The following is a 115,431-nucleotide window of genomic DNA, read 5'->3' as shown; positions in this document are numbered from 1 at the left end:
GCAACTGGCAACTTTCTCTCGTAGGTCTTGGCGGTTGGCTCGCCGATTCTGTCAGCCCGTTGTCGCCACGGAAGAGTTCGAATGCGGACGTAACGAAGCGAACAATGTCACACCTCAACGCTGGTCGCGATCGGGCATTTAAACGCTGTCATTACTTCCACGGCCTCCAAAGACCATTACTGCCCGTACATACCTACGCATGACCGACTCTCGGGTCTATTGTCTTTTACAAGCTAACCAAGACCAGCTGACAGATAGAGAGTGTGTGTGAGAGTCAGAGAGAGAAAGAGAGCACGTCTCACATTCTTTGGAGTCGCCGCAAACAATAAACCACATCTCTGCCCTCCGGGGTGGCCTGCAGGGTCCGAGTTAGCGGCGCTTACATGCCACCAACTAGTGTCCTCGTCTGCACTTGGGAGGCACCGTAGTGGGTATTCGTGACGTCGATCGGTTCTTTCATGCCAAAGTTGCGACCGAGTCTGTCTTCGCTCTTCAGGCCCGAGTCGTCCAGCGCACTCACCCATTGGCTTGTCTGGTGCCATCTGCCCTTTCAAGTTCCCACACCTCACTCAGCCTGCGATGGGAAAAGCACAATGGCGCAATGGGGAGTCTGGCGTGTACGTACTCCGTACTCCGTACGCACGCCGAAAAGGATCTCGCTGCGTCTTTCCCCGGTCTTGAAGGACAGCCACAGCCGCCCTCCCATCTCTGAACCCTGAGTGTCAGCGCTATTGTCTGGGATGTTGTCTTCCAAGGTCTTGCAGGAACAACCAATTTCGCATAGTCAACGTACTTTGCAACTATCGACTCATAATTCGAGCCAGGTTCCACCGCAGCCATGCACACGCGACGGCGCTCTGGCCTACGGATAGGTGCTTTTTCGATTGGAAAAGAGACGACTTCTGACCCTGAACCCAATGATACAAAAGCACTACGAATACGGATACAACAACTCGCCCACGTTCGCGGAGCCTGGTGGGCTGTTCGATCGCGCACGGAACATGGTTGGCTCGCCAGCCAGAACCCGCTGAACAACGAATACTCGTTCGGGTTTCTACGGTACCCTGGCACTGTTAATCTGTTGGTTTAGCCTAACAAGTTTTGCTTCAGGGGATTGCATTACCAGCTGTAGCCAGCAACACATTTTCACGAGTTCAACCGCATGTCTCTTTGACTAGAAAAGGCCTGGTTGTCACCGAGAAACTGCAGATCCTAGGCGCTATGTCTAGGCAAGTACCGGTTGCTGTCGAATTTACTACACCTCCCTACTCTTAAGGGAGCGATCGTATTGTTGGTCCCGCGTTCCTCAAGTATAGGTATCCCTCACTCCTAGTATGTTTGCGATACAAGACTGGGAACTTTCACCTCGATGTGTGCGATGGGGCCGAAAAGCAAATCTGCGTCTGAACTGTCCACCGAATGCGACAGAGAAAAGCTGCCAAACAGTTGGCCAGATGTGGCCCGCAAGTGCGTAGCACCAGTCTCCAGAGGACCATCCATTTGCGACACTGGCGGCTCATGCTTCAGATTTACCTCAATGTTACAGTGAAGGGGTGTAGTTATCCTTTTGCGCTCAGGCCCATTGGGGTTGACTGTCTCGAAACCCAAGTTCTCCTTGCTTCTCAAACATCGGATTGTTCAATAATGAGAGGATAGGCAATGCCAGCTTACTCATGGGATGATCTGGGTCTGAAGAAACGCAATAAACCAGCAGATGCGCAGTGATCCAGATGCAGCGTTCAGCCCTGCAGATCTTTTCTCTTCGACGTGGACGCTGCGGATACTTTCCCTCTCACTCCCTTTGAACCTCGACCTCAGGCCCGAGGCCTTGAATGTTGGCCTACTGGGTAGTAACCATGAAGAGCCCAGCTTGCTTTCCGTCGCTGAGGACTTTCCGCGCCCTGGCTCGGACAAGGACAAGCGAATGCGATGCCAAGGGCCGTCAATCCTCTTGAGCCAACCGATGGCCAGGAGGCGGCGCCATGAGCGCCTCGCTGGAGCCAAGGTCGTCGTGCGAACTTGAAACAGCCCGACCAGAAACCTTGCTCGACTTTGGACGCTCGGTCGACAAGGGCTTCCCTGGCGCCCGTCGAGCCGGCCCCTCCCACTCTTGCGCCAACATGCTGTACTTTGTGCTTACTACTGTGTACAGATAGGTAGGTCGCGCTCCTCGGCCCCGATCAATGGACCACCGGGTCAGTTCAAAAGCTCAAATTGGTTCCGGGCCACTCGACTCGGACTGCAGCTTCTGGAACGTGTCGAAGCGGGAATTTGAGACTACCATGCGTTCTATAGACATTCGAAAGCGCCTCTGGTCGATCTAATAGTACAGATTCCTAAAATACATCATCTGGACTTATTCCCTCCAGAATCAGAGACGAACTCAAAGTTATGGAAGTCTATACAATCATCATCGTCATGTGTCAGAAGGACCTGGGCCCCTTCGGTTTTGGGTGCCACGATTTACTCGTACAAAAAACCCCCAGCATTGCACCTTTTTCATCTCGAAAAAACAAGACTCCTTTGTCCATTGCGCAGGCAATTGTTCAGTGGTGATGTCCAAACTGGGTAAGAAGCGGCAGGAGCATGCCAGCGACTGTCGCAAAAGTATCACGCATCTGCGGCCTCTGCTGGCCCCTTTGTGCACCATTTCCGTCAGCATAGCCGTTCATGCCACCGTGTTCGTGCTTTGGAGAACCGCTGTCTTCCTGCATGGCATGCATCGCAACAAACCTTGTGGGTTGTTAGTCATTGTTCGCGCCTCAACGATGGGCTGTCGTTCAACTTACAGAAATGTTCCTGCGGAGAAGAGTAGAAGCATACCCGTCCACCACTGACCAGATTCGCCCTCAAAATTTCCACCGCCCAAGATTCGAATGATGGCCCACGTACTAAGAGCTCCAAAGGGAGCAGCCAGGCTGAAAACGATGAGGTGTCCTCTAGCCGTTCTTTTGGACAAACCCTGCTTCAGAAGTACCGATGTCAGGCCAAATGCCGCTGGCGCCTTGTGAACCATGATGGCAACGAATATTATAAGCCCCAACTTGGTATTTGACGTGGACGTGGACGCGCCCATTGCGATGCCGTCCGCTGCGGCGTGGATCACCAACCCGATGGTGGTAGCTAGGCTTCTGGATTGCTTTGGTGGAGGTGCAAGAGAACCGAGGAAGCCTTCCGTTTCCTCATCGCCAACGCTTGATGAAACGCCTAGGTTATCCAAGCTGACGTGACGCATCTGCGGCTCGGATCCATTGCCACCTGCTGCGTGGCGGGGCAGTCTGTCGATCAGGTACATGAGGACGAAACCGAGGATCATGGACAGGCCGATGTAGAAGGTCGGTACCTCATTGTCGTGCCTTTGCTCGTCGTGGTGAGGTTCGGGGCCGGGGCCGGGTGCCGGAGGTTGCTCGTGGCCATGCTCATCTTGCTCCTCCCGACCATGCAGCTTTGCAGTGTATTCCACATCACGGCCAATGGCTTGAAGCTCTTCTTCAATAGTCCGCGCAGACTTGGTGATACCTGCCAACTGAGATATATCTCCGTCTGTCATCCACCGAATAGCCGGGCTCCCTTGCTTTCCAGCCGTATCCACCAAACTCCTCTTGCTGTGCGAGTGCCCGCCGGTGGTTGTGACGGCTTCGATGCCCTCGGGTATAATCACAATCATGGATGTTCCAACCAAAATACCGACGCCCACGCTGGATATCAATCGGAGTTGCGACTGTGTGAGGCTGATTGCGAGTGGTAGTGAGCCGGCGAAGAAGGACCTGAGAAATCGCGGGATACGTCGTCAGTTTTACGGAGGGTTCGGAAGGCTGGGGGGAAGCATCGCCGTGTGCAACCTACGCCAAGGCCATGACCGTCTATCGTGGAGATGATTTGTTAGCTTTCCATCGTGCATAGCCGTCCAAAGTGTACCGCCTGGCCGGGAGCTCGAGTTACGGGCAAGGTAGGTAGACTGGTGTAAGAGAATGGTGTGTACATACGCTCAGCAAGAGCAGCAGCAGTAGTCCTCCCATAGTCGGATAGGGAGTGTCGATCGTTTGCGATTCGGCGTGCGCGGAATTGAGGGGGCCGGATGAGATGGGAGAGAGAGGAAGAAGAGAGAGTGGAAGAGGGTTTATCGAGACGTTGTTGGATCACGCCAGCATGTCTGAGGTTCTTCAATTGTCGACGGCAGCTCTGGCGTGAATGGACGAGGAGAGAAATGGACAGACGGCAAAAATGATGGAGCTGCTCAAACTCCTGCCCTGGACTCTTCTTTTTCCTTTGAGATTGGATTTGAGCTAGGAGTGCACAGGGAGAATTATCGTCGAGGTTGGGAGAGCTGAGCTGGCTCCCAAGGTGCACGTACCGGGACAGCGGGCGCAAGATCATTGGTCGCTGGGCATTTCCATTGGCTTTTCCAAGGTTCCTTGCTTGCTCGCTCTCTGTGTCGTCCCCTCCCCCCTTCTTCTGGGCCTTGTCACCCCATGTCGTAATCTGGTGGGTCCTTCCCGTCGCTGCTTCCTGCTTGCTGCCACGCTGCTTGCTCCTTCTGCGGCTGCTGCGAGAAATGGACCAGAGCTAAGGCGTTTTCAGCACTAGCGCCCCTCGAAACCGCTGACAGCCGATTTGATCCAAGAGGGCTCGGCAGCACCTGGACTGTCGTGAGCCACTCAATCCGACTGCAGCGGGTCTCAATTAACTCACAGGCGCGTCTCGTCGCGACACTGCTCTGGACTGCGCGTAAACCCCCAAGGCTGATTCCGTCGCAAAAAAAAGAAGCTCCCAGTTGACCCTCGACGTCAACCTCGACAAGCAAACATCACCCGAGCGCCGTTTCTTGAACCGCGAAACGACAAGTACTTTATCGCAATACTTCTTTATTCGCATTGGAACGCCCCAGAACAACCGCAACTTGTGCGACTCACACCATACCTATATTGATACCATGGCTGAGACGGATGAGTGTATGAATCTCAACTTCTTCATGACCCCAACGTCGCAACGATCACTGACATGTTGGATAGGGTCGGCCAACGCCACCGAATCGCTGAACATCAGCTTGATCGCACCTGCTACCGGAGCGACAAAGACGATTGCCACATTCAACCCTAAGTTTACCTACTCTATCTTCGGCGACGATGAGCGCATCTTCGGATACAAGGATCTGAAGATTAATCTGCGCTACCGCACATTTGACATGCGTCCCAACGTCCAGGTCTCATACGGCAGGAAGTTTCAGTCCGTTGGAGAGACTGAGGCGGCGGATGTCGACGCGACTCTGAAAGAGCACCTCCCCCTCGGTAAGTCACGCTGCTCCGTCGCGAAGAAATCATTTCGCTAACCGTGAACCTATCATAGTTGCCTTTCAACCCGCACGCGAGTTCAACACAAGTGCCCAGAGCCAACCCGCCGACTGGACCCCTCCTGGCAGTCTACACTCTAGCTTTGAGGGCGATGACGGCACGTACGAGGTGTGGAAGGGAAGTCTTGCCGACCCCGCTATCCGTCAGATCGTCACCCGAGTCGAAATCATGGTCCCAATGTTTATTGAAGGAGGCTCGTACGTCTCTCGCGATCCAGAGAACGAGGAGGACCCGTGGAAGGTCCTCGAGGATGCCAACCGTTGGACCACATTCTTTCTGTACAGAAAGCAGATATCCCCGGAGACCAGCGACAGGCCTTCCTACACATTTGTCGGCTACTCAACCGTCTATAAGTTCTTTTGTTTCAGACCGCCCACTCCACCGTCGTCCGAATGGGATCTACCAAAGGAGGAGTTCAACCTGCTGGAGGAGCTTCCCTGCCGGTCTCGGCTGTCGCAGTTCTTGATCTTGCCGCCTTTCCAGGGCAAGGGCATCGGTGCTCGTCTCTACAAGATCATCTTTGAGCACTACTACAAGAACCCGCAGACCCTGGAGTTGACTGTGGAGGACCCCAATGAGGCCTTCGATGACATGCGCGACTTGGCTGACATCACCTTCCTGCGGTCACTGCCGGAATTCGGCAAGGTTAAGATCAACACGAGCATTGCTATTCCTAGCCCTCCTAGCGGCACCGTACCCAAGGACCTAGTAGACCAGGAGCTTCTTAGAGGCCTCCGTCAAAAGACCAAGATCGTGGAGCGTCAGTTCAAGCGCCTGGTTGAGATTCAGACAATGTCACAGCTTCCCGAGTCTGTCCGGGTAGGATTCGGCGATGAGAAGAAGCCGACGCCTACCAAGGAGGATAAGCACCTGTACCGCCTGTGGCAGCTGTTTGTGAAGCAGCGCCTGTACCGACAGAACGCTGATGTGCTCGGTCAACTGGACCAGTCCGAGCGGTCAGAGAAGCTCAATGAGGCCTTGGTCAGCGTCGAGCTCGAGTACGCTAGAATTCTTGACTGGCACGCGCGCTGGGTGAAGAACATGGCTGCATCTGCTGAGAATACCGTCGACTCGGACAACAAGCGCAAATCTGTCGATGATGGCGAGGAGCAGGGTGCGGTCAAGAAGGCCAGAGTGGAGAGCGCCTAGCGTGCTGCATTTACCTTGTTGATGCCCAAGAGCACGTTGGGATGGACTGGTTGGGATATGGAGTTCAGGGTGGTCTTGGAGTGTATTTTCGGTATGTAATTCTACGCGCTGGCTATGGCGGCTACGGCCCGGGTTGATACCACATAAGAAGGTCACGGCTAGCTTCACAATACAATCGAATGTGATTGGCAATACGTTGCTCGATATGTGTCTAACTCTTCACTTTTGATAATGCACATTCTTTTTCAATGCCGCCCTGACTAAGTAACAAAGTAAGAATAATGAATCCCATTCCAAACTCCTTTTTTCTTGTCCCTAAATCACCAAAACACGTAAACTTTTATCTTCCTGTTCCCTATTCCTTGTCTATTTTCTTCACGAATTGACCTCGGCAAACCATGTCCTCAACAACCCAGCCAACGCGCCAGGCAGGTCCTCGAGGTTATGCACGATCAAGTAGTACTGGAACGGGAAGGTATCAAGATACCGCTCAATAACAACCCGACTACCGCCGTGCTCGTCCTTGACGAATTTCGCCTCCTTGAGATCCAGCACGCTGTCGCCCTTCTTGTTGCCCGTGTCGTCCATGACGATGAAGACGACCATGATGCGCTCCTCCATGGCCTCGCGGAGCAGGCGGCGGATCGGCTCGTGCTGGTTCGACGGCGTCAGGCCGTCGGACAGGATGAGCGCCAGCTGCCAGAGGTCCTCTGCGCCGCCGCCGCGCGACGGGTTCTGCAGGCGCGCGGCGCGGAAGTGGTCTATCGTCCTGCGGACTAGCAGGGCGATGTCGGTGCGGTCCTGTTTGAAGTGGAAGTGCTGCAGGACTTTTGCGCCGGCGTCGTGGGAGGCAAAGGGGGACGCCAAGTCGTGCGCCAAAAAGGTGTCTGCGCCGAAGCCGAGGACGCCGACCTGGCCTACTTCGAGCATCGTCAGGGCGCGGGAGACCATGACGAGGGACTCGAGGGCGAGGGTGCCGGACGAGGACTCGCCCATGCTGCGGGAGTCGTCGACGGCGAGGAGGATCTGGTAGGAGCGTTTGGTGGGCACGGCGCGGCGCATCCAGATCTTGTCGCGCTTGTAGGAGGAGGCGATGTAGGGGATGATTTTCTTGATGTTGAGGCGTTTGCCGGTGCGGTGGGAGCCCGAGAGTTTGGTGGATTGAGAGGGGGTGAGGATGAGGCGGAGCTGGGAGGTGAGGGAGAGGGAGAGCGGGTGGGTTTTGGTTTGGAAGGATGTCCAGGACTGCAGGGCTTCGGAGAAGTCGCCGAGGGGGAGGGTGTTGTCGTCCTCGCTGATGTGTGTTGTCGAGAGCTGCGTCGAGGTTTCCTCAATGGCTTGCTCCTCCTCCTCGTCTCCGTCTCTCGGGACCTCGTCTTCCTCGGGCGACGGCTCGCGGTCAAAGTTGCCTTGTCGCGTCTTGACGCCCGATCGACCGTCGTCCTTGTCGGCGCCGTTGTCCTTGTCCTGCGCCTCGGGGGCTTCGTCCGCCTCGGTGTCCATCTTGTCGGCGGCATCCTGCTCCATCTCCACGTCCTCGTTCTCCGGCATCACGCGGCTCTGCGGGTCCTCCTTCTCCTCGTCAATGGCCATGGCCTCGTCGATAGGCTGCACTTGGTCCTCTGAAGCGGCGCCCATGGCCTGCGCGTCGACGGCGGTCTCGTCGTCCTCGAGGTGCTGGAACTCGCGGGCGCCGAGGTCCGCGCTGGTATCCTTCGGCTGCTTCTGCTCGCCCTCCTTCTCGTCCTGCTTCTCCGGGTCCTTGATGTCGTTCTGCTGACGGTGCCAGCGCTCCAGCGCGTCACCGAGCTTCTTGAAGGGGTCCTGGCGGCTCTTTTCCTCGGCCGAGTCGTCCTGGTCCTGGTCGGTGGGCTGCGCCTGGTCGTCGGACCGGGAGAGCTGTCCCTTCTTTCCGGCGCTTGTCTGCTGCTCTGCGGAACCCTCACCCGCGTCGCCATCGTCTCGCTGGGCGGCGTTGTTATTGAAGTCGTTTTCAACGTCCATCTGATCGACGTCTTGATCTTGGCCGCCGCCCTTGACGTCGCTCGGCGCAGCGTTGACATCGGCGTTGGCGTTGTCCTTGGGCGGTTCCGCGAGGGCATCGGGTTGCTCTGGCTGGGCGGCTTCTTCTTCCTCTTCCTCCGCCTTGGGCTCCATATCGAGCTCGGGTTCGCCCGCGAGATCTTCCTCGGGCGCTTCCTCCTCCTTGCCATCCTCATCTTCCTCCTCAGGACCCTTCTCATCAGGTCGCTGAGTCTCTTCTTCTCCGTCCTCAATGTCGGAGTCATGCTGTTCTTTAGCATCTTCCTTCTCAACGTCGGACAACTTGTCAAGCTCCTCGTCCTCTGAGCCGGCATCTTCTCCGTCCTCCTCAAAGTCAAAGTCCATCTCCTCAGGCATCTCAAGAGCATCGTTCTCTTCGACGTTCTGGTCTTGCTTGACCTGGTCGTCCTCAAACTTGGCGTCCTCTTGCTCCTGACCAGGCTCTTCGTCCTCCGCCTCCTCGTCATCGTCCTGGTCCATCTTGTTATCATCCTCGGCGTCGTTCTCGTCAGCATTGGCGTCAGCATCGGCGGCCATCTGCTCATCCTTCTTCTGGCCCTTGGCCTTCTCGCCCTGCTGGTCTTTCTCTGCTTCCTCCTCGTTGTCTCCGTCCCACATCTTTTCGTCAACGGCAGTGGGATCAAAGTCATCAACATCGCCAACCTCCTCCTCCATGTCATCCTTTTCACCGTCCTCGCCCTCTCCGTCTGACTTGTCTTCCTCGTCATCTCCGTTAACACTGCCCATTTCTCCTTCCATCTCCTCGTCCGCCATATCGACCGCATCCTTTTCGTCTTCCATCTCTCCATCCTTCTCCTTGTTGGGTTCTTGGGCGAGCTCGGTGAGGTCCTCATCAGGTTGAATGTCTTTGCTGATATCCTCCGCTCCGTCTCCGTCTCCAAGACCTGTTCCAGATTCCATCTTTCCAGAGTCCCCAGACTGCTCGTCTGACTTTTCTTGAGGAGAGCAGAAGCCCTTGGCGGCGAGCTGAGTAAAAGTCTGCGCCAGGTTGTATGTCATGTGGCCAGTGGCCGCCTGCAAGCTTTGAAGCTGGGACAGGCTCTGGCGACAGGTGAGTGCGTACTGCCGAAGAATCGGGAGCACAATGGAGAAGAGCGACGAGGCAACGGCGCCCATCTGGTCCTTGTCCAAATCGACAAGCTCCAAGGCGGAGAAGCAATCCTCGACCTTGCTTACGATTGCGTTGATATGAAGTGCACTCAGTCCGGCGCTCCGAACGGTGGATGTCTTTGCCAACCAGCCTGCATCATCGGATGAGCTTGGCAGATCAGCCATGGCCTTCTTGTATCCTTGAACCGCGACAAGGACGGCATCACAGAGGCTGGAGATCGCGTGTTTGAACTTCTGGGCGGTAGCATCGAGGGCCGGCAACTCACGGCCAAAGATATGTGGCACATGGATCCATCTTCTGACCTGATCCAAGATGAAGTCAAGATCGCGGCGACTAGTAGGAAGCTCGCCATTCAACGTTTGCGTCACAGACTCGTATCTTGTCTGGATATCGCTGTGCGATCCGTTGGTGAACTTGTCGTGCTTTGAAGCGGATGTAGACCAGCTCTCCGACAGGGTCTCGACTTCCTGCAGCGTAGTCCGCAGGATGTTGGAAATGGCCTGATTGTCGACAGATGCCAACTTGCCGTGGATATCCACAATTTTCATTCCAAAGTCCAGGATTGGCTTCATCCAATTCATAGAAAGTCCTGCGCGAGTGCTGGTGGTGTCGTGTCCGATAGCTGTGCCCTTCAAGCTGTCAACGGTGGCAATGGCGCTATCAAGAGAAGCAATCGCGGTGCGAGCAGAAGACAGAGAGCTGTGCTGGCCCACCAAAACGGCCATCATACCCTCCATGAAACCGGTGCTTCGTTGCATCTCGGCGCCAGTAAGATCGCCCGAGTACTCATGGATCGAGGCTCTGACCTTGGGTGCAATGTCGACGACCTTGTGGAAGTAGTACTCGGCGGCGTCATCGGCGCTGCCCTCCCGAATAATGGAGGCGGGCGAGCCGGCGAGAACAACGGCAGCAGACTCCTGTCGGGCTAGCTCGTCGGTTCCAAGGTTATATCGGAAGCCCATCTGCCTCAGGATCTTGAGCACATCGGCATAGAGGTTGCGCTTGCGCGTCTTGAGGTGCTTGACCTGGTCCTTGGTCTCATCGGTCAAGGTGCTGGGCGTCTCCTTTCGCAGCTCGGCGATGGAGGCGTTGAGTTCCTTGACATACGAGATGATCTCCTGGGTGGCGTCCAGTGGGCTCTGGTTCGCCTGGGCAGAGACGTTGGCCATGATGGACAGCGTCTTTGAGGCGTTCGAGAGACGCTTGTGTTGAGCGAGCCAGCCTGGCAAGCCTTGATCGCAGGTCTTGATGGCTGCGGGATCGACCTTGATGTCAATCGCGTCCGCGGCCACGGCGTCTTGGGGAATAGGAACGTCCTCGTCAGGGATGCCCTGGTCCAGGATAGGCTTCATCGGCTGTCCGAGAAGAGTGCGGAATTTACGAACAAGACGGAAGAGCTTCAAGTGAGACTTGCGTGCGCTCTCACGCAGGGCGTTGATGTTTGTGTCCTTCCAGCTGGCCAATAGCACGACCTCCTTCATGGTCTTTTCGAACGGCGCCCGCCCCTTGACGATTGTTTGGTGGACAATCTTCTCGAAGCGGGAGTAGAAACCGATGAAGTTGATGGCGGCGTCAGAGACCACAGCCAAGGAAGGGTAGTCGACCGTGAGCAGCTCAAGGTGCTTTTGCAGCTGTCTCAGAAGCGTGAGGCGGGCCGAGAACTGGCCAATGATTGCGGTCGAGAAGTACGTCTCGAGCTCTCTGACGAGATTGACGGCGTAGTCCTTGAGCTCAGGGGAGTCGACAAGCGACAGAGGTGTGGCAATGAGGACCTGGTAGGCGACGAAGAACCACGAGTCGGCGTCTGCCGTGCACTTTTGGGCCTCCATGTCGAAGAGCTTCGCCCACGTCGAGAGCTCCAGGCGTCTCCAGCTGATGATGGTATCCGTCAGCGATGTGTAGAGAGCAGGAGCTCCATAGATGGCGGGAGCGTAGCCTCCGTGCTGCCACTCGTAGACGATAGCGTGCAGGGTCTCCAGTTTCGGGAGGATCTTTGCCAGGGGCTCCGAGTGAGTGAGCTGGAGGAGCTGGTCGCAGGCTGATCGAACATCTGCCAAAGGCTGCATGTGACCGATCTCGTCGACTTGTCGGAGATCTCGGAAGCGGGCCTCGACCTTGTCGATAAGCGCGATCAGGCGGCGAACCTCGGGCAGGTTGGCTTCGGTGTAAAAGTTGTACGTAGCGCTGACGCCGTTCGCAGTGAGGGTGGTCATTTGCTCGTCGATGGACCAGAGAGTCAGGGGGAGGAGACGACGCGTCATGTTCGGCAGGACAGCGTACTTGTCCTTGTTATCCGCCGCAACGCTATTCCCGACCTTCTTGCAGACGTTCTTCAGTGCTTCGGAGGGGGCTGCTTGCTCCAGGAAGACCTTGCGATGAGATTCGGCCAGGCGGACTGACACATCGCGAACCTTCTGATGGCCAATGGCGGGCTTCTCTTCTTCCTCCTGGTCATACGTGGGGAAGAGCTCATTGAACTCTTCCTCATCAACCTCCTCTTCGTCCTCCCAGCTTCCCTTGTGCCGGTAAAGGTTCGTTCTGGCCTCCTCAGCCTTACGGTCTTCTTCAAGTTTCTTGACCCATTCTTGGTAGAACCTGTGGACGCATTCAAAGAGCGCTTCACGGACACCAGCGCTCAAGTTCGACAAGCCCTCGACTGATGCAACTAGACCAATGTAGTCGAGGAACTCCAAGCTCTTATTCGGGAACTTTTTGATCCCGTGGTGATACGGCGTACCGCCAGTGAAAGGCGTGAGGTACATGAGGTTCTCCTCCGGGTCCAAAGATCTTTGAGCATGCTGCCTCAAGGTGATGAGCCCAGCGCTCAACGAGAGACCGACTTGAAGACAGCCGAGAAGATTGACGAGAGGCCGAGTCATGTCTTGGTAGGCATGAAATCGATTAGCAAGGCGGTCGATCATGAGAGCCAGGTTCTGCTTTAGGAGATCGATTTCCGGGGCTGGTTCATAGCCGGTTGGTAAATAGACATATTTGGCGTGGGTGTTGTAGAGATCTTGGTCTCTGACCATTTTCAGGACGTTGTTGAAGTCTGTCTGAACATAGTTGAGTTCTGATCGAACCGGTCGGTAGAGCAGCTGCGCCGGTGCCGGCGCAGGTCCCAGTGCGGTCACTTCCTCTTGCGCAAGCTGGATGCGGAGAGAGGTTTGCTGTCCAGTGAATTGGGTCTCAAAGTCAAGCAAAGATGAAAGCTTGTGCTGCAGCTGCTTGGTCAACTCATCGTGAACGTCCTTTTCGAATTGTGGCCGAAGTTGCGGGTCGAAGGATTTGTCGGGCACGTAGAGCCTGATGGCGCCGTTGGCGAATTCGGACCAAGCCATGGCAGTAAACGCGGGCATCATCAACGCCTCGTCGGTCTCAGACTCTTGGGGCCTGTCATACAAACTATCAGATGCTACGACGTAAAGCATCGCCGTACTGAAGTGGTTCTCGACAAGTTGCGGCAGATGTTGGGGCCAATCGTTGCACTGAAGTGTCTTCCCAACCCCAATCTCCATGACTTTTGTCACAGCCGTCACAGCTTCCTCTTCCTTGGTGTCCTCGAACATTTGGTTGATGCGGTTGTATAGCGTCTCACAGTGGACGTCTCCTTCATCGCTATACAGGCTGAAGACATCTGCGAGAAGTGACTTGACTACCCTGTTGAGAGCAACGATTTGGTTCTTCTGCAACACCGGAGCCAACGCGGCCACGGACCGGCCCATAGCGGGGAGCTCGGTCTCCAAAAGACCCAGGGAACGCAGACTAGTTGATTGAATCGAGTTGAGTCTTGACAAGAGCGACGTTGCGAGTCTGCCGTTCCACACATGAGTGGCCGGGTCTTGGGAAGCCAGCTGGCCAATCGTAAGTGAATGCGCCTCTCTGACTTGGAAGCTGCCCAGGCGGATCTGGTCGATAGTATTCTGGTTCGACAAGACCTTAAGTTCAGCCTCGTTAGCGCCGTATGGCACAGCCTCGAGGTATTGGCCGGCATGAGATTTCAAGAGCGAGGCCTGGCGGAGGGTTTCGAACTCTGCCGCGAAGAACGGCTTCACTTCGCTGGTCTCAGAGCCAACCTTGGACTCCAACAGTTCAATCTCCTTGGAAAGGTCATGGATGAGCTCAGTGGCGTCGAGATCGGTGCCGCGCACAATCTGGTCGGCCTTGACGAGGGTTGTCATTGCCCTGGCGAGGTCAGAGACGGATGCCTTGACCTTCCACTTGAGCTCGTCAAGTCGAATGCCCAAACGCTCAATCTCTTGACTTGTCTTGAGAGTTTCCTCGCTCATGATGGGGAGCGGCTTGATGCGCTTCCACATGACCTCCATGCTCAGTCCAGTAGTAAGGCGGAAACCAGTGGTGAAGTCCTCTTCCACGGTCTGAAGGTAGCGATCGGCAAGTTGCCTGTTGATGGACTGCGTTTCTGACGAAAGAAGTTTCTGCACGGCCTCAACGCCATGAACCAAGTGAGCCTGGAATCGTGCTTCCTCAAACATGTCTCCGGTGGTCAGGTGGAGGGTTCGCCACCAGAAGTCCAGCATGTTCCGGATAACTTGGGCCCGTTCCTTCCAGCCTTGAGCTGTCGCGAGGTTGGACTGGATGAAGGTCTTGATGACCTGGAGAGTTCTTGATAGGAACTTTGATACCCTGACCGTCGAATCCTTCGCTACTGCTGCGATGCGGTCCGAGACGATGGATCGCTGGAGTCGGTTCAAAGAGGCGAGCTTCACCGCCTTGGCCTTGGTGGCTTGCGCAGAAATGACAGATTGGCAACGTTGGACTTCCAAGAGGAATTCATAGCAGACAGACAGCCAGAAAGGCATTTCATCGTGGTTGTGGCCCAAGACTCTCACCATGGAAGCGTTGTGAAGAGGGTTCAGAGGCTGAGCTTCTTTGAGGCCCGAGTCGGAACCAGGCAGCTTGGTATAGAGTTGGGAAATTGCGCTGCGAAGGCTAGCTGTATCGGCAGCATCAAGGAAACCGAGTTGCTCATTGAGGGAACCTTCGTACTTTTCGAGTCCGGGCCAGGTAGGATCAGCGAGGCCACGGCGCAGAGAGTGTGAGAATCTCTCCATAAGCGCTGTGTCTCTCAGAGACAGGTTTCCAAATGCGGCGTGGCTGACATCAGAGGAGTCGTTCGCGCTCAAGGCCGAGAAGGAAATGTCCTTTGAGGAGGAGAATCGTTGCATGCTGCTTTCCACATGAACCTGAGGCCCGGAGCTGTTCACACTCTGCGCCTTCCGCTCACTGAGATGAATCTCGACGGCTCTGTTTCTCATGGCTCTCGAAAGTTCTCCGTATCTGGGATCGACCGTGAGGAAGATTCGGAACTCTGGGTGCGGTCTGATGATGCGAGGCTCCCCGTTAGGTCCGCAATGCTCATTGATGCTCAAAAAGCCGTTAGGCTCGAGCAGCGAATTGAGTCTGTCCAGAACAGAGGCGTTGCACAGGTTAGCATTATCAAGCACCAGCCACTGTCCCGTCTCCAAGGCCTTGACAATGACACCATCAAGCCACTCGAAACGAGGGTTGCTGACGGTCAGGGGGTTTCGCAGGACCGAATGAGCCGTGTAAAGAAGAGCTCCGATGTCCGATTCGCTCGACACTTCGGCAAGCAGTTGTTCGACTGCACCCCTGAGGGCGGGAAGGTCATCGGTATCTCCACGGTAAGTCTCCAGAAGGTACAGAAGGGCCAATGCTGAAGACGGAACTTGACTTGGCACTCTGGTCAGGACTGTGGTCTGAAGGCCCTCAAAAAGCTCGCGCAAAGTAGCGTTGACTTCGCGAAGAGGGTCTGACTGCTCAAACCCACCGACCAAGTCCATTGTGTCGATATCAGCGTTCAGAGGGAACACAACGAGAGGCTTGCCGACGAGGGCGGCGACATGCTCGAGGAGCACCGACTTTCCGCTGCCAGAGGGTCCACTGAGAATACATGGGATGTCTTGCTTGATGCAAATCATCAGTGACTCGATCTCCGGCAGTCGCGGTATAATGTCGATGCCGGGCATTTCCAAAAGCTGAGAAGTTTGGTTCCTGGGCAGGAGTGCATTTCCGACTTGAGAGAAGGCCGCGTTAGTATCGTGATAAAGGCTGTGGCCTTCCGGCTCTCTGGCAAAGACCTCGGCGAAGAGCTTGTTCACCTCTTCACGATCCGAAGAAGATCGGAAGCGTTGGCGGATGATGAGGTCGAGGAAGTCGTCTGGCTTGCCAGTGGCCAGCAGGGGGTCCTTTGTGGCTACGAGATGCAGCCATCTCAAGATGTCTCTCAGGTTGAACTCCCAGGGGCTGCCGTGTGCGCCAAATGCCTTTTCGATTGCGACCTGGTGATCCAGGCGAGAGATGAACTGAATGACTCCGCTTACGACATCAGTGGCGATAGTCGGGAAGTTGTGTTGAGCGATAAGTAGGAGATCTTCCGCTGTGAAGGTGTCGGCGTAAACGACGATGAATCTGTTCACGAAAGAGCTGGGAAGACCCTTTCTACCTCCTCCCTGGTGATGAGGGTTCTGTGCAGCGAACAGCCTGAAATCAGGATGCCTCTTGAAGACCTGATCGAGCTCTGAAATGTATACCTCGCCACGATGGTCGAGACAGGCATTGAGACCTTCCAGAACAGACTGAGAGGCCAAGTTCATCTCATCAAGCAATACCCATTCGCCATTTTGCATGGCCTGGAGGAAAGGAGCGTCGCGCCAAGCAAAGTTGCCAGCTTCGGCGCCCTCGACAGGCATATCCGTACCAAAGAGATCCATCAGATCGGTCTGGTCTGACAAGTTGATACGAGTTAGAGGACGACCGCACACACGAGCCAATGCAGCCACGAGGGTCGTCTTGCCGACACCTGGGCTACCTTCGAGCAGGATGGGCTTCCGCATTTGGAGGGAACGCATAACTCGCATGGCGTTCAGTCTTGTGGTCGGTGCATTGAATGCGAAGCTGGGATCTGTGGAACGGCCAGCTTCACGGGGCAGACCGAAATCACCGATGGACAGTCTGTCGTCGGTCAAGACGACCTCGGGCTGAGCGCGGTAGACGGCCGTGGTATCGTGCCCAAGAAGCTCGCTGAGCTTGTCGAGACACTTTTGCCTCTGTGAATCGAGCGCCTTGGGGTCCATCGCCAGTAATGCCGAGGGGTTGGCACCTAAGCTGTCGATGAAGACGGTCGCCGCACCGTGGACAATCGCAAACTGGGGCGCGGCAGGGCCGCACAAATTAATGAAGTTGACCCAGATGAGGATGTCACGGATTGAAAAGGCGGTAGAGGAGGACGATCTGAAAGTCTGGCCAAACCAATGGGCAAATTGTACCACGGGCTTGCCGAAAGCCTGGAAGGACGGATCCAGCTTCGAAACAACGATGTCAAGCATGTCGTCCATCTCAGACATGGCGGGGACCCAAATCTCGGTGAAACGATTCCTCAGCGCCGGTGACAGTTCTTTCTTGCCGAAATCGCCGCCCGGGTTCATGGTGGCGAAGAACTGGAAACCGTCTGCCGCGGTGACGAACGAGTTGTCGATACCCTTCTCTGCCAGAAGAAGAGAGCGCCCGGGCTCAAGAACCGAGTTGAGACGCTCCAGGACCGAGTCATCTGCAAGGGAAATCTCGTCAAGAAGGAAATATTGACCGGCCTTCATGGCGTGAACGAGACTTCCGTCAGACCACTCGAACAAAGCTTTGCTCTTGGCTTCTAGCAATGCAATCTTCTCCTGCGTAGCAGCATCGACGCTAGCCATCTTATCCGCCGCAAGACGGTGGTACTGTTGCACCAGAACGTCCAGGGGGCCTGACACGTCTTCGCCGAGCGCTCCGAGGAGAGCAATCAGATCGCTCTTCAGAGTCTCTGAGATGGCACCGCGATTTCTCACGGGTCTCTGGGAGCCGATGAGATCTCCCGTCTCGGTGTTCTGGTGAGCGTTGACGATGTGCAGCTCTTTTCCAAGTACGTCGCCGAGAATCTGGCAAACGGTGGTTTTACCGCATCCAGTTTCGCCCACGAGAAGGACTGGCTCGTTGTTGAGGATGGCAGCATGCACCAAAACATAAAGACGACGCATGGCACGAGTCCACACCACACCATGGTTGTTGGACTTGCCCAGAACCTCGGTCAAGATTGGTGATGCGTTGGCAGTGTATAGAACGTCCGGATCAATCTTGACCTTGAAAACGGTCTCAATGACCTCTCTGACCGCAGTCCGCTCCTCGTCGACTCGGACTCGCTCGGCAAGAAGCATGAAACCATTGATGGCAATTTGCTCTCGTGTGTCTGCCTTGCGCAGGGCCCATCGGAACAAGTCACGGAGCGTTGCGAAACTGTCCTTTTGCTCAAACAGTCGACTCGTCTGGCGAAGGCGGGAGAGCTCCTTGTAGACTGTGACGATTCGCTTGCAGTCGGAAGGTGCGGTGTTGATGCTTCTGTTTTGGAGGATGTACTCCAACTCGTCCTCGGGGATATCGTCAAAGTGCAACTCCAAGAAACGGTTACGGAACGCACGCGAAAGGACCTTGCGGCCACCGTACAGACCAGGAGGGTTTTGAGTGGAGAACAACATGAAGTTCTCATGCGGTCGCACGATTTCCTGTGTCTCGGGGATCAGGAGCTCTCGGTTGTCGTCGAGCAGACGGTTCAGTGCTTCCAGAACGTCAGTGGGAGCCAGGTTCAACTCGTCCAGCACGATCCAATGACCCTGCCGCATAGCTTGTACGAGGAGACCCTCCTGGAAACGAAGCCTTCCTGACGAGTCTGAGACATACGTTCCCAGGTATTCTTGCAGGTCCGTGTGTTCGTGGTTGTTGATGCGCACGAACTTGTTGCCCGTGAAGTTGGCAAGGTACTCAATCATACTCGTCTTTCCTGCAGATGTCGGACCCTGGATGAGAATGGGGAATCGTCGCGTAGATGTCGCTCGAACGAGGTTGAGAAGGTTGCGTTCGACGTAAGGTGTGATGATGTAGTCGGTCCGTTCCAGAGTCTTTTCTTCTCCCTGGGCAAGCCAGTAATGACGGTCCTTGGCCTTGTTGCGGAACCGCACATACTGCTTACCATCATCCGGTTGTCTTGGTGACTGTGAAAGCAAAGACTGCGGATTCGAGACTCGGCCAAACAGGTGAAGGTCGATCAACGGCATGACCATCTGTTCCGAGTTCCTGTCGAGAAGCGTGAGGAATCCCATGGAGAAACCCTCGTACAAGGCCCGACGAATGCCGTAAAAGGGGGCGATGTAGTTGACAAATGTCAAGACTCGGGTGAGAGTACGGAGACTGAAATGCGGCACTTCGTTGGCTCCATCCACGATCCTCTTCTCCTCGGCGTGTCTCTTGGTGTTCATGTACAACGCCGCAATGTCGTCTGCGGCGTGTTCATCCTTGATGCTGCTATTCCTCAGGTATGTCTTGACGATGGTAATCAAGTCCTTGACATCCTTGTCAGGACTGTCAACGTAAAGCTCAGTGAAACGGGACCGGATGCCGATGGGAAGATCGCGCTTGCCCACATCTGTTGCCGGGTTCATGGCGCCAAAGATGCGGAAGTTTGGGTGTGCCCTGATCCTCTCGATCTCTCCTGTTTCGGACAGTAGAATGGAGGGTATGTCAACAGGCCCCGTCAGGAGATCCGCGATGGCTTCCAAAGTGTCAGGCGATGCCAGATTAATCTCGTCGAGAAGTACCCAGTCGCCATTCCGGGCAGCCTTGATAATGTTGCCCTCCACGAAAGAGAACGCGAACGCGGTTGAGCCCCCAGACAGTTGAACCTCGAATTGATCCAGGCTGTTGGAGAACTTATCCCAACGAGGGCTGAGCTCCATAAGGCTCTGAAGTTTGGACTCGGTCTTGCGGCGCTTCGTTGGCTGGCCTGCCTCGTCGCGGGCTTGGCTTTGCTCCCTTTCTCGCCGGGCCAGTTCGTCGACAATCTTCTTGAACATCTTGGGCGCTTCACGCCAATACTTGGCCGCCTTGGCCCACTGTCCTTTTGCGAATGACTTTCCTAGCTGTTCGAGGTAGCGCTGATTCTTCGTTGTCGAGATGCCGGTTGCCGAGAACAGGTCTTCAAACTCCTCCTTCAAAGGAACAGCCAAACTCCTCACGTTGACAGGCTTGAAGCCTCCGAGAAGATCTCCAGCTTCGCTCTGCTGGGACAGATTGATGGCGACCAGCTTGTGGCCCAGCGTATCAGCCAGCTGCTGAACGACAGTCGTCTTTCCGATACCGGTCTCACCAACGAGGAGAATCGGCTCGCCCAGGTTTACAGCTACCGCGGTCTGCTCCAACAACTTCTTTGCGTGTGTTGTACTGGCAAAGGGCTTCTTGGCCAGGGCGGCCTTGTTCACGCGGTCCTTCCGCTTGCGCAGTGTTGATCGGCCAATCTTGAACAGGCTGTCGTTTTGCTCAAGCTCCGGGATGTAGCTTCCCAGATGATGCTCGACTAGCTCCCTCGGCATATGCATCTCCTCAGCGATGCCGAATATCAAGTGCTGTTTGGCCTGGACGTCGGGGATACCAGCAACGAAGCAGTCAATAGCCTCCTTGAACATGTTCATTCGGATAGTGTCAGTGACAGGTTCCTCGCCAGTTTTGCAGCCTGCCTCGGACAGGGTGGCTCCAAGGCGTCTGCACCACCGCAACAGATCTCGCAAGCTGGTTTGACGGTCGGCCATGCCGCGGCTGGACGACAAGGGGACGTTGCCGGACATTGGCTTTGACAAGCGCTTGTATACAGCAAGAATGCCAGGCGCAAACTTGTGTAATATGGGGTGGGATCCAACAATGATGTCTTGTAGCTCGGTCTCTGTAGGAGTCTGTACTGCGAGAAGTTGCCAGAACCGCATACCCAGCAGGTTGGGAAGCGTCTCGCGGCCATGCATGCCGCGTGAACTTCTCACGGTGCCAAAGAGACGGAATCCGTTGGCAGCCTTGATACGCTCACCCCTGCTTGGGATGAGGAGCTCACCGCGCTCGATCAGGGGGAGGAGTGTGCTGATGACTTCGTTCGGTGCTCTATCCAGGTCTTCGATGAGAACCCAGCGTCCTTCTCTGACTGCGGTTGTCAGCACACCGGCTCTCCATGAAAAGGTTCCGGGTTTTGAGTCGGTCGAATAGAGTCCAATAAGCATCTTTGCGTCTGTTTGCTCGTTGATGTGTAATGTCACCATCTCGGAATGCTTTCCAAACTCCTTTGCAACTTCATGGACCAGGGAGGTCTTTCCAGAGCCAGGCAGGCCATGAAGCAGAATCGGGCTTGCATTCTTCAAAAGGCCAGCCAGACTCTCGAGGTTTTTGGTGGTGGTGAACGTCAGTACGAGGGACGATGTTTTGTCGACGGGTCCCGACGGTCTCGGCAGTATTGTCTTGCCGTAGCACGCAACATAGGGAGTGAGGGATTGCGGTGGAAAAGAGTGGATTTCATTGCTCTGTGAAGCATCGCAAAGCTCCCGGCGCAGGGCCGATACCTTCTTGATCCGTGCACCTTCATACAGACTCAGGAACCCGTAGTCCACCTCGCGCCCGTCAAAGTCAGCGAGGACGGCCTCCGTCGCCCCGACGTGCTCGGTGATGAGAGATTCCAGCTTCGAGTCGGCTGCGCGGAGGAGCTGGGTGAAAATCCGGATGGCCAAGTACCGGACGGCGCGGCTTTCATGTGAGAAGAGAGTTTGCATATGTGTTGGTGAGACCAGGATGCCGTAGGTCCTTTGGTCGAAACAGACGAGCCGCCATGCTGCTAACAATAGCGTCAAAAGGTCAGAGTCTTGTGTGGGAGAAGAAGTGGTGAGTTTGGGGAATCGGAGGGTGAGCGTCTGGATAGTATCCGACGTCGCTTTCGTCAAGTCGTCTCTCATGACATGCTGGAGAAATTCCGATAAATACGGAGCAAAGGGTAATATCCTTGCAATAGACGCAAGGATTTGTCTATTCTTGCCATTGACGGCTTGGTTGTCGAGGTGGAGGAGCCAACGTGCGCAGATATCGGGAAAGACATTCTCAAAGTGAATGAAAATTCGATCTGTAAGTTGGGGAATGAGAGCGGCCTCTGCAACGACGTCGAGGAGGTGTGAGGAGGTGTGATTTCTGATAACTTCGAGTATTTCGGTAGGTAGATGCTCCAGAACAGTCGCATCGTTCAGGAGAGCGCTCCTCTGCGTCGACACGTCTATGGAAGCCATGGTGGTGGCTCAATTATGAGATATGTCGACGGCGGTGATGTTCATGGACGACCAATTTGCATGTACCTCCAACTTTTTTTTTTTTTTTGGTCTGGTAGGTAATTACTCCAATGGAAGAGAGGACCCTTTCCCGGCGCGCGCCAGCCAAAAGGCAACTTTTTTTTTTTTTTTTTTGCCATTGATGGGGCGCTGTCCAGTGTCGACAGGGGTCCCTGCAGTTAGCGAACTCCATGGGGCGGAAGGCGGCACTACAAAGCCCCCGAACCAATCAAAGTGGAGACGACTCTGCACCATTCACGCGACTGGAACCACCTCATTCGCAGGAGCTCGAAAAACTTCAAGCCAGAAGATATCCCGAGCTAAAGAACCTCCTCCCTGTTGCTTGAGGCCGAATCTCGAATCTCGACGACCATCCCGCTCCGCTCCAACAAACGCCAATTGGCTTCGTCTCCTCCCACTTTCTTCATATCCACCCTCAACACACACACACACACACACAGGCATACAATGGCCCTCTCTTGCAGATACGCAGCCCAGAGCTGCGCCCGTCAGCTTCGTGCCTCTGGTTCGCTGCGTGCCTCGACATCCCTCTTCCAGACCCGAACTCCCGCAACCGCACGAAGGTACAACTCGACCGAGGCCGCTGCCCCTACGAACCCCAAGATCGCCGCCATTGTCGACCAGATTAGCACCCTTACTCTCCTCGAGACGGCAGACCTCGTTTCAAGCTTGAAGGTTAGTTGAAGAAGTGGACTCGTCATAGGGACGGACGTAGGGGGTTAGAAAAAGGATCATCATGGGCCGAATGCTGACCCGACTTCAAATCGCAGTCCAAGCTCAACATTCCCGATCTTCCCGTCGGTGGCTTCGCCGCCGCCCCCGCAGCAGCTCCCGCCGCTGTCGAGGAGGCTGAGGAGGCCGCACCGGCGGCCGCCGAGAAGAGCGTCTTCAACATCAAGCTCATGGCCTTTGAGGCCGGCTCCAAGCCCAAGGTCATCAAGGAGATCAAGAACCTGTTGGGTCTGAGCTTGGTGGACAGCAAGAAGTTTGTCGAGAGCGCACCGAAGCTGATGAAGGAGAACGTGGCCAAGGACGAGGCCGAGAAGATCATCGCCGCCATGAAGGAGCTCGGCGCCACCGTCGCCATGGAGTAAAATGGTCCTAATGGCCGGTTAGGCTGTGCTGGCTGACGTAGACTTGCTGGAGCGCGGCCCCTCTCCTTGGGAGGAGATGTAAAACTCGGGGGGAGCATTGTGTTGTCGGACATCTGGAGTCGGATTGATCTAGACAGACGTGTATGAGTGTATAAACACCCATGTAACAATATTATCACAAAGACATACACCACCTTTTTTGTATTGCCATACTGAATAACTCCTTTTTGCAATTCTAGACTTTGCCTCAAGCTACCTTGCCCAAAAAAAGAAAGAAAAAAAAAAGATACTTGGGCTAACGTTCATGAAAACACTGACCCTGGTGCTACCTGTGGTATTTGTCGTGTCGCGAAACCAGACCCTCGAACGCCCTTTTTTCCCTTTTCCCCGAAACGCCAAGATATGCTCGTAGCTTGGAAAGCCCTTTACTCAATTCTTCTTCCCATTCGCAATGCGCGTACTAGCAGGACCGACAGGCGGCTTAGGAGGACACGAGTGCTTCATAGCCTGAGAACACTCGGCAAACTCCTCCTCGCCCAGGATATGGTCGTCATCTCCAAAATCGCTCGTCTCATCCCAAATCTTGTCAATCTCGGCGTTCCCTTGCGGCGGGATAGCCCATATGCTCTCCCGCAGCCGCTTGTGGCGCTCGCGGTCCTCCTCGATGCGCTGCTCAATCTGGCGCTTCTCCAGGCGCGGGGCTCCCCCGCGACCATTAGTCGGGATCGCGTGGCTGGGAGGCGCGTCGCCCATCTCGACATCGCCATTGACGGGGGACGAGAGGCCTGCGTCGTGGGCGCTCGTCTCGCGCTCCTTGAGGACTTCTTCAATCTCTATGACTGTGCGGGCTTCGAGGAAGTCCTTGTCTTGGAGACCTCGGAGGACCTTGGTTTTTTTTTTTCTCATGTCAGTTACACATGTCGACGGTACGGCTTGGAACAAAGCTAACTCACTCTTCGGACGACCTTGACGTTGGCAGCGCCGGATCCGTCATCGGGAGCAACAGCGTCGACGATGCGAATGATGTCGCGCTGCATCATGCGGACGTAGTCCATGTGCTTGTCCTTTTGAGCCATCTCAAGGAAATGCTCAATAAAGTACATGATGTTGGCGCGTGTATTCATATTGTTCTAAACGAGCATCATTCAGCCATGGTCTCATCGTTTTTCTCATACACTTCAAACTCACCCGCTCCAACTGCTCCAGAATACAAGAATGCAGATCCTCGTCCATATCCTTGTACTTGAGGGCATACTGGGCCGCTTTCTGCGCAGAAGTGACGGAGGCATTCAAGTGCTGCAGCGAGCTGCTGAAGCGCATTCGAACCTCAAAAGGATCCGCCATGGTGATATCAGCGGACTTTCGGTCCCGGTCCTGATCTCAATTTGGATCGGGCGACGACTTGAAGTCGGGGGTTGAGAGTTCGGGATGATGTTGAAAAGCGGCTGGTGATGCTGGGGCTGAGTTGAGGCTTGTCTTAGGTAGTGTAGGTACGGAGTATCCGTACTCACGTACTGTATGTACCCGAATCCGAGCTGTCACCTCTTTCCGACTAAATTCGCTGGGGAAGTTTCCCACAGGTGGACCCTGTGCTGTTGCCTCCATTTTTGTCAGTGTTCTCCCTGTTTCTGGTGTGGTCCGCCCTGTGCGAATAAAGGGAGCAGCAAGCTAAGCAGAGTTGGGCTTAGCGCTGAAGAAAAGCCAAGTTCAGTGGACGAAAAGCTGTGGACGGACGATATCGGAACAGTGGAGAGCTTCTTTTTCTGCAAAAGGAGGTGGATAATATTGGCCAGGGGACTCTTTAACTCAGCCTTCATTTCCAATCTCTGTTTTGATAAACTTTGTTCTTGCGCTCAAGAGACATTTCTCCGTAACTGAACTCGTTTTGCATATCCTCTCTGCTTTTCTGGTGTTTTTCCTTGGATGATAAGGTAGAGGCAGCATCCTTGACACGGTAGAAATCCATCACTTACACCGCATTCTCATCTTTTCTCTCATACTGCTTCTTCATCATGTCTGTTATGGGAGATCACAGCTCTTCGGAGCTCACCATGACCGTTCTCGGTTGCGGTATGTAAAAACACTCATACTCATAATGAAGTTAAAAACAAAAAAACATTCTGACTCTCAACAGGAACCATGGGTATCGCCATCCTCAACGGCATCTTCACTTCCCTCCTGGAAATGCAGGCTCCCAAGCCTCTTCAGACCCTCCACACCCCCTCGGCGTCAGGCACATCCACACCCTTAGGCGACGAGGTCCCCCACCGTCTGCCCTCCCGCTTCATCGCCTGCGTCCGCCGTTCCGACAGTGCCAAAAAGGTGAAGAAGGCCTTGTGGGAGCACTCCTCCATCCTCAAAGTCGTCCAAAACGACAACGTCAACTCCGTCGCCCAATCCGACGTCGTCATCCTCGCCTGCAAGCCTTACATGGTCAAGGACGTCCTCAGCGAACCGGGCATGACCCGCGCCCTGCACGGCAAGCTCCTCATCAGTATCTGCGCCGGCCTCACAGAGGAGCACCTCGAAGAGATCCTCCACGGCGCCGTCCCGACAAAGGACCCCGAGGAAGACGGCCGCTGCCGCATCATCCGCGCCCTCCCCAACACCGCCTCCCTCATCCGCGAGAGCATGACCGTCATCGGCGCCCCGACCTACCCCTTGCCCCGCGACGCCGCCAACCTCGTCACCTGGATCTTTAAGCGCATCGGCGACGTCGTCTACCTGCCCGCCGAGAACATGGACGTCAGCACCGCTCTCTGCGGTTCCGGCCCGGCCTTTTTCTCCTTGGTTCTCGAGGCCGCCATCGACGGCGCCGTCGCTATGGGTCTGCCCCGCGCCGAGGCCACGAGGATGGCGGCGCAGACTATGAAGGGCGCCGCGGGCTTGGTTCAGAACGGTGACCACCCTGCTCTCCTTCGCGACAAGGTCACTACGCCTGGCGGATGCACTATCGGTGGTCTGTTGGTGCTTGAGGAGGGTCGTGTTAGGGGTACCGTCTCGCGTGCCGTGCGTGAGGCGACTGTTGTTGCCGGTCAGCAGGGCCAGGGCATCCAGGGGGTGAATGGCACTCGTTTCGTTTCGCAGTCGGGATACCCTCAGTTCTAAGATGGTTAGATATGGCGATGGACTTCTGCGCAAAAGTACATAATGTACAATCCTCATGAATAATGAATAAACATTTATTATCTACCTCAATCTATGCAGCCAACACCGTGAGTACTGACTTTTCCCGCTTAATCAACATCTAGCTATCTGCTTTCATTCTAGATGGTACAATTTCGAAGAGCAATGAAGGAACATGCAAGTCTCCATGAAATTTAGGCTGTGTCAAACATTCATTGCCCTGATTGGAGAAGAATCCGAGAATAATCAATGGCAGTGGTGGTCCTTTATCGTGATTACTATCCGCCACCTACAGCCACAGGTTTGTTCTCCGTACTCTCCATCTTTGCATATTGAAGCTTCAAATCAAGAGGGACAGTATTTTATTATTCTAATCACAAAGTAGTAGAGTAATTTGATGATGAAACCGATACCATCCATCGTTGGCAATGTGTAGCAAGAATGCAAAGGCTCGGCCCCCCTAACGGGGGAACTGCGAAACTCACTGTGGGGTTCTTATTCCTCAAGTATAACGATGCTAGTGATTTTTCACGAGGCTTAAACTCGCGACTTGTACAAGCGGGGCAATTCACTCAGGACTTTCCCCGTTACGTCACAGTTCTTCATGGTAATATCGAGCAAATTCATTGATGATAGAGGTATGGAGACGGCGGGCAGTGAGTAAATTCAGAAGGGGATGGTGATGGTTGGGATGAAAGGATGCGATGTGAGGTGGCTGCAACGTCCAAGTACACTTGGGTATCAGCCTTGCGGATTGCTATAATCACATTGAGCCTAATAGAGAAGTACGTGGTATTATATTTACATGCCGGCTGGAAGCCCGGGTTACCCCCTCTAATCTATCATCCCTGAGGTAGTCGCCTTACTTTGTCCATGTCTATCGCTAATCTCTGTGTAGGCGAGTTGCCTTGGCCTGTCCTGGCCAACATCGTACATCCTCTTCCAGTCGCCATCCACTTCTGAAAAATCCAAGATGATCCCTTTGAGAGCGACCTCTAGTCGCACACGCGTTCATATCGCACAACGCTCAAAATCGAGAAATGTCCCTTCCAAAAACCCACGTAATAAACCAGTAAACCGGAACCAGAATCTTGTTCCGGATACTCATCGATTTAGTCAAATAAGCACACCGCCACAGAATCCAAGCTGTACGACATCCCCGTTAGCTCATCCAGTCTCAGCACATGCAAAGAGTTGAGTAAACATACCTGCTCTCCCCTTCAACTCATCCGCAGAACTCTGGTGAATCGCCCGCCAACTTCCCAAATACGCCATCGCCCCAAGATTCCGGAACTTGAACGGCTTACCCTCCGGCCCGGCCGCCGCCTTGTTGAGCGCCTTGGCGAGGTACTTTGCCTGCTGACTCGCAACCTGCGCCGTAGCAGGCAGCGTCTGGCCCTCGAGGACGGAGCAGTCGCCCATCGAGTACACGTCCGGCAGCACGGCGCCCTCGTTCTTCGGATCGTCGAGTCGTACCCTCAGATTTGCATCCGTAACGATCCCACCGCTCCGCTCCGCCTTGAGAATCTTGACCATCTCACCACCACCAGCACTCTGCCCTTCACCCTCAGCAGCAGCAGCAGCAGCAGTAACAACAGCATTCGGATTCCGCAACTCCTTCTTCATCAGCGTCTGCACAAGCGGATTCTGCATCAGCCCCGTGCTCCAGACCACGATCCCCGCGCCGACCTCCTCCTCGCCGTGCTCCTGGATCTTGAGCCGTAGCGCCCCGCGCGGGTCCGTTTCGTCCGGGCGGATGCGCTGCAGGTGGTGGTTGGTTTTTACTTTGATGCCCTGACGGCGGAAGAGGTCCTCTGCGTAGGAGGCCAGCTGCTGGTCGAACATGGGTAAGACTTTGGGTGCGATGTCGTAGATTGTGATGCCGACGAATTCCATGAGGTGCGGGTAGAGTTTGGAGAGGTCGTCGTGGATTAGGTCGTGGAGCTCAGCTGCGAACTGCAGAAGAAATGAGTAACGGAATAATCGGGAAAAGGAGGCTGGATAACTCACCTCGATACCCGTTGGGCCTCCACCAACAACAGCAAAGTGAAGCAACTTCCTCCTCTGCTCATCCGTCGTCGTCGGCCAATCCGCCTTCTCAAAGCACTGCAGCACCCTCAACCGAATACTCCTCGCATCCCCAATATCCCTCAAGAAATTAGCATACTCCTTCACCCCCTCGATCCCAAACGTCTGCGAATACGACCCCACCGCCACAACAAGCTTGTCGTACGCGACATCGACCACCTCCCCTTTGGCCCGCGAATGCACATCCCTAGCCGGTAACGTTTTGGACGTGGCGTCCTCGGACGTGACCTTTTCGATGCGAATCACTTTCCGGGCGAAATCCACGTCGTCGGCCCAGGCCTGGTGGAACGAATCCAGTTCCAGGCGGCGGACGGGCTCGAGGACGGAGCGGAACTCGAGTGTGCCGACCGAGGTGGATGCCAGCAGGGGTGTGAAGACGAAGTAGGAGCGCGGGGAGATGAGGATGCGTTCGTATTTTTTGGGGTCGAGGTCGCGGGCGAAGGCGTAGCCTGCCCAGCCTGAGCCTAGGACGACGACTCTTTCACGTTTTGGTTCTGCCGGGTCTCGTGTTAGTGGGAGTTTTTCCTTTCCAATGGCGCGATGAGAGTATGGAAGGTTCGGGGAGTAGGAAGTAACTGAGATGCATGTGTACCTGTTGGTGAACTGGAACTCGTACTGTTGCGTTGGTTGACGAGACTCGTGTTAGTCAGAGCCTCAACCTGCAGCGCCGTCCCGGCCGGCCCCCGGCGTCCGAGTCCGGGCCGAGCCAGGCTCCTCCAATATTGTTGTGCAACTTTCGATGAGGCCATGATGGGGTTGAAATCACACCACCTAAAAGTCAGCGGTAAAGAAAACGGGGTCCAGTTGTTGGTTAAATAAGACAACCGCAAAGGGCCCTTTCACTCTACCGGTCCAACCCACTCCTTTTTCTCTGACTCTGACTCCCCCAGTCCTCCGAACCCGTTTCTACGGCCGTTCTACGGCGGTGGGTTAAATCCGATGGCTCAACGTTAGGCGTTTGGGCGGTGTTGAGATTGAGAAAGGTGGGCACGATAATAGCCCGGAGTGTCGAGGGCGCTCGGTGTATCGGAGACTTGCCAAAGAGCGTGTACTAAACTCCTAAGGTGAGGTAATACGGGACGGGACGGGACCGGGTGCCTTGACATCCAGAAAAAAAAAGTCTTGGGACCAGTTGAGTCAATGCGCTTATTTCGTTCGCTAGGCAAGCGGGTTGATTGATCTACAGAATTCAAGGGAGGGGGGAGAGGGCCTTTTTTGGACAGTAGAATTAAGGTTGATTCTTGTCTAACTCAATTACATCTTTTCTCACGTCACCAAGCTGAGAGATTTAGACCTTAGTATACACGGCGCCGACGGAACGAGTGACGTCCCCCGTCTCCACTTTTGCCCGTCCGGCGGCCCCGGCGTGGCGTTCCCGCTTTTTCTTCTCCTCTAATCGTCCAAATGACGTCCCTAAAATTTCACTTTTGTGTTCCCATGCATCGAATAAAGGTGCACACGGGGCTGAGTTGTCCGAACTTCCGTCCGCAACTATCCCACACGGCTCCCGTAGCTCTCTCCAATTTTTTGGTTTAGACTTTCTCTACTGCAACATAGAGTCCAAGCTTTCGCCAAGGACTCCCTCGATCTTGACGATCCACTGGTGCGTCTCCCGCTCGACCGTCTCGTCATCGTCGTCCTGGAGCTCGCTGATGTAAGGGAGCATCTCGGGCAGAGCCGACAGCCACTCCTCGCCGAGCTTCTCGGCAAGCTGCTGCTGGCACCTGACGGCCGCCAGACGGACGGGCGCCTGCTCGGAGCGGAGGTGGCGCAGGATGGCCGTGTTGAGCTCCTTTTGGTGCTCCTGCGAATCCGCCGCCGAGGCCAGCTCGACCACCGCGGGGATGAGCTCGGCGGTCAGGTCGATGGATGAGGAGGCGTGGAGGAACTGCGCCGTCAAGACGGGAGCGACCTTGCTAAAGTGGGCGGGCGCCTGCCAGAAGTCGTCCTGGTCATGCTCGAAGCACCTCGCCAGCGTGGACAGCACGCGCTGCCAGAGCGCCTTCTGCTCGGGCATCTTCAAGTCGGTGCCGTTGATGATGTCGACGGCGTCGTCCACGATGTAGGTAGCGTAGTTGGTGACGATGGACTTGAGGCCCTCGAAGAAGACCTGTAGGAACCCGTAGACGCTGTAGCGACGCAGAGCACGTCCTGTGACGTCTTGCTTGGGCAGCTGCGTAGACCACTCGACGATCTGGGTGAAGATGGGCCTGAAGGCCGCGTCGTTGAGCTTGTAAATCATCTTGAGCGTGACGTCGTTGATGGAGGTCTCGATCTTGGCCACACGCGGAGCTGTCGCGTTTGTGAGCTTGCCCTTGATCTGTTCCCGTCTCCGAAGGTCCAAAGAGTTGAGCAGGATCGTGGACAAGGCAGTGACGTTCTTTGTGACAACGGTCTTTGGCTGGCTGTCAACCACAACACCAAAGATGTCGACCCATTCGTCGGTGGCCTGTTTGCATGTTAATATAGCGTTGCAAATTTCTCTCGGCGGACAACTTACATCGAAACCAGCCTCGGCTGCTGGGATCCAGTTCTTCTGCAGGCTGGCCAACATCGTCTTGGCCTCAACCTTTCTGGCAAGGAATCTGAGACAGTTGGTGCGCTCATCGTCGGCTTCGCCATCCAGTTTGGCTTCGGCTGACTTGTTGGAAGCAAGCAAGATGTTTTCCAGGTGCTTCTCCGAGATCATGTAAGGCAAGTGCTGCGCGAGCGCAGTGATGAATGCAAACGCGGCATTGTGCAGTTCGGTGGCGGCCTCGTCGTCCTCCACGCTCTGCTCGATGTAGAGAATTGCCTGGGAAATGGCAATGTTGACAATAGGCAGGATACCGTCTTGAAGAACATCAACCAAAGAGGCAAGGCAGAGCAAAGCCATGACACGGAGGCGAACATCGGGCTGGCCGAGGCAGTGGGGTCCAGCAATGGTCGCGGCGGCACCCGCGACAGCCTCGACGTCTTTCTTGCCGTACTTCTCCGCGATCTTGTCGATGCATGAAACTGCAGTGTGCTTGTACTTGAGGTCGTCCGTATCCCGGATTGCGGCGGTGAGCTGTGGCAGGAAGGCAAGAAGTGCCGTCCTGGAGGCAACATCCGCGACACCTTCCTGGTCCACGCGAACTTCGAGAGCACGGAGAACCTTGCGGCGGAGGTCGATCTCGGTGCGGTCCAGGAGGTTCTCGACCGACTTGATGAACTCGCCGATGGAGAGGAGGTTGAGAAGGTTGGCCAGAGCGTTGCCGCAGCACTCGTGCAGAGCCTTCTGTTGCTTGACGGTCTCCGCAAGGGCCAGGACGTCTCTGAGAAGAATAGCATACAAGTCCCGAATCTTTGAAGAATCCATGTCGTCCCTCTCGGTGAGAATGGTGATCTCCTTCCGCAGCTTTCTGCTGGAGAGCAGAGCGGGGAATACGGTCAATTGCTGGATAGCAATGGCCTCGGGCTTCTTCTCTGACAAGTCTTCGCCAACTCCCAAAAGGGTGGCCGACAGACCTAGCTTGGGCTTGAAGATGTCACTGATCAAGTCCAGGAGCTTAGCCAAGGTCTGAAGCTGCACCTCAGCACTGTAAACGCCGAGGAGCTCAGAGGCAAAGGCAATGAGGCTGTCGTTGGGACCGTATCTATCGACAAGCATAGCCAAGAGAGCGAATAGGAACTCATCGGGTCCGAGGGTGTTGATGAGAGCGACAAACAGACCCTGCTTGCGATGTGCAGGGATATGCTCGTAGGCAGTGACGAAGCTTTGCAGCAACTCCGTGGCACCCGCAATGGGATTTCTCTTGCCCTTCTTGAGCGACGCCATCAGGGGCGGTACGACCTCCTTGATAGTCTGGTTGACGACGTGAGCAGAATGATCATCGTTCTGGCGGAGGACCGAGGCACCCATGAAAGTGAAGATGGGCATCACGCTATGGAGCACAAGATCAGGAGCAGCGGTGGCAAGGCTGGCGATCAGGAGAAGGGCCGAGTTTTGCACAATAGGGCTGGAAGACTTCTGGATGCAGTTGACAAGCAAATCGCCGTGGCCTCCTGAGCTGTCAATCTTCAGGTTCTTGTTGTCTCTGTAGGCAGGGACCATGGCAATCAAACTTGTAAGCACCAGGTTTTGCAGGTATCCAAGCTCTGATCCAATGACAGTACGGAAGTGCTGAAGCTCGGAGAGCGTGCCAAAGAGGCTATCCAGCAACTCGGGGTGAGTAGCCGGCTGCGAGCCGTCAACGAGCTGGAGGACGAAGGTGACGGATCTCAGGGTTGCGCTAAGCTCAGCACTGGCTTGAGCGCTAACTTCCCGCTTGGCCTCGGAGGAGCTGGTCCGGCGTCGCTTGTTGGCAGGGGGCTCGGTGATGAGCTTCGTGCCGGTCTGGATAGACTCGAGGAAGTAAGCCAAGATCTCTGTCGTGAGCTCAACATTTCTCAGGAAGTCAGCCGCCTCGTCAGCGATGATGTCCTCCTCATCCTGGGATGCCTGTCGTGCCTGAGAGAGCTCCAGCATCGTCTGAGCCACGTCAAATTTGGTGTCGGCCTTCATGGAGCCCCAGATAGCACGAATGCGCGCCGAAATGGATCTGACCAGCTCCGGTCGCTTGGCGGAGGCGGAATCCTTCATAGTAGAGAGGAGGCATTCGAGGCCTTCGTTGTCGTTCGGCACGACAATCTCGGCAAATGTAGTATGCAACAATGACTGATCGACTTCCTCGGCCTCGGCGAGACGGTCCGCTTCCTCGACAGACAGCGACGCCCACCATTGAAAAGCCGGCAGCAGGACCTTTGTTCTAGAGGTGGATGATACTCCCCTGATACGGTTGAGAATCGAGAGCAGGTTGGACTTGACCCTGATGAGCGGCGTTGCGACGACGTGGCTAGCAAGGAACGAGAGAATCGACGCTCTGCCCGAAGAGCTCAGTGCCTTCTTTCCTTCGCTGCTCTCGCTCTTGGCGCTGCTGTCGAGAGTAGAGTGAAGGACGGCACGAATGTGGTTCTCATGCATGATGCACTCCTCCAGAGCCGGGAGAATGACGCCGTGCAGGAGGCGAGAGACGGTGTCGGCATCCAACCACTGCACCTTGTCGCTGTCATCGTAAAGCTTCTTGCCACCCCAGACAGAAGCCTTGGCGGCCTTGGACTGGTGAGGGAAAAAGTGGCCTATTTGGATGAGAAGCTCGGCCGCGGCACGGCGAACCTTCTTTGAGGAGTCCACAAGGGCAACGAGGCAGTAGGGGATAAGGGCCTGGAAGTCGAGATCATTGCCATCGCCGTCGCTCAAACGTCTCCTGACAGTGTCAACAGCGGCGGCGCGAGCCAGAGTCGGGTAAGGACCGGACCAGATGCGAACGAAGAAGGTGATGTAGGTGTGGTCGCTAACTGCCGTTCGTCGACTCAAAGACGGCAGCTGGTCGAAATCGGCCAGAAGAGTTGGGTCTTCAGACTGCTGAGACACGACCCGGAGGAAGAGTCTACTGAACTCGTCGTAAACGTCGCCAGTGCTCGTAGAGAGGCACGACGGCAACGCACGGGTCTGGCTCGAGAGCTCCTGTATAGTCTCTCTCAGGTTCTCCTTTGTCGGCGCTGCGGGTTGGGATCCGTCCATCTGAGTATCTTCTTGGCTTCCGGGCAGGGCCTTTCTTTGGCGAATGGAAACGTCGAGTTTCATCTCCAGCTCCTCCACATCGAAATCGACCTCCTCGAGAACCGTCCGGATGATCTCGCTAGTTTCTCCAGAGAAGCGCGACAGGTCAATCAGTGTCGAGCCAAGCTCCTTGCGGATTTCGCCGTCCTTGTCGACTTCGTCGTCAAGTCTGTGAGCAGCGAGGACCAGAGATTTGAAGATGACGGCAATTTGTTTCCCCTTCAAGATCTTGCTCATCAAGATGACGCGAATGATTGGCAGCCCCCGAGCATCACCCTTCTTGCAGAGTCTTTCAATAAAGGCGATGCACAGTCCGTTGGTGAGCTTGTCAACCCTCCTTTCCTGGCCCAGCTCAACGAGGATCTCTCCAAGGTTCTGCACTTTCAACAAGGCCTTGGTGACCTTTCCAGAAAGCTGCTTCGCGGACCGGTACTGCGCGAGGATGCACAAGCAAACCAGGCCGGGGCGCACAGTCTCGCTGGTCCAGCCGTGAACAATCTGCTCCATGAATGCCGATAGAGTCGCGTCGTCGAAGCTTCCCTTGGCCGCAACAATGGTGACAGCCATGTACGAAGCAATCTGCATGTTGGGGACCTTCTTCATGGTCATTGCCTCGGCGAGGGTAGGACCGACGCGGTGCAGGAATGATTCGTTGTTGTCCTGCTGAACAGCCTGGCGACCCGAGCGCATGTTCTCGAGAAGACCGTTCACGGCCTCCGTCATGATTCCGCCCCAGAAAGAGATCAAGGTAGGGTATTGCTGCTGGTTCCTGCAGGCCTCGAGGGTGTACTCGGAGAGGGTGTTGAGAAAGCCGGCCTTGTGGATCGCTTCGTGGACCAAGACAGATCGCGGAGGCGAAGTGAGGGACTTGATGTAGGGGCTCAAGAATCGGTACTCGTGGGGGATCTTGGACGGCAGGATCGAGAGCAAGGTAACGAAGGCGGGAATCGAGTGGTACGGGAGGAAGGTCGTGATGAGAGATTTGGTGTTGTTCTCGTGGATTCTGTGGCAGCGTTAGACTGGGTATCTCGGCGAGCATAAAGGCTGGACATACCTGAATCTTCGCACAAGCCATTCGAGGGCACGAAGCGAAGGCATAAGCCTCAGTCTGCTTCCAACGAGGCGCAGGAAGGACTCGACCTTCTTGTCCAACTCGGTATTCTCAGCGGCAGTCATCTGGGTGCGGTCTTCGCTCATGCTCTGCTCGCTGAACAGCGTGAGGCCAAACGGCTTGAAACGGCCATCAAGCTCGCACAGTTCCTCGAAGCCGTCCAAACATATCGTGTAGAGCGCCTGGTAGCTCTGTGTCGCGGCCACTCTCGGCTCGAAGAGGAGAGACTTGGAATGGGCAGCCTTTTGCGCCCTAACATCCAGAGATGCCTTTGAGTTGGCGGCGATCTGCGCCAATTGCGCAGCAAGAGAGGACGCCATTGTCTAGAGAGTTTGCGGCATTCCGCAGTGATCGAATACTCAATGGCGGGGGAGAGCAACGAGACTGGGGTTGTTTTCTCTTACAACATTTTCCTGGAGTTCTGGATTTTTTTTTCTGACGGGGATTAGTTCCGCCGACTTTTTCTTGCTGATAAGCCATTGAGCGAATCGCCGGCTTTGTAGATAAGACGGTGGGTCTCATCGACAGGCGTCGAGCCCCGCCAGTCCACCTGGTCAACTTTTGTTACCTAGCACTGCCAAGGGCCCTGCTTTGGGCGTTGCTCCATGCCTCTGATGCGCCTCTCTTTTGTGAGTGATGTGATGAGGAAGACGATTGATTTGAATGATGGTTTGGGTACCCATATACTCTCTTATTTTTGCCGGACGCCTGCCACGGGCCATGGATCGCTGGGTACTCAGCAGCAGTCTGTCGCTACCATTGCTGTTAGTCTAAAGAGTGGAACCCAACTCCTCTCCCAGAGCTCGGTGTTAGTGGTACGGCCATCTCGTGCAATTGATAGGCCGACAACCGCAGACTGCAGGCACCTTCACACAGCCTAACCAGTGAGGATATCGTGCTTTCGGCTAGGCGGGATACTTTGCCGTGCGAGTGGCTCCGTTGTGGTGTTTGTAAGATTGAGGGGAGGAGTGTTTCGGGCTCCCTGCAGCGAGGTCACGGAGTCACATATAAGCCGGGCGAGCCTTTAACACCATGAACTTGGTCGCGATTTCCCCTATTGTAGCGATATAGTATTGCCTAGTAGCCACCAAACAACATGGCTGTAAGTGACCATAGCGATAAAGGCACTCTCACATTGCTTACAATCATTGCAAGAAACCATACCCTCAAGTCGTGCTCTTTGGAGATTCCCTGTTTCAAGGGTCCGTGGTGACTTTTGAAGGCTTCTGCTTCCAGGCCGAGCTTCAATGTCGTAAGTTTACCGAAATCTGGGTTGCGAGGGTTCGGGATCAGACACTTACACGCGGCGTCTAAGATGTGAATCGCCGTTACGACGTAGTCAACCGTGGGTTTTCCGGCTGGAATTCGGCGAATGCTCTGAAATACCTCCCTGAGATGTTTCCCCCTCCTTCACCTTCAGGACCGCAGCTGAAGTATCTGGTCAGTACAAAGTGCATGCCGACGGGCTTCGAATGCTGAACCTAGCTCTCCCTAGTTGGTCCTCCTGGGTGCAAACGACGCAATTCAGCCCATGCATACGACAACCCAGCATGTGCCCCTAGAAGACTACAAGCAGAATCTCGTCAAGATCGTCACGCACCCCAATATCACAGCCCATAACCCCAAGATCCTCCTCGTCACGCCGCCGCCCATCGACGAAATCCGCATCACCAAGCTAGATCTGGCCTGGGGCCACTCAAAGCCGATCCGGACCGCCAAGATAAGCGCAGGATACACCCAAGCGGCTCGCGACGTCGCCGCCGAGGTCCCCGGCGTGGTCTCGATCGACTTGTGGCAGGCTCTCATGGACCACGCCGTCGCCAAGACGCCCGACTTCAAGGCCGGAGGGCCCTTGCTCGGCACGCCGGAGCTCGGCGAGCAGGGCGGGCTCGCGGACTTACTGCCGGACGGCCTCCACTTGAGCGGCGAGGCGTACAGGGTTTTCTACGAGACGGTGCTGCCTCACATTGGGCAAGAGTATATGGGTTTGCCTGAAGACGATCGTACGGACTACGTTTTTCCAGATTGGCGGGATCTCAACCCTCCGGCGTAGGTGAGGCGAGGCGAGGCACTGGTGAGGTAGGTGACTTTGACTTGGACGAAGGAAGCTAATAGAGCGGTCCATGCGATGCTGCATATTTTCTGCAGGAGCACTGCAGTGGCATTTGAAATTAAGTAAATCATTTCAGGAAACTGCCCGAGTACCCAGCACTTCAAATATTGATGCTTCCGACATAGCAACCTAAGCATGTGATGACGGTGGCGTACATGCGCGTATGTATGTCTCTACTCATCCTACTCGTAGCCTGGCCTATCTCTACGCATTCGCTTCGTGCCGAGCCACAGGGAGAAATCCCGCCTTCTGAGACATCGCCGGGAATCGCCAAGGACAGGAGAAACCAATGCCTCTTCTTGCCTCGGTAGGGATCCGCGACGCACACGCTGCGGGCTGTTCGGCGACGTATATACGCCGGAGGATCAATGACAGATGTTCAACCGCATAGGCTATCTACCCTGCTTTAGACGACTGGATTCTATTACCTGTCTACTCTGCCTAGGAAATGTACTCCGTAGGGAGGGTAAGGGTAAGGTGGGAGAGTTTTTAAATTTGACATCAGTTACGTGATCACTTGAAGATCTACAGCTCTACCTTCCGCGGACTTAATGCCCGCATCCCAAATACACCATTGACCTCGGTGAGGTTTCCTTGCACAGAAGAGTACAAAGACAAGGTAGGGGCAGGGCAAGCAAGCTGGAGTGCGGAGGAGGTGACACCATCCTGGCAGTTTGGCAGCCCAGGCAGGTTTTGGTCGTTTCTGCACTGGCATCTCGGGTGCTTTAGAGTTCGAAGATGTGCAGGAGGGAGGAAACAGCGGAAGTCACTTTTCACTATCCGTACCTTACCTACTACGTACCCAGAGTGAGAGGCCAGGTGAAATGCTGGAATGACTGGACGCTGGAAGTCTTCAGCACGTTCCCTGGCATGGGGGTTGGGGGGTGGTAAGCTTGCCGGGCCCCAATCAGCGTCTTCTACGGCGTCACACCCCGTTACCCCCGTTGCGAGTTCCAGCGGGTGAATGGGCGGGAGGGCGACGACGTGAGACTTTGCAGGCACCGAGGTGAGGCGCGCTGCACCGAACTGCACTCCCAAGTTCCCACCACGTAAGGTACCTAGCTCTATCTCTATTATTCCTAACCCCGCTATTCTTCTCATCATTTCTGTCCCATTACTTTCTCGGCGTATTCTAGACTAAAGATATTGGATATAAGAAGTAATGATAGAAAAAATAGGAGTAGGAATAGTAGAAATATCCGTAGGGCCAAGGTACTTCGTGCTGAGGAACAAACTATCGTGTCACCCGCTTGGCTCTGTATCGAGAACCACCTTACTGTTACGTACCGAAAGTAATCAGCGGCCACCTACCTTACCTAGGTGGAGAGCCCACTCGTGTACCCCTCAAGTACACCAGATTGTCCGACGCTGGGTCCAGCGTCCCTCAATCAACAAATCATCAGCCAGACCCTCCCTCTTTCAGTGCTCCCATCCCCCCCAACTTACCCACCTGAATTGTGCAGCACTCCAGCTTCCTCGCAGCGATACGTTAGGAGAACCTTTACGATACATACCACCTTACTCTCTCACCCATGCGCCAAACCCCCGGGACCACACCTCTCTCGTTGGCTGGTCCACTCCCGTTGCTGCCCGTTCACTTCACCTCCATCCAAGCCCGTCCGTCTCTGCTCGTGTCCTGCCCGCTTCACTAATTCAACGTGCCGGTCCAAATTAACCTGGCGGGCTTCGTTTGTCTTACCCCCCCGTTCTATCGAACACCCTTTGTTCTTCATCTTTCTCTACGAAACACTCGGTATCTTCTTGCCTTTTCCAAAACCCTTCCTACCTCAACGTATACCTCCATATCGGAACAGCCGACACGCTCCATCCTAATCAATCGAATCCTCTGCGAATCTTCTATCGAACTGGAAGCAGCTACCATTCGGCATCGTCTCTTAACGCTTCTCCCGTGACGACATCATACCCTTCCACAATCGCACCAAGAGTCCCTCGCACCCACGTCCCATATATACACGATCTACGACCAACATACGTGTCTCCAAAGTCGTCATTTGACTCAATCTTGGTGTCGAGAATATTCGACCAAACACGCAACCTTCCAAAGCCATCGTCCTTGGGGCAGAGCCGCCTCTGTAGACCATCGTGCAAACCCAGCATACTATCACCACCGAATACTAGCTGCCGCAGTCGAATAACTCGACTGGACTCTGGAAGAAGAAAACTACTGCGATCCGAAAAGACGTCAAACTCGTGCCTGCTGCTGCTGCCGTTGACGACCTACCTGGTCTCACCGTGCGATGTGGCGGGGGAGGAGGACCTCGTGAACTGATATCGTAGGGATCGAGGTCGGAAGAGCCCATAACCTTCCTCGACCCGTCATTCGAACGCGCCTGGACTCGACAATAACCTCATGGGCGTGAGCAACATACCCGAAGGATTCCTTCTTCCAAAGGCTTTGTCGATACCCCCACTGACGCTCTAACTCGATCACCCTCTGATCTCAATACACTCGCTTGCCTTTGTCCTTCGCTCATACACTTTGCGAACCTACATCCCGAACGCCCTCTGATTCCGTTTGGTCCGAGCAATATACTGGGTTCCACACAACTGCGTTTGGGAATGGATCATCGGTTCCCCATCACCCGCGACGATCTCTTCAACATCCAGATGGATTTGAAGCAAATCCAACTGGTTCAGAGTAATCAGGGCGAAAGACTAATAAGACTCGAAAGGCGCCAGGAACAAGATGCGAGCGTCAAGTCCGTGTGGCAACAGCATCCTTTTCCTGGCGTCCTTGCCGGAACCCCTCAGCAAGGTAATTAGATTATCTACAGGTGTCGATGCGTTTTGCTAACGTTCCACTTCCCAGGGCCGACTCACGTCTCACCCAACGACATGTTTGATGATTTCGACGAGCAAGGTCAGCATTTGCTGAGCTCCCTTCACCTAGGACCTGCCGAGGAGGAGCCTACCCGTCGGGGTGCTGCCTCTCGAGCCAACAGCGTACGATTCGATGAGAGTGCCTTGCGGGGCGCAGCAGATTGGTCTAGTCAGAGCAATCGCCACTCTGGGGAATTTGGCCCTCCCCGACCGTCTAGCGGGTTGATGATGGAGCGATCATTGTCCCACAAGTCGGATGGACGTCATAGCTCTGCCGGCCACTCTGTTCACTCATTTCATTCTGTGGCATCAGGCAGAGCGAGCAGCTTGGGGCTGGACACCAACTTTATGGTCAGCAGCCATGAAGACGACTCTCCGATAGACATGCCGGAGCCTCCGCCAGGTCTCTTCTTCCTGGGTTCTGTACCGACCATCATCCGATGTTGGCTTACAACTAGCTTCGCCCACGATACAGTCTTGTACGCTGATCTTTGTACGGGCTCCCAGAAATCCGTCGTGGACTATTCTGTCCTCAAGGACCTCGATCTGTTGGATGAGATTCAACAAGACATGGATGGCACCTACAAAGTTCGACTTCCGGTATACCTCGTTGAAGCCACTGTTTCCGAACGCAGCAGCCGGTCATCGAGCCATGGGCATTCAATGCCCTGCCTCCTCGCAACTTTTGAAGTGTCTGGCATGGAGCAGTCTGAAGGCGCCGAGCCGAAAAGGGGCATTCAAATTTTCATTGGCAGCGACACCCTTAGAGCTCATCAGGCCGATATTCTCCTCTCCCAGAACCGCATGTGTCTCTACGGCAGCGAGCGCGAGAAGCTATCTGTTCCCTTTGTGCGCCCAGAGGACGAGGGCGCTTTCAAGCACATTAGCACAATCAATTTCATTCCTGAAAAGCCTCGCCTCAACGCCAACGCGGCGCCTTTTGTGTCTGGAGACCCACGACCTCAGGTCTCCACGACGCAAAGTGCATTGGAAAGCAGCCTGTCCAGCATGCAGCATGAAGATGCCGAGTCGCAGGGGCCCCTCTCGCCCATGGATAACCACTCTGTACCCAACAAGTCGATTGGAGCAAGCAACCTGTCTGAAAGTGGCGGGGAGAGTGAACGGCCTGGCAAGGATACCACCAGCGGGTCCGAATCAGGGGCAAAAGAGCACAATAGCACGGTCAGCGGAGAGGGCAGCCGGCGCGAGTCTGCGGGCGGCATCTGGGGTTCGTGGCGCCAGGGCACTTCCGCAAATGGGGCTGAGAACGGGCAACGGGACGCCAATGGCCCGCTAAGCGGATATCAGCCCGCCGGTCGTGGAAGCCGGAACATGAAGGTGTTGAAGCCCCTGAAATCGGGTTCATCATCGTCTGCCCGAACTGGAGCTGCCTACGAGCCGGCGCCAGCGCCCAGAACCAGCGGAGAACATCGACGAAAGAGCCAGGTCAGTGTAGCGGCAGAGGGCAACCCGCCCACAAACGTCCGCTGGGAACCCAAGAGGTCAGTCAGCAGCACCACGGTCAACAGCACAACGGAGGTGAAGGCCTCGCGCGAGGCGAAGAATGCGGGTCCAGCTTTGCCGCGGTCGGCGAACCCCATCGGTGGTGCCTCGGCTTTCTCCTGGATGAACCCAGCTGGCAAGGCAAAGCCTACGGCGACGGCGGAGTGATTGGAGGGGAGAGAACGCAAAGCCCCGGTGGCACTGGACGCGAAGATGGCCGAACATGGCTAGCGCAGTAATCTTCTTTTTCTTTGCTTTAACAAGACGACTCCCTCCAACATGAAGAGGTGAGGTGGCAGGCCTCCAAACAACGCGAGCAAGGCCGACTAGTAGGTAGCCATGTAGTGTCCCATACTAGATGGGTTTTACAGCACTGTGGCTTTAAGAGTCCGCCCAGCGGAAACCAAATAACAAAAATCCAAGAGTTCACAGAGTGTCCAATGTTTCTTTAAGGAACCTGCTACGCCAAACCTGGATCGGCAACTAGGACGCCCACAGCGTTAGCTGCATTGAGGATCTTCTTTGGTCCACCTCTGTGGGCCAAAAGCCTAGAAAGTGATATATTAGAGGTGACGCCGACTCTGCAGTTCTCCAACCTGCAGCTATCCAACCAGCCAGAAGATGATTGCTATTCCTGTAATGCAGGTACCTTGCGTTGAGTTGTTGGTTGCGGTCCGTCATGGGCAGGCCGCTGCGAGGTCATGTACATTGCTTGATTCTTCAATGCAAGTCTGCAGTGTCCTAAGGAGGCCCGGTCCGGCACTAAAATTACCCCACTTGGATGCGCCGGTTCCCCGCACTGCTCCAAGGCCGAGTGTGATGTGCCGAGTCTCTAAGCTCCGAGTCACGGAATGACTGAGACCTGGGTGAGTTTTTTCTCTTTTGATCCTCTTGATTCTCTTGATGATCTGATTCTTGTGTTCTTCCCCCCCGGGACATGTCGATTGCGAGAACTCTTCAGATACACCTGTCCTCTGCTCGACTATTCCAACCTCGACCGGCCCGGCTTCTACTCCGACCCCGCTTCCTCACGACCGCGAGCATGTCCGACCCCGCGAACCGTCGCCTGCAAAGGCCGGTCATTTTGTGCGTTTTGGATGGCCCTTTTCACCTGCCCCTAGACTCTTTCAAGACTCTGCTACGATACGATGGCCTGCTAACAAATGTGATGCCGGTGTACAGCGTCTGCGACCTCCAAGACAAGTTCCGCAACGCAATCTTCGAATTCGACAAGGTCGTAAAAACAACCTCCAAACTCCTCCGCGCCGCCGAAACCCTCAAGATCCCAGTCTTCACCACGACACAGAACCGCGCCCGCCTAGGCGACACCGTCACGGAACTCGCGCCCTTCCTCCGAGAATCAGACCTCGTTCGCCCGCCCGTGGATAAGACCAAGTTCAGCATGTGGGTTCCCGAGATTGCTGCGCAGTTTGAGGGGAAAGGCAGGCACGAGGTGCTGATTGTGGGGATCGAGTCGCATATCTGCGTGACGCAGACGGCGCTGGACTTGTTGGCCGAGGGTCACAAAGTGTATGTGTTGGCGGATGGGGTGAGTAGTTGTAATCGGGAGGAGGTGCCGATTGCGTTGGCGCGGTTGAGGGGGGAGGGGGTCGTTGTTACGACGAGCGAGAGTGTGATTTATGAGATGATGGGGGATGCGGCGCGGCCCGAGTTTAAGAGGATTGTTGGGTTGGTGAAGGAGACTGGAGGGGAAACGAGGGAGGTTTTGCAGGCTTTGGCGCCCAAGATTTAGAATTTCCGGGTAGGGATTTGGACTGGGTTGGCAAAGACTGGGTGGTTGGTTATAGATATATACATCTACGAAAGATTTCAGAGTCTTGTGGGGTTGATTCTAAGAAACAGGCTTTTCTATCTGCATGTCCCAGATTCATCGAGCCGGATTCGAGATTTGGGCTTCCCTCTCACTCAACATCAACAACCTCAACCTTGGCCCCTTGCAACCACGTCAAATCATCCTCAACAGTCACCCTCCTCACCCTCGCAAGCTCATCAATAAACGCAGGTACAAACGTCCCCGGCCCTTGCACATCCGCCCTCACAGCGGCCCACTCCGCCGCAATCTCAAAATGCAACAGCCCCGCAAGCACAGCAAGCAACTTATCCTCATCCGCCCACGCCGCCAACATGGCCGAGACAGTCGTGCCCAGAACACACCCCGTACCCGTTATCTGGCCCAGCAGCTCGTGTCCGTTGTCCACTGCCAGTGTGCGGTTGCCGTCCGAGAGGTAATCTGTCTTGCCCGTCATGAGCACTACGTTCCTCTCCCTCCTCGCGAGATCCCGTACAAGCTTGGCTTTTTGCGCGGCGGTAAGGGTAGATGAAGAATCAACCCCCTTTTGCTGTTTCGTCGCCCCCTCACCCCACACCGTCGCGATCTCCCCCTCGTTCCCCTTGATGAGATCCAGATACCCGCCCGCGAGAATCGTCTTGACGGCGTTCCGTCGAATCGACGTGGCGCCCGCGCCGACGGGGTCAAAGACCACAGGCCTGCGCGCGGCGTTATAGGCCGCTAGCGCCTTGAGGTAGTTTGCGATACCGTCGGGCGTGACGGTGCCCATGTTGATGACGAGACTTCCGCCCAGGCGCGCGAGGTCGGGCGCTTCTTCGCCGTAGTTTGCCATGATGGGGGAGGCGCCGACGGCGAGGGCGACGTTTGCGGCAAAGTTTTGGACGACTAGGTTTGTCATGTTGTGGGAGAGTGGGGAGGTTGTTGCTATGCGGGTGATTACGGAGGGGATTCGGGCGAGGAGCTGGGCGACGTCGGCGGAGGCACCGGAGGCGGAGGATGAAAGAGAGGTGATGCTTCGGTAGGACGAGCTTGTCTTCACGAGTTCGAGGAGGCTGCGCGACGCGGATTCCGGGTCTTGAGCGGCGACGATGGCGCTGACGAGGGCGACGCCGTCGAGGGCTGCGGGAGAGTGCGAGTCTGGGGTGGCGGACTGGTAGAGGACGCGCTGGATGTTGGAGGGGTTGAGGCCGCCGATGCAGACTGTCTTTACGCGGGGGAGGTGGCCTGCCGCGGCGAGTTTGGTGAGGATTATGCGGAGGCCTGCGGTGCCAATGATGTGTTTTGTGTTTTCTTTGCTGGAGGGGTGCGTTAGTAGATAAAGAAAAAGGAGTACGAAGTGAGTGGTTAGACGAGGCATATCATATTGGCTTGATAGAAATGGGAACCTGAGAGGGGCATGTGGTGAAAGGGACGTACGTTGATGTGGCAAAGACGGTGCCGATGCCTAGGTAATCTGCTCCATCTTCGCAGGCTTTGAGGGCTTCCTCGATAGTGCTAGCCGTGACGCCGATGATGGCGTCCGGGCCGAGAATCTTTCTTGCGGCAGTGAGTTCTGGTTGGATGTCAGTCATGTCCTTTCTTGAAATATACTGCCATCTTAGCAATAACGTATACAGAATAAAACGGAATGAGTCACTACAAGAAAAGAAAGCAAAATTCCAAAGTAACGAATCTCAAAAGTCGAAAGAAAAGATGGCATTCATAACTCACCCATATCATCCTGCCCGATATGCACGCCCTCACACCCAACAGCAAGCGCAACATCGACCCGATCGTTAATGAGTAGCGGCACGCCCGCGGCGCGGCAGACGGCGTGCAGCTTCCTGGCGTTGGCGACGAGCTCGCCCGTGTCGCTCGTCTTGTCGCGGTACTGCACGATGGTGACGCCGCCCCGGACGGCGGCCGCGACGACGGAAGACAGGTCGCGGTCGCCGAGGATGGCGGGGGTGGAGTCTGTGACGAGGTAGAGGGAGTAGTCTACTGTTGGTTTCGGCATCGTGGCTGGTGTTGATGGGGGGGGGGCTAAGTATGTGTGAGGCGAATCGAGAAGGGTGTATTCCCTGAAGAGAGAGAGAGAGGAGAGCCAGAGGTCGAATTATTGCCGGGTGAGGGAATATTGGACCGGAGGTGGGATGACTGGCGTTTGTTGGATCGGCGCCGGTTTTTTCAACGTGGAAGTGCGGATACTTGCGGCCGAGGACGGAACGGCCGCTTCTCCGATGGCGCCGATGGCTGCGGGACGCGGGTTGTGGTGGGGTTTGTCGGTGATGACATCAACTATTTGGCTCATTGCATAAGAATCGGCACTCACGATGTGGTCCATATCCCTATCAGTGTCACAATACATTCGTGGCACCTATCGATTTATTGATGCACTCGCCAACATCGACAAATCGAGAGATCTGTTAGAACGCATCGAGAAGACACAATCGTGATTACTGATCGATACTATCCTTTACGAACCTCTTCGTCATGTCAGTGTTTGCACAAGTGTTTGAGAGATTTCAGATCAGAATTTGCCATGCGTCCTAAGTTTATTACAACAAGAACAAAACCCGAGTAAACCAGCCAGACTCCTTATGAGAAACTCCAAAAAACATAATATCCTCATTTCTTAGCCTCCAAGTAGAGGATGATCCGTTCCCGTGTCTCCTTTTTAAGATCGGCAGTAGTGAGAGATGGTCCGTCGATACCAACCCGCACTCGTTGCCCCCCCCCTCCTCGGTATCCCTCTCTTCCTTGGTACCGTGCCAACAACCCCTCAAGAGGGTGCGAGGAGGAAGCTTTCTCTCCTTTCCATGTCATCATTCGTCACATTCGTATGCGTCAGTCCCTGTCGGTCCTCCGCCGGTGGTGGTGGTACACATCATCTCCCGTCTCCCATCTCCATCATCTGGCCCGTGGATATCAAGTAGCAGTCCAGTCCATGGCAGGAAACATACTCCCAACATCCCACGTCCCAGCATCCTCCCCCAACACGCCCGTCCAAAACGACGCATCCAGATCCCGAATCATGGCCTGCGTGCCGTCCGACAAGTTGGCAGGCAACTGAATCGGCTCTTGGATCGCCGGCTGCGACTTGAGCCCGCACAGCTCGCCTTTCACAATATCCTTGAAATACCGCAGCATCTCCGTCAACCTCAAAAACGGATCAACCACTTTCGGACCGGGCACGTCCGTCGCCGCCGCCGCCGCTGCCCCATCTTCCCCCCTCGCCGCCGCCGCATCCGCAGCCGCCCTCCTAAACTTCCCACTCCGATGTGCCACAAAAACCTCCAAGTGCGCCACCTGGCTCTCGACGACCCCGCCGAGGTCGAGGTGCTTCTGCACCAGAGGCAAATCCCACCCGGGCACCTGGTCGAGCGTCATGAGCTTTAGGCACACGATGAACACGTACAAAAAGTCCGAGGAGCTGAGGCAGGTGAAGCGCGGCTGTAAGCTGAGGTGGTTCCGCGGGAAGCGGATCTCGAGAAACGTCTTTGCGGCGCTGCAGCAGCCCCAGAGAAGCTCGAGGCGTTCCGTGAGGGAGATGAAGGACGCCGGGCCCCGGGCTTCGGGGATGCCGATTTCGTAGAGGAGGACTTGTGCTATGCTGATGTGGGCGAGGAGGCCGACTGCGTTTTTCGTCAGACATTCCATCTTAGGCACGCATGTCTTTCAATAGTTTCAGAGGGGGGATGGGGGGGTCTAACGTACCATTTTCCTTGAGGTGCACCGGCAGCGACGTCTTGAAAATATCAAGCTGCTGCTGAAAAGATTGAACAACCATAGTCAAGGGCAGTTGCAGCGACTGGAAGCTCGTGCTCTCCGTCCCGAGCGTGAGGGAGATTGTCTGCGCGAGCTGCTGGATCTTGAAGAGGTGGACCAGGAGCGCGTCGCTGGGGTACTCTGCCGCCTCCTCGATCTGTCGGCAGCAGGACTCGAGGTACGTTGTGTTCATGAAGGCGTCTGGCCGCTTGTTCGTCGTGAAGACGCTTTTCCTAGTGGTCAGCCCAGTCCATCTCTCCCGTTCCAAGTTCATGGAGTGACTTACAGCGTATTCAGATAATAACACCCAGCAAAAGCCCTCATCAGCTCCAACTGCGCCGAAATCTCCTCCTGCGTCTGTACCTTTCTCGCCTCACTCTCAGGCTTTTGAAAGCTGATACGGATGCCGCTCCCCTTGCCGCCGCGCTCGCCCAGCTGCATGGGACTATCCTTGAACCCCAAACTCACACACATCGACCTCGCCAAAAACAACAGATTCGTCAGCTGATAGCTGTTGATGTTGTAGTGATACCAGGCAATCAGGAGCTGCAACCCTTGCAACACATCCAGACTCTTCTTGGGCTTCATAAACGCAGCCTGCACGATATCCTGCAACAGCTCCTCCCCCAACAGAACCTGCTTCGTTGCATCCAAATGGCACGCCGTCATCATGATACCCTTCCACAGGAACGGCCTCTCCGCCGCCAGCTGCGTAGGGCCCATGTGCGGCGGCACAATCACAAAGGGGTACAGCTCCTGCATTTCGTCCATGAACAACTTGAGAACCGTACTCTGCTCGTTGTTGAGCGGCCAAGGCGACTCGTTCGCTGTCGTCGATCCCATCCCTACGCCGCCGTTGTTATCGGCCTGGCTGCTCCCAACAGTATGGTGATCATCCGCCGTAGACGCGCTCGGCGCAGGCGACGTATCAGACCACCCAGCTTCACCCCCAACGACGACCTCCTCCGGCGGGAACAGGTGATCGCAGTTGATCGGGATCTTGGCCGACGCCGGCGCAATGCTGCCGCTGGGCGGGAGGGGGGAGTTTGCGCTCCCGACGACGGTCCCGTTGGCGACGGTGGTCGCGACTTCTGCGGTGCTGCTGTTGCTGTTCCTGCCACCAACACCACCACCACCGCTGCCCTGCTGCTGCTGCGTCGTTGCACCCGCGCTCAACTGCGTAGTCAACTCATCCAGCCTCTTCTCCAGCTCAGAGACTTTGGTAGGCTTGGGTTCCTTCTTCGCCCTGGGCGGCGCAGGGATCTGCGAGCCGCACGGCTTGCGGAGCCTGTGGCATCTAGTTCATACAGTCAGAGTCTCTCGTTCTCGTAATGCGAATGGGGGTAAAAGAGAGCTCATTCTCGCCAATGGTGCGAATACGAGAGAAACAGCATACCGTTCGCACTTGTTACTTCCGTCCGGCCCCGAGATACACCTCGCCTTGGCCTTGGCGCAGGTCGTACAGGCTCGCGGGCCTTTATTTCTATGGTCAATGTCCATTCTGATCTGTCTTTCCTCAACTTGATCTCATAGAGGGCGAAAAGGTGTAGTGAGGAGAAATCAATCAGGCACCAGCTGAAGTAAACGTAGAGTAGGATATGAAACAAACACCCTTTTCTTTACAGGATTTTCAGAAATTCGCGTCGTAATCCTTCATTTGAGCTTGTCTGCCTTTCATGACATGACGGATCTCCTGAGTTGCGTGTAAGTCAAGGTGGGACACCCACCCCCAGTTGGCAGTGACGGGGACTTCGGACCCCCTCTCCCAACCAATGGCATAGGCCTTTTCGAACGGAGACGGAGCAACTCTGCGTGCCCGCCTCCGTCGGAGTTGCTGAGTCAGAAGACTGGACGGGCAAGCCACGCCTGAAAAGTCCGCTTCTGTGGTGGTGGCACTTCGAATCCGGTAGAAATGTATGGCCTCCCCGTGGCACACACCTCCTACTGCCTTACCTTACATAAAGCGTTGAGCCTACACCTCACACCGCGGCACCCCATCCCATCCCATCTCCTTCCCCCAGCTCTTAATCGGCGGGCACCGCGGAGACCCGTCCAAGGTAACCGTAGGCGGTGCCGGGTTTACATCGGGCTGCGCTTTCCTCGCCGACCGCGGCAAGACCGCATTCGCATAACTTTGCGATACCGAAAATGTCAGCCATGCATGAAGTATCCTGGGCCCGTTGAACTTCTTCAGATGGCCCTAGTGAGGTTGCAACACATGACAACGTATATCAACTTTATCGACATGCATCACAATGTCACGTATAGACCGGAAAACTTGGGAGTGATGAATAAATGTGTCAATAAATGACATTCATATTGTTAAATAGTTGGTTATTGCGACCAACACTGAGATCAGAATCCGTCATATAGACGAAGACATGGAAACTCAAATCGAAAGAGAACAGTTGGGGCCACGGGGCATGGGTTAAAATCACACAAAACACTTGTTGATCGCTCCAAAGAACGTGGTTTAGGTCCGATGAGCTCCCCTCTTTTCAGATATCAACGTAACATGGTTGGAGCTAGATTCAAAAAGAACCCAGACCAGTAGAACGTGAAAAAATCAAATGGCAGAGCTCACGGCCTGACCAGTCGTCGCCTTGGACTCACGCTCCAGCAGGGCTTCAACGAAGCCGTTGCTAATGTTTCCCGCGGCCTTGATCTCCTTCGCAGCCTGCTCGATGCCAAGCTGGTTGTCGGTCCACAGGGGCTCCTCGGGCGCGGCCTCAGCCTCCCCGACGCCAATGAAGCCGCCCTCGGCAGCCCACTCCGAGGTGCGCTTGATGCCGAGCTTGGTCCAGATCTCGTCGAGCGCCTGGACCAGCTGGTCGCGGTATTCCTTCTTGTGCCCGGGGGTGGGCGTGACGCGCAGTCTCTCCTGCCCGACGGGGACCGTGGGGTAGTTAATGGACTGCACGTAGATCTGGTAGTCCTGGAGCAACATGTCCGACGCCTGCTTAGCGAGCTCGGCATTGCCAACCAGGATGGGGATGATGTGGGAGGGGTTGGGGATGACGGGAATGTCGCGGTCGTTCAGAGCCTCCTTGACAGCGCGGGTGTGGAGCTGCTGAAGGCGACGGTCGCCGTCGTACTCCATCTGGTACTCAATGGCCGTCTTTGCGCCGGCCATGGTCGCGGGTGGGAGTGACGTGGTGAAGATGAATCCAGGGGCGAGGGAGCGGATCATGTCGACGAGCTTGGAGCTGCCCGCAATGTAGCCACCAACACATCCGTATGCCTTTCCGAGGGTACCAGTGATGATGTCGATGCGATCCATGATGCTGCCCTTGGGGCGGCCCTGCTGATGCGCTTCAAAGTCCAAGTGCTCTGCGACACCAGCGCCGTGCGGGCCGTACATGCCGACAGCATGAACCTCGTCGAGGAACGTGATGGCGCCGTACTTCTCAGCCAAGTCGCAAATCTCCTCAATGGGTCCAATCGATCCACACATGCTGTAAACGGACTCGAACGCAATCAGCTTGGGAACATGAAGCGGCAGCGACGCCAACTTGGCCTCGAGATCTGCAACATCGTTGTGCTTGAAGACAATCTTCTTGGTTCCAGAATGACGGATACCCTGAATCATGGACGCATGGTTCAGACTATCCGACAGAATGACACACTCGGGCATCTTGCTACCCAGAGTCGCCAAAGTAGCGTCGTTCGCCACATAGCATGAGCTGAAGACGAGAGCGGCCTCCTTGGCATGCAGTTTGGCAATCGTGCCCTCCAACTCGACCGCGTGCTTGTTGTGTCCAGAGATATTTCTCGTGCCACCAGCGCCGGCGCCGTACTCGTCCAGGGTTTCGTGCATCGACTTGAGGACGTTGGAATTGCGGCCCATTCCGAGGTAGTCGTTGGCGCACCAGACGGTCACCTTCTCCTCCTTTCCAGCCATATGAGCACGGGGGAATTCCTTGGCGAGACGGTTGATATTGTTGAAGTAGCGGTAGGACTTGTCCTTATGCTTCTTCTCCAGCTCGGCGTTGTAGTAGGCCTCGTAGTTGAACTTGGCCTTGGAGGCGTCCGAATTGCCCATGCCGACATTGGAGGCAGAGTTCTGTCGAGCAGCGGGGATACCAGGAGGGGCTTGGGCTACGTCAATGGTCAGCCGAGGAGATTCTTTCCTCTCTCACGATGGTCATTTCCATACCTTTGTTGAGCAAGGGAGCATCAACAGCCCGGGCATCCTTGCTTCGGCTGGTGTGGATGTTGGCGCGGCCAGGCTTGGAGTCGGTGCTCAAGGCGCGGATACCAGCAACAGAAGAGTTTCCCATCTTGGCCGGGCGTCCATGGCCGTACTGGGCAGACTGGACAGTCAAAGCCTTGCCCATGACGGGGCAGCGGTGGGCGAGGAGCTGCAACTTGGACATGGTTCCGCCACAAGGAGAGACGGCCGTCGTCTGGGGCGCCGCCTGGATGGCGTGGGGACGAGCCGAGGTGGACAGCGCGCGCAGTTTGGCGGGCGAGGCCGACTTCAGGAAGGGGCACATGGCCTTGGATTGACGAAGGGCAGCCTCCATGGTGTTATTTTTGAAGGCTGGCAGTTGTAAATCGTACAGTCGTTTTCGTGTTGTTGAGGTTTAGTTTGTTTCGGAGCAGAGCGGTGCCACTCTGGATTTGTTGTGTGCGGTTTGTAGATTTCGGTGTGGCGACTCAAAGTACGCGCGATGTGGATGTGAGTGAGGTCAGCGAGTTCGCCAGTGAAAAGTGATCAGCGCTGAGGGGCTGAACACAGGTCAATGGGCAGAAAGAAGCAGTTGACTCTTGTGATCGACAATTGGGACGGTATTCCTGCTGGTAAAGAGCAGAAATAGGAGAAGAAGGGGGGAAAGAGAGAGAGGTCTAGCAAGATGAGGAGAAAACGGGCAGGGGAAGCGAGAAAAACGAGCAGATTCCCGGACAAGTCCTTTATTTTAGTGTCTCCGGTGAAGAGTCGCCATGACACCAAATCCCCAAGGGCGCAGTGGAAGGCTTACGGTCTAGGTAGGTGGCAGGTACAGTGTACCTCGTGCCGACCGGCCGCCCCGCCATCTGGCTGAAGTTTGAACCCCAGCACCGCTGCACCACACCAACGGCATGCCGCACCAGCGACTCGGCACAGGGTGTGGTAGGTGCGGCCCTGCGCAGTTTGGGGCCTTTGGGCCTTTGGGACTCTTGTGAGTGGTGGACGGGATTCAGGCCTGGGCATGCCCGCCCCGAGATCCAATCCATTTTCCAGCTTGTCCTAGGTTCTAGGCGGTGGGTTGGTGGTGCTGCTGCAGGCGATTTCTCATCCTCAGCGTCCCTCGGGCCTAGGTGGCAGTGACGGTTGTCAACTTCGCCCGTACTCAGGTACATCGCACTCATGGGGCCGGGGTTGAAGTGTACGGCGTTGATGGTGGGACCCCTAAGACCGCAAAGTGGAGTCTCCGAATACCGAAAGTCGGCACTTGAACCAATCATTACTCGTCTATAGCCAATTTCTGATGACACCTGATTGGTAGACCAACTCGACACCGCTGCGCAAATGCGAAAGTGACCTGAGGTCAGATCCCTTTTGTCCCTTTTTATTTAATTCTCTTGGTAATACCACCCCAGTTTCGGTGTTTGCTGTTGTGGTTTTTTTTTTCCTCTCTCGCTCGAGTTCCGCGGAACTTATTTGCCTACCTAGTACGGATACTGACGAAAGGGCCAACGTCTTCTTTTTTCTTATGCCCACATGGCCTTTCTTCAGGACCCCTGCTCTTCTGGAAACACCGCTGTGGATCCTGCAAAATCAATCGTACGAACACTGCGCCGGTGTCTTCCGAGACCGAACATAACAGAAGCCGTTCCGTGTAGGTAATAGCTTCCGCTTCCGAAGAGCGGTATTTTTCCAAAGCCTATTCCCGCAATTACAATACTACTGTACTAGGGCACGAAACACAAAGAAAAGGCACCTGAGCTCGAAAGACACATGAAACCATCAAAGTCAAGTGTCTTGAGCGGCGAGGCAGACTTGGACCGGACTCAACTCCTATCCTCAATTGTTTCAGGCCTGCAGCTGTCGTTGCCTTAGTCACCTGTCACATCGCCAATGTCTCAACTGTACTCGGTTCCTCTCTGATATTGGTGCTGTCAGCGGAATATGGAGTATGGGTCCAGGAGGAGCCGTTAGGGTACGTGGTCATCATTCGCCGAGGTTACTCGCAGTCATTTCAGCTTGTTCCATCCGACATCATGAATACGAGGATACAGTCAGCCACAACTTCTAAGCAGTGAGACACGGAACTCTGCGGTCTCAACAAGTAGCCGGTCAACTATCACTGGTTGCATCTACCGCCTCGCCTGAATGCTGAGAAGTCTGATTACCCGGATGAGCCTTGAGCGAGATATCTAGGCGTACCAAACGGTATTCATTTGCATGCTATTTTTTTTTGGCATCAACTCAAATGACTCCTATGCCGCCCTTAGAAAGTCCTCCGCGAGAAATCAGAAAACCTCCAAGTGAACGCCTCCAAAAAGGGTATCATAAAGCCAGCCTTGCAATGTCGTCAAACGCCCATGCCTTCCAAGATGCCTGAAAATGCCCCCTTGCAGAAGAACAACACTAATACCTGTTGCAAACGCCTAACCTGCGCACTCACAAACCTTGCCCTGCCGGCGCCGATGACGAGGGCTCTAATGTCCGCCGTTGTTCCCCGAGTCTCCCTTCCTCCACCGCTCTGCTTGCCCATGTGGGAAGCCTAGGCGCACGCTGTCGCCTTATCCCCGCAACCTGCCCGAGCAAATCCAAATCGTCGTCGTTGTCGTCGTCTTCCTGGAAAGGATTCGCTCGGCGAACGTGTGGTAAAGGTTTGGTGGGTAAGTCGGAAACGATCTGCACATGCCGCTGATCAAGTCGTTAGCCGCAAAAGAGTTTGCTGAATAAGTGAGTACTGAAAGACGAGAAATGCAATCGCAGAGCAATGAAATGAGAAGCGGCGGGCTCATACTTTAGCCTCCTCAGCCGTGTCTTGACCCAGCTTGAGTCTTTCGCGGAACTGATGTTCCTGGAGCGCCTCCCACTCGTTCGAGAGGTTCTTGAGTCCTTCAGTCGATGCGTGCGCAAGCTCGGAGGGAGGAATATGCCCCGTAAGAACTGCAGCAGCGAATCTCGGATTACCCATCAAGCCGCACAGCTCCTTCAAATGCGAGTTATCAGGCAATTCTCCTTCCTTCATCTCTGATCTCACGAGCAATGTAGACCTTGCGATCCGGTCAGTCAGGACGACTTTGTCCTCCTTGATCGCATCAGCAACCGCCGAGTCCGTTATCGTATCGAGTGACTCGAGGATCTTGTCCCTGAACTGCTGCTCCCAATTGTATCCGGACCTCTTAGATTTCTTTACCGCAGGGGATGAGAGAGTTTTTTCCGCAGGCTGGGGAGAGCCTGGTGTCTGCTGAGCCCTGAAGAAGGTATTTGCACCAGCCATGGGCATAGGCATTGGGCCAGCTACTTGAGGCTGTGATGTTTGATTATGTTAGCGATGTTCACCAAAATCTGGACGTTAACTTTACCTCTACCGATATCTGCTCAGCAGGTTGCTCCCTAATCTGGGCATCAGGGCCGATAATCGCAGGCTGTGTTGACTGCGAGGGAGCGGTGGATTGTTGTGGTGCTGCAGCGTCCATCTGACTTCTCGGAGCACCAGGCACTGGCACAGGCACAGGCGTAATCTGTGGCGGCTTCATTGGATCTGTCAAGGTCTTCGGGATGCCTCCAGGTGGAGTAAATGCCTGGGATGTGTGGAAATTATGCATCTGAGAGAAGTTTGGAACAGGAATTGGTGTTTGACCGCTGCTCCTAACCACACCAAAGGTTCCTGTTTGTGGCATGAATGTTGTTGCACCCACCAAGGCTGGAGCGCCAAGTGTAGCGATTCGTGCCAGCTCCATTTCACGATACTTCTCTGGGTCGGTGTTGCGGATAGAATTCATGTATACCTGGTTCTTCACATCCTTCAAGTCCTCAGGCGTTAGAATTTCAGACGTATCTTCCTCTTCAAAGGTGTCCGTCATGACAATCGAGCGTATGCCCTGGGACATGACTGGGTGGGTCAAAAGGCGGTCGAGAACAGTATCCTTGCCGGCGAATGGACTGAGGTCATCCTGATCGGGCTCCCAGCGAGCTTTGGCGTACTCGTTGTCTTTCTTGGACCATCTTTTCGGGTTTTCGCTGTCCACAACCCGTGATGCCAGTTGGGTCTTGAATACAGATCTGTTGTGGAGCGCTTGTTCGTATGTCCCGCCAGAGATGAATTTGTAGACATATACCGGCTTTCGTTGGCCAATACGGTATGCTCGACCGACCGCTTGCTGCTCGTGAATGGGATTGTACTTGAAGTCGAAGATGACCACGCGGCTGGCGCCGTGAATGTTCAGGCCAACCCCACCAGCTGTCGTTGAAATCAAGTAGACTTGGTTTTCGCCACTGTTGAAGTTTTTGACTTGTTGCTGCCTCTTATGGATTGGGGTACTGCCATCCAGCCGAGAGTATCTTCTCCGCTGTTGTCTGAACAGATTATCCAGATAATCCAGGGTCGGGATTGATTGTGAAAAGACAAGTACTTTCTCCCTCATTTCCTTGCACTTGTCCAGAATGGCGACGAGAAGCTGCACTTTCCAAGACAAGGCAGGCGAAGGTACATCCTTCTCTCGCTGCAAGATTTTCAGGCCCTCGCTAATGATTGTGCTTGACAGAGTCAGGGTAGCCGGTTCCTTACTTAGCAATGCCGCACGCTCCTGCGTGAGTCTCTTCTGCCAGCAACGAGGGTGATTGACGATGAGGCCAAAGTTGATGTTGGCACCCAGAGTCTTGGCGCTTGCAACATTCGCGTCATTGTTGAGAGCTGCGGAGAAAGCGTCGTAGAGCTTGGCCTGGAGGGGTGTCACGGGAACAGTGAGTATGAATTCCATCTTTGGCGGAAGGTCGTTCTTGAGGCAGGACTTGATTGTTGCTCTGTTTGTCTTGGGCGCTACAGTAGCCTCCAAAACAGCAAGCTGTTTCTTTGCCTTTCGGTATTGACTTCCAGTGCTGTCCTCGTAAAGACCAGACTGTATCGGTTCGGCATAATAGTCCTTGAACTCTGTCAGTGGACCCAGATAATTGGGAGCGACCCAGTTGATCATGCAATAGAATTCTATCACATTGTTTGCCAAAGGAGAACCGGTCAGTGCGATTCGTCGTTGAGTCTTGAACTTGGCGGCTGCGATAGCTATCATCGACTCGGGGTTCTTCATTTTGTGAGCCTCATCCGCAACAACGAGGTTAGGGCTTTCTGTGAGGATTTGTGCAATCGACTTGGCCTCCAGGGGCTTGAACGTCTCGTCCTCTGGGGGAACGGCCAATTTCTTGAACATGTCGTAGCCAATAATCATCACGCCGCCGGTCCTGTCCCAGTCACGGATCATTGGGGCTCTCTCCAGTGCATTGACGACGGATTCCATTTTGTAGAAGTGACCAAGAACCCCATCGGGAGCCCACATCAACAGCTCATCCATCCAGTTGTCGACAAGTAAGGCCGGACAAAGTACCAGAGTCTTGGACTGCCTCAGGTCCTCTGGAATCTGTGACAGAATAGACTCGTCTCTCGATTGCGCAGCCTCGGCGACAGCAACAAGTAACGTGATGACCTGCATAGTCTTGCCGAGTCCCATTGTGTGAGCGAGGAGACATCCCTGCCGCACCTTGGCGTCGTAGACAATCTGGTTCCACAGGAAACGGACCCCTTCAATCTGGTGGTCCTTGATACGTTGACCAATGTCGCTATTAATGTAGATCAGGCCTTCGTCATCTCCCTTGGTTTCGTTGATAATAAGACGTGACTTGTCGCTCGAGATGGTGTCAGATGCTGCTAACTTCTTGCGCAATTCCTTCCGCCGCTGCTCCTGCTCTTCTTTTCGGCGTCGGTCGCTTTCGCGGAGATCTATGGCGGTCTGATCCATGGCTACCAAAGTCTTCCGTTTCTTAGACGGAGAGTCTTCAATATCGTCGTCGGTGAAATTTCCCAAAGACTCTTCACTATCAAGGCTTCCACGGCGGCCGGAGCTGCTTATTTGGGTACCCTCAGGGAAGTTGGGCATTATAGCAGTTTTGACGAAATCACAGAAATCTTCAAACTGATCTACCTTCCCCTTTATCTTCCTGGCCTTGACTTTGTTGCTGAGCCTTCTGGTGATGGTATTCGCTGCTGCCGGCTTACAGAGTGCAAAGACTCTGAACAAGCGGGCAATGACGGTGCCAAGCTCGACTGCGCTCTCTTGGCTGTGACTCTCCGGCAACTCTTCTAGTGCTGTGATCACAAGATCCGTCCAGATATCAGCGGGAGCCATGCTTTGGATAATGCGAAAGAAGGCCACTCTCCATCGCGAGGTTAGCCGCGAGATGACACAAATCAAAAGTCGCCTGCTGTCTCCTTGCTTTCTCCATATAGTCGGTGCCATGTCCCCAATCTTTCCACATTGGTCATATGGAGTGTCTAACTGTTCCTGAGTAGGCGGTGGCTGCTCGTCAATTTCGCTTTCGGGAGCTGGCGTTGTGGCTGCCGTAGTCCTTGGATTCTCAGGTGTGACTAGAGAGATGAAATTCCTCTTAGGAGGCGCAAGCTCATTCTCAGGCTCGGAGTCAAACATTGTTAAGTCGATGATGCCATCGTCGGATTTCATGTTGACGAGAGCGTCGGCTGGCGACTCGCCCTTAAGCAATCGCGGAGATTGGGGTTCCTTGATTGAGACCTCTTCAGGGTCATCCAGATTCATTGGACTTCCTGGATGAGAGGCGCTCGCCACAGGCGAGATGGCGTTACTCATATCGTCAACCACCAAACCGTCGTCGTCAACCACAAAGTTGTCGTCATCGTCTACCACGAAGTCATTGTCGTCATCGTCGCCGCTGGTGATAAGATCGCCATCTTCGTCAGAGAGATCGGGCCGCGGGGCTGCAATTGGCCGTTGCTTGGGCATCGTCAGTGGTTGGATAGGTTCGGGTCCTCGCAAGGTATCGAGAAGCCACTTTTCAGCTCGCCGATCCTCGATACTGGACTCGAGGCATCGTGCTTGTCTGCGCAGCTGGTCTTCAGCCGGCCATTCATTCAGTTTGATCTCTCGACAGAGCTTCTCTATGCGGTTATTGAGAGCCTCAAGTCGAGATGTAGCGTTCGCTATTTGTCGGACGAGACCAGTACGCCGGGCCTTGTTCCAGATGGTGTTGGCCTTCCACTCTTTTTTGAGCAGCTTTCTCTCGTCCCAAGAGGCCTCAATCCGCTGTATTTCCTCCTCTAGCACACGTTGGACATCATGCGAAGTCAGGTGATGAGACTTAAGTTTCATCTCTTGCCTTTTCTCCTCTTCCTCTTCCTCAATCGCGTCTCTTGTCTCTGTGTCGTAACCTTCGCCGTCATCGGAGTCTCCGAATACCGGAAGGAGCTCATCTTCCTCTTCAGGCTCCACAAAAGGAGATACTCCATTGCGCAATAACGTCAGAGACTTATCATTCGTGCGCAGGAGTCGTCGCAATGCTCGGTGGACTTGGCGACTGTGTCCAGCGGCTACCAAACCCTGAGCAACGAAGTAAAATGTATTGCTACCCTCATCTGCGGAGCTTCCACCAGGTACAAGACTTGATTGAGGGACTTGACGGCCGATAATGAGCGCATCAGGTCCAAAGTACGCCCCCAGAGGATCGTATCTTGAGACAAGCTCTTGGTCCACTCGCCGAGTATTCCCATGGGATCTGCTGGAAGCCGCATGCGATGAAGAAGGTCGTATGCTAGTTGAGGCGAGCTCCCGAGAGAAAGCATCATCGTTTATTTTCGGGACCGCCGGTGGTATCTTCTCGCGGCTTCTGCTAGGGGTCGCATTCGATAAAGGTGGCTGAGTACTCGCTGTCGCAGCTACCCGAGTGACGACGTCGTCAGCTGCTGTACTGGCAGGTATGTTGCCAATTCCGGTCACAGTCGCGGTGATCAAAGTTGGCGCCATCTTCCTCTTCTTCTGAGGTGGTTCGCTCGTCTGCTGCTCTTTATCTTCAACGACGGATGCCAATGTATCTTGATCCGCGGTGCCACGCATCGTGACGTCTTCCGTTTTGGTAATCGTCGCGGGGTCCTCCGCAGTACTAGAATCCAGGGCTGCGCGTTCCGGTTCGCCGTTGACATGCAGCTCCAGCGAGCTTTCTTGGGTGTCTGCCTCCTCTTTGACCATTTCGACCTTCTGATGGCGATACCCGCGGCTTTTAGACTTGAGATAGTTGATGGCTTTGACAATCGTCATTTTGTGAACGATCTTGACGATTCCTAAATCCCTGAGCAGACCGTCAAGAAGCGGCATGACATCTTCGTAGGTGAGAAGCGTCTCGCCGTCAATGTCATGCTCACGTAGTGCTTTTGCGAGGACCGCCGAGTTTGGTCTCTTGTTCGCAAGTCTCGGATGCCATGGCCGACTTTCAGCAATGCATAGCTCATGCACCAGCTGTTCGACGTCCCAGTTGAAGGGATCATCCTCATTACCCTCCATGGTAGCTGCCGCTTAGAACATGAGAATAGCTAGAGAACGAAGAGATGATTAGCAATGGACAGAAGAAGATTAGTAATTGAGAACACAGAGTCCTCAGGCATGGGTAATGAGACCAAGTCTGGCGAGTGAATGAGCTTGAACCGGTTTGTGTATGAAGGCAAATTGTGAGAGAAAGGGGCGGGAAGCTGAAGAGTAGCTGCAGTAATTTGAAGTGACCAAGAAAGTAATGGACCACCGATAAAAAATGATGTATGCAAAATACCAGGGTCGTATTTGGTGAGAGGACCAAATAGCGATAATCGCGAAGCCAGACTTACGACGGAATTTGAGGCGGGCAAAAAAGCGCATGAGTGGTGCTGGATTCTTTGGCCGGATGGATCCAGTGCAATGGGAGAGGCAGAAAGCTGTGCAGACTACCTGCTACGAAAATTCGAGTTGTATCTCTGAAGCCTGGACGGTTCGAGGAGTCTCGACAAAAACGAGAATGTATTTGGTTCAGAGAATAAGCAGTCGACAATCGTGAAGAAAACCAGCCGTTGAGAATGGGCTTTCCAGTCGTATGGCGAAAACGAGAAAGATCGTGTAGAAAGTAAGTAGGGAGAAGACGAACCGAGTAAGCCTTGAGTCGGGCCGAGTGCAAGACGTCTGGAAATGGGTGGTTGTGATGGGAGAAATGTACCGAAATTGAGGATGCTGTAGGCATTGCCGCCGGGTTTCCTATGTCGAATTCACGACGCGCTGGTCTGGAGATGTCGCGGAAGTCGCAATGGACCTGCTTAAGCCCCACCTTCCCTGCTCAGTCAAGCAGGCCTGCAGGGTACCTCGCCTTAAACGCTTTGGATAAAGGCAATGTATCTTTAGGTATCTGTTAAGGGCGAATCCAAATAAGGTTAGGGGACCTGCAGTCAGCACGTGACCATGATTTCGGGTTTAAGATAAGGCAGCAGTTATCGGAGTGAGATGGAGGGGTAAATGGAAGGCGCAAAACAGACCTGCCAGCTACCGACCCCGCCATCTTCTCGTTCGTAATTCGTAAGATGTCTTGCCTTGAGAGAACTCATGGAGAAGAAGTTTCTGGATTAGTAGAGTCAGATCCGATCACCAATATTTGGATTTCACGGTCACATAGTTGAACAGACCCTTGAATCCTCATAGAGCCTGGAGTCCCCCTTCTTTGCTTGAAAGTCCTCCCCACTTAGACTGATCACGTCTTGTGTGCATCGTACCTACCAGCTGAAGCTACAGTGAGGGTACCAGCCATTTGAAATCCAGACCAGAAGTTCATGGTGGGGCAGCCGATTTCTCGTCGCTCCCCCGCCAGACATCCCTTATTGATATTAACACTCGCTTCCCATCCGGTAATATCTCACTCTCACAAGTTCTCAGCACACTCGACAGTTGGTTCGAGTCACTTGCTGTTTCAAATCGAGGACAAATCTGTCGTCTATTTCCAACAAAGGGTCTTTCCAAAACAGTTTGTTACTGTTTCTGGCCCCATCCACTTAGCGCTGTCCAACAATTATTAATCACCAAGGCGTACAACAACACCGAACCATCCCTTTGGACTGTAGCAAACTGCTGTGATTGCTGCCGAAGCTCTAGACTCGGTCTCTTTCAGAAAACTTCATGAGCAGTATGACAACTCCGACGCTGACGAGGGAGCAGTACCCTCCCCGGCTTTCCCAGTCGGAGCAAGACGCTCTCGTACAGACCGTCAAGGACTGGGCCATCGCCAATGGCTTGTCGGTCCGGCCGCCTCCTGCGGTCGTGACGCCGGAATCGGATCCCAAAGGCATCCTTGCGGTCAACGTGCCCGTTACGCTATTCCCGAGCCCTTTCCCCAAGGGATGCTTTGAGCAGGCGAGATCCGTGCAAAAGACGTATAATGAGCTATATGCCGCCATCAGCAGGGACGAGGAGTTTTTGAGTGCCATGGTGGATGAGTATGTTTCTACTCCCTCTTGACACTTGGTCACGCACCAAGTATAGCATGCAAAACTATAGAGATTGCATCTGACAACGTATAGGGTCAAGGGAGGTGACGACTTCATCGGCAAGCTGTGGGATACCCATATGCGAGTAAAGAAGGAGGGGTATGCTCAAGTATGTAATTTACCCATGCGTTAGGTACTGAGACTAATCATGCGCAGAGCCTCTCCTTGGGATTGTTCAGATCAGACTATCTTGTCCACCAGGATACCTCTTCAGGTGAACCTAAACGCCAAGTCAAACAGGTCGAGTTCAACACGATAGCTTCATCCTTTGGCGGCCTTTCATCTCGGACCTCACTCCTCCATAAGTAATCTTACACGTCTCGTAAGGAGATAAGCTCAGGAGACTGACGCCACCCACAGTTTCCTTTCCGTGGCAGAGTACCCTCTCCTGGATCGTCCCATCGAGTCCGGGTCCCTCGACCTGCCCGAGAACAAGAGCGTCCAAGGCCTCTCCGGCGGCATCCGCGCCGCCTACGACGCCTACGGCCCATCGGAGCTCGGCCACAAGAAATGCGTCATCTTCGTCGTCCAGGGCGGCGAGAGGAACATCTTTGACCAGCGCCACGTCGAGTACGCCCTCGTCAACGCCGCCGATCCCGTCACCGTCTTCCGCGTCCCGTTCTCCGAGCTCCTGCAGCACACCACTGTCGCCGACACCCCGAAGCGCCAGCTGCTCTACAAGCTGCCCCGGGACCCGACCAAGGTATTCGAGGTCGCCGTCGCGTACCTGCGCTGCTGGTACGACCCGTCCGACTACCCGGACGAGAGCATCTGGGAGGCCCGCTACCACCTCGAGAGGTCGTCTGCCATCAAGTGCCCCACAGTCCTGACCCAGCTGGCCGGCAGCAAGAAGATCCAGCAGGTCCTGGCTACGCCGAGACCAGGAACCTCGCCCTCGGTCCTCGGCCGCTTCATCCCCGACGACGCGCCCACCACGGCTGCGGTGTTTGAGACATTCACCAACATCTTCCCAATGGACGCCTCCGAGGCCGGGCTCAAGGCGCGCAAGATCGCGCAGGACCCGGAGCTGTGCAAGAGCTACGTCCTCAAGCCGCAGAGGGAGGGCGGCGGCAACAACCACTACCGCGAGGATATCCCCGAGTTCCTGAAGAAGACGCCCGAGACGCACTGGGGCTCGTACATCCTGATGGAGCTGATCACGCCGCCCAAGCAGGATAACGTCATCCTCCGCAACGGCAACCTCGAAGAAGGCGGCGTCATCTGCGAGCTTGGTATCTACGGCACTACGGTGTGGGATCAGGGCACCGGCAAGGTGGTTCACAACGAGGAGGCGGGCTATCTGCTCCGTACCAAGGGCGATACTAGCAATGAGGGCGGTGTCGCTGCGGGCTTTGGATGTATGGACAGCTGTACGCTCGTCTGAGAAGAGCACATGTGGCGATTGAGAGTTTTATAGAGCCGTTGAAGTTCCCACGCATGACACGCATAACCTGAGTGACCGTTCAAATCAAAAGAAGCTGAGCAGCAAGAGCAGACGTGACGCAGAACCGCGAACGAGGGCGCAAGTGAGAGGAGCAACCTATGGTATCAATTATCGTCCTAAAAAAAAGAGTTTTGGTACAGCACGCCTCAACCAGCCCATTTATCAGGTCATTGTACACAAAAAGAAAAACATGAAAATCTCGATAAGAGTGGAGAGAGAGAGAGAGAGAGAGAGAGAGAGAGAGAGAGAGAGAGAGAGCGCAGGCCAGTTCCGGTCAACACAATCGTCTTTCGTTCGTTTCGTATATGGTACTCGGTTGATCGTATTGTATAGGCACTGAAAAGCCGAAAGTCTTTTTACTCGCTGGCCTCGCCGCCGTTCTGAGGACGTTTAAGGACGTCAATGGAGCCTGTGGGGTTTCCCATGTCAGGACAAAATCCAATCTCCTACTCGAAGACAAAACTGCGGTGGGATGGTATATTGGGTAAGATGACGAAGAATACGTACGTTGGACAACGCTCAGGGAGCTGCGGTTCTTGCCCTCGGCATCTTGGTAGGCGCGCATGGAAGCATCGCCCTCGATGTAGACCAGAGTTCTATTCCACGTAAGAACAACACGTTAGCAAAACTCTTTGCTACAAGCTTTCATCCTCTCCCTCTCGCCCTCCAAGCTCATCATTGTGGAGTGTATGTGTGCATTGCGTACCCCTTGGGCAAGCTCTGAAGGAAATCCCGACGGGGACCCTCGGGCTCGAAGCTCGTGACGCGGAACCAGCTGGTCTGGCGGTTATCTTTGGGCCCGCTGTTGCTCGCGACGGCGTATCTGACAATCTCGCGGCCGGTGCTGGTTGGGACGACCTCGGGGGCGTCGGCGAGGTTGCCGACGATGGTGATGCGGGCGAGGTTGTTGGGCCGGGTGGTGGTGAATGCGCGGGCGGCGGCGGTCATGCGCGGGGCGACGGCGGCGCGGCGGAAGAGGGCGGAGGCGGACATTTTTTTTTTGTTGGTTGTGGGTTGTGTGTTTCTGAATGAGCGTCGAGAAGGTGAGGCGGAGGAGGAAGAAAGAGGTGGTGTTGATGTGTTGAAATTGACGAGATAGGTATTCGTTTGGGGGGGGGGAAGCTGAAGTGCCGGTGTGGGAGCTGTCGATTTCGTTCGCGGTGGGCGCGTTCCATCGACGCGCCAGGGGGGGTACAACGCATACGGCAGCTTGCTGCGCTGTAAAGTGGCTCGTGCGTAAGGCCGTCCCTTGAGTTTTCGAATTGACCCCTGAAATTGGACTTCCTCCCAGTCACCCAGTGTACCTTATATATTCCTATACCGAGGTCAGATCACCGGGTTTAGTCGCTTAGCGGAAGCTACCAATGGTGGGGGATCCGTTGTGTTGTTCGTCTTTCACATCATCTGGCCGATTTCATCATTCTTCAAGACGTCCAAGTTTTCTACCTTACGATAATTGACCCTATAGAAAGTCGTGTTATTTTTCCTTGAAGTAGTTCTTGTCTCTAGCCGAAGACCTTGATTGCTTAAGCCAACTTAGCTGAATGAGGGCTCTGCTCTCCATGATCTAGAACGGGAACATCGTGCTCAGGTACCTGATCTCATAAAGTGGCCGGTCACTCGTGCGTGATCTATGTCAGAACAGTGACGATGAAGTGAAAGGTCATACACAAGAAATAAATGAAAAAAAGGGGGGAGAGTTCACCACCGGTGTGGCTACATCTCTCGGTGCTCGTGCTGGGATTCGAAATCGGAGCCTGTCGTCGAGTAGGCTATTTGGGCGGAGATGCTAATTATTGACCATAAACTACTCCACCACCCAGCCAGTTTGACCCGACCCGTCGACCTAGACGGGCGCCTGCTGGCTGGTGACTGGAACGGAGTTGAGGGGGGATATATAGGGCTTGCCTTCCTATGTATATCCAGGTCGGCAGGAAACTTATCAGACGGTGGGTTGGGTAGGTGCCTCAGGTAGGTCCGCCTTTGGGTACCACGTGTCGTAAACCTGAGCTGGTCAGGTAACGGACACAATTCAGCCAAGCGGTTCCCTTGAGCCCACGCAAGAGCTCTTTAGTCGCGGCCATGGGCAAGGATAAGGATAGGCTGACGCAGGTTGAAGGGTGTCATTGCGAGGTCGTCGCATTGAAGAGAGGAACGGAGATCTGTATAACGAAGAAGATAAATTTTTGAAGCACGTCAGGTATCTAATCATATTACTGGGGTCTCCCGAGCCTGGCTGCTCCTACTCCATCATCCCACGTACAGACGGCTTCCCCTAATTTCAGGATCGCTCCCATTTCGCACATTCTGGCATAAAAAGCATATAGGTCACCGAAAAAGTGAAACTGGAAACAACGCGTAAGAAATCATTTGCTTCACATTTCGTGACTGTCCCAACCAAGGGATCCTAAAACTCCGCGCCATGCCTTGGTATAAGGTAATAGTAGTAGTAGGGGGTGGGGATTGGGAAAACAGTAAAATAACCCCGGGTAGTAGTAAATGGATATCGAGTGCCTCGTTAAGAAGAGAGGCTACAGTCGTATAAGCTCATGTCGGTTCGTCCCACAGGCCGCGGCCGATCCGTGATTAGAAAGAGTGTACGATGAAATACGAAGTCGAAGGGAAGAATATAGTGTGGCAGAGGACAGACAGAAGAGTCGCCTTGCTAGATTATGATGCCATTTCGGCGGTTGCCGGCTCCATTGGCAGGCTTCCAGATCTAGAGCCGCCAGGTGTGCTAGGAGCAGGCGCGATTTCTGGATCTGGAATTTGTATGTCAAGCTTTTCCCCGAGTTAGTACGGAATTGCCCAAGGATCTGGTGAGTTGAACTTACTGTCATGTACCCCGTCTTTCTCAGTGAGATGATTCGTGGGGCCATTGAGCTGTCTTCGTTGCCGATAGTCTTTTCCATCTCATTGTTCCACTGGTCAATCCAGCGTTCCAGGCGCTTCAGCCGAGCTTTGACACCAGTAAACCCCAAATCATCCCACAACCAGCCCGTGACGAGTCCTAGCATGCTATCGACCACGTTTCTCCAGTTGTATGGGCTGAATATCGGAATGAGTTCGCCGTTGAGCTTGTCGATAATCCTCCGAAACTCTTGTTCTGACAAGCCGGCCGGGTCCAAAATCTCAGGGTACAAGTTGGAGAACGTCGGAGCCAAGTCTCCCTCAATCAACCAGTCTCGGCGTATGCGAATGATTCGAGTGTTGTGGTACTCTGGCGAGTCGAGAGGAACGTGAGGGTTCATGTGTGGGAAACAGGGGTGTTGTGGTCCCCATTCTTCGCCCAGGTCTGGCGGCAGTTCCTCTCCCATAATCGACGAGTTGGAAGATGAAATAGCCGACCCAATACCCATGCCATCGCCGGCCGACACATTCGAGTTGCGTGGCAGCACATCTGGCCCGCGCTCCAAGTCCTTCGAAGCCCCCCGCCCCTGATTCTCAGCGCCTTGGTCCATGATTGCCTTTCCTTTCCCTTTGTCGTTGAGCGTGATGGCAAAATCTCGTACAACTGGGTCAGAAATGCTTTGCCCACGTCTCCTCAAGCCAGTCACTCGAGTCTCGACAGGAGGTTCTGCGGGTGCTTCTTCTTCCTCGTTGGCGGGATGTGCGTCAGGATCCAAGAATGTTGGCGAAGGATCAGCGGACCTTCGTCCGTCGTATGAATGGCGCACTGATGGTGGTAGGCTGATGCGATGCTCAGCACCACTCCCGCTGCGATCGATTTGGAGGCTGTTTCGATTCGACGTCGGATGTCGCGTCTGGCGCTGCTCCGGAAGAGTCAGCAGCGGATAGTCACCTGCGCCAATCCCGAGAGGATCGGCAGGGTCGACGGATAACGGATCGAGAGTCGGATGCGAAAGAGGGACGGCGGGAGGAGGCGGTGTCGAAGGGCGTCGTTTGCGGACAGGCTTATCGGGAAGGCGTGGTGTAGAGTTGGTTGGATTCCAGAGACGAGCAGCGGAAAGGTGAGGAAGTCGACGGGCCGCAGAAGATGCGGCACGATTGCGAAAGGGAGACTGCAGGAAGTACTCTTTGGGGTCGTATTGGTGTAGCAGGGATGGAGTGCGAGCTTGGGGTAGGGCGGCGGCGTGGGCGGCTACTGGAGTTTGCAAGACTGGCGAAGCGCCGGGGTATGTGGGCTGCTGCGAAAGCGTTGTGATGCGAGGATTTGCGGATGCATCTACGGTGGCCGGTGACGGAGACTTGTTTCTCGCGTGTGAAGCCGTGGGGAGAATGGTTCGACGAAGACCGCCGTGAGGACGACGGCCTTACGGGGCACGGTGGAGAACGGGTCTTTTGGTTGTCGAGGAATTTGCAGCAGCGCCTGGGCCAGGCTCGTAGAAGTCGCCAGGGCCTCTTTAAGCGGCAGCGGCAGAAACGGCAGCGGTGATATCGACAACGAACGGAGTGATTGAATTGGTCGCCGGGTCGGAGGGGAGGTTGACGGGATGGTATTGGGGAAAAGTCGTCCAAGGAAAGCGTCGCACAGGAACAACGGGTGCAGCAACAGCAGCAATAATCGCAGGTGCAAAACGATTAGGTTTGCAGCTAGATATGTGGAGACCCGGACAAAGAAATGCGAAGGCGACGACGTGCAGAGCGTGGCTCGGACTGCAGCTTTGGCTTTCGCTTGAACGGTGGTGGTTGTTTTAATGCAAGCGTGGGCAAAGCGTCCAATGGTGAATGGCAGAAGGAGAAGCGGAGGAAGAGCGTGATTGGTAGCAAGCTTGAAGGCCGTGGTGGTTGCGGATGTGGATGCCCGTGTGGATGCAACGGTGGTGGTGAGGGCGACGACGAGGGTCGTGCTGGATTTGAACCGAGGAGGAAAAGATGTGGTGGGCGCGGCGTTGGTGGTGATGGACGGCAATGGACAATTGCAGCAAATGCAGCAAATGCAGGTGGTGGTGAATAATGTGAATAATTGCGCCCGAATGAGAGTGCAGGTCGTCCAGACCGGGAGGTTGCAGCTAGGCCTAGGCGGCGACTGTGAGGCGGCCGTGGAGTCGTGAAAAGTGGAGAGAGTGTTCAGGGGGGAGGAGATGGCCGAGATTGGGTTAGACGTGGAGGCTCTTGCTCTCAGTCCCAGCATTTTGGGAAGCCGCTCGTTGGTGGGAAGCAGGGGGGGAGGGGATCCTTCCTTGAAGTTCCCTCCACTAGGCCCCGAGAAGCCCGCCCACTCTTGCTCTGAGCAATTGCCAGTGAGCAGGAGCAGGAGCAGGAGCAGCACTTTCTCTGCCCGGATGGATGGGAAGGTCCACGGGTACCTTACTGTGCAGGTATGGGAAGGAACGGATAGGAAAGTCGGGCTAGGTAGGCTCTAGCTCCTTCCTGCTGCTCGTTGGGTGCCGCAATACGCAGGAACAGATGGCAGGATCGTCCTTTCTCTGTGACTCTGCGTCGTGGTTCCTGGCTCCTGCTGCTCGAATTGTTTGGTTCGGATCCAGTTGGCCCGGGATGAACGTTCCTGCAGCTCAATGCCCACCTCACTTCAATATCCAGCTGCACTTCACACACTTGTTGCTGTCGTTGGTACCGTCCAATCGCCGTGCATTCGATATGGTCGATTTGTTTTCTTGTTCGTCGTCTCTTCTTGATACTACTTTGTCGTCCAAGCTACGCCGACGTCTGTTCACTCATCCGCCAGTATTCCGAGGATCTCTTCCACAAGAGGCAGAAACAGCAGCCGACTGCGTCAGTGTCGTCGTCGTTGCCCAACTTCTCTCGTGCTGTGGAACAAGCAGTAGGGCTGTTTGTCGTCGGCGGCGGAAACTGTCGCAGAAGGGATCGAGGGTTGAAGAAAGATAGTCGATGAATTTCGAAACCAAAGTCTTCTGTCAGGCTTTGCAGGCGGAGTGGCGCAGGATATAACGACAATCAGTGGCCCTACGAGGCGGTTCCTGTTACAGATACAGGACTCGAGGATTCCGCCGGTGCTTCAACCGTCGTTTTGTGGAGGGTCTTGGGTCAAGAGTCTCGCACCAACAGCGAAAAAGGAAAAAGAAAATCCAGACACGACACGACACGAGATCCCAACACCAACAGCCCGTCCCCAGCCCGTCAATATATGACGACGGCCTGCCTCGTACACAGCTCCCACCTGACTTCGATGACCTCCAGCCTGGCAGGTGCCTCCCTGTCTTCCCAGCCAACGTCCAAGGTGCTTTAAATTGTCTATTTTCGATCCTGCAGAGATTTCTAGCCAGGCGCGCCTTTGTCCTAACGGCGACACTGCACTCAATCAATCTTGGATCCGGGTGACGCACTCTAAACCTCCAGGACCCATCAAACCATCCTGGTTGTCCTTGTTCGCCGAGGCCACCAAAAACCAGGGTTCAGACCGGGTTGTCCGCGTCGGCAGACACCAATTTGCGCCTTGCTGTCTAGCCCAATGCCACATTGCGGCGCAACTGTGAAAATGGATTCTGTGGCCCTGGCACGTCGAATCAACGCGACATCGGGATGAGGGAGACAACAGTCTGCCGTCCGACGCTCCGAGCTCCCATTTTATGCCTTCCTTACGATGCGGGCAATCCCATCCAACAAGACAAGAAGCCGGAAAGTCGACCCTTGCTTCGTAAGCAGCAGTGTGCCAACTGCCACGCCCTCAGTCTCTAGCAAACTTCCAACGGCAGACCAGTGCCGTCATATCGTCAATTGGTCTCGAGCCACCTCGTCACGCAGCCGTTGTCTTGTCTCTTCGCGATGATCAAGCAGCTTCCGTCGCACCCCGTCCGTCTGTGCGCAACGACTCTTCGACTTTGCCGATGTCAAACAACCCTAGCATGCGGTTTCTGGGCGAAGCCAGAAACGTCTATTGGACATTGCCGCGCTCCAGCGTCACAGTACTTTCCCTTCGTGTTGTATCAGCCTCTCCAACCGACCCAAGACATGCCAATATCACCAGGCAAATAAGCATTAAAAGGGAATGCCGATCTACGAGGCAGCCAAATTCGGATACTCAGAGATTCAATCGGTCCATCTTGAGAACGGCAGATTGGACTTCTATTAGAGAGTTCAGGTTCGGAAAGTGGGGCGCCAATACTGCCAATCTGTTTACAAGCTTATAAACAAGCAACCTTGGTTGCGGTACGCCTGAAGGGCTAGCGATGCATTGCTGATCCCGGTTTAGTGGACAATTTGTGGGTGTTAACGGTGATCTTGCAGTTCCCGATAGAGCCGCCTTTCGCAATCTTCTTCTTGAATGCATTGCTTCACGGGACATGGTAACTAGAAGACAATCACATAACCCAGAACCAGCTCTTCACAGATAGCCCCAGCGATGCTTGTATAGGTATATTGGGAGGTTGGTAGAGACCTCTCATCGATAAGACTTTCGACGTTCCTCCGCCAGGCACTGCACAACTAAGATTGTGGGAATAAGAAACCACCATCTCACTCGCAAGCGGGAGAGACAGGCTTTTCAATTGTCTCGGCTTACCACTGAGCTGAAATGGGACGAGCGTGGTAGGTATGCCATTGAGTCCCTACCAAGAGATTCAACTGCTCCGCTCTCTAATTCATTGACAGTCTTGCGGTCCATCGCAGGGATGGTGTCACAGGAGAACTCAACCGGGGGAAAGGCTCCGACCACGCAGGTCATAAATATGATTTATCTAACAATTTCCTTCCAGCCAGGGGGATTTCACGGTTTTAGAGGATGCCTATATCGGTGGCTGGCAACATGTATCGACGAGACACGCGCAAAGACCAACATGGAGAATTGCGGGGTTCCGTCTGACACCCGTCTCTTAAGACATATTTCAGCCAGCCTTCGTCTCTTTTTGTGCAACCGCGCCTCTTGAGGTGCTTTGCCGAATCCAAATCTGTTACTAAATCGATCTGCCTTTTGTGTTTCTCGTCAGGGGAACTGATCGTGCCTCGCTTGGCTCAGTTGGATTGGTTCTGACGACGTCGAATCATACATCTCGATTTGGCAGTGCCACGCATTCGAGGGATAAAGTGCATGCGGCACTCAGTGGTCTCGGCTCGCTCGAAACAATCCGCCGGCAGCTACATGTTTACTTGTCTGTCTTTAAACTTGCGGGGCCGAGATTCAACATATCTGGGACCAGAATGCGATGGCTCGTCACGAGAACGGGAAAGGGCTGGATCATGGATGGCTCCTGGCAATGACAAACCTCGGCGACGTGGTCGAACCACATGCTCGCATGCTCGGCCAAGATTAACGGTGCAGCAATCATCTGGATACATCAGCACAAACAGGGAGGCTTTGCTCCTTGTTCCTGGAGGGTATGTGATGCGGCAAGAAGTAGACGATGGCACAGACAACAGCGAAGGTCCCGTGGCACACGCGGCTCCCAGCATCAATCCATGACGAAGTGGTCGCAACGTCTGTTCGCTAGCCGTTTCTCCGGGGCATGGCCATAGCAGACAGAGTGCCGGCACCAATTACGGGTGATCAAATGGGAAGATTGTGCTGTTTCCTCCCATCCGGCTACCGCCGACTGCAAGCAATATGCGAATCGGAGCGGAGGCAAGTATCAAGTGGTTGCAGGTGTACCACAAGTGCTACTAGGATAACCCGCACTTTCAGTTTGTTGGGGCAGCAGGATGGAAGACAAACAGAGCTTCACAAAAGTCTGCTGGTTTTGCCGATCCCTGGTGACTGGTCGTCGACGCAACCCAGAATGTTATGCGATGTAGACGAGGAATATTGGTTGTGGCCGAGGCATAGTTGGTGAGTTTGAGAAGACGTTCGTCTGTTGATGCCTGTCCTGCTCATGGTATGCGAACGTGGGCCAGATTGGTGCGGCGAAATGACGAGTCGGATCAAGAGGACTATGGTGGCAGACCAGATAAGGTTACAAGGTGAAATTGGCATCGGCAGATGACGGGCAGTCTAGTCTCTGGGTGACGTTTTTATCTTTGACCTCCCACCAACGAAGGTGACGGGAATATCGATATCGATGCCCTACGGTACTTCTGAGTATGTATCCGTAGACGAGCAGAGCACGCCGAAGAGGCGAAGTGGTGGGATGGGATGGCCGTTTCACGTACCGCTAGACTACGGTGATGGGCCGAGGCGATGCCAGACAAGGGCAGTAGCCTTTCGGTTCTAATTATCGCATTGCTGACATTTGCAGTGCATCTCAACAGACATGTGCAACGGAACCATCAAGAAGATGCAATGCGTTGTCGCACGAGCGCACGCGATGTATGCCCTTTGAGTGGATGAGGTTGAAGTTGTAAGTGCAAGACGTCCCTCCCTTCCCTCACCCCCGGCCCAGTTCCGGCGTCCACTGTGGATCTAAACAGGGTCCTCAGGGCTGGATGCGGATAGGGATGTGATGCGGGCAGAGCGGGAGCGGGGGAATGGGGGAGGGGACCAGCGGATAGGTTGCATCACTGCATCATCATCCCTGTCGTCAGTATCCATCAGCGTGAGCGACCTGCTTTTCAAGCCAGAAGCAGAGATGTATCTTCTCGAGCTAGGAATAGCTCTGTAATAAGTAGTAACTACCTCAGACAACTTGACGACTTTCTTGTTGCTTCCAGGCTCGATGTAGGTATGTATTCGCAAAAGGCACCACCAATCTTACTTGGCCAAGCCCCGATACTGCTACCTTGGGATGGTGACATCAAGAGACACGTCGGCCAGCTGCGAGAGCAAGTACCTTTCCTGTCATTCCTCTGTCAGACGTGCAGTTATATCCATCAGCTTAAGTACTTCCCGCCTTAGCTATCTTGGAGTAGCTTAATAGGTACCTTAGCAGCCTGCCGTGCATCCGTCCGGATCTTGAAGGTACCTTACCTTACCTTACCTTACCTTCCTTACCTCATGTTCCCTTCCCACGAGACAAGTTGCCAGTCTAATTAAGCCCAGTCCATCTCGCAACACCTCCATCTTTCATTCGTCTTCCGACATCTCCTCTTCCTTTCTCTCTCTCTCTCTCTCCCTCTCTCTCTCTCTGCTCAAACCTCCTCATTCTCTTCCCACTTCTATGCCCATCGTCCCCGATCCCCGTCCCTCCATTCCACTTTGCGACACCCGCGACGCCGAGCAGGGACACGGTACCTCGGCCACTCGTTCCAACTTCCGACTCAGAAAAGTCGCCGGACGTTTCCTCCCCGCCCAATCACCTCACGGTACCTTGCCTAGCTAAGGCGAGGCAGGGACGATCCAAGTCGCCACCAAAAGCCCAGAGACTAAAACCACCTTACGTCCATTCCCATTCCCTCCAGCGACATACCAACCAACGCCAGCCGAATCCTCAGCTCGTGTGGCGCTTCACTTCTCGCCCTTTTCGCCCTTGGTACAAACTACCTACTCCAATATACACACCACTGATCCGACTGTCTCTGTCGCACGTCCACACCACACGCATTCGCTCACTCGCACATGCTGCAGTGTCTACACGCCTACTGCGTACTGCGAGACACGCAGCTCCTCATTTGTGCCTAGCGCCCATTCTTCCCTCTCTCCGCCCCTCTCTCTCCTTTCCTCCTTTTCCTTTCCCTCTCCTTTCCTTGGCTCAAAAACGCGTCTTGGAAGAGGATTTTCCCCAGGCTTTTCCCCCAAAGACGTGGCTTGTGTCGGATGAGGAGCCTTCAAAACCCCTTGACTGCCTGTCCCAAGCTCGGACTTGCACGTCTCGCATCGACCTTCCAGTAATCAACAATTTGAGAAATAATAGAAAAGGCCGCCAGAAGAAACAATAGGAACCGAATTCTACGATATTACGTTTAACGATTCGAGCTGATTTCTCCCGCACTGCCCATCATGTCGGACGAGAACGGCTCACGAAGTCCGACTTCGCCCCTTACGACGACGAGCAATACCAGTAGGAAGCAGACCATATCATCGCCAGGAACGACAGCTTCACCAGTGCCCTCGGGACACTCCTTTAAACGCGCCGTGACTGTAGACGAGACATCTCAGATGCGGCGGCGGCCACCTTTCAGCCATATTCCAACAGAAAACTCATTCGCCGAGAGAGGCCTTGGGAGGAGGAGAAGTTCGACCTTGTCAGATTACAGCTTTGGTGATGCGAGAGACTTTCTGAACCCCAGACCTGGTGATGGTGCATCATCAACTTCGGCAGACGACATGTCCAACTGGGCCTCGATTCCTTTGGCATTTGCACTTTTACCGGCGGTCGGCGGTCTGCTCTTCAAGAATGGCAGCGCCGTTGTGACGGACGTCATGTTGCTTGGCTTGTCGGCCGTGTTCCTGCACTGGTCCGTGACACATCCATGGTAAGTCCAACGCTCTACTGTCCGGTACATCGTGACCGGCTCGTTTTTTGGAGGAGAATAGAACCATTCAGGCACTAACACCAGTCACCAGGAATTGGTATCACTCGGCGCAAGCAGTGCGAGTAAGAGCAGAGATCAGCTCGAGCGCTGTGATCGACGATGAGAGCGAGACGGAGCAGGCGGTCGGAAGCCCTTCACCAGCAGCATCAACGGCTAATGGCCATACGACCAACGGAAGCGTCGACGAAGTGTCTGAAGTACCCACCACGCCTACATCTTTTGTCCAGGAACGAGTACGTCGTAAGACGACGACGCCAAGAACCAAAAAGGAAGACGCATTGGCTGAGCTATGGATACACGAGATCCTGGCCTTGGTATCATGCTTTATGTTTCCCATGCTGGGCGCGTATTTGCTGCATGCCATCCGCGCGCAGCTCAGTCGACCGTCGGAGGGATTGGTTTCTAACTACAACTTAACGATTTTTTTGTTGGCTGCAGAGGTACGACCGCTTTCGCACCTCATGAAGCTCGTGCAGTGCAGGACCATCCAGCTGCAGCGGGATGTCCATGTAAACCCGTACAAGGACGACGGCGCCACGTCAGATCAGATGAGGGTGCTCATGGCACGGTTGGAAATGCTGGAGTCACGGCCTGAACCAACACCGATGAAGCACAACGGGAACTCGGACAATTCGAAAATCAAGTTAGAGGCCGCCATTGCCCGCGATGTTCGCAACGCCATCCAACCCGATCTGGATGCGCTGAACCGGGCTGTGCGGCGATACGAGAAGAAGGCGACGGTACTTGCCTTCCAGACAGAATCACGGTTCGCGGCAGTCGATACCCGCTTGAACGATGCCATTGCGTTGGCGGCTGCAGCGGCGAAGAACAGTGTAGCCAGGCCGGGCTTCATGCAGTGGCTTGTTGAGTCCGTGTGGGCCATCATTACGATGCCCTTCTTTGCGGTGGTCGCTCTGCTAGTGCTCCCCTTCAAGACGGTTAGAGGGTTGCTTAAGCGGAAGAAGAAGTCCCTTCCTGAGAGGACGTCCAAGTCCGGTCGAAATGGGAAGGCCATGGGTCACGGGAGAATGGCGGCAGACAGACAGCCGAGCCGCGTATCAAAGAGATGAGGAGGGTATAGGGGTGCCCGGTCAGGGCAAAGCGCGAGAGGGGTTAGAGACCCCTAGGTGATTCTCTTCACAACCAGAAAAAAGGCTCGGGGTTTAGGCAAAGATACCACCCCTGGGATAAGAGGAATGGGCTTTGGAACGAGCCGGCGTTGTAATATGGTTTTCGGAATCAGTCCAGAGTACACTGGTTTCGATATACTCGGAGAAACATCACCTACACTGTACTGTTAAGTGTCGAATTATTCTTCTCGTCACACCTTTCTGCGTGAAAAGGTATCTGCTATGGATTTCTGACAAACGCCCGAGTGACCAAACTAAGTATCAGTGGCCCAACGTCGTTTGGGAAGTGAACTCATAAACATATTTCATTGTAGTTGTCCTGATTTTGGCCAGTTGCACTACGTCCAATGCAAAGAGTATCGACTTCGGGAACGAGGGAGAGACTATTCAAGGATTATTGGGCCAAATAGGTTAATGATGGTAAGGACAAAAGGTTCAGCATATTCACCCCATCTGGATCACTCACAAGGCAGTTTCTCCCACGGGCAAACATCCTCGGCCCGTCTATCAGCGTCAGGCCAAGGGTTTGGTTGATAGAGTCAAGTTAAGCTCGCTAAGTAGCAGAAATATCAACTGGTAGATGGACCAGGAAACATGGAATCCAATTGACTACCTACTCTCAACGGGAAGCTCACCAAGACTCGGTTTGCGCGTGGGGAGCCAATATATAGAATGTTAGGAGATACTTTGATGATTATAGTGCCGCCTCCCGGAAAGGTTGTTTTTACAGAACGATAGGCATTTGTTTGGGTGCCGAGGGTCCATGGCTACTACTTGACCTTTCAGCCGACTTTGTGATCCTCAAACTGTGGATTTTTTTTTTTTGGGAACCTGGACTCCGTTTGGGAGATGATTGACGAAGGCGTACCAAGGGAATGGGCTGTGAAGCTCGTTAAGAAGGAACTGTTACCAAGATAGTGTCTATATATGGATGGCTCCTCGAGATCGTAAAGTGATTTTTATTTTTTTATTTTTTACCTCGAGAAGATTCTCTACACGAAGCTTGGTCTCTATCGATACTGGGGAGTGTATGTTTGTCTTCTACTCGGCTCGAGGATCGGTTGACTGGTCTCAGGGACACAGGCAGTGCTAACATTTGTAGTGATACCTGATGGAAGGGGAGAGGGTCAAGTATAAATACGTAGGCTGAAGGACGGACATAATGGTCCGGAGTAAATTTCCATCGACCGCTTCTGCCAAGGGAGGAAAGATCAAGCCCCCCCCCCCCCCCCGCTTGCAGAGTCGTTCTTTTACGTTCGTTCCCGTGTTCACAGTGGGTATTTCTTATAGATCACTGGTACGATCTACTGCATCGTGAAGTTAAAAATCGAAAAAAAGCCCAGAGAGAATATTCCCATGGACAGGGGGGGCTGTGTGACTCCATCAACGAGTGATCATGACCCGTCAATGTCGATCGAAGAGACGAAGCGGCAACTACATACTCTCGCCACCAATCGTCTCCGAGGCTTCGACGACACATATCGATTTCATCAGATACCTCGTCAATAGACTCTCGATTACATAGACGGAGGAGGTTGGGCAGAGACCCGATATGTATGCAAACAGTACAAAACACATCCGTGCCCATCCACGTGCGGTCACGTCAGCACGTCCTAGAAGGTTTCATGGAAGTTCTCTGCCTGGCCCGCCGGCGGCGGTCCAAGAGTATTTTGAGGGGTTTCTCCCATACGACAAAAAGCTGGGGAAGTCCAGAAGCCCCGGCTTGACTGCAGGCGCTTGGGTCGCGGGGGGAGCGTTGACAATGTCATTGTGGTCGTGGCCACGCGGAGACTTGCTTGATGCGCTTGAACGGAGGATGCGGGAAACGGATGTCGCAAACGAAACCATGGAAATGGTAAGTCAAGGGACCATGCGTGAGGTTTGCATCATGAGCTGACGAGGTCCGTCCAAGACACCTTGGGGCTAAAGATCCGTTCAAAGGACCAAAGAAGCCCGTCGTCTTTACTAGGCAGCTCCAGAACGATATCGATCCTCGTGGAGTCCCGGGTCAAAACGGCGCGTACCAAGGTGTCCGTCTGGGCGAGACGAAGTGTGTCGCTTACACAATATCCTTTCTCAAGAAGTTGAATCAGTTGCCTAGGTTTAGCCCAGACTCGATGGCCAGAATAAAACACGCCAGTAAACTGCTCTTAGTAGAACATGGATGGTGTTGGTTGGGTCCTTGTCAGTGCCGGGCTTGGAAAGGGAATAGAGCCTTGAACTAGGGAAGGCCTGTTCCCGGGTCACGGCATGAATATGCCCCTCCACACAACGTCGGACGAACCGTTCAGGGGAACCAGTTTAACCGGCCGGGCCATTCCACCAGCCGCCCCAGGAATTCATTCGTTATTCAATGAGGTTATCTCACGATGGTCGAAAATTTGCCATGCCAAGGGACGAACAAGAAGCCGGCTAGACTGTGGTTCACGGGAGTCCGCAGACACGGCGTCCGAACATGGGACGAATACACCCGTGATTTGTGTCGAACAGCAGCGGGAAGAAGTAAGGGTCCGGCGTTGGCGGTATGACTATGGCGTCACGGCGCCGAAATTATGGTGTTTCTTTTCTTGAGTTACACGAGCAGCTGCCGACTTGGATGTTCAGCCCGATATCTAAGATGGTACTCGGGATTTCGAGGAGAAAGACAAAATGATTAAGAAAGTAAACTCAGGATCGCCAGAATGGGGGAGGCTCATGCAGTGAGGCTTTGCTCGTATCAAAGCAAGCAGGGATGCCAGGACCCCTTTATGCGACGAGGCGCAGAACGTGGGGCAAGTATACCATCGGCAGTCGGGCAATTGAACAAGGGCTTCCAACAACTACCCCAAAAGCCGAGGAGAACAACGCTTTGTAAGCTTCCGCTGTTGCGTGACCTGCGCTCGCTGCCATCAAGCACATGGCAAGAGTCGATGCTAAGAGAAATTTCTTCTCCATTGGCTTGTTGGATCGGGCGAAGGAATGTGTGGACCCTTCAATTTCACAGGCGCTTGGCCCAGAGCGCCTCTTGAGGAATAGCGGCGCCGGCAGCGCGGTTTCGACCCAGATCAATCATCGAGTAGTGTGAATGACGGACGTGCTTTGCTTCCATCGAGACCTTGAGACTGTGGTGAGAAGGAAAATAGAACCAGTCTGGTTTGGTGCCAGTCAAAGTAGTCGGGAAGCCATTGTTTCCAGAGGCAAGCCTCGAATCAATGCCGAGGTGTCAAGTCGGTAGCAGACATCAACTGGCGAGATGAGAACAGAACAGTCGACGTCACAATGTTTGTGGTTGTGATCGTGGCCATGTCGACGCGCTTGCTAGCTGTTCCTTGTTTATCAGAGTCAAAATCAGACAACTGAGTCAAAGTGTCTTTCTTACTCCAAGACTCAAGGCTCAAGCAGACTCGGGGGCCCATCTTCCAACCCGTCATTGTCAACCAGGCCGTCTTCTGACAATGGATCTACATGTCCCAAATCCAGGCCCAATGCCGTGGAGAGTATCACTGGGCTGTCCATATGGGGGGATAAAAGTTTCGTCCAAAGCTTAAGTGGGTTCTGAGTGGGCTCGTTGGTCGGCAAGAGGGTTCAATATGTATTTGCGGCGTCCGTTGTGATTAAGGGAGAGCTGAGCAAGTGCTCCGGCATCATTGGAGGCACCCGCGCTTTGTGCGTGTGTGTGGAAGGCGTAAGTTATTGTAGGGTAAATTAGCACTGGTTGAGGAAAGGCACGGAAATCCAGAACCATAGTATGCAGGCCTAGACTACGCGCCCGCTGTCGGATCGCGCCAGGTTGTCATGGTTCGGGTTCGAAGTCGATGAGAATGCCACTCGTAATCTCGATCGGCTGGATAGATGTGTACATACGGAGAGCAGAGGCAGCAAAAATCTGAGAGAAAAACCAGCTGAAGGACGATCAATGGAGACAAAATACTGGGCCAACTGTCAGGTCTATTGCTGAGCAAGCGCGTCTTCGGAAGTTATTGACGCATAGTCTGCCATCGCAAGCATGGGTCTTCCGTGGTCTAGTGGTGCCAGTCTAGCAAGATGCTGTGAGGAATCGAGGTGGGGGGTTTTGTGGTTCGATGATATCAAGGATGAGCGATGTTGTGGACGTGATGGTGAAGTGAGACGAAGGTTCCCTTTCATTGTTGCGAAGATTGCAAGATTCAGTGTCGACCTGATACTGCCGGTCACTACCTTAGCTTACCTAAGGTAGGTAGGTACCTAAACCTACCTTGATACGTGGCAGTACGTAGTTACGTATCTACCGTACGATATTTCAAAGTGCAAGTGCTCGTCGATGTCTTTTCTCTCTCTTGCCTTTCTTGCCTTCCTTGCCTTCCTTCATCCTCGTCTTCCAGGTTCCTTCCCTTCCATCCTCCCTTGAATGCACCGTTAAGCTAAGGCAGGAACTGACCTAAGACGGGATGGGCTAGTGGATCTGGAGAAGGCTTAGCGTAGGTGGCCCCTGCTTTTTTGGCCCTGGTCATCAAAAAAGCGCCCGGCGGGGGTACGTACTTGGAACTTTGGACCTTGGGAGATCGTCCTCGTCCCGCTGCGTCGGTGCAACTCTTTCATTTCGCGTCCATCACGACTTTTCCTACCCAAGCAAGCCAAGGTCTTCAAGGTCTCCACGTCTCGTTTGGCCGGAGACGTGCAGGTGCAGGTTGCAGCTGCAGCAAAGGAATGGATTGCAATGGTTGGCTGCAGCTCACACCATTGTGTTCTATTACCACCTCACGCAGACGAACACTGACCTAATACAGCAAGACAAGCCAATGTTCGTCCTGCGCGGCACCGCGGCTACCGGCCTTGTCTTGCCTTGGGTGCGCCACCGATCTTGCGGCGGACCTGACTTAGGTTGCAATAATCTCCTTTTCCCCCTCTACGGTGCACTTATTCGTGCTTGGAGACGCGAGGTTCAGCTGATGAACGACCTCGGCCGAACCACCGCCACTGCCGGCCATCCAACGTTGTCGGGAAAAAGCAATTCATTGCATTACCTACAGCAATACGGTTGACCTACACGTCCGCATCTGGACACGGATTCATGCGGGTGGCAGAAGACTATTGGAAATCCCCAACTCGACGCTCCCATTTTGGCAGTGCAGACGACGTGGCTACGGGAAAAGCAGTAAAGGTTACCGCCGTGATTTCCACATCATCATGATGCGTACGAACCATTACGCTGCCACATATGGATGGATCCTGTATGGCTGGCCCATGGGTCAGACAGAATCTGGCTGCGAATGGGGATCCGGTATCCAAGATGCAAAACCATGCCCTGTCCATGCCAGCTCACTCTGCGCTGCGATGTGCTGTGTACGGAGTACTACACGTAGCGCTCGGCCAGTGCAAATCGTTCGCGCGCCCGTCTCGGGCATTTCTATCCGTCCCTCTCTCTTTTTGTCATCTCATCCAATTCACCATCTCATCCCTCCCGTCCATCCATCTATCCAATCCGTCCGCATTCCTTGCTCACCTCACAGCCAACTCAAGCCCCACGGGCCCCTCCACCCCTCCCTCAGAGGCTGCCCCCCTCCATCTCGTCGGGCTGTTGTTCCTCGCTGTTCCTGATTGTCTTATTCCCATCCGAGTCAAACGCTAAAGCCCGGTATGCCGGGGTCATCCCCTGTCCCTGTAATTTGGGATGGATGGACGCGCCTTAACTTCCGACGACTGCTTACCTACGACCAACTTCCAGGTACCAACAGCTTCCTCGTCACAACATTTCTCAATTCGAATTTTCTTTGGCTACATTTGCGTTTGCTGCATTCTGCTGCCCTTCAGATCGCCCTTGGAACCTGTGACATTCACATAGACCCGGCAAGAAGACCGGGGTTCTTGTTGTCTGCCGCAAGGCCTGGCCAGGCCGCGGCGTCGTAAGAAAACTAGTTGTCCACGTACCGTCTCGACGCCATGGACCCTCGATTTGGCCTTCCTGGCCGTCTTCTGGCCGAGAGCCGCAGGTCACTCGCTTGTATCCGATGCTGCCAAGAGGGACCTCGCCCTCTCGGTTGGCCACCCTCACTTTGCCTGCCTGCGTTTCTTTTCTCAGAACGTCCGTGGGATTCATCTCCCGTACCCGCGCGCCGTCCTGTTTGCACTTCCTCTTTCGATCCTATGCCGCTACGGTTCTTGTCATCCCAGCTAGGCTGGAAGCTCCTCGCCGCGAAATGGTTGTAGAGCATGCAAGGCAGCTTCAATCTTGGTCTGATCTCACTGTTACCTATTAGATGGTGGCTAGAAAGGAAGCCCTTCACAGTCTTTGACCATCTCGAAGGGTTCCATGCGTTGCCTCAGTCCCGGGTCTATTCCGTCATGTGAGAAGGATTGCACACTTTGCTGTGACGAGTCCATCGTAGCTGATGCCATCCGCGTGTCTTCGTGCACCAATGATGCCCTGCTCGGTGTTACCAGCCGGGTCCGTACCTCTCCCATGGATCTTCCCCCTCCGGCATTAACACTCTCCTCCTTGTTGTATATAGTTTGGTCACCTCCAGGTCTCGACTCCACCCCATGACATTTGGGCTGTTCCCTGCCCCTGTCTGTACCCTTTTTTTCTTCTTTTCCTTCCCCTCCCCTTCTCTGCTGTCAGCCCTGGAGCTGTCTTGTCTTAATCCCCCACTGGTCTCTGGGGTTCGAGTCGATGCTGGCTGACCATTGTTCGTTCATCTAATAATACCGTCTCTCTCCCAGCTATCCCCTTCAGCTCGCGCGTGTCTTCCACCGACTCTTTTCTCTTTGCCGGCATCCCCTCTTCTCTTCTCCTCACGTTCCGAGTGCTCCTGGTGGATATCATCTATCGATGCTCGGAAACTGTCTCGATAACACCAAACAGTAATACTGGAAAACTAATTTTGATTCAACACTTGGTGGCCAATTCGTCATCATGGCAAGGTGGAATCGCCTAATCACTTGGGGCCTTCTCTTAATCTTCCTTCAAGTGGCTGTTGCTCAAGCCTTCGTACCCGCGAGACGTCAAGAGAGCGGTACTACAACAGCAGCCATTGCCTCTTCTACTTTATCACGAAGCGCACAAGATGCTGAAACTACCACATCACCGGCCTCTTCAACAAGGACAACGGCAGTCGCTACTACCGAGTCGTCTTCTGTTTCTGCCACGCTCTCTAGTCCCCCAATCATCCCAACGAGCGGCAGTACCTCTGGCAACTCAAGTCTTGACAACTGTAAGTGGACTTGTGGTAACACATTCAATACTCAGGTCAACTTTAAGAAAAGGCTGACATTTGTTGCAGCTACCATAACGGAAGGAGAGCTACCTATTGAGCCAAAGGTTACACCAGGTTGGGCCGTAGCTGGCGTCATCTTGCTCTGCACTGGGGTCATTTACAACTTGATTGGCATCAAAAACACAATCTTGCATAATGCCTTCTCCGTTGCGTACGTCGTCAGCTTGGGTATCACAGTCTTGGTCGTTTACGTCATGGTCATCCCAGTGTCCAATGGATCCCAAGGAGCGTATGTCGTCGCAGCAGTCCTACCGGCCGCTGCAGTCGGCGTCCTCGCTTCCTGGTTCTTCAAGGAAATTACGGAATGCCTCGGATGTGCTCTTGGCGGGTTCTGCCTGTCAATGTGGCTGCTTTGCCTCCACGAGGGCGGCCTGCTCACGGGGATTGGCAAAGTCATTTTCATCATTGCCTTCTCCCTAGTGGGCTTCGCATCGTACTTCACCCGATGGACCCGGGATTGGGCGCTCATGTCTACAATTGCCTTCAGTGGTGCTACGGCAACTGTCCTCGGAATCGATTGCTTTAGCCGGGCCGGCCTGAAGGAATTCTGGGCGTACATCTGGGATCTGAACGACAACCTGTTTCCCCAAGACACCAACACATACCCGCTGACCAAGGGCATTCGCGTTGAGGTCGCCGCTGTAATTGTAATTTTCATCATCGGCATTATTTCTCAAAAGAGGCTGTGGAACGTCATCAAAGATCGACGGACGAAGCGGGAAGAGGAGTTGGCCGAGGCTCAGCGTGCCCGTGATGACGAAGAGGCCAACATTGGAAGGGAGCTTGAGGCTCGCACCGCTTTGGAGCGACAAGCGTGGGAAAGAGTACACGGAGATTACGTACCGGACAGCGATGACCACGACTCCGGCTTTGCTCGTGATAGCGAGAGCGAGAAGGCTATTCGATACAGTCAGAGCACCGCTACCCCTCGACCACGCGCCCCTCCCGTGGCAGAAATGCAAGGATCAGATGTTCCTCCTACTGTTCCCCCAAAGCCAGAATCTCCAGGTTTGATGGTCTCTGAAAAGGAGAAAGACGTCGTCGTAACAGTACGCGTCGCTCCGGATGAGACTCAAACAGGAGCCGTTGCTGCGGACAATGCTATTGGCCAGACGGAAGAAGTCCCCGACGACACCGATGTTGTCCAGAGCGTACAAGAGGTGGCACCAGTTCCTGAAGTGGTACCTCTGCCATTCAGATTCCCAGATGAGGAGGCTCTGGCCAGAGACAGGGAGGAACGATCTACTATTGCAACCTTTGCCGATGATGACGAGGAGGTTCAGGCAGGCGTCGGCAGCAAGCGGAGTTCCTTTGCGAAGCGTCTTTCCCAAAGCTCGGTACAGCTGATGCGGAGGGTTTCCCAGCGAACATCGAAGTCGCATCGTAAGGACGATGGCGATGAGGAGCTGGCGGTTCTTCAGCGGCCAAGGGATGACGACGCCGTTTCACTTGCAGCAACCGTTGACACTCAGAGCGACAGCGGCGCCGGAACTGTGAACGGTGAGCATCGGCGCAGTATTGAGATCAACGCACAACTATCTGGAGAGCAAAAGTCAATCACTAAGCCGGACACTACTACATCAGCATCGGCATCTCGACGAAGCGTCACCGATGGGGATTCTGTTAGACCGGTGTCAGCTATGACAGCTGTCACTGACGTGCCAGTTCAGTCTCTGGCCAAGGATGTCACTTCTGCTGCTATTGAAGAGAGGGCACCGGAGAAGACCACTTTAGTTGGTGATGTCGCCCGGGAAGACAGGTCACTCAAGCAGTCAGAGTCGAACGAGAGTCAACAACCCCCCGCCCCTTCTCAGCAAGCCAAGTCAACAGCCTCGCTTCATTCCACGCCCCTGAATCTTACCCAAGAGCGTCTGCCACCCAGCTTCTCCAACGTTGCGCTTCACTATCGCACAAACGAATGGGCTAAGCACCTGGGCCACGCGGACGTACCCGAGCCCGAGACCTTGAAGGTTGGAGACGATAGACCGCAGACCCGAGAGGCACCAGCTCCTGTGCACGTCGAGGAGCTTCAGCAGACCGCCTTATCCGCCACGCCCGCGCCTGCACCGGCTCCTTCGAGATCGCCCGCTCCTGTCGCGACACCTCCGCCGGCCTTGACCCGACCCAAGTCAACTCAGTCGCCGAACCGCGGCCACTCAAGGAACAACTCCTATCAGTCACATCGCCGTGCATCGAGCAAAACACAGTTCGAACCGATTGCTGAAGAAGAACAACAGGCGCTCTCTCTCGCTGCAAGCACCAAGAGCGGCGCCCCTGGCATCGCTCCCTCAGCAACAAGCCCAGCTGCCTTTATTCCCCCGCCGCCACCACCCGGTATCATGTCTTACGACAGCCCTCAGAGCTTGATCGCACAAAGAAGCGTCGCTCTGCGTAATAAGACATACGGAATCTTGACTGGCGCCAACAACATGCCCGAGATCCCCGCCGCGTCCAACAGAACACACAGCGAATCCGGTTCCATGTACAACTACCCCGTCTACCCACCGCAGATGCCGCCAGCCTCTCTGGACGACCTCCCATTGAGCCAACGCAAGGAATTAATCCGTCGCCAGAGCAGCATCGGCACGATGCGATCCTCCCTCGAAGGCTCCAGATCAGCCAGCGGCTCCTACGTACCCAGCATGTCCGCCGAGAACGTCGCCTTCGATTCCCACCAGCCCATGCGCTACTCCAACGTCCCCTCGCAAGATGCGCGCGACGCCAGGCTCGCCAGCTTCCGTGACTCTGTCCGCGCCGATCTGCGCGCCGGCACTGCGTCCCCCGCGCCCGCCGCCAACGGCCGCGATATGACGCTGAGCATGTACCGCTCGCCGAGCGCATCGAATTTGGCAGCCAGCCAGGCTGCCGCGCGGGAGGCTGAGGTGCAGAGGAATATCGATCTGCAGCGGAGCTTCATGATGAGCCAGAAGGAGGCGGAGGCGAAGCGCAAGGAGAAGGCGAGGATCGATAAGGAGAGGTCGGATCAGGCTTTCACACGGAGCATGCAGAGTGGAGAGATGTTTGAGTTGCATCGTGAGGCGATGCGTAGGATGCAAAACCAAGCTAGGAATGCTTGAGGGTGGTTGCATGGCTTTTGATACTTTCTTATTCTTTCTTTACTTCCTCTTACACAACATTGGTAGATACCCTGGTTTGGAGAAATATGGTTACGTTACAGAGGTTGGGGGGAAACATTGGGAAAACAGCACGTCGGAAAATGGGTCAAGGATACAGCATGATTAAGAAGATGGGAAATTACTTCTCTAGATGACGGGATATGAGGTTAGGAGATGGGAGATGGTGTATGACGGACGAGAAAGAGACTGAGGCGGGACAACATTACCGCTGTTATTAGTCGTAAACGTAATGAGTAAACCAATTTATTAAAAAATCTATTCACGCCTCGTGGTCTCCAGGATCCGGATCTATTTTGCTCCATCGTATTAGAGGTATCGAGCTTTGGAACTAATGACTCTGGGGGAACCCGGGCAACCGGGGAAAGGAAAAAGGATGCTCTTCGAGTACCGTTAGATGGGCGTACCCAAAGCCGCGGAGCCGAGATGAAAGAAAAGTCCGGCCGAGAGTAAAGAGTTCCCACGTGTTTCTGTCTTTCTATACTTCGGCCAAATCGGCACGGCACCGATGCGGAGAACCCCGAAGTTTCTTGAACCTCGAGTGTCTCGCTATTCTAGATTTCTCACGGAACCATTACAATGCCTGTTCAGAAGCTTCAATCCACTCGATCCGTTCAAGCAGTTGTATCCGATCCAGAAACTAAGTAATCACACACCGAGGCGAAACCTTCCTATGCAGTACACCTCTAGCTTGACCTTCTTACCTTCAGACGATACCGATGTCGGGATTCTCGCCGCGCCGCGCCCGGGTATAACCCGGCCCCACACTCGCGACGCGAAAACCAACTACTCAAACGACTGACCTGGGCGTTGGCGTCATCCATTCTCTTTTTCGCAATCACCTAATCGTATCTGCGGAGGAAGACTTGTCCGGGGTTATGTGTGTGCGACGGCCAAACGTTTGGCTTGCCGTACATGAAAGGGAATCGCAACCCGTACGAATGTTTGGGATATGAAGTCGGTTTAACCTTAATCCAATACAACTTGACCCTCTCGATCTAAAGTCTTGGCATATTTACCGCAAGCCAAACGGCCTTCTTTATCTCGATAAGTCAATCGGTTAAAAGATCCGGAGGTCTCCCGGTTTCCGCCGCCGCTCGAATACCGACTACGTTAGGGAACTCCACCCTTTTTTGCGCGCCGTCCGTCACACGACGCCTCCGATGTCTCATTCGGCCTGAACCGGCGAGAGCGTATTTTGAGTGACCATGGCCGGCTCCGTGGACGCCCGCGACGAGAGCGCGAAGCTTCAGTCCGCATCCGCGCCGATGTCGACGTGGGCGCGCATCCGGAGTAACGCAGTCAAGATTTTCAAGCTTGTCTTGGCGCAGTGGCTCGTTATCGGGTTCGCTCTCAGTTGTGTGTTTGCGTACTTTTTCCCGAGTAAGTTGGAATCGATGAGTCTCTTTCATGTGATGTGGGGAGTGAGTGAGAGAGGGAAGGGAAGAGCGAGGATGAAAGCGAAGCTGAGCACTTGACTAACGAACTGAACTCAAGATGTCGCGGCTAGAGGTGGACCGATCAGGTCAGAGTACACCATCATCTACGGCGGCATCGCCATCATCTTCCTAGTCAGCGGCCTGCAGCTCTCGCACGCGAAGCTGAGGCAGAACGTGGCCAACTGGCGGCTGCATATTATTGTTCAGGGGATCAGCTTTATTGTCATTCCTGTAATACTACTAAGTAAGTAAAGTCAACTCCCTAACAAGTTCTTCACACGTCCAAGGGGGAGGGGCTTAGTTCAGAGACGATGTACCTCGGGAACGCAGTGCTAACTCTCAAAAACCAAAAGTCATCGTCCACATCATCATAGCAGCGGGCAGCCTCCGCACCCAAGCCCTCTCAACCCCCATCATAGTAGGCATGGTTGTCGCCTCCTGCCTCCCGACAACAATCGCCTCCAATGTCGTAATGACCCGCGCCTCGGGTGGCGACGACGCCGCTGCCATCATCGAGGTCGTCATCGGCAACGTGCTGGGGAGTTTCATCTCTCCTGGTCTGATTTACGGCTTCATTCCAAAAACGCCAGAGTTTGCAGACTGGCAGCCCGCGAACCCGAGTACCCTGGGCGCCATGTACGCCAACGTGTTGAAGCAGTTGGGTTTGAGCGTGTTGTTGCCGTTGGCTGTGGGACAGGTTGTGAGGTGGTTTTGGGAGAAGAAGGTCGATTGGGCGTTGAGGACGTTTTATCTTGCTAAAGTATCGACGTTTTGTCTGATTCTGCTTGTTTGGTGAGTTTGTCATTCCCCCTTTTCCATAACCTTCCCTCCGTGGCCCTTTGAGACTAATACTCGTCAATAGGACAACCTTCTCAGCAGCCTTCAAAACAGGCGCTCTCTACGTAACCCCCCACCCCTCCATCATCTTCAACGTCTTCATGAACGTCGCCCTCTACGCCCTCTTCACCCTAATCTGCTTCTACGCCGCCCGCCCCCCTCTCGCCCTCTGCAACGCAGTCAACCCCCGTCTATCCGACTCCCGCCCCCTGCAGTCCCGCTGGGTCCCCAACTTCCTCCGGCGTGCCCTGACGGTCCGTCAGCTGCCGAGGGAGCAGATGATTGCCGTCTGCTTCTGCGGCGCGGCCAAGACGACGTCGTTGGGGATCCCGTTGGCGACAGCCATGTGGACGCAGTCGGATGATTTGACGAGGGCGCTGATTCAGATTCCGGTGTTGTTGTACACGATTGAGCAGGTGTTTATGGCGCAGATTCTGGTGTATGTGTTTAAGTGGTATTTGAGGCGGGCTGCCAAGGCTGAGGGGGATGGAACGGGGGATGGAACGGGGGATGAGGAGGGGGTAGTGTTGGGTCTGGCGGTGTGAGTGTGGCTGGGGGACGGGGAGAAGAGGAGGATCGATCGTCTGGTAAGTCGATCGGTGAGAGGGATGATGAGAAGAAGGGCGGCAGAGGCACTGAGCAACATGGTGCGGTGCCTGTCAAGACCATTTATGAAGCATGATTAGTGTCTATCAAATAGCGGGTGGCATGTTGGGCATAATGCAGGCGTCTTACAAACGTGTAGATATGGTTCGTCGATTACTCCTGGTATCGAACCACGAGCCAATCAACCGGCAGTCCTGGTTAAATCAACTGCACCTTGAATGTAGTGCCACGAAAAGATGCCTTACCATGCCACATCATCCTTCTCTACTCTTTTTTGGATCGCAAGGCGGCCTCAAGGCAGAACTGCTCTCAATGGTCGGCCTCCTTGAAACATATAGGTACCTGGGTGTCAAGTCAGACGCGCGCCCGCAAGAGATTTCTTTCTTCAAATCCACGCCTTCGAACCCTCAACTTTTGTGGCAACCTGCCCCGAGTCTCCCTATCGTCATGGACACCGCCGGTTCGAAGTGTCCCGAGAACCTGCTTTTGCGGGATGCTTGGGCGTAGGCGCTCCGAATATGATTAACCAGTCGTTTTCTACTGGCACATACCCGATTAATGCCAGTCTTATCCCGGGCATGTTGTAGACGCAGCAGGATATTCCATCGAATTCGTTCAGTATGCATATCGGCTCCGTCTGGTTACAAATCGGAGGATCACTGATATTCGGCGGATACGATCAAAATCGACTGGCTGGCGAGGTGCTCGCGTCAGACGGGGATTACACTGATAACCCCATCACCTTGAGAGACATCAGCATCGAAGTTATCCAGGGCGTATCACCTTTCAACTTCACAGTACAAGACAGTCTCCGCCAGGACGGCCTCCTCGCTGCTGGAAATAACTCGATCCAGAACGGACTCCTCGTGTCAATCGACGGCTGTGCTCCCTACATCACCCTCCCGAAATCAACATGCGATAACATCGTCTCACACCTCCCAGTGACATACGACACACATCTCGGATTGTATTTATGGGATACGGAATCGGCAGCGTATACACGAATCGTCTCCTCGGCGTCAACACTATCCTTCACCTTCCTCTCCGGCACCAACACCGAGCCCCTAACGATCCGCGTGCCTTTCCTCCATCTCAACCTCACACTATCAGAGCCTCTTACAGAAAAGCCAACGCCGTACTTCCCGTGCTTCAACAGCGGGTCTGGTAGATACGCCCTGGGAAGGGCATTCCTACAGGACGCTTTCCTCGGCGCCAACTGGGGCCAGTCCAAGTGGTGGCTCGGCCAAGCCCCGGGTCCCAACATTCAGCTTTCCTCCAGCGTCGTTGCTATTGAAGAAGCTGATACGGTGATCAAGACAGGGGAAAATGACTGGGAGGAGTCGTGGAAAGGGGTATGGAAAGTTCTGGGACCGGACAATGATAGTGGGACAAGCCCGACCGAGTCCCCGGCTGATAATCGCCAACCAACATCCGCACCCGCAACCACCATCTCGACCGGAGCTATAGCTGGTATAGCTATTGGCGGTGCGGCTGTGCTTGTTACATTTGGCCTGGGAATCTTTTCCTGGCGTCGTCGAAGCCGAAAGAGAGGGAGGGAATCAACAAAGGAAAGGGAGCCACCACAGCATAAACATGACGGCTCACAATATGATTCTCGACCTCCTCCACAGACGGAGCCAGTGGAGGTGTACGGATCGATTCCAACATATAAAGGGAGAAACAAAAACGGAAAGCAATTAAACTCGCTCGAAGATCCTCGCGCCGACCGCGTTGAGCTGCCTTAGACAGATGGACGGAAATGTAGACAGGAGGAAGAAAGACGAAGTTCAGCGTCTCTGTCGGTGTTTAATCTATAGAACCATAATACGATACCCTTTATTTCATGTTGCGGACACGAAAAGAGCTTTCGACTAGAATCCACATTCAAAGAGAGAAACGAGTAAAGCCGAGTCGGTATGAGTCGTGGCGTGTTATCATGTCTGCGAGCCACAATGAACCAAAGTCTGGTTCGGCAGTTTTCTATGGCTTACAAACGCTGCCTCAACCGCTGGTTGACAAGCCACGTGAATCTCGAGTGTCGCTACTTCATGCATGAGGCTTTCAAGCGAGGTGTGACCATATGAAGTTTAGCCGGTAGTCACAATGTAAGCCAAGGAAGCGCTTCCGAGATGACCCTCATGTTAAGTGATTCCTGGTTCACTTCACAGACAACATCGGACTCAAGCACTTCTTATTTCGGTAATTTATATCCAAACTACATGGTGGATCGTAACAAAAGAATCTTCATACATCATCATGAGCAGTTTGGTGCTCTCTGTACATTTTCAAAAATGATATGCATATCCAATCTTGATGGATACCTTCGACCTCCTCTTCCTACGCGTCAACAGTCAAACGTGGTGAAGTATGCCTAAGCCTTCTGGATGAGACTGTCAAAGAGGGGCTTGAGGCTCTTGGCACTCTTCTTGGGGTATCTCTTCTGGTCGTTCTCATAGTCGACAAAGGTGACGCCGAAACGAGTCTCGTAGCCCTCGGCCCACTCGAAGTTGTCCATGAGGGACCATGCCATGTAGCCCTTGACGTTGACACCGTCCTTCTCGTGGGCGTCGGCCATGGCCTTGACGTAGCCGTCAAAGTACTTGACACGGAAGTCATCCTCGAGGATCTGCTCAAGGGGCATATCGTTCTCGCCCTTGAGGGAAGTACCATTCTCTGTGACGTAGATGGGCGGGTAGCCGTAGCGCTTGGAGAGCCAGACAAGGAGGTTATGGAAGCCCTGGGGGTTGGGGCGCAGCCAGAAAGATTGGGTCTCTTCGCCAATGTTCTCGCCGCTCTTGGATTCGAAGAGACACTCAAGGTTGCCGAGGAAGTCATCTTCCTCAGGAGTGGTGGTCTTGTGCTTGATGTAGTTGGCCGTGTAATGGTTCATGCCGTAGAAGTCATTGGATCCCTTGACAAGGGCGAGCTCTTCGGGCGTGAACTCGGGCAGGCGGTCGCCAAGCTGCTTGAGCATGGAGTCAGGGTACTTGCCAAAGTAGATTGGGTCAGCGAACCAGGAGATGGCGAACTCGATCTTGCGGTCAGAGGCCTCTACATCCTCAGGGTCCTCAGGGTCCCAGGGGTAGGTGGCATCACCGTTCAGAGTGATACCGATCTGGCCACCGTTGGTTGGCTTGAACTCCTCGCGGTAGACCTTGACTGCGCGACCGTGGGCGACAAGAAGGTTGTGGCCAACAATCCAGGGCTCGCGGGAGGAGTCACCGATGGCGGACTTGCTGCGATCCGAGGTGTGACCGGGGGCGAAGAAGCCACTGCTGTAGCCGAGGATGGAGGAGCACCAAGGTTCGTTGAAGGTGATCCAGTTCTTGCACTTAGGAATGGCCTTGAAGACGATGCGAGCATAGTGCTCAAAGTCAAGAGGGAACTCCTCACGGTTCAGGAGACCGCCGTAGCGCTTGTCGAGTCCATCGGGAAGATCCCAGTGGAAGAGGGTGATGAAGGGAGTGATGCCAGCTTCAAGGAGGTCGTCGACGAACTTGACGTAATGGTCAAGGCCGGCCTGGTTGATGGGGTCGTTGCGACCACCGACAGGGATGATTCTCGACCAGGCAAGGGAGAAGCGGTAGGTGTTTGCGCCAACGGACTTGAGCAGGGCGATGTCTTCGGCGGTGCGGTTGTAGGAATCGCAGGCGACGGCACCGGAGCTGCCATCGGCAATCTTGCCGGGAATGGCGCAGAAGGTGTCCCAGATGGAAGGACCACGGCCGTCTTTCTCAGCGGCACCCTCAACCTGGTAACTGTAGTGGTGGACAAATAGCGTCAGCAGGGGTCTCGCATGTCGTGTCGTTGCGGTCACTAAATGAGGGGAGAGGGGGAAAGATGAGAGAGTGGGGGCAAGTCGGAGGGGAAGTGGAAATTTGCAGGCGGGACGGGAAAGACGGAGGGAGGAGGGCGAAGTGTGGTGGGAGAATGCTTGTAAGTCGTCCGAATCGGGATGTCGGCGGGAGAAGGCGCGAATATGCATGGTGATAACAACCAGGGCTCTGGGGATGGGCCGAGCCGGATTGACGATGGGATGAAATACGTACGATGCGGTGGCAAAGCCCCAAAGGAAGTCGTTGGGAAGAGACATGATGGGCGGATTTGTAGAGTAATCTGCTAGGTACTGTAGAAAGAATTGGTATTACGAATCTCAGAGTTGGCGGTGCTCAGCGAGACACCTACACTAAGACTGACGGATGGAGGGGGTTTCGATGGGCTTGACGGTGGGATGATGATGGGTCGGCCAAGAGTAGATGGATAACCCCGACAAAAGACGAACCACCCGATAACAAGTAGCTAAAAGAGGTCAAGAGTAGAGTTGAGATGTAGAAGGAGGCGACGGAGAGAGGAGGGAGCAAAAGGGAATCGTACAGACGGGAATTGAGGTGCTGCCACGATACTTATAAGATGCAAAATAAAGACGGAAGGAAGCAAAGCGGCGCAATTAAAATGGCATTGTGACCTTGGGATGGACGGGGGGGTACTTGAACGTCCTGGTAGGTTTAGGCAAAAGTGAAGGTAGCCAGATACAAGGATTACTTGAGTATAATAAACTAAGGTAGACAGGGAAGAGAAAAAGATGGGACAAACACCCGCATCGTGTCAAGGTATCCGTACCAGGTGTGCAGGTATGTAGTGAGGTACAGACCACATCAGACAATGACATGGGATGAGTGGACGTGGTATCAGGTAGCGCCTTGGTCAATCTGGTACTCAGGACGTCTCCAATGTCGGACCGTCGACACCGAGAAGCTAAGACCAGAACATGGCCCGAAGATGGATGGTGTTGGCGTTGGCATTGGAGGCATGGGGTCGGAGGCGTGATCTGACAAGTTGTCTTCTTTGCCCGCCGGTACCGTCTACTTCAAGTGGTGTATCTCGTCACTGGGTAAGATGGCGCGGGGATTTTCTCATGGTAGAATGTGCATAGAATACCGAAAAGAAGCGCATCGTCATGTTCCATTCGCTAGAGTTGGCAGAGGCCACGGAAAGGAAGGTACCTATGTCAACGGCAGCTGCCGCCAGTAAAGTGACCTTGTGCAACCTTGATGTACATGTGCAGTTGTGCAGAGGCAAGGTAAGGTAGGCACGTTCTCATCACGATGCCTCCTTCCGAAGATTTGGAAGCAAACCAGGCAGGCACGGCAGGTAACGACTTCCTATGTTCCTTGGGGTTTCTTCGACCCGACACCCAACAGGGGGAAGTGCATCTGCGCCTAGGCCAGGGGCGCCTTCCATTACCCCGCCGTGGGGTCCCCTTTTTCCCAAGTGCCCCCCATTTCTCTCCTCTCCGCCGCTTCCCAGAGTTCTAGAGAGCACACGACGGCCCGTCTATCCGTCAAAACATGACCTTTCTTCTGCCCAGCTCGTCTTACCAGCGCCATCTCCCACCAGCCTCCAAGAGCCAACTCGAAACACGAACAAACCTCGATCCCTCACCTGACGATCTCCGAACCCATATGATTGGGCACTTGTCTCTATTCGGCACAAGCGCCAGCATGAATTCGCTACAGCTTCTGCAGCCCACGCACGACGTTGTTGTCTTTACATATCACACACATTCTCTACAGATTGCGTAAAACACACTTGTCTCGATACACATGCGCGCAACTGGATGGGCGGCGGCATGCATATCGCCAAACGTTGTCGCCAAAACTCCGGTGACGGCTCAATTCCGCCGGCCGCTAGCGCAATCCGCTCTGACCCCAATGTCTGATTGCCTCGTCAGGGTCGGCTGGTAGCAGACATGCTCGATGCCTGCTCTGCAAAGTCTCGTCCTACGCAATCGCGTCGCATAGGGCGACCGACCATGGCCACGGGGAATCCTCCCGAGGTCTCCTCGACACCCAGACGACGGGTAGCCAGCCGCTACCACCACGATGTCACTTACTTTGGCCACACTCAGTCCAAATCGTCAAAGTACCCCCGGCCCCGCAAAGTAGACCCCGTCGCTTTCGGTGAGCGGACGCCGGACGGGAGAGCCTCCCTCCCACCTCTATCTACATCCGGCTCGTCCAGTGTCACTCCAATAAGCTTCTCCAACTCCGGCTATCGTCCCATAATCTCCGCACCGTCCAGCTCGTTCGTTCCCAGCTTCATAACAAGACTCTAATATAGACGGCATCTCAACTTCAGAACACCTGGCATTACCTCGAGGCCTCTTCCGGGATTTTTGGCTCCATCCGATGCTTCTCTCAAGCAGCTGATGGATGTACAGATACCACTTCACGAACAGCCACGCCCTGTTCGAATTCCAATTCCGCCCCTCCAAGCCCGCCAGCCCCCGTGTAAGCACCTTAGTCTGCGCGATTACAACCTAAACCGCCGTATCACATGAAGAACCACCGATCTATCGTTTCTGCGCGGAGCCCAGCATCTTTCACGGTCGTCAAGGCGATGATGCAACGTTTTGGGTCTACTCGTTTTCGGTTGACAAAGCCGTCTGGCCGGCTGGCGGAGCCTTCGCCTGGAGCCAACCAAGCCTTCGGCTCAGACACCGGAAGCTCAAACGACACAAACACACACAACTACCGGAAAATCATCGGAGATTTTATAACACTTATTCTCTGCTCAGGCATGTGCATACATGGTCGCGTCTACAGCTATCCCAAGATATCTTCACCTTTACTATTATCATCGTTGATACTGCGTTCGATACAGTGTATGCCTGCCCATCTCTTCGAACCGTATCCCAACTCCTACCATATCCGCCATGGAGCACACTCTCTCATATGTGTAAATTGGGAAGACCGTCTTTTGAACTGCTACACTTTTGCGCCAAATTCCAAGACCAACGTGACAAAGTCCGCGCCAGAAGCATAGCTATTGTTTTGGAGACCCTATCCAGAGCCTCACCGAGGTGTACGGAAGCCGGGACGAAGGTGAGCCGGCCCAGCTCGAGACGGCCCTGGACTCATTACGACCTACCCTGCTGCTGCAATGCACGGCATGGGCAAGGCTCAATGCATGCCGTCAACAGCCGCATCCTCATCCTCTCGGTCGTTCATTTTGCGTTTTCCCGGATGATTCGTCGTCATATTAACATCGCCATCCGCTGCTGGGGCCACGTTGGTAGCGTCGTCTCCCTCGGTCCACTCTACAATCTCCCATTCAACCCTAATTTTCCCGTCTTTGCTATGATCAACAACCTGGCTGTGACGCAGGTTGCCCAAACGGGTCCCCTCGATCATGCCCTCGAACCAAGGTACGCCCTGGGTTTCTCTCCCAATTACCGTGGTTGTTGTCGGAGTAGCGGGCTGTTCTTCCGGCTCTTCAAACTCTGGAATCAGCCCCAAATCTTCCAGATCTCGTAGGTCTTCGCCTCGCAGGCTCGCAAGGGTCAGATGGATGAACTCCGCCTCGGTAGGGGGTCTCTCGGTCCAGTAGGACAGCGGCGTGCCGCAGAAGCCGCAAAAGTTTCGTCTCGAGGGGTGGTGGTTGGAGGGTGATTCGAAAACGCGGCGGATCGCGGAGTGCCTTTCGTCCGGGTAGAAGGCGTGGGTTGAGCTATGATACCACGAGAGTGGCACTCGGATCATGGCGGCTAGTGGGGTTGCGAGAGGAACTCCTGCACATCAGACCATGGGTTAGCGGAGCTCCCGCTCTCGAAGAGGTGAGGCATGGTCGGCTGTATGCACGGCGGGATTGTTTGAGAGTGCTCGCCCATGGATATCACGACAAATTGGCGAGACCAAGCGACTTACTGTGCATTGAGTCTGTATGGAAGAGCACCTGCGCTTTCTCGGTCGTGCCTTGCGGGACCTCGATGATGTAACTATTGCGCCCGCACTGGCAACCGCCACGCAACGGTCGTTGGAAGCTACCTTCGCTCATGGTCGTCGTCTTTTGCAATCGGGTCAAGTATTTGAAATGACGGTGATGAGGTACTGAATTGGGGGGGATTAAAAGGCTAGAGTCAAGCGCTCGCAAGTCAAAAGAACAGAGACATTTGTCGATGTTTTTGTTTATTTGGCGATCTTTACCCCAAGCTGCAAGCAGGCAGGTCACTGCTTCACTGCCCCTCCAGTGTGCAGTGCGAGGTGGGATGGCCCAGGATGGGCATCGAAGATTCCAGGTGAAGCTGGCACCTGTCCTGGCCGCCCTGGAATGGTTCCACCGCCCACTTCGCAAGTTTATGCGCCAGTGCCACCAACCCGCCGCGCCCGAATAAGGTCCCGGTTCGGGTCTCGGCGAACCTTCCGCGCTGTCCCGGCCGCTGGGCGATGCTCTTGCGTGGGGCACTTGTAGTCACCTCGTGTACATGTCGGCGCTTCTGCTGCGTGTTGCTTCTGCTGTGCATTCTTACTTATGTCATCTGTCAATGAACAACGAGAAGAAACCTGGTATGATTTGTAGACAGGCCAGGTACGAAACATTCGTGATCTAAAGAGCCCATCGATCATATTCCGCCAAAGTAGTCTGCAATAATACACACTGCTTTCCGACTTCCAGGTTTGATCACCTCAAACGCAAGCCAGGTCGATACATCAGTATTCGCAAGTAGAGTACCTAGCCAACCCACTGTCAACTCACGTTCTTGGGAAACAGCGCCCCCTCAGCCCCCAAATCCAACCCATCCAACATCCCCATCTCAACCCCATCAAGCCGGAACCAAAACACGTCTTCATTCTCCTTAATCCTGCTCGCGCCGCCGCTCTTGGGAAGCGGTACGAATCCGTGCTGGAGAGACCAGCGGATCAGCACCTGCGCCGGCGTGACCTCTGTGACCCCCGTAGCCGTCATCCCAGCTTGAGTCGTCTCTGTCGTCTCCCGGTCCTGCGGATCATCGTTACGATCGTTCGTCTTCCCCACCCGTCCGGATCTCGATATGTTTCCGTTTCGTATACGCCGCCGAACCCGCTCCACAACCTCTCTCAGCACCGGATCCGCCCACCGTCGGCCCCGCGCGAGCGGACTGTATGCTTGTATGAAGATGCCGTTGAGTTGGCAGTAGGCGACTAGGTCGCGCTGTTGACACCATGGATGAAGCTATTCCCACGCTCATTAGCATCCTCTATAAACCTTGCTTTGCACACTGCTAGGTGCCTTACTACGGTATGCCTGTCAACGCCGCGAAGAAAGAACGAAACTCACCTCAATTTGATTCACACACGGCAACCCCCCCTCGCAACCCTTCATCTCCTCCAACGCTGCAATCCCAAAATTACTCACCCCAATCGCCCTCGCTCTACCCTCCCTCACCAGCCTCCCAAGCATGCTCCAAAGATCTCTCCATCGCGCAACGGGACGATGTATGAGGATCAAGTCAACATACCCTCCATCCTCCCCCTCCCCAGCAACTCTCATCACACTCCCCAAAACACTCTCATACATGCTCTCCCCGCCACCCTCCCACCTCCCAACCTTGGTCGTCAAAAACAAATCTTCCCTGGTGACCCCTCCAGCGGATATCTCCACATCTGAATCCCGCTGCCGTCGCAAAAACACCCCAACAGCCCTCCTAACCTCCTCCTCATTCCCATACAGCTGCGCGGTATCGACGTGTCTGTACCCGGCCTCCAACCCCGCCAGACAGGCCACGAAGCACTCCTCCCCTCTGAGCTGGTAGACGCCGAGGCCGAGGCGGGGCATCATTGCCAGTGAGCCCGGTAGCTGGACGGGCTCCTCCATGGTATTGTACAGGTATGGCGATTCCGCTGTAAGCTGATGGGGCCGGCTGCGAGGAGGAAAGCAACAAACAGTTGGGAGTTGAGACATCAAGAACAATCGCCTGCGTGGTCGTAGAGGATGTGCAAAGTTGACTCACTGGCGTTGAGGCAAGCTTGCATGGACCCCACTTGCCTACGGCAAGGTGCTTTGAGTAACACCACCAGGTAAATAGTTCACGCGATACTAGTTGCCAACGCAGTTGGAGATTGGTCGTGATGCAAAATACTCGCGGGGTCTCTTCCAAAAAAATTATTAACCTCTTTTTGCTTCGGCTCCGCGACGCCCTGTCGGTCAGCGTCGAAGTAGATAATCGTAGTGTTACATTTCATCCGACACCCAAATAAAAACGCCCAGCAGCCTCTCCACCCAACCGATAGAGACACCCAGAACTCGGAAGAGCACATTCAACCAGTCTTCTTCTTCTTCTTGGGCCTCTCCTCTTCCTCCTCTTCGTCATCCTCGCCATCATCGCCACCGTCGTCATTATCCACGTCACTCTCCTGGCTGCCTGAGCCAGAACTCTCGTGGTCACTGTCAAACTCTTCGGCAACGTCACTCTCACTCTCAGCGTTGAAGTCCTCGTCAACACTCTCTTCGTCCTCGTCGGCTGAGCCACGGTCCGCCTTGGCGGCGCCGACAACCTCCTCTTCCGAGTCGTCCATGGCTTGGTCGCGCATGGCTGCGGCAATGAGGTTGGTCTCCTCATCGATTTCGTTCTTAACACGCAACCCCTTGAGTCTGAAGAATTCCTCGAGCCCCTTGAGGTCCTCGCGGTTGATGTTGCTGAATTGTGACGAGCCAGCGCCGTTCTTCATTTGCACGGTGATATCAAAAGTTGACAGCGCAGAGACGGCACCGCCGACACGAGAGAATGTGATTGATGCTGTTTGCTCGTAGGCGATGTACGTCGCAGGTTTGGGCACAAACATGAACGCCTTCTCCAAGCAGTACAGGAAGCCTTCGCTGGCCTTGATCGAGCACTTGATGCCGAATTGGTTGCGGTGACTGGATGAATGTTAGCACAGGTTCTCTCGCAAGGATGTCGAGACACATACGTCTGGAAGTCCTTGGCGGGCGTTGTGATCTTCTTGTTGGCAAGTCCTCGGAAGATGTAGGTGATGACTTGGTGAAGAGGCTGCTCGTAGTGAGGCTGGAGTCTGTCCTTGTACCGCTCGTCTATTTGCTCCTCGGTGAGATTAAGATCGATCGTCACCTCCTCGTCCTTCTTGAACTGCATGACGATGAACGGGTATCTTGTCTGACCCTGGCGCAGAGGCGGGTCCAGGCCAACACAAAGCAGCACATGGGTCTCGTCTGGCTTGGGAAGCACCATAAACTTCTTGATGGCATCGTACTGGATCTTGTAGTCATAAGTCTTACCACGGAGGCGGAAAGACGCGTCGTACATGTCGATATCGAAACGACCTCTGTTGCGGTGTCAGAAGCAGTTAAGTCACGGGTAACCGTAGCGATGTGCACATACCTGGGTGTGAGATGGAGAATATCCAGAAACGTAGCGATAGTATCGCCTGCGGTCTCGCCAATCTCGGCCTTCTCCATCAGGGTATCGTAGAACAGGGTGACTGCATTCTTCTCCTCCTCACCGCCGGCGTCGCTACCAGCCTCATCGCCCTCCACTTCCTTTTTGACAGTTCCGGGGATGTAAAACCGCATCTCGACGAGCTGGTCCTTGCCGGCACCCGCCTTCTTGCCCTTGCCGCGCGCACCGCCCAGGTGGCCATTGGTGCCAGTATCGTTCTTGTCCGTGGGAGCTGAGAATTCGACCGCAACCTCGTTACGACCCGCTAAATTGGTGTTTGAGATTTCGGAGTAGGGAATTTCGAACGCAGGGCGGTTCTGGACGTTGAAAGACAGCTCGGCCTTTCCAAAGTCGGCCTTACCCCAGTTCCATCCCCTGAGGGCGTGCTCCCTGTTCTCGAGGGCGGTGCTGTACCAGTTCTTGAAGAGCTTGGCAAGACGCTCGTAGTCCTTCACACCAGACGAAACGTCAGCATTTCATCCTTGTGTCGTCGACCGTCTTGCGCGCAGGTCATTACCTCTTGTTGGAACCCATCAAGCTGGATGATGCGCGAGTCTCGGTTAAGAATCTTGATCTCGTAGCCCTTGGCAGCTCGACTCCACTGCGCCGAAGCAATTGTGCTGTGATCGAGAGTGAAGGTGTCGCCGCCGCCAGATGGCTTCCAGCCGAGACCGCTCTCTGCAAATCTGCACTTGCCGCTCTCCTTGGAGAGGTCTAAGTAGATGCCGTCGAAACTCTCTCTGGGAGGGGGCATCTCGTTAGCTATCGCGCGATGGGGATGTCGAAGACGAAGCAATGGCGCGTGATTTTGGGATGGATGTATCATAAAAGATGCATGGTTTCTCGGTCATTCGACAGGCGTGGGAACCTGCGCGAAAGAAGGAGCGGGTGATGGGCACTCACATAGCTGCCATGATTGCTGGCGAGAGGTCGAAATGTTGAGGAAAGTATCGGCTGGTGTAGTCGCAAGACTGTCGCAGAGAAGGTTCCACTCGAGGCGAAATATTTGAGGTAGTGACGTATGACTCGAATTGCTGATGCTCGAGATGAGTAGGTGGGAGGGATGAAGATGGCGGTGCTTGGAGGAAGTCCCGCTGATGTCGGTGATAAAATTTCGGGCGTTGGCACCTCGCGCTGCACTTTCCTTGTCGCGCAAGGCTACAGCACGGTGGCACAGCGACGACGCGACTTTCGATTAAGTGCAGTGGGCCCTTTCCTGCATTGCTGGCTGAGCTTTCTTTCACCCCACGGCGCGGGTCTATGCGCTTCTCTGTGAAGTCTGCTTACCTAACGTCTACAAGATCCAATACGGTCTAGCGCAATTACCCCGACTTGCCTGGGACGGGAGCTTGAACCTGGTGGGGAGCAACACACTTGCCAAGTGTGGGGTAATTTCCTACCGAGGACAGCCGGGCTTAAGCAGGAGCTGAGAGCTGGAGCTGTCGGGATCGGTCCGTCAAAGTGTCTCAAAAAAGCTGGACAATTGGGGTATGCCAGCAAGGACAGCTAGGCCAGGCTCGGGGATCGGGTAAGTGGAAGGGGATTGTGGCCGGTACATAGCAAGAATGGTTGGCTCTCAATCGCAGCATCGAAGCCCTCTTCCTCTCACTCACCATTTCTTCCTCACTTACCTGTATGTGCCTGTAAATACCAACCTCCAAGCGATTCCAGATTCAGCACGCAGAATCTGCCAATTCGACCTTTATCGCTGCTTTTCATCTCCTAGTTTTGTAGGATAAGCTCGTCCAGTCAACCCTGGCCATGTCGAGCCCGCCGTCTCGTCTCAAGAACATCCTGGGACACCTCCTCTCATCCTCCACTACCAAGAAAGATGAGCCCCTTCCGAACCACCACATACACCAGCTCTCACCAACCTTCTTTCTGGAGCGTGCCGCTGCGATAGAGCCCGATGCTGAAGCCATCTTCCATGTGACAGCCAACGGCCGAACCCTGCGACGGTCTTACATAGAGTTCGCAGACAGAGCGCGCGGCCTTGCTTACTACCTGAAGAAGCACGGCTTCAAGAGGGTGGGCATCCTCGCGCCCAACACGCCCGCCTTTCTTGAGTCCATCTTTGGCATTGCCGCCGCTGGTGGGGTTAATGTGGGCGTCAACTACAGATTGAAGCCGGATGACATCACCTACATATTCGACTTTGCCGAGGTCGACTCAATCATCGTCGACCAGGAGTTCATCCACCTGCTTGATGAATTCAAGGAGAAGCACCCCAAGGTTCCCTTGATCATTGACACTGATACCGACTACACGGAGGGCGCTTTGAGTGGCCCCTTTGATGATGCCGTCTTAGAGGGCCTGCAGTATGATCAACAACATGGTCAGGGCTGGGCCGGCCTCCACTCACAGTCTGGTAATGAGGATGATATGCTTGCGATTCCGTTCACCTCAGGAACTACGAGTAGGCCCAAGGGCGTAGTCTACACACATAGGGGTGCCTATCTGGCTGGTAAGTGACACATGAACCATTTTCAAACCACTTGCCCGACCATTTAGCCGTGCTGATCACATTCTACGGTAGCTGTTGGAAATGTCATCGAATCAGGACTGAACTACCATACTGGCCGTTGCAAATATGTAAGTCATGAGTAAGACCAGCTCATGCTTGCCGTACACCGCTGACTGTCGATTTCTACCACGTAGCTATGGACTTTACCCATGTAAGTAAATCAGGATAGGTTGCCAATGATCGATTGCTAACTATTACAAGGTTCCACGCCGTCGGTTGGACGTAAGAAGCCCTACGCTCTAGTCTGAAGGCTCTTCGGTCTTACTTAAACCTACTGACATGACACAGATTCCCTTGGGCGGTAACGGCTGTCCGTGGAACGCATGTGTGCTTGCGAAAGATCGACTATCCTCTCATCTGGAAATTGCTCAAAGAAGAAGGCATCACACACTTCAACGTAAGTGACTCCTATCCAAGTCATAGAGAAAGTAGTCAGCTGACACAGTGTTTCGCCCGCAGGCAGCTCCAACAGTCAATACTCTATTGTGCTCAGCGAACGAGGCCGAAAAGTTGCCCCAAGAAGTGCGGGTGACTGTAGCTGCCAGTCCTCCAAGTGCGCACTTGTTCGAACAGATGGTATGTGACGCTCCGTCCGGCTGCCGAGAGTCGTCGCATCAGTGCTGACGTGGTTAGACAAACCTCAACCTCTTCCCTGTCCATGTCTATGGCATGACTGAGACCTATGGCCCCATCACCAAAGGGTACCACATGCCATCATGGGAGACCCTCCCAACAAACGAGAAATACGCCAAAATGGCTCGCCAGGGCCATGGCTTCGTCACGAGTCTTCCCATTCGAATTATCAAGACGGACCAGCCGGAGGGCATTCTTATTGATGTTGCCAAGGACGGCAAAGAAATCGGCGAGATTGTATTCTTGGGGAATATCTGCGCCAAGGAGTATTTCAAGGATGCCGAAGCTACCAAGAAGTTGTTCGACGGCGGTGCGCTGCACTCTGGGGATCTCGCCGTCTGGCATCCCGACGGGTCGGCTCAGATTCTCGATAGAGCAAAGGACATCATCATTTCAGGTACGCATCAACCTGTCGAGCTGATGCTTTTCATCGTACTAACGAGGGACTAGGTGGCGAGAATATTTCTTCGGTGGCTCTGGAGGGCATGCTCGTACAACACCCTGATCTTCTGGAAGCGGCCGTGGTAGCGGTGCCTGATTCACACTGGGGCGAGCGTCCTAAAGCCTACGTGACTGTCAAAGAAGGCAAGAGCTTGAAAGGGGAAGACCTGATTTCGTGGGCAAAGCACCAAAGCAACATCTCCAAGTTCATGGTGCCTCGGGAGGTTGAAGTTGTGGACGAGCTTCCAAAGACCAGCACTGGCAAGCTGAAGAAGAATGTCTTGAGAGAATGGGCCAAGGGAAAGAGGGAGTAGACAAGATGAAGAAGAGTGATGTTGGTCTTTCATGTCAGACGCAGCAGCTAGAGACGGTAGACTGAGGGAAGACGGAAAGGGATATGAAGGAGAAGTTTAGCTCTGTCGAGCAAAATAGAAGCAAGATCATGATCACGCGCCACTACCTACACACGATTATACCATGTGCCTTTGCGTAAGGTGGTTCGTCTAGATGGAAGGTTACCTCAAATTAAGACCATTCCAAATGCGGACGGCAGCCAGCCCTGACCCGAAGCCACCTGCAACGGTCAACGGTCAACGGCTAACGGTCCTAACGGCCGAGGCGCCATCCCGCAGCCTCCGTTTCGAGATGCCTAAGATCTTAGTCTGTCATACTGTGACGAACGTCGTGCATGCACATGTACCGAACCAAACCAAGTAGACAGTCTTCTTCCTTATCCCTGAACCCTGTATCCTGCGGCAATATACCAGTAAGAGAACAAGGACGGTAGACACCGGTTGGGTAACTGCCTGAGGTAGGGAAGGAGGAACAGGGGTTCATGTTTTGACAGGACGGGGGAGGAGCGGAACGGAACCTTCAACACCATCGTGCCTGACCGTAAGATGATGTGCCCAAGTACTCCGTACCTTCAGGAAAGATACGGTAGGTGCATCTTACCTTCCTTCAGGGAAGGTTGTCTGTCTCACCTGTTGTTGCCTACATTGTCTTAGGGCAAGGGGCAACCCACAACATCTCCCACAGCAGGCAAGACTGACTGAGGCAGGTAAGGTACCTTAGACTCCTAACGGTACAGAATACTCGAGAAGTAACTCGAACCTCGCTTAGACAAGCTTCCATAAACACACGCACGGGGATCAGGAGAATAGGTCACATGGTCTGCTTCTGAACTTTGAGAGCAAACGTTGAAGCACCAGACAACGGTCGATTTCGCGATGCCCGAGAGGGAGAGTGACCAGACACACCAGACCCCTGGACTAGGAAACAGAAAAGAACGACGCGATGCGTCTGTCGTCGAGCAAAAGACATCCGAGGTTCCGTGAGGCGAGGCAACGGGAACACACCATGAGGTATCCCCTGAAGAGCAAATGGGGAGCTTGACGGAACCAGTCGGCCAGCTTGAGTTGACCAATACGGGGCCTAGTCAGATTCTGTCCAGTACGGATCACATCAGAGTCCCTCATCGACCGTAGGGCAGCGGTCTCAGCCCCCGATGTCATCGGGTCCGTCCTCGAGCTGTGAGTGAGGCACTGGCCCCCCCAACCCGCCCATTTTGAGGATGAGATTTGGCGGGACAACACCCGGAAACAGTAAAGGACATCCTAGGGTTCGCTATGCCTGACACAACGAGTTTACTCCCAATGTTCATTACCTGATGACGCTGCTGCTGTTCACCCCGGAGGGAAGGCTTCTTTCCATCGGGACCCGAGATCATCAGGCTCTTGGCTGCATCCTCACCGACAGATGTAGATCAAGATTTACCCCCTTATCCCACAAGCATTCCCTTGTGGCTACGGAAGAATGGGAGAAAACGCCAGAGGAGCGATACCCCAGCTTCACGGTCGTCCAGCCCAGCCACAGATTATCACCGATGTTGCTGGCTTTGAGGTCCTCCCCTCTCGAAGTCGAACAAAGGCGTCATACAATGACTTGACCAACGAGGAAAGTGGAAAGAAGATTCTTCTGACGCTTGTCAGTCCACTTCCAACCTTGGCACGTGTTGCCAACTAACCGCCCCTGATACGAGCATCCGAGATTCAGGACCACTTGAGTCAGACCTCCACTAGTTTCCGTCAAGTAATGATCTCTTTCCACCACCAACAGAGAACCAACAGACCTCCTCTCTCTTTCATTCTCGGTATCTGTCAGTATGCTCCTCGAGAGAGGGGGCAGCAGCTTTCCGGGCCTGGTGAAACCAAAAGCCAAGTCAAGCAGAATAACTTTTCCGGACGAGAATGCAGAGTACGCAGACACGACCTGAACAGCTGCATCATGCAGGCCACTGTGGGTATAGCTGCTTCTATAACCAAGAGAGATTGGGCGCGCGGGCAAGGCCCTGCTCAGGATTGGGTGACAGAATCCATGTAGGCGCTGCACATACCTTTGGGGGCCTTCCGCGCGCCCCATGCCGTCTATGGCAGCCAGCAATCGCGGATCCGTTCGAGCGGTCTGGGGACTGCGTTATCCGAAGCCGAGCTCACATGGAAATTGCCCTATCGAATATTAATCTGTCGCGTCGGATCCTCATAAAGTCCACCTAAACCCCTCCCTGAGAAATCCAAGTCTCAAAGGCACCATCCATCAACAATGTCAATGATGAGACTGCGAATGTGATAGCTGACAGACCTTTGAGGACGCGGAAAGCCCATTCAGGCAGCGAGTTACTAGACTTGCTTCAGTCGGTAAGTCGAGTCGCATAAGCAGTCGACTATGAGATGAGACAAGGAAAGAAGAGAGGGGAAACGAGAAGAAACAGAAAGGAGATGAGAGAGGGCCTACGACTCGACTCGACTCAAGATGGGTATGGGCTCAGTACGAAGAGTGGCCCGACGGAAAGAGAAGATGGGGGATGAGAGGATACTCAGCACCCCCGGACAAGCCACGGCTAGCTTGCCGTACAAATAAGAAGATGAGAAGAGACTGACTGCCCTGTCCAGATAGATAGATCGAGATCTCAAGAGGAACAACAAACGACATCGACGACAGGTCATTTATAAATTGGTCTGCCACCAACACGACTAGGCGAAGCAGAGCAAAGAGGCAACGTCGTCCGGAACTCGTTCGGTGTGTCCTGCATACCCTGCGCCGCAGCAGCAAAGATTTTCTGGCGACAGCCCTGGAGTGGAGTGACTCTGGCATATAGCCAGGCCACCCCGATCCCCCCGATTGCCGGCGTCTTGGGCGCCGGCCGCATTGCAACGCGCTTCCCGCCGCCGTACGTACGACACCCGTGTCTAACTTTGAACACTACGACAGAGTCGATTCACTTGAGCAGCTGTCGCGGTCGGCTGACTCTATCGGAACCCTAGTCCTGGGAAGGTGTGGTCCGCCTAGGGACCAAAGTCACTCCACGGGGACGGTATACGGGTGAATCCCGCGCCACAAGTTGTCTCCCGATTGCCCACTGTTCTTGGGCAATCCCTGGGAAGGCCGTGGCGTCCGCTCCGGAACTACTGGCCAGACGCTCGTCTGGCTCTTTCTAACGGAGGCCTGCGTCCACTGGGATTGTCTGGCCGCACGCCTAGTCCGGAGTCTCCCAAGCGTGGCTGGTTTGCTCTTCCTCGCCCGATCTTGGCCATTCGTGGATAGGCGGCCTTTTCCCTCGGTCCCGGGATTGGCAAGCAGATACGGGAACAAGGTCGAAGATTCGAAAAAGCAAACAAAACCTGTATAAATCACCAACGGCTTTGCGTTGCTTTGGGGCCGGACGGTGGGATTTAGAAAGGGGGTTCTCCAATCGAACCAAGACCCCTCGCCACCCCCGGCAAGACGATACGATGGCGCACACGCCAAACGACAACACTCCCTTCTACGAGTATCTCGTGGATGACCCGGAAGTAAGTATCTCACCCGGCGTTGCATTCCACTTTTCTCCGTTCGGTGCTTTCCTCCCCAGAGCGCGGCCTCCCAGGGGCTCCCTTTTCTTGCGGTCAAGTCTCGAATCAAACGACCAGCTCATTCTGCGTTACACCCTTCTCCGTCTGCCGACCTGAGCGGCATATGAATGTAACAAGACAAGCGCTGGACCAAGCGATCGAAGGCGCGAGTGAGTACATGATGCCACGCGGGTAGCACCGAGCTGGGCCAGATCCTTTCCTCCCCCCATGGGCCTCCGCAATGAGGAGTCAAGCCACGATCCAGGAACCATGCAAGACTCCCAACACTTTCTTGTCTGTCGGTGGTCGCCTCCGATGCTTGAGATTGGATGTGGATGGGAGGCGGCGGAGTATCAGAGAAGCTGAACGTCTGTGTGCCACCCGGAATGGGGCAATGGCAAGGTGGTGTTCTCTGAACAAGCGTTCGGCAAACTGATGAGACAGACGGCGACGAGGCGCAAAAGAGTAGAGACCGCCGTGTTCACGAGGATTACAGGTCCTTTCGCCAAAGAAGAAAAAAATTAAAGAGAGAGAAAAAGTCTGACCATTATTTCTATCAGCAGATGATAGCTTCGACGCCGTTGTCCCCGCACTTCTCTCCCGAAGTTTTCGGAGGGGCTTTCGACGTCGGCGACCGCCAACACCACGCCACTCGGCCCGGTAATCAGACCACCCTGCTGAGTCCAGGCCACAATCGGCCCAACGCCATTCATGAATCGACCACAGCGACACCAATTAATCAGGTCCAGGCCATTGCAGGTATTCCTGGATTGTCCATACCCGTATCCGTACCGACGGCGCAATTCCCGCAAATTCACAATCTCGGAGGACTACAGCACCTGGATCAGCAACACCAGCAAAACCACCCTCAGCTCCATACTTCAGCCCTGGGTCTGGGTCTCGGACTGGGTACTCTGGGGTTGACACATGCAGAGGGCAACCAGGGTCTTCAGCACCAATTCGGTCCAGCGGCTGCGCCTGCGCCTAATATTGCTGCTGATCAACAGGGGACGTCGTCGTCGTCGCATCTCCATTCGCAGGGCCATCAAAGAACACCCGCCCACGCCGCCGCATGGTTTCCGCCCGGATATGGAGTCCCGGCGTACCACGACAACCCGCAACAGCAGCATGTCGATGCAACGTCTTCCTCCACAGCAGCAGCAGGTGTCAACCCACCCGTCACTCTTTCTGCAGCGGTCGGTCTGAGTACTGATGGCAGAAGCCAGAGTATTGGTGTTGGAGGTGGTGGTCACTTATTCGATTTCGGATTCGCAGCACCACCGCTGACACTACCACCAACGAGTGAGCAGTCGTTCCTGGGCGGCGGAGTCTATGCCGACATCACGCCACTTTCCACCACGGTAGCTGTAACAGCTCACCCGCAACCACCCACGACCACTTTTGATTTCCATGCTTCGCCATGGCGGCCTCGGCTTCAAGACAGCAGCTCCGTCACACTGACACCAAACATTGCAGCCGTCGCTGCGGTCGAATTGAACCACGACGTCCGCAAGCACAGCAAAAGCAGCATGGAGACCGATAGCGACGTCAAGGACCCTTCGTGGGATGACGATGATAACGAGCCCCAAGATAAAAGGGCCGGAGCTGGAGCAATGAAGACATCGTCGTCGTCGTCGTCGCCTGGGACCCGGAAGCCGCAGCGAAAGGGCAAGCGCCGTGCCGTAGCCGATCCCGGAGCTGGCGGCATCGACAACGATGACGAACCCACCAGCCCCGCGGGCCGAACAAGCGTCAGCGGCCGATCGGTCAAGTCGGTATCCGTCGCCTCATCCGCCGGATCGAGCACCAAGAACGCACCGGCACCCCGACTGCGCAGTGCATCCCGCACCTCGAAAAACGCACTGCAAAAGCCGACTGAGTCCCTCGAAGAACGCCGAACGCGCGCATCTCATAACCTAGTCGAGAAGCAGTACCGCAACCGACTGAACGCTCAATTTGAGGGTCTTCTCAATGCCCTACCAGAGCAGGTCCGTGGCCCGGCCGGCGCCGGAGACGGCGACGAATCGGACCCGCAGGCGGCGGCAGCGGCAAATGAGGAAAGGCGGGTCAGCAAGGCCGAGGTGCTGGACATGGCCCGCCGCCACATCCAGAACCTGGAGCGGGAGCGGGAGACGCTCCACCGCGAAAGGGGGGAGCTGCTGCGCAATCTGGAGACGATGGAGCGGGAGGCGGCGGCGAATGGCGGCGGGGGTGGCCGGTTGGATGAGTTCCTCGACGTTGAGGGTGTTCCGGACGAGAGAGACGAGCCGTCGTCGTCGTCGTCGTCGTGGAGGAACGCTTGAAGTGCATTGTTGTTGATCGTCGACACCCGCGCGAGCCACCCTGCCTGCCGCGAGCCTATTCTCTGATGATGGTGGTGGTGGTGGTGGTGGTCACAGTGGTGGTGTTGGGTGTGAAGCCAATGCAGAGCACTTCTGGAAAGGGGGGAGCGCGTGAGCTCAAAATCTCGGAGGCAAGGGTGCCGGGGGTGGTGGGGGGAAAAGGGTTCTTTCGGAATGTCGCCGACCGTCCGATGACATGCCGTGCGCGGGGTGGAAAACGTCAAGCTGTCCATTGGCCGTGGCGGTGTTGTCGTTGGGTCCCCGTCTCAGATATCGACACCGGCCGGCAGAAGGGGTGCCATCCCGCTTCACGACCGACGGGTCCAGGGTTTTCTTTTTCCTCTCGTTTCTCTTCTTCTCCCCTTGGTCCCCATCGAGTTTTGCTTTTGGTGTCAGGGTTTCTTTAATGTTTTTTTCTCCGCGGACAAATTATGATGGCGGATGAAATCAGTTTCATAAAGGCGGGAAGAGTCAGGCTTGATTGGATGCAGAGGATGTGTACCGGGATATCGACTGCCCGCATGCCGGGGACGTAGGAGGGGAGGATAGACTAGATTGTGGATCGAAGTAGTTGATGAGGGAGGTAACTCGGAAGCAGTGGATGAGAGGCAAGTACAGGCGAGACTCGGGAGGGTATCGCGAGGGAGAGGTGGCTGCAAAGATGTCATGGGTGGGAGGGGAGAGGGCGGTGGGTGCTGTGCATATCTGTTGGTATGCATGTACATTGACGATGGATAGAGGGAGGATGGACAAGGTGCCTCCGCAAGGATGGAGTAAGGAAAGTAAGGGTGTGGTGGGTAGGGTGAGAATGTGTCTTCCCGTCAGGACGAAGGGACTTGTAAATGACGGTGATTCTGGTTTCTAGGACCAATCTTTTCAAACTGCAAAAAATATGGGAAGGCTTAGTCATTTAGGATAAGGGGTATAGTTGGTTCATTTGGACAGACGAACAGTATATAGAGAGCGAAATGTCAATATCATGACTTTTTGGAATTTGAGGCCTGGCTTGCTGACTGCAGCCGTCCCTTCTTTCGTAGAGGTGGTGAACCTGTATTATGCCGTTCGTCTCCTTTGTTTGGTACGCATTTAAGCGTCCTAGCCATCCGAAGTCTTGACATGTCGACGTGTTCGTCATGCAGAGTACACAATGCGGGACGAGTCTAGACCCAGCCCATTCCGTTCTCACTCCTCCGCATCGAAGCTACCAAGGCAAGGTAATCAGTCTACTGCCGATGCATAATGCATATCACCAACTACCTTACGCCAACCACACACACCATGTCAACCAACAGCCTCTGCCGTGCCCGACCTGGTGGTTGCAAGATGTACATGCATCCCCCCCCCCCCCCCCCCCCCCCCCCCCCCAAAATATCCAACTTTTCATGCGTCACAAGGTTCGTCCTCTAGTGAGGAAAACCTCGGCACATTTGATGAGTTGATCGCGTGAACCGGTTTAATGGTGTGTTTGCTATCCTCAACCCCGCCTTTTCGCGGCTTGATGTGTAGGTACCTATGCCAGGTAAACCGATCCGTATGGCAATCATCAGCCGCAACGACCTCGGACCACATCGGTGTTCACCATCATCACGTAGTCACTGGGGAGGCATGGTTCGAAAGCAGAGCCAATGGGACAAGTAATGGAGTCTCTTTTTCGGTTTGAAATTCTGTTCGGAGCGACAAAAATTGGCTTCCGAACCGCGATGAAATAACCTCCTTTTGGTCAACCCACACTTCCAGTTGGGTGGGAAACATCTCTCTCTCTCTCTCTCTGCGTCCTCTCCAGGGACGCAAGGTGATTCTTCTCGTGATCGCACAGATGCTCAAGCTCCCAATGGCGCGCTCCCTCCCGCAGCCCTTTCCTCCCAAATTCTTTTACAGGTGTTTTTTGCTTTTCTGTTTCCCATTTGCCCTTTTTCACAGGGTTTGTCATAATCCATCAAATCATAACCCCGGAGGAGGCAAGAAACCCTTCCGGTGGGGGGTTCTAGTGCTCGCGCCCTCTCTTTTTTTTTGGTACAACAAAATAACAGTATCAGTAGTAGCGGTAATGCTGGTGGTGGTGGTAGTATAGTAGAGTCATCCTTTGGAGCGGACTATAGATATAAGGAAACTGATCGTGTGTGTACGTTGCGCTGGCGAGCGTGTGAGTTTGAGTGTAGCGAGTGATAGTTGGTGGTCGGAATCGGGGAATGACCAAAGCCGGATTTTGGTCTATGTTGATTTGAAATGATGAGAGCCTAGATTGAAGAAAAAAACTCCTCCGAGATATGCCAAGAAAGTCTATACGAATCACGACCGTCTTGAAACGCCGTGATATGTCGAGAAACAAACAATAAGGTGTAGAAGGTTTGGTAGTGTAGTGCGTCACTCCGGCATCCACTAGAGAGGAAACGCGCGAGCGTGCGCGCGCGCCCGTGTGGGTGTGTCTATGGAACAAGATGTATATGAAATGTGTGTTGTGAGGTCGTAATGTGGTGTCGTGGGCCGGAAGATGTATTCAGTGGCGAGCAGTCGTTCAGATACGGCTGCCGGCATAGATTGGCGGGAAAAGGGCGTACTGCCCAGGCGGGGGCGGGGCGCTCAGGGTTTGCGCACGTTGGCGTCGGTGCTGCTTCGCCGGCTCCTTCGTCTTGGCAAGCGGGAGAGAGTCCTGGGACAAGCTGGCGTCGATGCATCCGGAGGCGGCACGGATATCGCCAGTAGAACGCGACATGGTCAGAACCTCCTCGGACTCGGGCAGCGGAGTCATGGTGGACTTTCGTGCTCTAGGCGATCCGAGATCCGCAAAGTCGTCGGCGCTGAAGGAACGTGAGTGGTCGCTACCCTCGAACTTGGGGTTCCATCCCTCAAAGGTCGTGCTCCCCGTGTACCTGGTGAGAGCCGTCCATGTCGAGTTGGTCGATGTGTGACGTGCCTCGGTCAGACTAGTTTGGCTGGACGAGTTGCTGCCGGTTGTTGAAGTGCTGACACGGTTTCTGGCGAACAGTCCAGGTGTTTCAATCGTCAGGACGGGCTCCTCGTCAAAGGCGAAGTGGCTGGTATCAAGTCTTGCCATATCCATGGGATACGCATCGGTGTCCGAGTCTGCCAACATTTGCTGGCGGAAGTCCGTTGGGATAAGAAGAGATGGCGAGAGGTTGAAGCCGTGAGATTCCTTGAAGCTCGAGGCCCGTGATGCTGTTCTCACGTGGAGATGGGAGGTGCCTCGGTAGTTCGTCTCCTTTCTGGGATGAGAGAAGTTGGACCTAACAGGCGGCACGGTAATGGTGGGCGTGATTGCTTCGTGTCCATTGACAGAAGTCTGACTAGCGGGGCTGAGTGCTGGGATATCGGAGTGTCCCATCGTCGATGCCGGCTTCAGACCGGCCGAGAGGGGTGCGACGAAGATGCCATCGTTATCAAAGGAAGTCTCTACAGAGTCCTCCCTCGCGATATCCAAAGAAGGCCGGTCCCACGCGTAGTCGCAATCGGCCTCAGCTTCATGTTCGTAGCAGTAGTCGATGTCGTCCTCCCAGCTGGCTCGGTGGGAAACAGATGCCGGTCCATCAACCTCTAAAGCTTCCTTCAGAGCATTCTGTGCGGCAAGCATGTCGAAGCTGCCAAGCGTGTCCGATGCGCCGCTTGATGGCCGTCTGAACTCATCCTCTGGCGTCTGAGGCACGCTCTGGCGCAGAGCAGGCACAGACTGGCTTCCTCGAAGCGACGAACGAGTGCTGGCCAAGCTCGCACCAGACTGCCGGGATAAAACAAATTGCTCCTCCTCTTCAGGTACATCAGGCAATGCCATCTCATAAGAAACTGTGGAGCTCGCTGTAAGTGGCCATGCAGCATCGTCGGGAGTGGTGATTGCATGAGAGAATCTCGGGTCCTCGAAAGGTTCTGCTTCTTCGGAAATTGTAGATTCAGTGAATTCGATTGGTGCCTCGAGAGTGCCTGGCAGGTGAAAGCCGCTGCTAGTCTGGGGGCGCTCAGGGAACATATCGATGGTAGCGAGCGAGTCTTCTGAAACGGTGTAATGCTTCATGATGCGGCTCGACGATCTGGGGGGAGGGACAGGCACAGGCGAGCCTGGCAGAGTAGGTGAGACAATCTCCTCGCTGATGGGTGAACGGGGCGGTCGTGGAGGTGCTGGGCGCGGCGGGCTTGAACGGAGTTGTTCCTGGGATCGTGTATGCTTGACCAACCGTCGAGGTGCAGAAGTCGGGCCTGTATGCCGGGCAATGGTAGATGGGCGATTCGAAAACATCTCTGGCTGAGTTTCGGACGTCATCGCGTTGTCCTGCTGCGTGTGCAACGCTTCGGATGAAAAGTTGGAAAAGTGCAAATCTTCGACGTCGATTCCCTTGAGCTGGCCGGTGGTCGGCCGTTGGCCAGCGCGGATGGCTGAGAATTCGGAGACCAGTTCGGCGCGGCTGCCCCGCTGGAGGTCCGGTAGGTGATCCTTCTTAGTGTGGGTGACATGTTGGAAGTTGTAGGGGCCCGATATTTGTAACTTGCGTCCCGACACTGGGTCTTCACCTAAGTCGTCCTGTCTTAGAGTTCTGCGGCGGCCGAAGATTGATGGGATGAAATGGTCCTTGTTTGTTGAAGCCGGGCCATCCAGGGCAAGCTCACCAGAGTATAAAGAACTTCCAGAGGAACTGTGGTTACCACTGCTTTCCCGCTTCATCTTAGCCCTGCGGCTGAAGATGGTTTTGCCAAAGAGCTGCACGCTCTCGGGGCGGTCTTTGGAAGGCATGCTGCTCGAAGTCGATCGGCCAGAAGAACGTCTTGACAAAGTAATGGTTTCCAGGGTGTGTTCCCACGATCGGTCCGAGTTGAGTGAGCGCAGCGAGGACGTCGAGCCAGAGGAGGTAGTTGTGTGGCTCTTGTGTTTGTCCAAGGCCGAGGCCCTCTGCATCTGCTTGCTCAAGGCACGAATCCTTTCCGGCGAAGGCGGTCCATCAAGAGCAGGCTCGAACAAATCTGTGATGATGTCGGGATGGTCTTGGGTTGAGAGAAGAGGAAGGGGAGGTTGTGAGCCGTTGACAGCAGACGGCGACGAGCCACCTTTGTTGCTGATGCTTGCCCTCTCTTTCCTCCGGGTTGGCTTGTAGGCCGAGTAGTACGGCAGTGGAGCGGTAGCCCACATCTTGTTTTCGACTTAATGCAGAGGGCGACGTCAAGCCAGGCGTGCCCCCTCTCAAGGAATCCCCTACTTCTCCAGTGTCCTGTGAACAGGGTTGAGCAAGTCGAGGGCTTTTTGTTGCTGGTGTTCCTGTTTACTTTTTTAAAATTGGGCCGCTCTGGATCTTTGTCTGGTTGGGATCGGGGATGTTATGAGAGAATGTGAGTTGCTTGAATGTATGTATGTATGTATGTATGTGTGCGTGCGTGTGTGTGTGAGTGGTCTGTGTAAGACTAAGAGGTTGTTGGGTTGTGGTGTGTAGGCGTTGCGTTACGTTGCGCCGAGAAGAAAAAGTTTGAATGATAGACAGAGTAGAGCCGAGAAGGAGGGAACAGCGCGCGCAACAAGAAAACAGCAACCAGCATCAACCGTCCAGCGTCCTTTTGTTCGTCCTCAGAGAGCAACAGGTGACAAGAGATCAACCAGACTGTGGGGGAAGCGCTTGGGACTGTAATATATTTAAGATGGTGCTGTTTTCAATGCGTTGTGAGCCGGGGGTCGGGATCCGAACCTTGGGATCCGTCGAGCCTGTGAGTTTTTTGGGCGCGCGACGCAGATGGACTGTGGACATGGACCAGACCAGAGAAGAGGACCAGTCTCCAAAGACCGGGGGAGGGATGTCAGCGCCGCCCCGTCACAACCCTGTGCAATGCTCACA

The 115,431-nt window shown here is 54.5% G+C and overlaps 31 protein-coding genes across 31 annotated transcripts; 13 read left to right on the top strand and 18 right to left on the bottom strand.

Moving 5' to 3' along the window:
* Nucleotides 1-2,284: 2,284 nt before the first annotated feature.
* BDP55DRAFT_257721 (ZIP zinc transporter) lies at nt 2,285-4,128 on the bottom strand. Its single transcript, XM_060566313.1, has 4 exons — nt 3,987-4,128; nt 3,847-3,863; nt 2,790-3,767; nt 2,285-2,733 (listed from the first exon to the last, which is right to left on the bottom strand). Exons 1-4 carry the CDS (start codon nt 4,017-4,019, stop codon nt 2,547-2,549), a joined length of 1,215 nt encoding a protein of 404 aa, XP_060434904.1. The 5' UTR covers nt 4,020-4,128; the 3' UTR covers nt 2,285-2,546.
* A 541-nt stretch (nt 4,129-4,669) lies between these two features.
* On the top strand, nt 4,670-6,693 carry BDP55DRAFT_572765 (histone acetyl transferase HAT1). The gene is made up of 3 exons (XM_060570752.1): nt 4,670-4,952; nt 5,013-5,288; nt 5,347-6,693. The coding sequence occupies exons 1-3, from the start codon at nt 4,934-4,936 to the stop codon at nt 6,498-6,500; spliced, it is 1,449 nt and encodes a 482-aa protein (XP_060434903.1). The 5' UTR covers nt 4,670-4,933; the 3' UTR covers nt 6,501-6,693.
* A 182-nt stretch (nt 6,694-6,875) lies between these two features.
* On the bottom strand, nt 6,876-21,830 carry BDP55DRAFT_723832 (ATPase; the record flags this gene model as incomplete). Its single annotated transcript, XM_060578803.1, has 2 exons — nt 6,876-13,057; nt 13,112-21,830. The coding sequence occupies 2 exons, from the start codon at nt 21,828-21,830 to the stop codon at nt 6,876-6,878; spliced, it is 14,901 nt and encodes a 4,966-aa protein (XP_060434902.1).
* A 321-nt stretch (nt 21,831-22,151) lies between these two features.
* On the top strand, nt 22,152-23,203 carry BDP55DRAFT_646290 (ribosomal protein L7/L12, C-terminal/adaptor protein ClpS-like protein). Its single transcript, XM_060573695.1, has 2 exons — nt 22,152-22,565; nt 22,661-23,203. Exons 1-2 carry the CDS (start codon nt 22,338-22,340, stop codon nt 22,982-22,984), a joined length of 552 nt encoding a protein of 183 aa, XP_060434901.1. The 5' UTR covers nt 22,152-22,337; the 3' UTR covers nt 22,985-23,203.
* On the bottom strand, nt 23,204-24,531 carry BDP55DRAFT_646287 (CTD kinase subunit gamma). Its single transcript, XM_060573694.1, has 3 exons — nt 24,173-24,531; nt 23,938-24,114; nt 23,204-23,869 (listed from the first exon to the last, which is right to left on the bottom strand). Exons 1-3 carry the CDS (start codon nt 24,326-24,328, stop codon nt 23,414-23,416), a joined length of 789 nt encoding a protein of 262 aa, XP_060434900.1. The 5' UTR covers nt 24,329-24,531; the 3' UTR covers nt 23,204-23,413.
* A 465-nt stretch (nt 24,532-24,996) lies between these two features.
* Nucleotides 24,997-26,092, top strand: BDP55DRAFT_690176 (pyrroline-5-carboxylate reductase; the record flags this gene model as incomplete). The annotated part of the gene is made up of 2 exons (XM_060576833.1): nt 24,997-25,054; nt 25,119-26,092. The coding sequence occupies 2 exons, from the start codon at nt 24,997-24,999 to the stop codon at nt 26,090-26,092; spliced, it is 1,032 nt and encodes a 343-aa protein (XP_060434899.1).
* Nucleotides 26,093-27,137: 1,045 nt separating this feature from the next.
* On the bottom strand, nt 27,138-28,947 carry BDP55DRAFT_690175 (pyridine nucleotide-disulfide oxidoreductase-domain-containing protein; the record flags this gene model as incomplete). Its single annotated transcript, XM_060576832.1, has 4 exons — nt 27,138-27,256; nt 27,319-28,066; nt 28,121-28,692; nt 28,791-28,947. The coding sequence occupies 4 exons, from the start codon at nt 28,945-28,947 to the stop codon at nt 27,138-27,140; spliced, it is 1,596 nt and encodes a 531-aa protein (XP_060434898.1).
* Nucleotides 28,948-29,741: 794 nt separating this feature from the next.
* On the bottom strand, nt 29,742-35,252 carry BDP55DRAFT_723827 (BP28CT domain-containing protein; the record flags this gene model as incomplete). Its single annotated transcript, XM_060578802.1, has 3 exons — nt 29,742-30,647; nt 30,699-34,824; nt 34,876-35,252. 3 exons carry the CDS (start codon nt 35,250-35,252, stop codon nt 29,742-29,744), a joined length of 5,409 nt encoding a protein of 1,802 aa, XP_060434897.1.
* A 776-nt stretch (nt 35,253-36,028) lies between these two features.
* On the top strand, nt 36,029-36,985 carry BDP55DRAFT_723826 (GDSL-like Lipase/Acylhydrolase; the record flags this gene model as incomplete). The annotated part of the gene is made up of 4 exons (XM_060578801.1): nt 36,029-36,034; nt 36,088-36,184; nt 36,248-36,372; nt 36,428-36,985. 4 exons carry the CDS (start codon nt 36,029-36,031, stop codon nt 36,983-36,985), a joined length of 786 nt encoding a protein of 261 aa, XP_060434896.1.
* A 2,640-nt stretch (nt 36,986-39,625) lies between these two features.
* On the top strand, nt 39,626-41,557 carry BDP55DRAFT_690173 (uncharacterized protein; the record flags this gene model as incomplete). Its single annotated transcript, XM_060576831.1, has 2 exons — nt 39,626-39,821; nt 39,876-41,557. The coding sequence occupies 2 exons, from the start codon at nt 39,626-39,628 to the stop codon at nt 41,555-41,557; spliced, it is 1,878 nt and encodes a 625-aa protein (XP_060434895.1).
* An 874-nt stretch (nt 41,558-42,431) lies between these two features.
* BDP55DRAFT_541961 (isochorismatase) lies at nt 42,432-43,142 on the top strand (the record flags this gene model as incomplete). The annotated part of the gene is made up of 2 exons (XM_060568266.1): nt 42,432-42,475; nt 42,572-43,142. 2 exons carry the CDS (start codon nt 42,432-42,434, stop codon nt 43,140-43,142), a joined length of 615 nt encoding a protein of 204 aa, XP_060434894.1.
* Nucleotides 43,143-43,311: 169 nt separating this feature from the next.
* BDP55DRAFT_690171 (Hydroxyethylthiazole kinase family-domain-containing protein) lies at nt 43,312-45,195 on the bottom strand (the record flags this gene model as incomplete). The annotated part of the gene is made up of 3 exons (XM_060576830.1): nt 43,312-44,494; nt 44,616-44,751; nt 44,910-45,195. 3 exons carry the CDS (start codon nt 45,193-45,195, stop codon nt 43,312-43,314), a joined length of 1,605 nt encoding a protein of 534 aa, XP_060434893.1.
* A 911-nt stretch (nt 45,196-46,106) lies between these two features.
* Nucleotides 46,107-48,446, bottom strand: BDP55DRAFT_723822 (uncharacterized protein; the record flags this gene model as incomplete). Its single annotated transcript, XM_060578800.1, has 4 exons — nt 46,107-46,813; nt 46,896-47,173; nt 47,233-48,243; nt 48,343-48,446. 4 exons carry the CDS (start codon nt 48,444-48,446, stop codon nt 46,107-46,109), a joined length of 2,100 nt encoding a protein of 699 aa, XP_060434892.1.
* Nucleotides 48,447-49,384: 938 nt separating this feature from the next.
* On the bottom strand, nt 49,385-51,637 carry BDP55DRAFT_257513 (5-aminolevulinic acid synthase). The gene is made up of 2 exons (XM_060566312.1): nt 51,103-51,637; nt 49,385-51,044 (listed from the first exon to the last, which is right to left on the bottom strand). The coding sequence occupies exons 1-2, from the start codon at nt 51,470-51,472 to the stop codon at nt 49,513-49,515; spliced, it is 1,902 nt and encodes a 633-aa protein (XP_060434891.1). The 5' UTR covers nt 51,473-51,637; the 3' UTR covers nt 49,385-49,512.
* A 2,262-nt stretch (nt 51,638-53,899) lies between these two features.
* BDP55DRAFT_541651 (SNF2 super family protein) lies at nt 53,900-59,465 on the bottom strand (the record flags this gene model as incomplete). The annotated part of the gene is made up of 3 exons (XM_060568234.1): nt 53,900-54,415; nt 54,477-58,649; nt 58,770-59,465. 3 exons carry the CDS (start codon nt 59,463-59,465, stop codon nt 53,900-53,902), a joined length of 5,385 nt encoding a protein of 1,794 aa, XP_060434890.1.
* A 1,635-nt stretch (nt 59,466-61,100) lies between these two features.
* Nucleotides 61,101-62,843, top strand: BDP55DRAFT_723819 (glutathione synthetase; the record flags this gene model as incomplete). The annotated part of the gene is made up of 4 exons (XM_060578799.1): nt 61,101-61,408; nt 61,493-61,568; nt 61,616-61,764; nt 61,820-62,843. 4 exons carry the CDS (start codon nt 61,101-61,103, stop codon nt 62,841-62,843), a joined length of 1,557 nt encoding a protein of 518 aa, XP_060434889.1.
* Nucleotides 62,844-63,259: 416 nt separating this feature from the next.
* On the bottom strand, nt 63,260-63,896 carry BDP55DRAFT_542086 (single-strand binding protein family; the record flags this gene model as incomplete). The annotated part of the gene is made up of 3 exons (XM_060568281.1): nt 63,260-63,312; nt 63,411-63,499; nt 63,610-63,896. 3 exons carry the CDS (start codon nt 63,894-63,896, stop codon nt 63,260-63,262), a joined length of 429 nt encoding a protein of 142 aa, XP_060434888.1.
* A 1,677-nt stretch (nt 63,897-65,573) lies between these two features.
* BDP55DRAFT_690165 (Golgin subfamily A member 7/ERF4 family-domain-containing protein) lies at nt 65,574-66,364 on the bottom strand (the record flags this gene model as incomplete). The annotated part of the gene is made up of 2 exons (XM_060576829.1): nt 65,574-65,684; nt 65,738-66,364. The coding sequence occupies 2 exons, from the start codon at nt 66,362-66,364 to the stop codon at nt 65,574-65,576; spliced, it is 738 nt and encodes a 245-aa protein (XP_060434887.1).
* A 5,007-nt stretch (nt 66,365-71,371) lies between these two features.
* On the bottom strand, nt 71,372-71,928 carry BDP55DRAFT_257426 (uncharacterized protein). The gene is made up of 2 exons (XM_060566311.1): nt 71,928; nt 71,372-71,841 (listed from the first exon to the last, which is right to left on the bottom strand). The coding sequence occupies exon 2, from the start codon at nt 71,749-71,751 to the stop codon at nt 71,500-71,502; it is 252 nt and encodes an 83-aa protein (XP_060434886.1). The 5' UTR covers nt 71,752-71,841; nt 71,928; the 3' UTR covers nt 71,372-71,499.
* A 1,722-nt stretch (nt 71,929-73,650) lies between these two features.
* On the top strand, nt 73,651-75,256 carry BDP55DRAFT_723816 (uncharacterized protein; the record flags this gene model as incomplete). Its single annotated transcript, XM_060578798.1, has 2 exons — nt 73,651-74,126; nt 74,218-75,256. 2 exons carry the CDS (start codon nt 73,651-73,653, stop codon nt 75,254-75,256), a joined length of 1,515 nt encoding a protein of 504 aa, XP_060434885.1.
* Nucleotides 75,257-80,997: 5,741 nt separating this feature from the next.
* On the bottom strand, nt 80,998-81,478 carry BDP55DRAFT_257356 (uncharacterized protein). Its single transcript, XM_060566308.1, has one exon. The coding sequence runs from the start codon at nt 81,369-81,371 to the stop codon at nt 81,030-81,032; it is 342 nt and encodes a 113-aa protein (XP_060434884.1). The 5' UTR covers nt 81,372-81,478; the 3' UTR covers nt 80,998-81,029.
* Nucleotides 81,479-82,003: 525 nt separating this feature from the next.
* Nucleotides 82,004-85,908, top strand: BDP55DRAFT_257358 (uncharacterized protein). Its single transcript, XM_060566309.1, has 2 exons — nt 82,004-82,485; nt 82,555-85,908. The coding sequence occupies exons 1-2, from the start codon at nt 82,188-82,190 to the stop codon at nt 85,623-85,625; spliced, it is 3,369 nt and encodes a 1,122-aa protein (XP_060434883.1). The 5' UTR covers nt 82,004-82,187; the 3' UTR covers nt 85,626-85,908.
* A 779-nt stretch (nt 85,909-86,687) lies between these two features.
* On the top strand, nt 86,688-88,844 carry BDP55DRAFT_257360 (sodium/bile acid cotransporter). The gene is made up of 4 exons (XM_060566310.1): nt 86,688-87,065; nt 87,180-87,365; nt 87,475-87,913; nt 87,984-88,844. The coding sequence occupies exons 1-4, from the start codon at nt 86,891-86,893 to the stop codon at nt 88,501-88,503; spliced, it is 1,320 nt and encodes a 439-aa protein (XP_060434882.1). The 5' UTR covers nt 86,688-86,890; the 3' UTR covers nt 88,504-88,844.
* A 316-nt stretch (nt 88,845-89,160) lies between these two features.
* Nucleotides 89,161-90,309, top strand: BDP55DRAFT_542247 (aspartic peptidase domain-containing protein; the record flags this gene model as incomplete). Its single annotated transcript, XM_060568294.1, has 2 exons — nt 89,161-89,340; nt 89,383-90,309. Coding segments are annotated over 2 exons (1,107 nt in total), but the record flags the coding sequence as incomplete, so codon positions are not given.
* A 361-nt stretch (nt 90,310-90,670) lies between these two features.
* Nucleotides 90,671-92,965, bottom strand: BDP55DRAFT_646243 (family 1 glycosyl hydrolase). Its single transcript, XM_060573693.1, has 2 exons — nt 92,614-92,965; nt 90,671-92,322 (listed from the first exon to the last, which is right to left on the bottom strand). Exons 1-2 carry the CDS (start codon nt 92,655-92,657, stop codon nt 90,936-90,938), a joined length of 1,431 nt encoding a protein of 476 aa, XP_060434880.1. The 5' UTR covers nt 92,658-92,965; the 3' UTR covers nt 90,671-90,935.
* Nucleotides 92,966-95,101: 2,136 nt separating this feature from the next.
* On the bottom strand, nt 95,102-96,819 carry BDP55DRAFT_646237 (uncharacterized protein). Its single transcript, XM_060573692.1, has 2 exons — nt 96,271-96,819; nt 95,102-96,134 (listed from the first exon to the last, which is right to left on the bottom strand). Exons 1-2 carry the CDS (start codon nt 96,398-96,400, stop codon nt 95,527-95,529), a joined length of 738 nt encoding a protein of 245 aa, XP_060434879.1. The 5' UTR covers nt 96,401-96,819; the 3' UTR covers nt 95,102-95,526.
* Nucleotides 96,820-97,090: 271 nt separating this feature from the next.
* Nucleotides 97,091-98,197, bottom strand: BDP55DRAFT_690159 (NADP-dependent oxidoreductase domain-containing protein; the record flags this gene model as incomplete). Its single annotated transcript, XM_060576828.1, has 3 exons — nt 97,091-97,285; nt 97,424-97,555; nt 97,661-98,197. The coding sequence occupies 3 exons, from the start codon at nt 98,195-98,197 to the stop codon at nt 97,091-97,093; spliced, it is 864 nt and encodes a 287-aa protein (XP_060434878.1).
* A 443-nt stretch (nt 98,198-98,640) lies between these two features.
* On the bottom strand, nt 98,641-100,530 carry BDP55DRAFT_626868 (FACT complex subunit pob-3; the record flags this gene model as incomplete). The annotated part of the gene is made up of 4 exons (XM_060571684.1): nt 98,641-99,241; nt 99,292-99,663; nt 99,720-100,204; nt 100,234-100,530. 4 exons carry the CDS (start codon nt 100,528-100,530, stop codon nt 98,641-98,643), a joined length of 1,755 nt encoding a protein of 584 aa, XP_060434877.1.
* A 692-nt stretch (nt 100,531-101,222) lies between these two features.
* BDP55DRAFT_646224 (AMP-binding enzyme) lies at nt 101,223-103,851 on the top strand. The gene is made up of 8 exons (XM_060573691.1): nt 101,223-102,240; nt 102,313-102,368; nt 102,435-102,451; nt 102,502-102,522; nt 102,589-102,697; nt 102,760-102,876; nt 102,934-103,330; nt 103,384-103,851. Exons 1-8 carry the CDS (start codon nt 101,538-101,540, stop codon nt 103,686-103,688), a joined length of 1,725 nt encoding a protein of 574 aa, XP_060434876.1. The 5' UTR covers nt 101,223-101,537; the 3' UTR covers nt 103,689-103,851.
* A 3,976-nt stretch (nt 103,852-107,827) lies between these two features.
* On the top strand, nt 107,828-109,721 carry BDP55DRAFT_690156 (uncharacterized protein; the record flags this gene model as incomplete). Its single annotated transcript, XM_060576827.1, has 3 exons — nt 107,828-108,007; nt 108,101-109,475; nt 109,603-109,721. The coding sequence occupies 3 exons, from the start codon at nt 107,828-107,830 to the stop codon at nt 109,719-109,721; spliced, it is 1,674 nt and encodes a 557-aa protein (XP_060434875.1).
* Nucleotides 109,722-112,121: 2,400 nt separating this feature from the next.
* Nucleotides 112,122-114,737, bottom strand: BDP55DRAFT_690155 (uncharacterized protein; the record flags this gene model as incomplete). Its single annotated transcript, XM_060576826.1, has 1 exon — nt 112,122-114,737. One exon carries the CDS (start codon nt 114,735-114,737, stop codon nt 112,122-112,124), a length of 2,616 nt encoding a protein of 871 aa, XP_060434874.1.
* Nucleotides 114,738-115,431: the final 694 nt, after the last annotated feature.

Source organism: Colletotrichum godetiae (genome assembly GCF_030913485.1).
Source record: "Colletotrichum godetiae strain CBS 193.32 chromosome Unknown BDP55scaffold_4, whole genome shotgun sequence".
In the NCBI taxonomy this organism is placed as follows: Eukaryota; Fungi; Ascomycota; class Sordariomycetes; order Glomerellales; family Glomerellaceae; genus Colletotrichum; species Colletotrichum godetiae.
Note: the sequence above shows the minus strand (reverse complement) of the source record. Positions and strands in the feature narration are given on the sequence as shown.

Coding starts and splice junctions, on each gene's coding strand:
- BDP55DRAFT_257721 (XM_060566313.1), bottom strand. CDS start 4,019: ATGGGAGGACTACTGCTGCTGCTCTTGCTGAGC. Junction 2,734..2,789: donor TTCTCCGCAGGAACATTTCT/GTAAGTTGAACG, acceptor ACAACCCACAAG/GTTTGTTGCGATGCATGCCA.
- BDP55DRAFT_257360 (XM_060566310.1), top strand. CDS start 86,891: ATGGCCGGCTCCGTGGACGCCCGCGACGAGAGCGCGAAGCTTCAGTCC. Junction 87,066..87,179: donor GTTTGCGTACTTTTTCCCGA/GTAAGTTGGAAT, acceptor ACTGAACTCAAG/ATGTCGCGGCTAGAGGTGGA. Junction 87,914..87,983: donor TGTCTGATTCTGCTTGTTTG/GTGAGTTTGTCA, acceptor ACTCGTCAATAG/GACAACCTTCTCAGCAGCCT.
- BDP55DRAFT_646243 (XM_060573693.1), bottom strand. CDS start 92,657: ATGTCTCTTCCCAACGACTTCCTTTGGGGCTTTGCCACCGCATC. Junction 92,323..92,613: donor TGGGGCTTTGCCACCGCATC/GTACGTATTTCA, acceptor CCACCACTACAG/TTACCAGGTTGAGGGTGCCG.
- BDP55DRAFT_646224 (XM_060573691.1), top strand. CDS start 101,538: ATGTCGAGCCCGCCGTCTCGTCTCAAGAACATCCTGGGACACCTCCTC. Junction 102,241..102,312: donor TAGGGGTGCCTATCTGGCTG/GTAAGTGACACA, acceptor ATTCTACGGTAG/CTGTTGGAAATGTCATCGAA. Junction 102,698..102,759: donor AAGGCATCACACACTTCAAC/GTAAGTGACTCC, acceptor TTTCGCCCGCAG/GCAGCTCCAACAGTCAATAC.
- BDP55DRAFT_257426 (XM_060566311.1), bottom strand. CDS start 71,751: ATGCCAATTTCACCTTGTAACCTTATCTGGTCTGCCACCATAGTCCTC.
- BDP55DRAFT_257513 (XM_060566312.1), bottom strand. CDS start 51,472: ATGGAGGCTGCCCTTCGTCAATCCAAGGCCATGTGCCCCTTCCTGAAG. Junction 51,045..51,102: donor TGCTCCCTTGCTCAACAAAG/GTATGGAAATGA, acceptor CCATTGACGTAG/CCCAAGCCCCTCCTGGTATC.
- BDP55DRAFT_257358 (XM_060566309.1), top strand. CDS start 82,188: ATGGCAAGGTGGAATCGCCTAATCACTTGGGGCCTTCTCTTAATCTTC. Junction 82,486..82,554: donor CAACTCAAGTCTTGACAACT/GTAAGTGGACTT, acceptor CATTTGTTGCAG/CTACCATAACGGAAGGAGAG.
- BDP55DRAFT_646237 (XM_060573692.1), bottom strand. CDS start 96,400: ATGAGCGAAGGTAGCTTCCAACGACCGTTGCGTGGCGGTTGCCAGTGC. Junction 96,135..96,270: donor CCATACAGACTCAATGCACA/GTAAGTCGCTTG, acceptor TCTGATGTGCAG/GAGTTCCTCTCGCAACCCCA.
- BDP55DRAFT_572765 (XM_060570752.1), top strand. Junction 5,289..5,346: donor GAAAGAGCACCTCCCCCTCG/GTAAGTCACGCT, acceptor AACCTATCATAG/TTGCCTTTCAACCCGCACGC.
- BDP55DRAFT_257356 (XM_060566308.1), bottom strand. CDS start 81,371: ATGAATCCCACGGACGTTCTGAGAAAAGAAACGCAGGCAGGCAAAGTG.
- BDP55DRAFT_646290 (XM_060573695.1), top strand. CDS start 22,338: ATGGCCCTCTCTTGCAGATACGCAGCCCAGAGCTGCGCCCGTCAGCTT. Junction 22,566..22,660: donor ACCTCGTTTCAAGCTTGAAG/GTTAGTTGAAGA, acceptor TTCAAATCGCAG/TCCAAGCTCAACATTCCCGA.
- BDP55DRAFT_646287 (XM_060573694.1), bottom strand. CDS start 24,328: ATGGCGGATCCTTTTGAGGTTCGAATGCGCTTCAGCAGCTCGCTGCAG. Junction 24,115..24,172: donor TTCTGGAGCAGTTGGAGCGG/GTGAGTTTGAAG, acceptor ATGCTCGTTTAG/AACAATATGAATACACGCGC. Junction 23,870..23,937: donor ACGTCAAGGTCGTCCGAAGA/GTGAGTTAGCTT, acceptor AAAAAAACCAAG/GTCCTCCGAGGTCTCCAAGA.